This window comes from Chamaea fasciata, unplaced genomic scaffold, assembly GCF_029207755.1.
Source record: "Chamaea fasciata isolate MVZ Bird 193981 ecotype frontalis unplaced genomic scaffold, bChaFas1.0.hap1 SCAF_23, whole genome shotgun sequence".
In the NCBI taxonomy this organism is placed as follows: domain Eukaryota; kingdom Metazoa; phylum Chordata; class Aves; order Passeriformes; family Sylviidae; genus Chamaea; species Chamaea fasciata.
The window spans coordinates 2,515,970-2,650,525 of NW_027094108.1; the positions used below are offsets into that span (position 1 = coordinate 2,515,970).

At 46.2% G+C, this 134,556-nt stretch overlaps 5 protein-coding genes and 1 long non-coding RNA gene across 8 annotated transcripts; 3 read left to right on the forward strand and 3 right to left on the reverse strand.

The window, feature by feature from the left end:
• Positions 1–11,273: 11,273 nt before the first annotated feature.
• PLCH2 (phospholipase C eta 2) lies at positions 11,274–76,473 on the forward strand. The gene is made up of 22 exons (XM_066203065.1): positions 11,274–11,385; positions 47,120–47,266; positions 47,618–47,861; positions 48,362–48,491; positions 49,499–49,669; positions 51,493–51,586; positions 54,909–55,112; positions 56,171–56,291; positions 57,515–57,686; positions 57,946–58,053; positions 59,231–59,389; positions 60,109–60,201; positions 60,670–60,770; positions 61,085–61,182; positions 61,501–61,683; positions 62,034–62,141; positions 62,302–62,426; positions 62,826–62,910; positions 63,411–63,557; positions 64,468–64,547; positions 68,875–69,214; positions 73,480–76,473. The coding sequence occupies exons 1-22, from the start codon at positions 11,274–11,276 to the stop codon at positions 75,210–75,212; spliced, it is 4,755 nt and encodes a 1,584-aa protein (XP_066059162.1). The 3' UTR covers positions 75,213–76,473.
• A 1,964-nt stretch (positions 76,474–78,437) lies between these two features.
• On the forward strand, positions 78,438–88,275 carry LOC136300522 (probable glutamate receptor). Of its 3 annotated transcripts, none has more exons than XM_066202989.1 (11): positions 78,438–78,487; positions 79,672–79,783; positions 81,366–81,397; positions 82,427–82,486; positions 83,628–83,807; positions 84,617–84,843; positions 85,111–85,208; positions 85,694–85,911; positions 86,365–86,590; positions 87,003–87,250; positions 88,136–88,275. In XM_066202989.1, exons 2-11 carry the CDS (start codon positions 79,711–79,713, stop codon positions 88,235–88,237), a joined length of 1,464 nt encoding a protein of 487 aa, XP_066059086.1. In that variant the 5' UTR covers positions 78,438–78,487; positions 79,672–79,710; the 3' UTR covers positions 88,238–88,275. The 3 variants fall into 3 exon arrangements, with proteins under 3 accessions (XP_066059086.1, XP_066059084.1, XP_066059085.1); XM_066202987.1 differs by having other exon boundaries at positions 78,462–78,487; positions 79,675–79,783; XM_066202988.1 differs by lacking the exons at positions 78,438–78,487; positions 79,672–79,783; positions 81,366–81,397; positions 82,427–82,486 and adding an exon at positions 83,103–83,225.
• Positions 88,276–89,779: 1,504 nt separating this feature from the next.
• Positions 89,780–108,635, reverse strand: PANK4 (pantothenate kinase 4 (inactive)). Its single transcript, XM_066202986.1, has 19 exons — positions 108,461–108,635; positions 105,740–105,822; positions 105,066–105,274; positions 103,465–103,648; positions 102,846–102,938; positions 101,522–101,675; positions 100,612–100,793; positions 99,136–99,217; positions 97,925–98,025; positions 97,118–97,273; positions 96,179–96,291; positions 95,594–95,681; positions 94,380–94,531; positions 93,893–93,948; positions 93,352–93,401; positions 92,082–92,189; positions 91,824–91,924; positions 91,311–91,379; positions 89,780–90,247 (listed from the first exon to the last, which is right to left on the reverse strand). The coding sequence occupies exons 1-19, from the start codon at positions 108,576–108,578 to the stop codon at positions 90,034–90,036; spliced, it is 2,313 nt and encodes a 770-aa protein (XP_066059083.1). The 5' UTR covers positions 108,579–108,635; the 3' UTR covers positions 89,780–90,033.
• A 910-nt stretch (positions 108,636–109,545) lies between these two features.
• LOC136300575 (uncharacterized) lies at positions 109,546–111,070 on the reverse strand. The gene is made up of 3 exons (XR_010723703.1): positions 111,004–111,070; positions 110,752–110,890; positions 109,546–110,642 (listed from the first exon to the last, which is right to left on the reverse strand). It is a non-coding gene; the product is annotated as an uncharacterized lncRNA (long non-coding RNA).
• A 5,732-nt stretch (positions 111,071–116,802) lies between these two features.
• Positions 116,803–118,627, reverse strand: HES5 (hes family bHLH transcription factor 5). Its single transcript, XM_066203017.1, has 3 exons — positions 118,526–118,627; positions 118,051–118,234; positions 116,803–117,864 (listed from the first exon to the last, which is right to left on the reverse strand). Exons 1-3 carry the CDS (start codon positions 118,589–118,591, stop codon positions 117,599–117,601), a joined length of 516 nt encoding a protein of 171 aa, XP_066059114.1. The 5' UTR covers positions 118,592–118,627; the 3' UTR covers positions 116,803–117,598.
• A 10,097-nt stretch (positions 118,628–128,724) lies between these two features.
• LOC136300540 (transcription factor HES-5-like) lies at positions 128,725–130,322 on the forward strand. The gene is made up of 3 exons (XM_066203012.1): positions 128,725–128,818; positions 128,965–129,145; positions 129,273–130,322. The coding sequence occupies exons 1-3, from the start codon at positions 128,756–128,758 to the stop codon at positions 129,512–129,514; spliced, it is 486 nt and encodes a 161-aa protein (XP_066059109.1). The 5' UTR covers positions 128,725–128,755; the 3' UTR covers positions 129,515–130,322.
• The last annotated feature ends 4,234 nt before the right edge of the window (positions 130,323–134,556 follow it).

A 134,556-nucleotide genomic window follows, 5' to 3' on the forward strand; every position in this document is an offset into this window, starting at 1 on the left:
TCTTGTACAAATGCTCCAGCCCTTCCACGGCCCGGGGGTAATTCAGAAGGGACGTGTATTCAGCGTCCCTCCATTGCTTTTTTAACAGCTGCGAAAGCCGCCTTGCGTCCCTTCAAAGACGAGCTGTTTATATGGGGAAACTGAACAAGCTGCCCTTTGTTTTCTGGCGAGCTCTACGTGAGGCAAACAACAAACACCACTTCCACACACAAACACATCGACATGTCCAGTGCTTTCATCTCCAAAATCCTGGTACCAGGGGGATGAAGGCTGGAGGCTGCCAGGGTGTGACAGAATTGGTGAGTTTTTCAGTGCCAGAGTCCCCAGATCAGTCCCTCAGTGGCTGAGCCGCTGGGAACACGGGCAATTTGGAGTGTTAACAGAATTCCTGATACAAATTCCTAATTTATTTAAGGAGTTGACTGGACTCCTGCCTGGTGACTCTTGTCATAAAGCTCACTGGCCTCCATTTTCTTTTCAGTCGCGTTGGTACAAATTCAGTTCCGCAGCACGCTAAATTGAAGGGGCAGTTAAACAGTTCCACATTTAATTAATTTATTTGACAAAACTACTTTCACTGGAATTAAAGTCGGCGTTTTCCTGAAGAATTTGCAGACTGATACGGCAGGAACTCACTGGAAATTTCTGGGCCAGCAGGAGCTTGGTGGCTTTTTTTCCTTTCTGTTAACTGAGGAGCAAAGAAAGGCTCCCTGTGGCCAAACATAACAGAACCACAAATAAACCGGATATTTGTAATCCTTTCAGTAGCCTATTAGTGCCCAGATCGTGGCATCAAAGTTCTAATTAAACGGCACCAGAAGTTGTACGTGATAAGTAAAGTTGTGATGAACTTACAGATAAGCAAAACATTCTTAATCCCTCCCTCCCTGCTCCAGGCGCTGCTCAAGTTTTATTTATTAGCGTGTATCGCAACAGTGGAATCGCGGATTGTTCCCTCTGTAGCTGTAAAATTAATGGAATTAGGAGGGGGGGAAAAATTGGAATATTTTCCGTCTTCCAACAGTAGGGGGCAGACGTGCATAAGGAAATGTCCCACGGGAAATGGGGTCTGGAATGGGACATTTTCACACCTACTAATTTAACAGCAGATCCCCAAGATTTAACTCGAAGCTGCCACCTTAAATTATAGAATTTTAAAAAGATATGCAGAATTAAAACGAATTGATCAGTCCCTGGGTCATTTTGTTCAGAATTCCAATCCAATCTCTTATGTTTTGATTTTTTTTAAAAGGCAAAGCTGTGTATATCTCACACGTCCAGCTCCACTGTTAAGAAAAAATGCCAAACATATTTGTTGCCCTTTTACTGAAATGGGTAATTATGATTTTCTTATTTTATGGGTCAAGAAACCAAAGAAGAGGTCGAGAGGGGTTTTTTTGCAAAAGCTGAAATCCTGACTAATGACCACTTAATGATTAGATTGGAAACCATTTATAAAGCTGAAGGTCGGACTCTGCCAACAAATGTTGAAACATTTGAAGTGTGTAAGTTCTGTGTGTATGCCCACTTTGACTTATTGTATTGATTTTATTATATTGTAAAAGTTGTTTTGTGATGTTTTGAAGGGTAGGGGTCCTGTCAGTGTGTTTTGAACTGAGGAGGTGCAGCATGCCAAGTAACCTTCCCATTTTGTGATATGCTTTCACATATATATTCATACATAGATATAAATACACGCATGCATACAGCATTAGTTGTTACACTATGATCTGCCAGGAAAATCTGATTCTTCTCCTTTGTATTCTGATTGATACTCGTGACTTCAGAACACCCCATTATCTCTTAAGCCGTAGCTGCTGTGTTTTTGATGAAGTTTTTGGAATCCAAGTTTCTTGATTTCCAACCATTCTTCTCTGCTTTTCCTTCTAACAGACCTGACAGGGCAACGAGCTGCTTCACTGACGTTACCACAAGGAAGTCCAAAATGTAAAAAACCTCGGTGCTCAGCAATGATTAACTTTTCCTCCCACAGGCTACTTGTCTGTGCATCATAAATTCTGATTTTGCCTTCGCAGACCTGTTAGGAGACAAGAGGTTCGGAGCGCAGCTTTCAAACGGGGCACCGGGCAGATGTTTCACTTTCTAACCTGAAGAACAGGTTCCGCGGATGCAAAAGGAACGAAACGTCTGCTCGGCGTTGTTACCACCCTCCGATTCCTTTTGCCTCCTCCCACTTTGAACTTGTTACCCTGGAGCCGAACTGTTTGAACAGGGGCTGGAAAGCTGCTTTGTGATCAGGGAGCTGAGAGCCTTCAGCATGTAAAAGCGGGGCGGGATTTCGTTCGGGACTCGGCGGGTCCCTCCCTCCCTCTGTCCCGGTTCTGTCCCGGGTTATGAAGGTTGGACGCTCCGCGCACAGGAGCCGGGACAGCCCTTCAGCACTGCCCGGCCGGGACAGACAAAGGTGTGTGCGGCGTTTGCTTTCGCCTTGCTTTGCTACTTTTCTCTTGCAGCGATCGTTGTGGTGTAATTTTAACACTTTTGCTCACTCTCGGGCGTTGAAACAAAGTTTATGACACGCTACCCCAGGAGCATGCACAGCCTTATCGCTGTAACTTCCTACTGCTTTTGCTCTTGTCTTTTTGAAGGAAGAGGGAAAATGGGAAGAGCATCATGTCTAATGCTTGTTTTATTTTATCATGTCTAATGCTTGTTTTACTTCATCATGCTTTCTCCTGCTCATGAAAATGTTCAGGAACCCTGAAATTCTGTCAGTCCTAAATTTTTACGTTCTCTGGGCTCCTAGGGGTGAAACAAACCGCATTTGTGGTTCAAGTTTAGGCTTTTCTGAGTGGACAACTCCTTTTCTATGAAGGACTACTGCATTCATTCTGAACTGATAACCTGAGCCTTGAGCTTCCCCAGGTGTGCAGAGCCAAAATGAAAACCGACTTGGATAGGAGAGGTTGGATGTAAAATAAACTTCAGGTATTTAAATAAAATACCAGTTTAGCAATAGAACGTGGCTGATTCTGTGACTGAACAGCCTAGTCTAAACTTGGGAGGAAAGACATGCAGGACACTTTGAAAAGGTATACTTGTTTTTATTTTTGAATTTTTAATTTTATTTTTTTTTAATTTGCTCATTCTTTTGGGCTATGGAGAAATAATTTTCAATTCTTTCCTGGCATAAAAATGTGGGAAATTATTGCAGAGATGTGGCAAATGATAAAGATGGCCAGATTGCTGGGGCTGTGTATGCTCCATATGCCTCAGGCTTCAGAGTTCAGATGTAGGTCTTAAATATACCCTGAATCCTCAGGGTGATAATTTCTAGAATTATGTTCTGTTTCACGGTAGAGGTAGGTTGCCTGTTATAAAATAAAACAGAAGTAGAGTATGAGTCACTGCTGACTGTGGTTGGTTTGAGGTAGGAAATTGATGCCGTGTTCAGAATGGAGCTCAAAGTTAACTTATTGTCCAGAAGAATGTGGTGAAAGTTTTGTCTACTGGGACAGCTTTTCCTGTCCTTACTGAGGCGGCAAAAACCGTGCTGGGGAGAATTCCTTTCTGCCCAGTGAGATTAGCTGTGAGAAACTGTTCAGTGAGAGTGAGGGGAGATGGGTGGGTGCCGAGGACATCGAGTTATCTAAATGTGGGCAAGGCTGAGTGGTGTCAGAGTCACTGTGTCCTGCTGGCCTCAGGACTGGCTGTGGGGACAGGGAGAAATGTTACCTTGGCTCTGAGCTCTTCAGCAGGAGCACTGAGGGTTTATTACAGAGAGTAGAGGCCATTACCAGATACAGAAATATTTGTCATGGCAGAGCTGTTAACAGTGGGCTTTTTTTATTCAATAAGCAATATTTTACCGGAACTGCTTCTGTGATACCCAGTTTTATAATATAAACCTGTATAACTGAGTCTTGAAACACTCAGGGCTCACTGACTCTTCTATTTAATGACTCTGTTGGCAAGATGAACTCCTATAATGCTGCGTATTTTGATTATTCTCAGCCAAAGAACAAGTTTATTCTGGCTTTGCAAAAAAGGATGATAACATTCCAGTTTATAGCCAAGTTCCTTCTACATTGTCTGAAAAGGCTTTTGTTTTCATTCATCATTTCTGCAATTTTTCTGAATTAAAAGCTACTCCATACTTCACTCAAAGTGGCTGAGAGTATTTTAGTGAATGGTCCTGAGGAACAACAGAGCAATAAAGTACATGGTGTGCAAGGCTCTTGTAAAGTCCTGTACTCATGGTTTCAAAACAACACAATCTCACTTTGGTTTTGAAATAAATGGTACAGAGCCCTCAGTTCCAAAATATAGCTCAAAGGGGACAACGTACTTGTGAATATCACTGGAATTTGTTCTTGCTAATTTGTCCAGAGCTGAGAAAATTACTGTATAAATGAATCTGAGTGGGTTAGAGGATGAGGCTGAAGAGATCTTTCGGCAAAGATAGTCTTGAAGTTACTAAAGATCCTCTGAATTTACTGCAATACAATTTTCATGCACCCAGATATCTCAATTCTGCCTTAGTTATCTTTGAAATGACCCACTTCTTCCCATGATAAGCTGAAATTGATCTGATCTTAATACTGAAATAGATTTTCTAGTGTTATGCCTGAATCTTCTTCTTTGACTTCCACTGTCTTGACCTCCTTTGTGAGTTTACCTCTGCTTCCATTGTTACCTCTGGCCTCGCTGGATGATGGCAAACCTTGTGTCCATGACTTGTGACAGTTCCTGCTGGCAGCTGTGACACTAGCAGTAGGTACTGACCATTTATCCAGGCCCAGCTGGCAGAGAAGGAAAACCCTGCACGTCATGAGCCAAGGCCTGTTCTGGGGGGACAGCTATCCATGGCCACTGTGTGCAACTCCTCAGCCCAGATTTTGCTGCAAGTCACTGAAATTCTGCTCTCCACAGACTCTACAGACTCTAAATCTGTAGGAAATTTCCAAACTTCTTGTTCATTGTTTAATCTGCCTTCACTTTGTGGGGGTGGAACGCTTCCCCTCAGCTCACGTAGCTGCCCAGCAGAGTCATTGGATAGGAACCCGCACAGTGCAGGCTGTGACAAACCTTTGCACATGCTGAGACAGAGTTCTCAGCTTCCTTCCTGCTCTTTGCTATCTTTTGCTTTTGCAGGAGACTGTGCAGTCCTGAGAGAAATTTTGGGTGCAGACATCAAGATAAGCATGACCTGAGTTAGGATTTCAGAGCCATTTGCATCACAAACGCAGCATGAGAGACTTGAGAGGCTGATTTTGGTGTACCTGGTTCTGATCTTGGCCCACGTTTTTTATTGCTCATCGCAGCCTCACTTGTTTCCATTTAATTAGGGAATGACTCCTGTAGAATCGTCTGACATCTTAATAGTTGTCAGGGAGCTCTGGATTGCCTCAGACATGACGAGGGAGACCAGGTGGGAAAGTGAGGGCTGGATCTTCCCGTGTTAACATTCCTGGGAGAGACTGAAAGTGCTGCACAAGCTCTGTAGTTCCCATTCCCTGAGGGGTTTGCCAGGGGCCGTTATGCAGAAACTTGCAGTAGCACTTTTTGTGTTCAGTCTGGTGTTCAGAGGATGTCTCCTCTCAGGTCTCCTTGCAGGATTAGTTACTGTAAGACAACTTTAAAAAAGCTCCTCCCTGCCTCTTCTCCCATTCAACATATCCCCCCGCCCTTCACTACACCTTGTTAATCCAGATTTCCTACTGCCCTTAGATGCTGGAACGGATTCTCTGGAAGTTTCCTCTGCCCTTAGCTGAAAACATGTAATTTGGGTTTTATTTAATTAAAAAAATTAAAAAAGAAGAAGAAAAAAAAAAAGGTAGGGAATGGAGCCTGAGGAAACAATGGCAGCTGCAATTGAGGTGCCTGGAAGAAGTTCTATAGCCTGCAGAAGAGAACCTCAAAAACACAACTTTGGGATGAGTTGCAATGGTATTATTTAGTGGGATTGCTGCAAGGACTACGTGAAATATTTTCTGTTTAAACAGCTTAACAGGTTTTTGTCTCCTACAGTATAAAGTGACCTATCCCACTTCTTCCCCTCCTGTGGGTTTAGACTGAGTGAAATGAGGTTATTGAAGTAATGTTATTTATTGACTAACCAAGTACTAAAGTCCATGATAAGGTGGAGAGGGAAGCAGAGCTGTACTTTGATATTTATTGGATCAGGCCCTAAAGACTTGCTGCCTTGTAATTCCCATGTGTGCACGTCACTGCCCTCAGTTTGACAAAAATGAGGGTGGATTGGGTGTTCCCAATTCCCAGACCCATTCCTTCTAACAGAGAAGGAGATTCATCATTTAAGAAATAGGTTTTGGGAAAAAAAAAACCCAACAAAAAAACTTCAGCGTCCTCTTGAAGTTGCCAAGCACAAGCGTGTTTTTCTTGTTTGCAACATTCTCTTAGTGTCTGTCTGTCTGTGCTTGGGCTCTTGTGTTTGGCCCTACCAGGCACCCTCAGGAGCAAGCTGATGTTTGCCACTGACTTGTGAAAGGGGAACACAAGTTGCCACTTTTTCTGTAACTCCCCCAGCATAAATTATTCCTTAATATCCAAGAGATTCATCAGTGCAGCAAAAAGCTGCTGTGCAGAATTAAAGCAGTGTGATTAAGGATGTTTTTCTTAAAAGAAATTCCTGCTCATTTACATGAAATTGAAGAAAAAAATTTAAAAATATCAGACTTCTGGAGAGTGACCAAGACTGCCAGCACAACTGGCAGCATGAACATGATTAGAATGATAGATCTGATTACGAGTGGCATTGGAGCCCGTGGTCTCTCCTCAGTATGACTCACAAATTCCCGAGTGCAGCAGAAAAGGAGTGCCTTTTCCAGCACTCCTCACTTCCCGTCTGTCTCCTAACAAGGAGATCTTCCTCCCCTCATTTCTTCTCTGAGGCTCTTTGTTTTTTGTGGTCTAGAGTATGAAACTTTTATTTTCAAAGTTCTTTTGAGCCAAGCTATTGGATGAGATTTAGAGCTTTGCTTAATTAGTTCCTTTTGCCTCCTAATAGAAATTGCCAGTTCTCCCTTGCTAATGCAAAATGCAAATGTTCTTCAGAAGCAAGAGGCTGCTGTGTTTCCATTGTCACTTCAGACAGGTCTGGGAACTGCCTGGTGACAAGGAATGATGGTGAAACCGAGAGGGGTCCTGGCAATTCAGGTTAAATAAGGCAGGGCATTACAAACAAGTCTATCTCCATAGACAGATATTGTTACAAATTTCACATTTTGTTTCATAAAGTGAACGCTGAAGTCGTATGACGTGGCCCGTACAAACCTGAAATAAATAATTTGGATTTAATAATAAGTCTGCTTACTTGCATAAGGAATATTCAGTTACATCACCCGACAAAAATGCAGGCCTCCTGCATGTGCAGCTCCAGCTCAGGCTGTGAGGGGCGGGTGAGGAAAAGCTGACAAATGTGAAGTATTCCTTTTAAGTGGGATGACTCTGTTCTGGGTGAAGGTGAACACACCAGCCTGCCACAAAGGTATTCTGACGTCCTCTTGACTGCCTTTTCTTCACTTTCTCCTTTCCAACCGAGTTGTTTGCACGGGACTCTACGGCACGCCGGTGCTGTGAGTGCTCCCCGTCTTTTGGGAAGAAGAATGCGGGATCACACCCAAGGTGTGGGCTCAGCCCTTGTTCCACAGGGCTGGAGCAGCCTCCTCTCCGCGGGAGCAGCGCCGGCTGTGCGCTGACGTGCCTGGGCGTGCAGGTTATCTCCCTGCCATTCCCCGCTGAATGGAGCTGCATTCCTCCAAATGAGCAGCGTGGCAGAGGCAACCACACTGCAGCTTAAAAGCAAATCCCAGCTCTCACTTTTAAATGCTTTAAAAGATTATTTTTTCTTCTTCCCATTTGATGGCACTTTGATCTTTTATCCATTGATCTGATCTTCCTGATCAAACTATTCAGGTTTAAGTGATGCCTTGGTTTTGGTGTGCTTCATCCGTGGTATCAGTGTATCTGTCCTGGGAGGATATCAGAGCTTGTCTGAGTTCTGTGGATGCCACACAAAACCTCCCTGAACAAAAGCAGGTCTTGTGGGGTTAAGCTCTAAATACTACAGTGATATAAAAATGGCTAGAGAATTGTTAATGCTGTACACAGCTTTTATTGTCTGTAAGTGATACAGATCCTGCCTCTAGGGTTTTAAGTCCTTTTTTTCCAAGGGAATACAGAGCCTCACACAATAATCTTAGGTAGGGCTCTTAGCCTGAGCTGACAGTTTAAATCTTGTTCATGTGGTCTGAACAGATACAGTTGCTCTCTTTTGGCTGTTTGATGTCTTCTGTCAATGAGCAGTGCTGTTCTCAGAGCCACCCTGGTTCCTACTGTAACAGAGGTGAGGTGTTTCCAGACAGTGAAACCGATATTTTCCATCATACAACCTTCCCAACGAATTTTCCAGGAAAGCCAACTGAGCTTCTTTCATTTACTTTAATAGGAAATCTGGCCCCTGGATGTTGTTCTGAGATACCAATCTGTATTTTTAGGGATTCGCTGTGTACTTTTCCATCGGCTGTGTAGGATTTATGGGGAAGAGGGCCTCGGCTTTTATTTTTTACCAACACAGGTATGCTGAGGAGAGGGAGGGCAGGAACGGAACTCTGAGGACCTGTAGGAAGCTGTAAAAGGTGGGACTGAGTGCAGGAAGAACATCTTTAGCATGGAAAGTGAAGACATTCAGAGATCAGCTGCCTCAAAGTAGCTTCACTTTCAGATCATAACGAAGCATAAAGAACACGAATTTGACATAACTCGAGACAATAAAATATTTAACGAGCCACATCAATGTAAAGCTCATCTGCTTTCACTAGGATGATGCTGCTCTGGCACCAGCAGGTACACCCGTGCCCGTTCAGTCTTTCTCACCCTCATGGATATGTTCTTTGGTGTCTAATGAGTCACAGTGATTGAACTTCCTACAAAGGAAATGGCCTTTCAAAAAAGCCCCGAAGCAAAGAGGTGAGAGAGTCTACAAAGTAACTACCCACCAGTTGAGCTTTCTGCAAAGGAAATGGGCTGATCTTGTCTTGATGTTAAAACAGTTTCTTCTGTCCTCTGAGCTGTGGCTTCCTGGATTCATCCCAGGGTCAAACATTCAGTGCACAGGTACCAGAAATTGCACTTTGTGGCTAGTGGCTATAAAATTGTGGTCAGGAGTTGCCCAGATGACCAAAGGAGATGATAATTGAGGCGGTGCCTGTCATCTGCAGAAGTACCTGCCCAGAAGACGCGATTGAGCAGCTCCAGAAATGCTGTTGGGTGCACTTTTGGCTTTTTCACAGGACAAGTTGATTTAAATCCTGACATGTCTTCCAACATCTCCTTTGGGTTCCATTTTAAATAAAACAAGTCAGCTCTGTGTATGTAAGTGTGTTTTTGGTATCAATTGAAGGATTAACTTAAAGGAAAAAACCATTTATTTTGGGATGCACAAAATGAAGACATGAAATGTATTAAATGAATACCTGGAAATGTAAGAGTTGACTTCTCTCAGTCTAAAGCAGAATGTTTGCTCTGTATTCTTTTACCTAATTCTGTATGTCAGGGAACGATGAAGGGATACAATTACAGGGACAGCTGACAGCATGTACAAGAATGGGTATTTGGGGGCCACAGGATGTATCTTTGATAATCTATTACCTTCCTCTCCTCTCAATCCAGTCAGCTTTTGAAATCTGCCCTAAGTTTATAATTTGGGTTTTGATATAATAAAGATTTCTTTGCCAAATGAATGTCGCTATCTGAGATGCCCATAACTATAGCAGAGCCACAGGATCCCCTGTGAGTTATTTCTCATTTAAGTGTGGAAACAAATTATTGTAATGATACTGACTTTTTACAGGATAAATATGGCCAAGCACTGCTGTCCCTTAGATTAAGTTGCTGTGCATTTGGCTCCACGTAAGGGTGTTACTTCACTGACTGATGCTCCCTCTGAACAGAGGAGGTTTTAGCAGCACGAGAATGGAGAAGGTGGGGCTTGGTGAAAAGATAATGGCAGGGAGGAAGTGACTTCCCAAAGGAGCTGAATGAGGGACCAAAGACAAGGAGTGAGGTACAGCTTCAAACAGGCAGATGCTCTAGCAGGGCATTCTCTTACTCCTTTTTTTTTTTTTTTTTTTTTTTTTTTTGCTACAAATGCCTCAAACCCCCTCCTCTATTTCTAATCACTGTAATTAATAGTGAGCTCCACTGCCCTCTCGCTTTATAATAATGTCAAACTGGATCTGTGCTTTCACAACAAAACATGTTAGGGCAATGTTTCAGAGCTCAACTTGTAATTACAAACTGAAGGAGACTCCCAGAGATTCAAACAGTTACCAGCACTAAGATCCCAGGTTTCTGTCTGCTGTGATTGCTGTTTTGGACGGAGCTTCTTTGACCTTCTTTCTCTGAGGAAGGTATCCTCTGAAAGTTTTGGAAAGGTGAGTCTTCTGTATCCAGTGGGTAAGAAAAGGGAAAGGGAATGCCAGACAATGACAGAGATACAGAATGGAGACAGCTGACAACAGGTCAGAGGAGCAAAGAGCTTTAAGGGTTAGAGATGGAAGATAATGGAGGAGCCATCATCAGGCAGAGTCCTTTGGGAGTGTACCCAGCACATGCACTTGTTGTGCAGAATGACTGAGGTAAGTGTTATGTGTACATATTGTATCTGTGTGTGTTTGTGTGTATAAAACAATTAACCCCAGCATGAGTACTTTGGCTTCTGGAGAAGTTGCTGCTGGCAAAAAAATGGAGCTTTCCACAGTCTGTCTGTGGAAAATCCTGGGGCGAGGGAAGGAAGAGTTTTGGTGCCTTCTGTCTGCTGAGGTCAGTTCATCGTAGGCCACCTAAGTGTGTTCCTGTAGTAAATATCTCACAGTTAAAGTAACTTCCACTATTTAAAAAAATGTCTTCTCCAGGGTGGCCACATGCAAGAAACACTGGGAAGATAAATGGAAGGTTTGTAAGTCCTGTGCTCCTGGGAAGGGCCCTCACATCCGTCCTGTCAAGACTGAGCTCCGTGGTTCTTTCTGCACACTGATACTGCAAACTCTCTTGTTCAATGAGTGGAATATGTGTCAAAAGAATTAAACCAGGACAGTCTCCTGAATGTGGAATTCCAGAGAAGGCACTCACTGGCCCTTCCAAAGCAAGCAAAGCGGCAACATCCTGAAATTGTTGCTTTTTCTCAGATACTTCCATTGCTTGACTGAAACTTTCTGCAGATATCTGCACTGAAGTGCTTTGTTTGACTTGGAGCAAGCGCTGCTGCTGGGCTGCTCTGAAAGCTTGAGATGGCTCTGACCTCTCCAAAAACTGTAGCAGGGGATTTGACACAAAGAGAAGAATCCATTCTCCATGAAGGAAACTGCTGCCATTTCCTCTCTGCAAACATCCTCACAGTGGGTGAGTGGAAGGTGCCATCATTTCATGTCATAGTTCGGTATTGAAAATGCACTCTTTTCTTCTCCAAATTTACTTTTATTGTATTCATATTTCTTATGGGATCACTGGTTTTCCTTAAATTTGAAGGAACTATGCTTGTATATTCCTCAGTCCTTTTTTTCCTGTGTAGTTGATCTTGTGACCAGAGTTTGGGCAAAGTGTATTAAAAAATCCCCAAAACAACCATTTCCCTGTACACTGAGGATAACTTTGAATCAATCTTTCTTCTGGCCTTGCTTGTACAGTCTGTGAGGTTTCAGTCCTGTGAAGAGAGACCTTCATGTGCTGAATTTGTAAAACTTGTAAAAAATTTCAATTAGTATCCTGGGATAAGACTGTCAAGAGATTGCAACGTTTTTCCTTGATTCTTTCCAGTGCTTCTGGAAAATCTTTCTTGAAGTTGATGAAGCTGGGATTTATAGTGCCTCAGGTTGTGGCTCTGTGCCATGGAGTTGTCTGAACTGAGCTGGGAGATGCAGAGCTCAAAGAATAACTATTGTTGGCTGTTGTTCTTTTTTCAGTGTTGACAGCTCGCGCAGGGGAAAATGAGCTCTTCTCTTAGGAAGCTCTGGAGATTACAGATGTGATTGTGCACATCAAGTGTAGACTGGAGATTGGGTAGGAGGGAGGGAATTGTGTAACTGATGTCTGTGGCAGATGAATTTGTGCTATGGAAGACATCTGAGGGAGGAGGGGCTGGGGTTTTTGCATTTAAAATAAATTTTAAAAAGATTATTTAGCTTAATATTTAAATCAAAACTTCATTTATTCAACACAGGACTCATTTGCTTGAAATGTATTTAATTTAGTCTGTACAATCATGAAGTAGACAGCACTAAAAGTTTTGGCTGGGTTTTCACAGGACCTAATTTTGTAATTTTGGTTAAATATCCAGCAATTGGGAGATCAGTTTTGCTTTCTGTTGGCTTACAATTTGTGCTGATCAGTATATTTTTTACTAGCTGAATATATTTGTATTGTAGGTGTATTAAAAATAGCCTGTCGATGAAATAATTAATCCATGATTGATTGTCATTATCCTAGTTCTTATCTTTCTTACACATTTACTGATGTTACTTTTCCTAGAAGAGCCATCAAGGCATTAACATTATCTAAGTGTGCTTCTTTCCTTATATTGATTTGCAAGGACTTTGAAAAAGTAAAGTGCAGAAATTTAGATGTGAAATGGGTGTATTGCATCACTTGTGTGTTCTGGCACCACAGGAGTGAGATGATCTATTCCAGTTGCTGCTAGATCACACGAACTGACTGTTAAGGAACTCATTTTTTATTTGTAGGGTGATGACTCCTGGATGTGCATTACATCTTCCTGTAAGTGAAGCTCTGTCAGTGTGCAAACATAGGACAAAGTGCAAAGGAAAGGCAGAAATAGCTGGAGGGAGAGAAAGTCTGCTTTGTGCCTGGGCTGCACTTCCAGCATTCCAGTGCAAGTGGGTCTGGACCTAAACAAAAGCTGGTCTGGGCTGAGGAATCCCTTTGCAGGCTCGGAACACCCACTTGAGCCTGGCCTTGACACCCTCATTAACTCCTTCCATGGCTCCGTTGAAATGCGGCTCTGATCTGGTTTTACCTCTGCACTGTGGTAGAGCCTGAGCCACCTGCACAGATGTGACAGTGACAGCGCTGAGCTGCTGCCTGGAGCAGCCTGTGCCTTCAGAAAGAACATTTCAGCTCTGTCAGGCCCAGGCTGCCGAATGCAACCCTTCTCTTTTCTTATTTGGGCGAGTTTATGTGCCAGAAAACTTAGGAAAGGATAGAGCTGGAGAGTTAAACCACTGGTTCCAATAACTCCATGAAGTTAATTAAGTGCCCCTCAACTTGATCATTTGGCCCCACAGTATCACAGTTACCTGCAATCTCCTTTTGTGCTTACTCATCTTTAGTGGCTTGGAACTCTTGGCACTCTCGTGCAGCTTTCTGATGTTTCATCAGCTAAGACACGTTTCAAAACCTGTTGCTTTTTTGCAGGAAAATCTCCACTTTTCTGTGTAGGCTGTACATGGATCAGGAAGCAGATTGCTGTGTAAAAAGGAAATCTGAGTGGAATGCAATTAACTTTTACGTAATTTGGTTATATATAATGTCATTAGTCCTCATTACAGCAGCACTGGGAGAGTCCAGAATCAAGGAGGGATATGGCAAATTCAGTAATCCTCTATTTTTCAAATATGCTCTGGCATGTCTAGACTCACTTTTCCCTTGTAATCTGATGAAAGAGTGCTGTGCACAGACATGCAAAATCCTGTTTGCTGAGATATGTGGTACATCAGATTAGCCTGGAGAAGCACTTGAGCTGGCCTTCAGCTGGGGCTCCACCATCTGCCCGGCTGTGAGCAGCTGCTGTCATGGCAGGGCTTGGGCTGGGCCATCTCCAGAGGTCCCTCCCAAACCACTCCGTGGCACAAGCTGAGCTGAAGAACAGACAGGCAGGTGATATTTTGTGAATTGGCACCAGCTGTCTGACAGGAGCTTCAATTAAAGTTAGATTTCTCTGAAACTGCCCATCAGCTAAAAATAAAACCTGACCTGATGCTGCAGTTCTGCTTTTTCTGCATGTACAGGGGACTGAGGGAAGAATGGGATCTGGTTTGGGTTTTGTTGGTGCAGTTTGAGTCCAATCTGAACAGACACACTGTTATCCCTTTAATGACTGAACTCAAACATGTCACTCTCCTCAGTTTGGTGTGACATAGATATTTGTGCTACAGAATTGTGACACCAAATCCTGAAGGTTTTGCACAGTCTCAGCTGAGAGTTATGTTTTCAACACCTTTTCTCCTTCCTGAATGGAGGACAAGGCTGCAGTGTAATGAGCACTGAGAGCTGCTGTTTGTCCTCCCTTTTGCTGCAGAGGCAGAAATGCACAAGTGAGGTTTGCAGAATGCACAATTGTTTCCTTTGTTGGCAAGGTCAGCTTATACTAATTTATGTTAATGATTCCACAGACTGCTGTAATGAAGATATGAATCTAAGGACACAATACTGGGCTGCTCAGCAGGTCCAGATTCTAGTTCTGATTCTGTTCCTGCCTCCTTCTTTGGCTCTTTTTGTAACTTCATTTCATCCTTATGTTGTCTCTTATTCTGATTATTAATGGGAACTGGTGTTCTTGCACAACAGACACTTCTCAGTCGTGTTTAGGTCTTTTTCACGTGTTCTGAAATACAAATAATAATAATGTCCAACCTCAGCAATTCAGAACTGAAATAACTCTGGTAAGATCTAGAGAGTGACAAGAGTGGGTGCTGATATCAGCTGCTGCTTGGGAACTGTTCTGCAACATGCAATCTGTAAACCACAAAGGAGTCTGAACCTTGGAGGTTTTTAATTTTGGCTGGTGGTGGCCTGGAGTAGATCTGAGGACTGATAGACCAGTGAAACCAAATCAATTTTCAGTTTGTGAAAAAGGCTGGTTCCAGACATCCAGGCTCATGTAGAATTCTTTGATACTGTTCAAATCCTAGAATGAAAATTGTTTGAAAGGGTTCAGTCTTTGAGCATTTTTATATCACATTAAGAGATGACAAAATTATAAGAAATTGTCCCTTTCTGTGAAGCAGAGTGCCTTGTAAAGGACGAGGAAGTGTCTTGAGATCACTGCGAGCAGAGATAACCTTGGCTGGGGCTTGGCACCCAAGGGCGGCTCTCAGCTCTGTCCATTCATTCACACTCCATAAATACATCTCCTGCTCCTGATGGAGGACAGGGACTTGGGAATCGTGTATGGCACAAGGTACCTGGAGGATGTCTGGCTCCTGGCTGCCAGCAAAGGGCTGAGCTCAGGCTTAGGGGTCCAGAATGAACCGCTGGAGCCCAGGACCTTGAACTTCATTATGACTCTGCTTAAGTGTCTTGTCTTTCAGCTGATGTGACTCAGATTCCTTTTTCCTGTCTCTGAGAAATGTATATTGGAATGTATATTTGTTTCTTCAATGATTTTAGTTTAAATCAAGTGAACTTTTCAAGCCTTGCCACTTAGCCCAAATGGATTCAACAGGTAATGAAAATCTCGAATACTTTCTAGATTAACTTCTTTCTCAGTTTTTTTTTTTTTGGTTGGGATTTTTGTTTGCCTGTTGTTTTGGTAAAGTGCATTGTAATGTAATTTTTGGAGGCTCTGTGCCAAGATGCCTAAAGGTGTTTAGTCTCCTAACTCCTATTCAGGCTCAGACATTCCTGCTGCAATCTTTTGGAAGGCAGGAGCCTAAATACCAGCGAATTGACACCTGCTCTAGAGCAGGCAGGCATCTGCTTTGTCTCCAGCTCACACAGCCTCTGCCCTTGGTGGTGATTTTCTTTTAGAATCGGGAAATACTAATAACCAGCTGTCTTTGTCTCAGTGGAGGTCTGTTAGGATAAATGTTCAGAAGGTTGTAAATCTGACACAAAAAGCAATGAGCACCACAAAGATGCTTCTGACGGAGCTCTGCTTTGTTGGTCCTTCTCTGTGGTCTGAAGGAATATTGCAGTTTGGCCTCACCTTTCTTTGCTCTGTGCTAGTGAATCATGAGGCTGTAACAAAAAGGGGAGCATTACCTGGATACTCAATTTATGTGGCAGCTCTGCTTCTCCTGTAAAAGTTAACTGGGGAAAACGAGATAAAAGGCACTGACTGGACTCTGTTGCAGAATCAGTGTTTTTTTCTGGATTAGAAACTGAATCACCTGAATATTACCATCTGTTTCTTCTTTCTTCTCCTCTGCCCCCTCAAGTGTTCCTGCCCTATCTCATGCATCTGCTGCTGCCTGTACAGATTTTGGGCGTGTTTGGTGGGAAATGGGACAAATCCAGCAGAATAAACAGCACCGAGTGCGCTCCACTTCCGCTTCAGGACATCGCTCATGCACTGGGCTGTATCGTGGTTGCCATCTACTGGGTGAACGTGTGCTCGTGGTCACACACTCTCCACCCTGCCAGAACCCAGGGCCGGGAAGTTTCGGCTGCCTCAGAACTAGCTGAGAGCCGCTGTTCCCGGAGCTTTTGTACCTGGCGTCCCTTGGGGGTTATTAACCAGGGTAACTACTGCTTGAAACCACTGCTCCTTGCAAGGCAGAATAAAAGCTTCTGATGGATGTACCTGGTAGCAAAGAAGTTACCCTGGTTTGTACCTAATAACAGCGAAATAGGTAAAAATCATGCTCAGTCAGATGGTTAGAGTAAGTACAGTCTATTTAGAGGTAGTAAACCAGCTTCTGGATTGACTGAACCAGGGCTGGTGCAATTAAAAATAAGGTCTTTATAATGCTGCGAGAGGAAAAATATGTTCCTTTCATTCATTCATATGAGTTCTCAGCCTGTGTGTTGTCAGAGATGGGAGGGGAGGAAATCCAATATTTTTTAACGGTGTGCAACGATATTGGCATTATCTGTGGGAAGTTCTGGAGATGCTGCCATTAGCTGTGAATAAGCCTGTCAGTCAAAGCCACTCAGGGGGATGCTGCTCTGGGAGGCTCTGTAAACAAGAGCTGAGTCTCTCCCTCTTACACTTTCTCACAAGCAAATTATTTGTATCTGCTGAGAGTTCTGGCAAACTTAATTCCCCTGAAAGCCAGAGAATGCAGGTACAGCCGAGTGACTACTAGCCCCTGTGTCTTACAGCATGACTGGCTTTGGTTTGCATTTGGAGTTTGGTAAAACGTTTTTTAAAATCCAGGCAGCCTCTGACTGTGACACTGTGAACCTCCCTGGCTTTTGGTATTCCTCACCTCCCCAAACATTTCAATGCCCTTCATCTCCAAGCAGTTTTCAATTTATCTTCGCATCAGAATCTTATCTGTCAGTTTGATCTGAGGTTAAATGCTTCATCAGAGAGAGGAATGCTTTGTTTCTCGAGAGAACAAATAACTCCAGTTGTCTTCTGAAGCAAACCATCGTGGTTTTCTACAGTTATCAAACTATGAGGAAGCAGTCGATGCGTGGCTGCTGCCATCTCCCAGGCAAATCCAGGATCCTTCAGCTTTGTTGCTGGATCTGTAGAGAAGAAACGAGAATATTCCTGAGCTCATGATCTCAGAAGTACAAACCATGAGTTAAGCCTGTGTAGCCACTGTGAAAAGAAGCTGTTCTATTATGGCCCTTTTATGCCAAAAATGCTCTGCACAAAATAGAAGAGCTGTGAATAGTTTAGAGAAGAGTGAGTGAGATTATTTTTGACAATATCAGAACCACTGATATTTCCCTGAAGTAATAATCTTTTTCCCTGGTGGAATGCTGAAGTTCCAGGTAATTGGCTCAGTGAAAAAGACAAAAGATTTTGAACCTGTTTAGAGACGGCTCTAATCCCCTTAACTGGTGTCTTTCTCACTGAACTGAAAGTGGGGGATGTTGATTCCCACTAGGCCAGCGGGATTTGTGATTGGACCTAGGGAAGAAAAAGCTTGAGGTTTGTGTCACAGTGAATGAACTGTGTGTTGATGTGTGCAGGTACTTAGAATGTGTGGGACCGTCAGTGAAACTCAGAGGAAAGTCATTCCATGGAAGTGTGCTCCGGCACCAGGCAAGTCTTTGGAATAGTGGCAGATGCAGGAGCTGGGCTGCTGTCAAGATAATGCTCAAACATCAAGAAATGAAGCTTAATGAAAGTTCAAAATGCTCATTTGCTAGAATTAAATATGAAAATAGAAATATGTTAAAAGCACTAGCATTCAGATCCACGATTGCAGAACAGGTTTTGTCCTCATTTACCAGCAGAAAAAAGGAATAGATGGACTACAAAGTGCTGTTTGAAGTAGAGGAAAAAAAGGGTTTGTGCTTAATCCTGCCTGCTGTTCTCTGGAGGAAAATGGTTAGTGAGGAAAATCTAGTTAATTTGACTCGTTTTTCTCATAGAGCTCTTGAGTAAAAATTTGCATCAGAGAGGTTTTACTGTGGGCAGGGATTAAAAAGTTAAAACTCTCTCAAGAGATGCAAATATCTACAGAGTTCTGTATGTACATACATACATGTATACATATGTTCATATATTTTTATATATATAATAGTTCTCCCAGGAAAACACTAAACTTGGGGAAACCTTTGCAGACCTGGCTGAGTGTGGAACTGGCTGTGGGGTGATGTTACTAAGCTGTGTTTCTTTTTTAGAACAGGTGGTTGAGAAAGTGAAGCAAGATCATTTGTTCTTGCCCAACTGAAAATTCACTGCAGAGGAATGAACAGGATTCTGTTCTGTTACCTTGAAAATTGAAGTGTTTGGGGATGAAGGCGGTGTACACAGGTGCATCCACACTTCATTCTTCTAGCAGCAGTGAATTTGGTTTCCTTGCAAATAATTCTGTTCAGTTTTGGATGTTCAGGGTTAGAGGTGTTAAATGCTCTACCTGAAGAAGCAGCAAGCATTAGTTGGAGGAGAATAAATCCCTATTAGAGACCTCTGTAAGTTTTCGAAGCTGTAGGGACTGGGGAACAAAGTAAACTTAAAAAGTTTCATAGGATTTGTGACCCTTAGCCCCTCTGGCATAATTGAACAGGGGCAGCTCGTGTGGTTGTAGGAAATCATGGCTGTGGTGGTGTCTGACTGTAGTTCCCAGTTAAGCAGTGGAAGAGAAAAGCAGAGGAAACCTTAAAAGAAGGAACATGAGCATTAAACAGCTGTCAGAGAGAATCCCCTGTTGCCTTGGAGGAGCAAACATTTCAGTGTCGACTGACACGAGACACAGCAGGAAGGAGCTGTCAGTCAGCGAAGAGTTAATTGCTCCAGCAAAAAGTAGTTTAGATAAAATCCTACCTCTCCTCTCTCCCCCGCTTCCTCGGTGTTGTGTAGAGGAAAGGAGCCTGTGCATCACAAACCCGACAGTGATTCCTCAGTGCCTGAGCTAATAAACGGGATGAAATTCAAACTGCCTTCTCACACGGACACAGAGAGAGACTTGCAGAAGAGGGAGCAAGACGGAGGGAAAATGCAGAGAATTTTTACTTCCTAACGTAGGCAATTGAGAAAAACACTCTTATCTCTACAAGACGATGGATTTAGGAAGCCCATCGCAGAAACACAGTAGGTGGATTTATTCTTTTTACTGCATCCACTAGAATTTTTTGCTAGAAGATAAATTGTACTCGTGCTTATGGGCTCAGTTGTTGTTCAGTGGTACTTTCATAACATCACATTACTCTTCCTTTTCCTCACTTGCTCAGAGATATTCAGCCGTTTGACCCTGTTTGTTAGAGGACAGTATTTTTTAGATATTACCAGCTCACTGTCATTTCAAAAGATCTTTCATCTTTAAGAAGGCATGTTTTATTAATTATGGCCATAGTATCTAGATAAATACAAAGACAGCTTAGTAAATGAAAATCCATTCCACTTACAGCAAACGAAACATATATTGCTTCGGAGAAACCATAATGCTAAGGACAGAGCAATTCCCAATTCTCTGAATGAACTGTTTACTCCAGAGCAGTTTCAGTAGCTGTAGACATTGCATTTGAGTGTGCCTTGCAAAGTTTACTGATGGAGGAATGGAAGGTTGGCTTTTAAACAACAAACTCCACCACAATGCACTGTGCTAAACCCTGCCCATCATTTCTTAATGTCATTACTCACCACTGTGTGTATAGAATGATTTCTGCTGCCACACAATGCTGATGTTCCTGCCTTCGCTCAGTGATTATACAGGAGTTCTGCTGGTGAGGATTATGCTGATCAGGTTTGATTGTGCAGTCGTCTTATCTTTCCCTGTGGTACATCGTTCATTAAAGCCATTCCCACGTGCAGTTCTCAGATGGTTCTGCAGTGTTGTGTGCTCCTGGGGCTCTGTACACGCATTTGTCAGGTGCATGTCTCATGGCAAAGTGTGTTTGTGCAGAGGGGGCTGTTCCTCGGTCTGTGTCTGCTTCAGGATCACGCTACTGCATCTCTAATGACGGTTGTAACACTTCAGGTACCCTGGGTGATGAGCCATTTGGAGGAGATAATTAATCAAGTAAATGACTGACAAGTAAATTACAGTCAGCATTCGGAATGCATCTCACTGTTAGAAGCACCTGCAGGCATTCAGGTGCTGTGTAAGCCAGGTCCTCAGTTCTATTCTGCGTTTTTCTTCTCTCTGTGGGCTTTATATAACCTTCCCCACTCATCTCACATGCATTTGCACAGTCCTACTGAGATGATTAATCCTCAGCTGGAAGAGGTTTTTTAATAGCACAAGTACCAGATATTAGATTCAAGCTTCTTACAGACATTGTAGGGATAAAGTCTGGATTCTCTGCACAGCGAATCGTGGTTGTGACGTCCTGTAAATGTGGCTGTGATATCGGAGAGACTTTGCCAATAACTATCACCAGAGAGTCTCTGAGCTCTTTACTGTCTGGTTCAGAGCCTGATTTGCTTTCTTGCCCTGAGTTCAGGTGGCTGGACAGGCTGCGCTCTGAGCAGTTTGCTGTTTGCTCCTCAGCAAAGTTGTGAACTGACTGCAAGTACCATGCAAGATGCGCAGACTTCCTACCTTGGTCAGAAAAAAGTTTAAAGCAATAATGAAAGTTAGAATTGTGAGGGGGTTGTGAAGATTCCGTGCTTCCTTTTTGTTGTGAAAGGTGCAGCATAAGCAGGTAATTTAGGGACAAGAGACAATGCAGTGACAGACTGTGCCATTCATCTTTATTGCAGAGAAATAGCTGTTCTATCCATCTCCAGCACCTGAACAGGTGATGCTTATCTCGATGGATGAGATGCACTTACTTGTGAGAAGTGAGGAGGCTCGGCCAAGTCCCTGGAAGACACTGCCTGGATTGGCACAGCTTTTTGTGTCTAAGACTCGCAGTTCACGCTGTGCGCTGAATTCTTGCGCCCTTCTAGGCGGTGGGGTATTTGCAGGTCTGTTTGCAGTTTCTGTGAGGGTCGAACAGCCGCTGCTCGTGCTGCTCTGGGTTTCCCCTCCTGCCCTGGGCACTGGCTGCGCCGCTCGGGGCCGGTCCCAGCGCTGCCGCATCCCGGAGCTCTCGGTGCCGCGGAGCGCGCTCCGTGCGCCCGCAGCGCATCCCGGCGGCAGCGAGGGATAACCGCGGCCGTGGGGGAGGCGACTGTCCCCTCCCGAGCGCCGCTTCTGAGGCCACACCGAGCGCTGTTTCCAGCTGGGGCACCTCAGCACACGGTGATGTTTCCAGCTTGAGAGCCAGCAGCGCTTGGCCACAAGTTACGGTTCTGGAGCGTGTGATGCACAAGCTTATTATAAACTTAGAAACTTCTTCAGCAGCCCTTCTTCACCTTTTTTCTCATTTTGTATTTTCAAATGGCATCAGTTCCCCTGACTGAGAACTCTGTTAGTGAGAATTAACAACATATTTCTGGTGAGAATTATCAATTTACTCGTGACCTTCAGTCCCAGTTCAGACTGACACAAGATAGCAAAGACCTTTGATACCCATGTGCTCCTGGCAAGCTTTTCATTTGGTGTTTCGTTCTTTCCCCGTGTTTCTGGGCCAGCTTTCATGCCATCCCCCTGCTGTTCAGCCATTCATGTTCATAAGAGGCTAGTTCTAACCCTCTTAAAAAATAAAACCCAGCTGAGGTCAAGCCTGGCAGTACAGCTTTGATGCTTGCTGCTGTAGCGGAGAATTCAAAGTTTAGTCCCCCACAGTTCTCTCCCCTCAGAGCAGTCTCTTCATTTATTCATACATTATTAACTGGTGATTTGAGTAACAGATGCGTATGGGGGGGCATCCATAATTTATGACAAGGATGAACAAACCGTGGCCTGTGGACAGTGAGGACAGGCTGAATTCCCTGTGCTGGAGGGGGCAGGGGTTTCCCTTAAAGAGAGACAGGAGTGTTTCAGGCACTGGGGCCTTTGGGCACCTGGGAGTAAAATTAACTTTGAGTGAAAATTCTGACCCTGAGAATATCCAAGGGCCGTGCCTGAGAGGGCAGAGCAAACATAAAGTGGGCACAGGGTATCCGTGCTAAGATATCTTCACTAAGAACAATGAAGCTGCTGCTTGCAGGTTAATTTTTTTGCTGCTCAGACTGGCTAATCAGATAAACTGAGTTCTGTGCTTTCATTTAATCAGTGGCAAATAGCTCAAAGGGGTGACTGTAATTGTAATTTAGCAGTGACAGGCAGAGATATGTGCAGAGAATTGACTTGCAGCAATCTCCCGTGCTAAGGCAGGGACTGCAGCATCTCTGTGCTGTTTGTAGGACAGCCCTGGGATGTGACAAGGCCTCAACTTGTGTCTCTTGAACCCTCTTATTTGGTCTGCTGGATTTTGGGTCAGGTTTATGGGATTTTTCTGTCTCCAGTCAGGAAGTACTTGAAAAGCCCATCTTTTAACAGCAAGACTCAGGTCCAGAAATCTTTTATACTAAACAACTAGAGGTGACTTGGGCAACTTGAATGAAATCACTTACTTTGGATCTGTGGAGCTTCACCAAATGGGAAATGCTTTGTAGAATAGAATTTTTTTAGATTTGTTTTTCATGTCAGATTAAAAAGGAAAAAGTATTTCACAGAAGGTTCAAACAAACCTATTTTTTACAGATTTAGAACAAAACATGCAGATTTTTTCATTGTTTTAAATCATCTCATCTCATCTCAATTTATATATATTTAATCTATACTACATACTACCAGGTACATCTAATCTATAATACATATATATAGGTAACATGTACCATATACTATCTCATGTGCTTTTTAAGCCAGTAACTATTTTGATGAACCAAAACATGTTGATTCAAAATACATGAATTATTTTGGGAACTTTCCTTTGTAGAAATCCTGAAAGAAGAACTTCCCATTTCTTTTTACAATTCTCTGCTGCAACTCTGCCCCACTGATACTTCCAACACCTGAAAGAAATCTATGCAAATATAGTTGTCATAAGACATGAACTGTGGCTTGTAATAGGAGTAGAATAAATATAATTGCTAAAAGAAGAAAAGAGACTTTTGGAACAGACCCTTCCAGTCCCATATGTTTTAATTCCGCCTGTGCCAGCCTCCATTTGTGTCATGGCTGAGTCTTTGGTTCCTTCACGAGGTGATCCAAAGGAAGACTTTGGCACCCTTAGTGGTTCTTGGAAAGAAACTTGAGTTTTATTCTTGAGTCTCTTCCATTTCTAACTTAAAGCCCATCTGTGAAAGCCCAGTATTCTGGGTTAGGACTTTTCAGCACAGGTCTGTTGTAACTGATATTTTTGTGCAGAACAAATGGCAATGGTGGCACTGAAGGAACTGAGGCACAGTCAGTTCTTTCACTGTTGGGTTTTATTAATAAACAGCAAAGATCAAAATGTCACTTTCCATGGTGTTCTCACGGCAGTGTTTGTGTTAAAACCACCACGTCTGTACAACTGAGCTCAGGAACTGGAGCAATCCTGGCTCTATCTGCACTCAAAGGTGGCACAGCAGCTCCCTGCAGCGAGGAATATTTACATCCCAGAGAAGGACACAACACACTCCCTGAGCAGGGCATTACCTGGTACCTGAGCACCAAAAAAACCACAGCTGAGGGGAGAAAATCAGTGAGCAGGGGCTTGCAGCCCCCCCAGAGGCTGTGTGAGAGCCCAGCAGGAGCGACCTGGAACAGGGAACGAGTCTGGGACTCCAGGGAGAGCCTTGGGCAGAAGATGTCGTGGAGCTGCCTGGGGATGACAGGGCACATGAATGCAACTCCTTTTTACCATAAAATGGACTAGGTATTTTGTAATAGTCTCTGACTGACAGCTGGGAGAAGGGGGATGAAAGGGAAGGTAGGTGAACTAGCTTGCAGGTATGAAACAGTGCTCGGGATTTTAGCTGTGTAACGCGGTTTAAATTCCACATCTCTCTGCATCTTGCAGAGAAACCTAATTTTTTTAAATCTCCACAGGCTTCTCGGAGACAGAAGATGCTAATTTTAGAAACGTGGCAGCTCGTCTTCTTCCCCACCCCCTTCCATTTGCTGCCAGAATGCTTAACAATCCAGTAAACAAGCCATAGGAAAAAGGGGAATAACCTCAAGACCTGAGGTTGGTGTTGGCCTCTTGTCCATGGCATTTTTGGGGAAGGATTTGCCCCCTGCCCGTGGGTCTTGAGTTTGAAACCGATTTAAAAATAGAAGAGTAACAGTTGAACTGACGGTGAAAAGAAGTATTTAAAGGTGCAGTAATCGTGGCTGGCAGCCCCTTTGCTGACCTGATTAATTCTGCACCAGTACTCAGGGTAGTCTAAATGAAAGCATTGCATAAGGAGAGTGCTGGGAAGTAAAAGATCAAGCCTGAAAATTTCACGTAGAACTTGGATATCTCATTTTTGATTTCTCTACACACCGAAAACCTGACACAGAAATCTTGTTATCTGCTACGGGAGTTTGTTCTAATTACAAAATACAAAGTACACTACGAAAAGGTCTGGTTTGAGAAACCTTTTTACTGTGCAAAAAGGTGAGTTAGTTCCTCTTAAGGAGTACCCAGAGTCCTAATTAGTGCAAATAGTGAACAATAATTTTCACAGTCTATACTGATCTTCTTGTATTGCTGCATCTTCATCCTCTGTTTCAATCTTGCATGGGCAAACAAAGTTTGGACAATGTTTATCCAAACTCAAATGTATTAGAGTTGCAACCATCTAATTATCAGGCCTTAGAGTGCAAATCGTTTTGTCCTCATTTTGGCAACAGGTGGAGTGATCTGAGTGTGTTGGGTACAATTTTCACGATTAAACTTTTTTATTTAAGAACTTCTGATGTAAAGTACTTCAAATTCCTTTGGCTTAAAAAGACCCAGCACTTCTCCACTATTGTTATGGAAGTCTTTTATTGTACCTGCTCTTGTGGGCACTTTACACAATTACATACTAATTTTAAACATTTCCCACTAAACATAGGGACTTGTTTAAAATTAGACATTAATTGCTGCTTCAGAGCATCTGTTAGACTGAAAGTTTTGTGTTAGACCTACACAAGACACACGTGTGTGTTCAGTCTAGAAAATCTGCTATTTTTAAAGTAGGAAATGTGAGGCAGTGAAGTGTTCATTACATTCGGAACACGTGGATAATAAATCTGCTTAAATTTAACATGCATCATAATTTCAAACACCCTCGAGTGTCTGGAAAGTTTAACAAAGCATGAATGCCTCATCTACTTTGTGCCTGCACAGAGCAATGCATTTATCTTTTCCAATTTATGTGGGACAATGGAGCAGAGTGCAGCACAGCTGTTTTCTATGGATGTAAGCATATGTGTCTTCTATTACTAATTAGTAATCGATTCCACCCCACTGTGCGTTTTTCATGGCTCAACTGTCTGAGAACTGTGTCTGTGCTCAGAAATCCATGTCACAGTTGTGACTGAATGAATTGCAAGTTTTGATTTTGGGAGAGAATTAGCTCAGGAGATTTTGTCATATGTGTCAGAGTGCTGTCTGCTGAAAAATGAAATGATTAATTTCTTTCTTGGCTCCATTCCTGCCTTGGATATCTCATATCTTGTCCCCAGCACACACCAAAGATGTGAATCACCCTGAAGCAGGTTGTTATCTGTTCGTAGGGACAAGCCATGTACTCCAGGCAGCCATGATTCTCTTCTGCTTGTGGTTGTTTTGTGCCTTTGCCACAGCTCTCCCACAGTGCTGACACCGGATTCTCAGAGGCAGCAGAGCTTTGCAGACAATGGGCTGCAGGGTGGAAATATGTCAAAAGCAGTAACAGGACCAGGAGCAGGGAGCTGTGAGCAGGCTCCCTCCACTACTAACAGCAGAAACACGGAATAAAGCAACTGCGCTGGGCTGCACTCAAGCAAGAATATTAAGGCATTTCTATTTTTACGGGGAGAAAAAAAGATCGCGTGGAGAAACAGAAAGGGATCTGAGGTAATTTAACATTAATCTTTGTGAGCTGTGTCTCTGTTGCTTGGATGCATCTGAGATAACCAGACCCGCTGGAGTAACTGAGGTTTAGCACCTCACTGGAGGAGTCGCCAAAACTAACTAGAAAAGACAGGGAAAGTATTGTGAGGGACGAACTACAGCCACAGGGAAGGGAAATGATCTCCAGGATCGTACTTCAAACACAGCTCCTTCCTAGGACACCTGGCAGATCTGCCTGCCCTAAGGTGTCCAGTTCCCAAGGGCAGGTGGGTGTTTGCCTCACAGAATTCCTACACAGAATGTGCAGAAAGGCTGCACAGAATTCCTACACTTGGGAAACACCTCTGGCTGCAGGTGAGGCACTGCCAGAGCCATGCACTCACTCTACTAAGGCAGCGTTCACTGCTGCCTGCGGGCTCTTGTAGTTTGTAATGATACAATGAGAGCAATTGTACAGCAACATATAACACAGAGTTTGACTTCTCAGTTATAAAACTTGGAGGGACAAAAGGGAGCAGCGAGCCAAGGGATTTTTACATTTTTCTTTTAGTGATCTGAAAAGAAGTAGCAGGAATTCCAGCAGCAAACACATCTGTGTGTCTGCAGCTGTCACTGCAGCACCTCCAGATTTTGTCACCTGCACACAGTGTAAACTACTTACTGAAGTGTTTTTGTTTAAACAAAGTGGTCCAGCCAATGGTCTTTTCCTCATTTTCAGATTGTTCGTCAGAAGTTTGAACACTTGTTTATAAAACACTGCAGGAAATAGAAGTGCCGCAGAGGCTCCTAGTGTGTGGAGCTGGGGTTGTGGTGCTGTGGACTGTTCTTCTCACTGAAGTGGTTGAGAACTCAGGACTAGTTCAGTCTGGTTGGTAGCTCAGCTTTACTTCTAAAGGCTTTCTATGACCCCAAGATCTATTTGAAACTGTCTTCACCTTCTTTCATTACTGCCTTTCCCCCTTCTCTGCTAAACACAAGCATCTTCCCATCTTACATAACACAGATTTTCTTGGAAGAATGTGTGTACCCTGAAAACCTCAAACAGCCAAGATGATTTAGGGGTCTATAAGAAAATAGGCCACCAAAACACTTCAGTTCTTCCAATCTCCAAATTAGAAAAAGATCTAAGACTGAAATAATAAGGATTGTAAATGTTGTTTATTCCAAACCTGTGTGGTGAAAAAAATCAGGTTAAACCAGCTTGGTTCAAACAACTTTCTCAGTGTTCCTTTTCCTCTGGTGTTCAATAGAAGCTTGGGAGAAGGGGGATGAAAGGGAGAACCAAAGGAATGGTTGATATCTCTGAGAGCCAAAGGAGTGGTTGTTATCTCTGTGTTATAAACAGGCTGGTGAGCCCCAGGGAGGTGAGCTAGTCAGTGGCAGAGGGTTTCAGGAGCAGGTACAATTTAGCTGATAAGTTTTGATTCCTGCCCTGCTGTCAGACACGTGACAGGATGTGAGCCTGTAGCACTGGGCACGTGAAGGACATTACCTTTGTTCCTCTGCCTGAGGAGAAGCAGAAGGCAATGGACAGCACACAGAACCACAGTGTCTGATTTTATTATAGAAAGAGTCACAAAACTTATTTATGCAAAGCAGCTCCTTGGTATTTACAGCGCATTCAATGCCAGTCATTTTGCCCTCTATTTGAGTTGACAATGGAGAAGTTATTACTTGCAAGCTGTGAGAGTTTTGATAGCTGCCTTCAAGTCAATTTTTGTTTCAGTTGAACAGACTGTCGGTGGTTGTTTTGTACTGTTTCTATCCCACAAAGCTAATTTTATTTGGAGAAATCTATCTTGTATACAGTGTGCTGGGCCTCTTCACCTTTTCCCTGTAGAAAGTACACGGGAAGGTATAAAGGGGACCTAAGGAGAATTTCAAATTACAAAGACATAACTATTGGTGCACCAGATTGTGCAATCCCATGGCATCATCTGATGGAGGGCTGGAAATTGATCATCCTACCGGATGTTGAATTTATTGTTGACTCAGGATGAAATGTATGGAAGGATATTAGAGTTTTCTAATCTGATAGTGTTTGTCTTGGTTACTGTCTGTAAACATTTTGCAGTAAAACCTTAATTTGAAACTTCCCAACTCTTCATATGTTGAAAGAATGGTGATTTTGTTCTGTGTCTTGCCACCTGCTGTTCTCTTCTGTGGTAAAGTACATTGGTAACTATGGGAACAAAAACTTAAGAACAGACACCCACATGTGTTGAAGTTGATTTATAGAAGGTCTTGAAGTGATGCCACGGATTGTGAGACATGGAACTCTCTGGTTGGAGTTTGATGGCTTTCAACGAGGGCTCAGTGTTCGACTCTCAGAAGTTATTTAGAACGTCCCTGGCGTTGTGGATGTTCCGTTCTCCACTTAACTATGGTGTAACGTGGTGGTGCTGCATTTCCCAGCTGGCTCATTCTGTCCCCAGCAGTGCTAACGCTCCTCCTCTGTGCTGGGCAACAAGATCTCTGTTATTTCTGTCAGGAAATCGGTCTTAGGATGGGATAAAATGTGGCAGCTGGAGCCTTGGGACGAAGGATATATGTGTAGGTGCATGTGTAGTCAATTTATAATGTAGCCTTACAGTGTGTGCCACTGTGGCCTGACAAAGCTGTGTTATCAGTTGAAGCTTGGGTGCTTTGTGTTGTTTCTCCGGAAGTGCCCCATCCCTTTCCCAGGCAGCCAGGATGGTGCTGTGGCTGTGGCAGAGGTCTGGGATAGCTCAGGATCCTGTATGGGCAGTGCAGCCACACAGCAAGGGCAGATCTTTGTCAGGTCATGGCTCAGCTCTTCAAACCAGAGTCAGTAGCATCACTCTGGGCTTCTTCTGCTTATCTTGGAAAGTGGGAATTGCGAGGATTCCTGGCCCCTTTTAGTCCCTTCTTAGGACTTAAATCTTTGTGATGTGACAGCACCACACCACAAGGCACTCTTCTGCTCTGCTTGGTAGAGCTGGAGAGCTGGGGATGGAGGATGAAGGAATTAGGGCATGCTATGCTTTGTGGAATATGGAACTGACAACGGCGTAGGTTTGCTCCATGCCAGCACTGTGCTCTCCCAACTGGAGTGCTGGTGACCTTTCCCAGTCACATATGAACTTCTGGTGTGAATCAGAGTCCACAAAAGCCAGATAAAAGTTCACCATTGATTTCAAGAGTCAGCAGATTGTCTTTGCTCAGAGAAGTTTCCTGGTTTAGACTAGACATTACTTGGCATAAGAGAATCTTTTCATGTAAAATGCTTTGGTCTCGATGATAGCACAGTCTGTGTTCTCTTTATTTCAAAAAATTTGCATGTGTCGTGAAGGCATTCAAATGTTTCTCTGACGTTTGTTCTGTGACCCTGTTCTAACTGCACAGCAAAAAACTCCCAGAGAAACAAAACATTTCATTTTATGAAATTGATCTCTTACAGTAATTAGGTACTGAGTCTGAATCTCTAACGGTCTCAGATGGGACTATATTTTTCTTTCTAAAGAAAGCATAACCTGCTGAAGCAACAAGCTTTGCTCAGTTTGAGGGGGTAATTAGTGAATTAATTGATCATCCTTAGCTATTATCTTTAAATTTACTGTCTCTTGATCAGGTTGTGAGGAAAAGGTGGTGTTGAACGGGAGATTTGTCTCAAGCAGTGAATTGAGTCTACCCGGCAATGTGAAGATTTCCTGCCCTGGGATTCCCCAGAGGAGTTGTCTAACAGGCATTTTCTGGGCTTCAGCATTTGCCCATCTTCTCCCCTCTGATATGAGGCAGAGATTTGTTGATAACCTGCACTTGCCAACAGGAAATAAGAACAGAAATGAGAGTTACTTTTAGGCTAAACCTGGCACATTCTCGGCAGTGTTCGCCCTGATAAGCCTGTGTTAAAGCACAGTGGCTGCAAGAGGAGTTACCCAAATGCAATGTGGTGTAAATACATGAGGCCCCAGAGGCTCCTGCAGTGAGTGCTCCTGCACGGGTTGCTCAGGAGATGAGACCTCAGGGGACACAGCTAGTGCTGAAAGCCACTAAGCAAATAGGATAATGTTTTACTGAAAGTAAACTTGAGCCAAATCCTGGAGTCATTCCTTAGATGGCAAGGATCACGGGATTCATGCCTAAATGAAAACTGTAGAGGGTTGTGTCACGTCTTACAAAGATCTTGATCTTTCTGCAATAGTGACTGATATCTAAAATGCAAGGATGATGTAGGATGGAGACAGCAGGACAATCCAGCAGCAGCAGCTGGGAGCTACGAACAGAAATCAACATTCCCAGCGTGGAGAGCCTGAGTGGGGTGGGAGAAAGGTGACTCTGGGAGCATTACACAGCACCTCCTGTGCTGAAGTAGGTCACCATGAGGAGGTACAAGGCAAGAGGGCAACGTCAAACAGCACAAAGAGATTGGCTTCAGTTCCTGCAGTCAGGTGGGGAGAGGATCCAGAGCAGCACTGCCTGATGGAGCTGTGTGGGGTCACTGCCTGCAGGGCTCCATGGCAGATCTGCCCTGGCTGTTGGGCAGGATACTGTGTCCCTCCTTACCCAGCATCAGTTTTCTTTCCTAGAGGGGAGACAAACTTTTTCCCAATCCTTTATCATTCCTGTTTAATTAGATTTCAAGTCCTCAGGGGAACAAAGTGTTTTATCCTGTGTATTTCAGTGGTATGTAGGAGGGGCAGGAACTATTCCTGGCTGGAATTTTTAGGCAGCACCCTCATACAAAGATGCTGAAATTCTTCCCCAGGATTTAGACAGGACTCAAAGGTCTGTGTCTGTGTTCTCCTGCGCTGTGCTTTGGGACACAGACTACAATAATGTGCATTGTTTCCTTGCCATATCCCATTAATTCTGCATTAATATTTCCTTGCAAGTTATAGAGGTGGGAAATATATCATCTTTGCCAAGAAAAGAACGAGAAAGAAATCCAAAGAGAACAGCTTGCCTATTTTTATCTGTAGCTGTAGACTTGCTTTCTAAACTTAAGCAAGTCTGGGAGGATCCCAAAACAATGTGTAGGATGCTGAATGGACACAGGGGAGGCATTAACATAAAAAAGAGGTTGGGTTTGTTTTTTTTTCCCTTCTTAAATGAAGTAGCACCTCACTGACGTTTGCTGCCTACTGCAATACATCCCAGAGGAATTAAAAGTTAATTATCCTCTGCGCTTCTTTGCTGACATCCACAAGTTTTCCCTTCAGCTCTTTTCCGGAGGAGTAAAGCAAAAGACATCCCCACGTCCTGCCTGAGAGCAGGGAGGCAAAGAGTTAACAAACAGTTATCCCAGGTGGCTGAACACTTGAGTTGCAGGGAAAGGCTGGGAACGTTCATTGAGCTCCTGCGCTGGTTTCTACCTGCCAGCAGCTCCTGATGCACTCCTGCACAGGGAATAGAGGATGAGCCTGCTCAGAGCACAGGCGGCAGGCATCCCTGGGAGCCCTCGGATGCTGCAGTGAGACCAACGGGCAATGCTCTTCTCCTCATTTCTTTAAAAGAGTCTTTTGAAAGATCAGGGATGTGCATATGGTCTTTGCTGCTTCCCCTGGTGTTTTCACTTGAATCTCTCACTGGAATATGGATGATGCAAGCACAATTAAATGCCTCAGCCCAGAAAAAGGTAAGGGGAAAACGTTTATTTTAACCACCTTTCTGAGGGAAATTAGTTTTGCTGTAGAGGGAAGTGTAGTTTACAAAGCTTCCTTGGACACTTCTTTTCTGTCATTCAAACTTAAATGCTTTACACAAATACAGCAGGTTCTTAAGGGAGCTTTTGCTGTACCTTTGCCTCCTACTATCACTAAAGCTTAAATAATAAATGTATCTCTAATGGCTGCTTCTTCCTGCATAAAGTGTGCAACGAAAGAGTGCACCAGGTACGTTCATGTTCCTTTTCTGCTCGCTTAACTAGCTGCTGTCACCGTAAGAAAGGCTTTCTATTTTTAACCAGAGACCTTCTGCTACCCACATTAGAAGAGAGAAAAGAGACTACAGTTCTGTTGTGAGTCAGCTGTATTGTTTTAATTTTTTAAAACAGGTGAATTGCTGCTCATTAGATGTAGTTTCCTTACACGCATCCAACAGGGCGAGTGCACAGAATCAGTTGGGGTTGAAGTTGTCCCTGGTGGGATTAAACCGGGGTGAAGTCAGGGAAGTGCCTCGAGCTGGGAAAACTGTGCTGCAGTGTCCTGCATGCTGAACTTGGAGCTCATCCCTCCTGTACTGATGGCTGCTGAAGGAATCTATGAACTCAAGACCAATCCTCAAAAGCCCAGTTTTTATCTTTAAAAGCTTTAGTTCCTTGTTGATTTACTCAGTAAAAGCCCAGAGAGAGAAACCCTTCCCTGTGATGTATTTTAATTGACTCCAGTGCCTGGTTGCTTGTCTGTATGCATTCTGTATTTTATGCCTGTTAGGCTTGTGGTTTTACAGGAGTTATGCAACAAGTAAAGAAGGATGTCTTGGGTTCTGTGTCCTCAGAAAAGCTGCTCTGGACACTGGTCTCACACCTTGGTGTCCTTGGGGAGGCAGAGCAGCATCGCTCACTCCCTGTGTTTTCAGCTAGTCAATGCTTAGTGCCACGTTCCTCAATCCCTTTTGAAGGAAGCATTCCTTAAAGTTCTCTCTTCTTTTCTAAAAATCATTTCTAGATGAAAACTTTACCACAGTGGAAAAACGCTTGGCTCACACTTGGTGTTTGGGTGTCAGAACCAAACCTCGTACCTATGAGCTCTGGTTTGGCTTTGCCATGTCTTTGTTATTAAAATACCAAAAATAAGCCCCAGCAATGCCATTCACTGAGGAGAGGACAACAGGTAACTCAGAGAGGTGTGGCTGTACCTGTGCAGTCATTTATCACTGCAGCAAATACTGTTCCAGTAACTGAAGGAGGATGTGGATGTGAAAATTACAGCAAATTGGCTTTAAAAGGTCCCATTCTAGAGCAGAACTGTAATTAAAAAAAGAAGAGGGTGACCATAGAACATCACATAGGAAAAGCTTTAATTGTACATAGAAATGGCCATTGTTTTTTTCCATAGTTTCATGACCATTTTTGAAATTGTTTTATTTATTGATGAAATTAATATCAAATCTAAGAATACTTCTAGGCTGCGATAGATTTAAGGAATCTCAGAAGTATGCAAACAATTCAGGTAAATAATGAGAGAGTCTCCATGTGCATCACAACAACAGAAAAATGTTAACCAGTATTTCCTTGGAGATTTGTTAAGAACAAGGCAGAGATGATGAGATGCATTTGGGCATTGTCAATATTTATTTAAAAAGCAAAAAAACAGATTTTAAAACTTGGCATGAGAATTTATTTGCCTGTACCATATTGCTGGCATAGAGGCTGGAGATTTGGGTGCATGGAAGCTTTAATTGAACAGTGTGCTAAATAGGGAGAAACTATTTCCTATATGCCAGAACTCTTTTTGTTCCAGGGGGAGAAGGTGTTTTCTTAAATCTTCATAACCTTTAAATCCTCAAGTTTTGGATTGAGTTGGCTGAAGGGTACATTTATCATAGAATTGTGGAATGGTTTGGGTTAGAGGAGATGTAAAATATTGTCTTGTTTCATCCCCCTGCCATGGCAGGGACACCTTCCACTATCCCAGGTTGCTCCAAGCCCCATCCAACCTGGTCTTGGACACTTCCAGGGATGGGGCAGCCACAGCTTCTCTGGGCACCCTGTGCCAGGGCCTCCTCACCCTCACAGGGAACAATTCCTTCCCAATATCTCATCTCACCCTGCCCTCTGGCAGTGGAGAGCCTGAGCATGCTGTTAATGATTGCATATTCTAGCAGAAGTGTTTCAGGACTGAAAACCAGAATAGTTTGGTTCTGAAAATTTCATGATGGGACAGCATGAGTATTCCTGATCCAGGTATTGTTCTCTGAGACCTGATGCACCAGTGTGCATTTGCACTTTGAACAAACAAGGTCCTCAGCGAGGGTGTGACGGAGCAGGAATTGTGTCACCCAAAGTCCTTTTGGCTTTGTCTTACTGGGTTCAGCTTCTAACTTCTGAAAACAGGAATGAGAGAGAGGGGCTCTCACCTGAGGATCTCCCTGGAGATCATCCAGGTAGGAAACTGCTGAGGCTGAGATTGAATCAGTGTGATTAAACCAGCTCGGTGTTCCTGCCAGGTGGTGTCGTTCTAAGGCAGCGAGTGGAAACACCTGGAAAACCAATGAGGCAACTGAAATGGGCAGAGGTTCCATGGGCAGGGGTTCCATGGGCTGAAGCCACGGGCAGGGGGTTGCATGAAGGTTCTTTTTAAAGGGTTCCACCTTCTTGCTGTCATCTGTAGCATTAACAGGAAATGAGATTCTCCTCCCACTCAGGTGCAAAACCAGTCATGATGCAGCTGAAGTTCCCGAGTGTGTGGAAGCCTCCAAAAGCCTTCAAATGATGATCTATGCAAACATTCATAGTGAGAGGCACCAACATCCAGACTCTCAAGGCTTTGGTGTTCCAGTGCCTTGCCACTCTCCTTTTTTAAGCGGTTCTGGCTGACTAGAGGCTGAAGAGTCATTGACGATGATCCAAAATATTCCTTGCTCTCAGTAATTCTGAAACGTTAGCTATCACTAAAGAAACAACTGATATTGCCAGTGCTATTGGGAGAGGAATGGGCCGTGTCCTGAGAGAAGCATCTTGTCTGGGAAGATGTGGGAAATTAAAAAACGCGGCAGTTGGCAAACATCTTCCAGTGGAACAGTTCATGAGATGTGGCTGCAGAATTTCAGCCTCCAAAATGCTACAGGCTCCCAGGAGCAGCATATGCACAATGTCTCTCACTGGGGAAGATGAGAAGAGAACTCAGGCGTTCTCTGGGTCTCCAGCATCATCAGTCCTGATTTTGCCTCTTACTGAGGATATTGTTTCTCCTGGTCTAACCCTCAATTAGAGATGGTTTCCAGATGCCTCATCTTCAACTTGGTTAAAAAAAAAAAAAAAAAAAAAGAAATAGGGAAACATTGCAAAGAAAATGTCATGTTAATGCTAAGTGGACAACTTCAAATTAACTGGTACCATACGTGCAGCTTGCTGTGATTCATATCCCTTCTGTCCCCGACAATCATTTGTGTGGGGAATGTGAATTGAGTCCAGCCAAATGGGAAAGCTCTCCCACTTCAGGGAATTACAGAGGGATAATCAATATTGGCCTCTGCAGGGCTAAAGACATTATGTGGCAGAGAGCAACTAAATTTTCTGGCATGATGAGATCTGACATGGAGTGAGTGTGGACCTGCCAGTACTGAACGAAGTCCAGAACCGCTGTTAAATGTGGATCTCTGTAAAATATTTTCCTGAAAACCCATTTTTCCAGTTCAGCCAGCGAGCTGACACTTTCATCAGCCTTCAAATGCCTGCTTATCTTCTGGCTCTAAGCCCTGGGGAGAAATGAATCTGTCAGGATGCTTTGTTTCAAACTGAGGTGGGTATTGGAGGCCATAGCAAAAGATAGAAACACATTTCCTGTAAGAGCCCAGGAGCAATTACTTTACTTCCTGTACGTTTACCTGAGCCCTGCTAAATCCAGGACCAAATAAAATTGGCAATCAGCTGTGAGACTGCAGCCCCTGACCTTGCTGTGGGCTCCAGCTCAGCACCCTGTGCTCTCCGTGCTGCTTCCTGCTGGTGATCCTCCCCTCAGGGATTACAGCAGGTGGTTCCTGCTCGAAGGAAACCACAATTACGGTCATCTTTCAAGCTTCCAGAAAGACCTGCCGTTGGTTTCTGAGATTTACAGATGCTGGGTTCTGTTGAGTGATCAGTTTTTGAAAGGAAACTTTAAAGAACATCCTCATAAGGCTGTCTCTCGGATGTCACAGAAGCTGAGAAAAGCACTGAATGAAGACAGAGACTGAGTTATTCCTAGAGCCATTGCAGCTCCTTTTTTTCCCCTCATCTTTCATGAAACTGGTCTATATTTGAAGAAATAGGGAGTCTGTCACGTATTTCAAAATGTACATGGCACAAAAGGAAGGTCTGGAAGAGTTCTGAATTTATACAGATAGAATACATTAAAATTCATCCCAAATACAGAATTAAAATTTGTGAGTTAAAATCACTTTGTGGTGATGCATTTCAATATCAAGTGACTTTTCTGAGCGTCTCTCAACCTGTCTTGCGTTCCTGTGCCCATTTTGCTTTGGATTTTTGAATTCTTAGAGGGGTTTTCCTAGAAGGCGTAATCATATTGATGGACTGCTTTCCTCCCAACCTGCCTTAATCCCCCTCTCTGTGTTTATGGCCCATGGCCCTGAACAGATGGTCAAGCACTGAAAGACCTTTAAATGTAAAGGGTTTATGATCTTACTTCAATTAAGTGTGTAGGGACATTTTCTTATAAGAGTTGGTGGTCAGAGACAAGGTGACCTTACAGCACCATTTATAGTCTTAAAATCTTCATTTTATGCTGACATTTTTCTATGACTGACAAAATTTGTTTATAACAGCTTTGCAAGGAAAAGACTTCAACAGCTCAGATCACAAAGCCTGTTCTCACTTAATTAAAATAATTGCACCATTTTTTTTCCAGATGAGCCTGAGAGAACTAAACATCATGGCAGGAGGCAGAGTAAATTGTGATTAAATTAGTGCCGTTGTTGCTAATGGGTCCACGTTCCACAAACACTCCTTCAAGTGAATAAAGTAATTTAAGGGATTTCACAACTGGCTCATTTTAATAATGGGACTTTCTAAACAATTTTGGGGAGCCTTGGGAACGTTCGTGGTTGTGGTTGCCTAAAGCAGCTGTCCCAGGGCACGGAGCAGCAGGAAAATGTGATGTTACAGCCTCTCCCAGTGGAATCAGTGCCTCAGTGGATGGATCCTGAAGACAGGCGTATTTCAGACAAGCTGAATGACTTGCTGACTGTGCTCTGAGCCAGTGCACAAATGTTTCACTTGGAGGCCTGGTGGGTGAGACACAGAGGCCACGGAATAACCTGAATTCCACTCGATCTGGGCAAGATGTGCAGTGTTAATCTCCAGGGGGGATTATTGTGCTTAGAGGTGCTGTCCAGATGGTCAGGCAGGCTCTGCCTGTGCCCATGGCAGAGGTCGGCAGGGTGGAGCTGGGCTAGAATTGGGGAAAAGGCAGCTTATGCACAGTTGGGACAAGGTTGTGGTCCAGCAGGTGTTCTGGCCTTTCTGAGCCAAAACCATCTGAAAGTGATTGATTTAGTCAATTCTTACTACGACTAATACAGAAGTTTTTAGTTGAAAGACAGAAATAGAAAATGTAACAGTGAACGTCTTTTCTCCATCAGCATCTGCTCCCCAAATCCCTCTTCTTGGGAAGAGCCCACACTAAAAACATGGGCAGCTGTTGCATACAGACACAGCTGTGAAAAAGCACAGAGTGCACTGGAAACGTGAAGGCAAATGACTCCAGCAGAGAGGAGAGAAACTGCAGCTGAGCTGGCTGGTCTGGCTGCCCAGTTCATGCTGCTTTAGACCTCTTGGAAGCTTTCCTGGGGGAAAGGGAACAAACATAAATCACATGTTTAGAAATAGTGAAGGAATGAGCATCATTCACCTTTGGTTCATCAAGTCCAGTCATCTCCTGCTGCTGGTGTTTGTGCCCATGTATGTGGGGTTTTGAACCTTCACTGTTACTGGGTATTCCTGACTTGTATTTAGTGATGTGCACTTCAATGAGATGTATTTGCTTTTCATATTTCAGAAACATCTTTGCATGTAGTGCTTCAGAAGGCAGTGACAGGCTGACTAACTCCTATGAAGATCTTGGACTGGGGTAGCTAAGATGTAGCTGTAAATGGAGTTTCTGCAGCTTTTACAGGGTTTTTTTGACTGGTGCTTAGAGCTGAAAGTACAATGGAGAGGGTAAATTAAGTGAGAGGTGTGCCAGAAGGCACTGATATCTTCTGTTTCCCCCTTGTATTTTATGACTGTTGTTGGTTGGCAATCTTTTTCTTTTGATTCTACAGCCATTAGAAGTAAGACTTCCCTGGGTGGGAAGTGGGAAATGGGAGTACCTGTATCAAAGTTGTTCTGTGTATCACTAACAGCGGCCCATGAGTGGCTCAGTGTTTTAGAACCAGCCTCTTGTGCTGAGGTCAGTTTGTTAATCTGGTAAACTGGGTCTGTAGAGTGGCCATGCAAAGGTAAAGGGAGTGCATGGCTGGGAAGTCACAGGTCTAATCCTGGTGGATTTGCAGGTCAAACACACTGCCAGCTCTGTAACATTTAATGTCTCTGGCAGTCAGGATATTGAAATTTCTACTTCTGGTTTTTCTACTTTGAGGGCTGCAGCTGTTTCCCTATGTGTTACATAACTGTTCACACTTTTTCCATCCCTCAGCAGTCAAGTGAATCCCTCCATCCTGAAAGACTGCATTAATGATAAACCCATTTGTCTCAGGAGGATCTCCATCCTGTTCCCTTTTCTCCATCTTCCAAACCATATGTGTGTTGTGCTCCTGTGTCTTCTTCAAGATGTTCTTACTGTGGGATGGAGTCTGGCTCCTCTGGCACTCTCCAAGTGAATTTCTTCCCCTGCAAGACTTTGACATTCCAGCATTGTTCAAGTGTTCCGAGTTCCGTTTTTAGCTAAGCCACAGGCCAGCCTGGAGACTCAGACATCGTTGGTTTTAAAATCCGTCTCGTGGCATGAAAAGCCTTTGTTACACTCAGACAATAATAAGTTCCTGAAGTGCTGTGGAAAGAAGTCTTTAATCTCCATGTTATGTCAGGTGAGCAAGATTTCTCTGAGGATGTCAAGTGAGGCAAGAATAGAAAGCCATTTCAGTAGGCTTAGATCCTAAGTCCTCAGCTCAGTGTGCTTAAGAGTTGGGAGAGGGATTGTGTCCAATTTAACCCTTCCTTATTCCCTGTTGCTTTTCCATGCTGTTATCCAGTATCCAGAATAATAAATGGAGGCACCTTCTGAAAGATTTTATTTTTCTCTGTTTGCATGATGATGATTTTCTTAGGAGGCCTGAAGGGGAATATGGATAGTGTCAACTGAAATAATTTAAATTAACCTTCTCTGTGTGCTCTTAGGATTAAAAATCTAACTTTAACTTGAATATTGTAATAGTTATTTTCCAGTGCTATAAATCATTGGCATTTCTCTCTACTCAAATTAAACCAAATCCACATTCCAAGCCCTGCTTGTGCAGAATTCCAGTTCTGAACCATGAAACTCGCATCTTGAGCAATGCTGCAATGGGAGTTCCATTTCACTCTTCCCTTCCCTTTGTCCCCAGGTGGATAACACATAAATGGGGAACGCAGACTCTAGGATGTCCTGGCAGAATTGAGATTTGAATTTTGAAGGGAGTACCTTTAGCGTTCTGTGCCAGCCACTGATTTTGTTGCATGTACAGGCTGGAAAACTGCAAAGAAAACTGATTGGTACTGCAAGAGGGGGAAAAAAGAGCTAAACAGCTGCAAAACTTTCGGTTTATTCAAAAGTTTGCCTTAACTCTGTCTCCTCGTAATTAAGAGCCTCAAAGTTTGGTTCTCTCTCCTTCCCCGTGAGGTACAGCAGTGACATTCTCGCCATTTGAGGTGTTGTTTCTGAAGCATGGACATTACACAAAGATGCTTATGGGTTTATTTGAGGAATTCAGAGAAGCAGGTGGTAGAGAAGACAAGGAAACTCCCAGATCTCAGCTCTCATCCCGGCCCAGGCTTCACGTGAAGAAAGAATTAGGATCTTTAGAACAAAGTTTCCTTTGTTCTTCCCTTCAGGGCAGAGTTTTCTGTGGGATGCATATATCCTTCTGAGCGTTTTACAGGAGAAGTTGCTCTTTCCCTGATGACAGTTTGCAGTCATCTCACTAAATTGCTCTTGAAAGATGCCTTAGGAGGGTGGAAGGCTGTGGTTGAAATGTTTGAATAAATAGTGGCAAGAGTGTACAAAGCATCACTGCCACCCGTGGTGCAGACCCAGTTTGGTTCTAGTTTGGAATTAATCTGTGGTTAAACTCTGAGTCAAGCCCAGTATAAGAACTCTGGGCATAGGTGGTGAAATAAACAACTTGTAATTGAGAGTGAATCATCTCCAGAATTAACTACTCCAAAGCTTTTTTCAAACTGTGAAAGGAAGAGTAGGAAGCACTTAATGAATGTGTTTTTAAACGGGCAATTTGTGTTTAGCTCATCAGGGTAGAAGCATATGAGGCTCCTTGTACAGATCACAGATGGCAAGAGAGATTGTCTATTGTACTTAAAACTTAATGTAGCTTAAGTGGTTGTGATAACCCGAGTGACAGATTTCTGTATTTGGAGTTCAATGAGTGCATTTCAAATGGAATGAGGTAGTGACTTAGTGCTTTTTAAAAATTAATCCTCACCTGCTTTAATCTGTCAGTCTTGGAGCCCCCTCAGTGCTCCTGGTTCTGTTACAGCAGTTCTGGGCACTGCAGCTTCCTGGCTGTGCCCTAAGCAAGATCTTCTCTGGCTTTGTCAGCTTGCAGAGACTAAATAGATTGTGAGATGGAAAGATACTGGGGAAGAAGAAGAAGAAGAAAGAGGAGGTGGAGGAGAAGAAGATGAAGAAGAAGAAGAGGGAGAAGAAGAATGAACTTTTTTGAAACCTTTTTTTTTTTTTTTTTCAGCTGCAATGTGTCACCTAAATCCCTTGACTGGATAGGGCAGGAGCACGGCTTTAGGATTAGTGCGTATGATGGATTTAGGATTTGAAGCAAACATGTGTTGCTGTGTTTCCATCGTATCTAGTTTTTGCTGCCTAGAGAGAAATGTTCTTTCTTTTATCAGGAATGTCCATTAAAATAGTGAGGAGAACCTTTGGAAAAGAGAAGAGTGGCACAATGATATTTTGAAGAGCTGTACAAGAAGAAAATGTGATTATCCTTTTTTTTTTCCAGCCCTGGAAAGAGACTGAAGAGCTTATGCACCTAGGCAGATCCACAGCGAAAGGCAAGGGTGGCTCAGGAGGGCAGAGAGGGGAATGGATTGTGCTGTTAGCTGTGCATTATTTACTGCAGGGGATGTTGTTGTTTGGTTTTGAAGAGCAGGTAGAGCCCCAGAAAGCGTGGGACCTGCAAATCTGTTTGTAACCAAAGAAAGGAAAGGGTTTTCTCTTTGTGGGAATCACTGTCAGGAGGAGGAAACAGTGGAGGAGCCAACAACTATAAATTGCTGTAATGTCTTGATGATGCTGAGCAGCTGGGAAAGCACCAAAGGAAAAAGAATATCAGCAGGAGGAAATGAATTTCATCAGGAGGCCTTGCTGTCCAGAAATTGTTTCATCTACATGCCAAATTGCCTCATGGTCCATTGTGTGTCTTCTTTAAAATCTTGAACTGAAGCCCGCTCAATCCTCCAAAGTTGTCACAGGTACATCGCAATGAAAAGGATTTTATTGGGATTTTAATGTTCTAAATCTGGACTGTGAGAGAGGCCTCGATTTGCTGAGGAACTGTTCTGAAACAACCTGAAAAATACCACTGGATTTTGGAAATCAACAGCTATTTTCTATTTTTCTGATAATATTTTTATTCTATTACATGGAAAATGTGTACTACAGAATCTTGATACCTCCTAAGACCATCAGTGCTTGTTTTCAGTCCAGCTCAGATATGGATATCTCAAAATCTCCCTTGCTTCAAAACAAGTTCTCAGTGGCCCGTCTGGCCGAAGATTTCTTCTGGGTTGGTGGCAGCATCGTCGCTTCTCCCAGATGGAAAATTGGCCACTTTGGTAAGAAACTGAACCCCTGCATTGAATGAAATGGTGACACCTCTAAATCTTCCATGTTGAAATCTTAGTTAGTGGCACCTGTGTAGCAGCAGCGTGGGGAGCAGAAAAGCAGGAAAGATTTGAGGCAGCCCTGCTCTGGTGACGTGTGGCTTGGTTGGTAGTGCAGTTCTTTTTGTCTTCACTTACAATTTCATGACTGATCTGTGTTCTTCAGGACAAGCTAGAGCAAAGCTGTACATTTTAACACTTGCTGACCTTTTAAAATATTCTGTTTCATAGACTGTCTCCTTCCCCTTACCCACAGCAAGAGAGGTTTGCTGTCTGCCAGTATCGTGCGCCTCTTAACTCTTTAATTTTATTTGTAGTTTAGAGTGTTAAAAATGAGCATTTGGAAGTATCTCTGCTGTCTTCATCCACACTAGGCCACAGGACTCTTTAGAGGTTGTTTTCTGAATACTGATACACAAAACTCTCAAGCTTCACTGGCTCTGTGAGAAGAATCCCCTTTGGGTGCTCACAGCAGCCTTTTGTTTAAATAGCTAATAAACCCAGCAAATCTAATTAGAGATGGCCAGAGAAAACAGATGTTCTAGTAAAAGCACTTTAGTAACAATCTTCTTGAGCCGCTTCTGCGTGTCCAGTGAGGAAACCTGCAGCCTTGACCAGAACCACCCTTGGAGCACTTTTTTGTTCTGTTTCTCTGTCAGCTTCATCCATCAAAGATGTTTTTTAGCAAGAAAGTTGGACATACAGATAGCTTAGAAAGTACTGGGAATTTTTGCAGAGGTCGAGAAACACCATCCAACTCTGCTTCTGCATTTCCCTGGATGAAGGTGGCTGATGGAGGGATGGAGAGCTGACAGCCAGGCCTCGAATCAAGGCCCTAATTTCCGTAGGATCAAGAGCATCTCTTCTCCCATTAACACCTCATTTTTTAGCGGTTGTGTACTTCAAGGATGGATTCAGTCTTCCATCATCTCTTGTACACAGTAAACACTGTCCCAACCATTGCTGGCAGAATTACAGAGAAATGTTCTTTTTCAAAGACACTTCCAGATTTTTTTGGCCAATGAGCAGAACAGTAGAGAGTCCCAGACTTCAGTGGAGCTTGAGCCACTGAAAGCCAACAAGGGGGAGAAAGCCGTGCTAGGAATAAGTTGGTTGGTTTAAAAGGTGAGAGGGACCTGTTCATTAGGCTGGAGGGATGCAAAACGAAACAAATGAAGATTAATGAGTTTGGATGTGATCTGGTTTTTAACTGGATCCAGTGATGTGAGTGAGCCTCACACACAGTTCAGAAGCAGGATTGGCAAAATAGCTTCTGGACAGAATTCCCAACACGCTCTGCTGGATATATTATTTATTTGGATGTATTACATATTTTATATCATTACATTGATATATTGATTTTTAAAAAAGATTTGATGCCTCCTGTCTGGAAGGAAAGTGATATTCCTGGCAGGAATAGTTGGAGCCAGTCAGCTCTTTGGTTTATGTATTGATGAGCCACTTATAGCTGTGAAACCATTTCCAGTGAGACTTCAAAAAATGGGGCAGTCATTATGTCTTCAATGGATTGGCAGTGCTGGATGTGTGACAAGTGTGGGAGTCCTCTGTTTGTGTGTGGGAAAGCTGTTTTGGTTTGGTGATATTTTAAGGGAACAACTTGCCCTTCTGGTGCACGTGTACTGGGGGGGTTTCTCTGGGCTCACAAACATCTTCTGGAGGCCCTGGAGAGAAATAAGCCGCTGAAATCTGTTTTCCTCTCCTGATGTTGTTTGGGAGGGTGGTTGTTGGGAGGCACTGAGTTGGGATTCATTCCTCCAGGATCTGTTCATGCGGCAGAACTCAGCAGAGGGGTTTGGTGCTCCCTGCTCACTGTCCCTGAGCCTGGCTGGGGCAAAGGTGTGTGACACCACCTGGGGCTGCCTCAAACCCAGGGACGTGAATCTTTTGACAAAGCTGGTCCATGTACAAAAATATTCAATGACTCAATCTCCTGACTTATCTTCATCCCCACATGCTAAAATACTCCCACTCCTTCACACATTTATATCAAACTCAGAGACTCCTAAAAGACAATAATGCCACTGAACCATAAATAATTAATTTGCAGACACTAGAACATCTTTCTAACAATAGGCATGAAATTGGTCTCCTTTTTTCCCCTTCGTTTCAGGACAAATTGTAGGGTTTATGGTTTGTGTAGTTTTGCTATTTATTGGTACTTTCACACTTCATATAGTAAATATAAATGTTATTAAGAAGCATGAAAAGTCCCTGTGAGTCTTTTTGCTGCATCAGTCCAGTGTGGAACTGGGTGTTCCATGTTTCTATTCCCTGCTTTGCTCTGGCACAGCTCTGTGCTGCAGTACAGAGATCCATCTTCTCTCCACGATTTTTTTGTCCAGATGCAAATTGAGGCAACTCGTTAGATCAGAAGAGAGCTGAACATAAGCTGAATTCTGGAAAAAAAAGGAACTAATGAAGTGCAAAACAGAAAAGCTGTAATTCAGCCTTAATTGAAGATAGTTAAGAGCCATTTCTTCGAAAACCTGATTGATTGCAAGACTGGGGGATTTTCACTTGAAGTATAGAAATGAATCCTTAAAGAAGGAATCTGAACAATGGCAAGGAGAAGCAGTTCTACCTCTCAGCAGTGTGCCCATTTCACTTACATGCTGTGAAAGACTTCAGAAAAAACCATATAATTTTCTGTTTGATACAAGTACCACTAGGATTTCTTTTTTTTTTTTCCTTCCAGTCTCTGTAGTGCCCTAAGCTTGCAGTCCCAGGGAATGTGTGTGAGTGCCACACACAGGGACAGGTGTGGAGGTTTCCCTGCTCCATCTCCTGGCCCTTGCCTGGAGCCCCCAGCAAACACCTCTGCATTCCCTTTGGGGTTTTCCTTCCCACTGCACTGCCAGGATCCAGAAAAGCAGCTGCTCTGACACAGGAAGGAAGAGATTTCTTGTGCCCTCCTTTCCCTGTGTCACCAGCCCCAAAAAGATGGCAACACTGAAATACTGGGGCTGGTCACAGACCACCCAAGCTCGGTCCAGATGAGCTGGAATTTCAGCAGGCAGCTGTGAGGTGCTCAGGGTGGCTTTGGGTGAGAAATCCTTCAACAAAATAAACAGCAGCATTGAAAAAACAATCCAAGGGTGCTCATTAAAATGTTAGCAGCAGGGAACATATTCCTACTTCGTGCAAAAAGCAAAGTAAATGTGTGTTGCAAAAAGACTAGTTTTATTTTGGTGCTTCTTCATTATGTTCTGCTTTGTAACAGGTGTGATCTTTGATACTGTTCCCATTCCTACTCTTCTCATTTCTTCCAATAAGATTATTTACTGTTATAATTCCCAAAGAGGAGGTGGGAAATTTAATGTGATTTGAAGTGTGCGTGATTAATGTTCAGAGAAATTCTTTTATTAGCAATTTTGACTGAATTTTTTTTTCCCAAAAACCCTATAAACCTTGTGAAATTAAAATAAGTTCAAGCTTCCCATAATTCTTATCTCAGTAAATCTGAGAAATATTTATCTTCTTCTGAATTGGAATGAAAGCAGATATTGAAATTTGAGTGTCTGTGAGAGGGTTGGGCTGAGTTTGGATCTGATGTTGCAGTGGATTCCAGTGATGTTTCTGGCACAGCACTTGCCTTTATGCCTGATTCCTGCTGAATATAGATTTTCTCTAAAGGCATCTGTGACTGAAGCCAGGGGTCCAGCTTTAAGGAGTAAAATGTTACACGAGAGATTATCTTGCTCTCAGTTCCACATCTTCTCTCCATGAATATTTAATTAACATGGACAATGAACTCCACAGAACTGGGCCTTTAAATTAAAATTTCCTTTTACTATATCGGTCTGCTTTCAAATGAATCTATTTTGCTGAACCTTTTCCAGAGTAAATTAATAGACTTTTTCTGAACATGAGCTCTAAGGCACAGGGACATCAAAGTTTTTTCCCATTTCTTTTTACTTACCTTGCTTTTGCTTTTGCCTGAGAGATGGACTTGATTCACCTCAAAGAGCTGTGTTGGTGTTGGTGCATTTTGGAACACATGGAGTCAGTGTTTTCATTTGGACACTGTTTCATCTTTAATCTTGATGGCAGAAGATTGATAAAACACACCTGACCTCAGAATCTGCTTGCATTTATTTCTAAAATAGAATGTGTATTGCACGTGTTAATTTTCATTCTTCAATCCAGAATCTCAAAAGCAATTTTCACTCCTCATCTCTAGGTCTGGGAAAAAAAATGCTGAACATGGTAATAGTTTTAATTTTACTTTAACAGATCAGGCAGAAAGTCGGAGGAAAATCAGGTCACAGGCTCTGCTCTGTCATCAGGGGAAATAAATGGGAGACTTGGCAGAAAATGTGAGTCTGCATTTATTCCTGGGACAGAGCCAGCCGCTCACAGTTGGATTGAAGTTGTTGAGCTTAGTCCTTGCAGCAGCTGGATTTCAGAACAAGGCCCCAACCTGGCTCCCAGGGGCTCCCAGTGCCAGAGCCCTGGTTTGGCAGCAGCTCCCCAGGAAAGGGCAGGATCCCTGCAGAGGCAGAGCAGACCCTCGGAGGGAGCTTCTCCCAACCCTCGTGGCTTCTAAGGCCACTGCCTGCAGTGTTTGGGATGCTGCCAAACCCACAGGAATGGAACAGGTCCTGAGACCCAGAGGCAAAGTGCAACACAGGTGAGACGCCTCCTGCTAGGAAACGGGGGTTTGGGGGATTTGGAAGATGAAATATCTGTGAGGGTCTTGCTAAGCAGATCTATAGGATCAGTGACTTGATCCATAGAAGCAGTGGGACCTTGCTGGCCCAGGATTCCATTTTCCAGGTGAAATTTCATCCTGTGTCCAGCACAAGGTTCACATGTTGTAGGAGCTCAGATTTGAGGTGGTCTTGAGCAAGGTACATACCTTGCGCTGGTGCCAACATATGCACATTTCATAAAAATTTATATGGGAATGAAAACTTCCACATTTAGAGGTAAGTCCACAGTCACCAAGAATCTTTCTACCTTTTTGATCATAATACCTGACCTCTTATCAGGGGTATCAGGTATATCAGACAGGAAACCTTGTCCTTTGACTTGAACCGTTCACTTGGTAGCATCTGGATGTGTTTTCTTCCCGTAAGGACGATTCCAAAGGGAGCAAGGTGTGACTCTCTGCTCTCTCTTCATTGCTCTCCTCAGTGGAAAGATGTATGAGCTCCATGCAAGCTGGCACCCAGATGATCAAACTCCGTGGTGGCTCCAAGGGGCTGGTCCGTTTCTACTACTTGGATGACCACAGGTCGTGCATTCGCTGGAGACCCTCTCGGAAGAATGAGAAAGCCAAAAGTGAGTGTCAGCCACAGAGCTTCCCCTCTGACCCCTCCTGGGGCATTGTCCTCTTGTAAAGAAACGAGAATGGAGGGTCTGGCTCAATGGGAGGGGTTGTGCTTGACTTTAAAGGGCAGGAAACGATTTTATGATGGGTAATTCATGAAGTTGAGGTTGCTGCTGTTGGCTGTGCAGGTTGCAGGGGTGGAGTGTGCTGTAAATGAGTCAGAGGCAACCCCTGTGTGAACTGGGGCCTTGCAGTGTGAGGTTTGGGCTCTCCCTCTCTGGGATTTCTCTGTGGGATGAATGCACCTGCCCAGCCCAGGGCATGCTCACGGCCATTAATGAGCTGCACTCCTGTCACTGCAGTTTCCATCGACTCCATCCAGGAGGTGTGTGAGGGGAAGCAGTCGGAGATCTTCCAGCGCTATGCCGATGGCAGCTTCGATCCCAACTGCTGCTTCAGCATCTACTACGGGGACCACATGGAGTCCCTGGACCTGGTGTCCTCCAGTGCCGAGGAGGCACGGACCTGGATCACAGGGCTGAAGTACCTGATGGCAGGGATCAGTGACGAGGACAGCCTCTCCAAACGCCAAAGGACCAGAGACCAATATCCTTCCTGTGCTGCCTGGGAGCTCTCCCAGCACTGGAGAGCTGTGGATAAGCTCAGGATTCCTTACAGTATTTGCTTTGCTACAAGTAAGCTCAGAGCTTCAAAGCAGTTCCCATTGTATTCCCTGTTTCCAGAGACAGAGTTCCTGAAGAGGATTGTTCTGGGCAAGATTTCACGATGAGTGACTGCAGTGGACTGAAAAACACAGAGGTGTATTCCTCAATCTCACTCCCACTGTAAAACCAGGATGTAACACTGAGATCCACTCAGAAGTTTTTCTTCTGTGTTGTCAAATAGGCACAGGGCACATGTGGCATGTTGAGCGCAGCAAGTCTAGAAGCTGTTACTGCACTAACATGAGGAGAGTTAGATATTAGCTTGACCTTTCATTCCCAGTCTCATTTGTAGTGTCTCCTAATGTGAAAAAAAAATCATATATCCGTGATGTTCAGTAACATCCTTCAATACTCCCTGCTGTTCCTTAACTCCTGTTCAATGTGGTTGAAGCAGACATTTGATGAGGCAGATAAAAATGGGGATGGCAGTCTGAGTATTAGTGAAGTGCTCCAGCTCATGCACAAACTGAATGTCAACCTACCCCGACAGAAAGTCAAGCAAATGTTTAAGGTAAGATTGTTTTTTTCCTGAAAAAGCAAGGATTTAACACAAAACCCAGTAAGAGAGATTGCAAATACTCCAGCAGCTGGTTTGTTTCCACTCTGCTGAGATATACTACACAGTCCATTTGGTAAACTGGAAAGAGCTCTAGAAACACATCACAGATGAATTGTTAAGCACAGAAAAAGGCAACACACCAGCTACCTTCTGGTGTTACATAACGTGAAAACACACAGCACCAGGACTGCTCTTTTGCTCTACGTTTTTGATCAGAAACTCAGTCATGTTTCCTCCTCCTATCACGTTCTCTCTAACAAATATTATAAAGTATGCAATATCCTATGATAGCTGGTAATAGTAAAATATCCAGCATGCAAACTTCTGTATCTGTATCAGATTTTTGCACTGCTAAGAGCTGTTTGTTTGACATTGCATTCTGCTGACCTTGGCCCAATTTAGTGAGCAACAATGGAGATGGTAGCTTTTGTTATCACAAAGTCCCTGCAGGGACCAGCAAGCCTTTATGTGAAATCCCCAATGATTTTTTTCTTTACTCGCAAAATTAGTATTCTTCCAGATCTTATTAATTTATGGCCGTAGATTTAACAGATATCCTCTCAAATCCTGGATATAAAATTAATTTCAAGATGACTTGGGTTCCAATGATCTTCTGAGGATGTGAGTGGGTAATTCTGCCAGACATGGGCATGTGGTTGGAGGGTACCTTGTCTTTACTTGACTGCCACAGACAGAAGAAATCCTTCAGCAGGGCTCCCTGTGGAACAGTTAAAACCTTTAAAGTTGTTTTTTGGCTCCTGCACTGATGTATCCATGGGACAGGTTCAAAGCTGTGCAGAGGATTCCTGTGACAAGGCTGATCAGTCGGTTCCAGCAGCCACGTCAGGCAGCTTCAACCTGCATTTAATTCCGGTGCTTCCTGCTCATGCAGGGGTTTGTTTATTTAAAATTGGTGCAGGCAGTTGGGTTCCTGACTGTCTCGTTGCTGTGTGCTGCAGGAGGCTGACACAGATGACAACCAGGGCACGCTGGACTTCGAGGAGTTCTGTGCCTTCTACAAGATGATGTCGACGCGGCGCGATCTGTACCTGCTGATGCTCACCTACAGCAACCACAAGGACTACCTGGACACAGACGACCTGAAACGCTTCTTGGAGACTGAACAGAAGGTAGGCCCAAGCCAGGAGCAGAATTCCAGCTGCATGCCTTCCTGCTTGCCATTGGGAATGAATTCCCTTTTAAAAGGGGTGGGGACTTCAGTGCTGTGCACGTGAAAAACAGACAGATGTCTCTTGATTTTCATCTGTAGGCTGGCAGGACTATTTCTTGAATCTTCTTGCTCTCACTACCTTTTTTTTTTTTCCCCTGTAGGCTCTTTTGGTGTGCCCCTAAATATAATCTCTAGAATTGCTTTCTTTTTCCATGTGTTCCCCTTGAGCAATCCCATCAGCATCTGTCTGTTCCCAGCGTTCAGTACCTTGGAGCAAAGCTGATGTTCCTGGCTCTGCTTGTGACCTAGTGCACAGCCCATGATGAAACTCTGAATTACTGTGTCACACTATCTCAGTGTGTAAACCGGAAGATTATCTTTCAAAGAGCAGTTGAGAGGATGATTAATGTATGGGAGAGTTTTTGAAACACATTGTAGTACATGAGAAATTTTCTCTGAGGGATTTAACTCCAGTGCTGCAGGAACAAATGCTTTGACGTATCTTTGCCCTTTTCCTCTCATGGTCTCCTCTGAAACTTCATGCCATGAGTCACAAATGTCCATGAGTTTCAGCCATTGTCCATGAAAGGAATGAATAAAAAATCCACCTCTCTGGCAGTTATCTTCTTAGATAAGTGGCGAGTGTTTCCATTTCATTGGTCAATTGATCTTCCAGATGGTGAGGGGAAGATGAACACTCACCACAGGACACAAATCAACTCAGCTAATTACTGCCATGGCCAAATCCTGCCTGGGGGGCTTCTCTCCCTTGCCAGCCTTTCTCATACAACATGGACAGGGAAAACATCTTTACTCCATTCCAGGAAAACCTGGTGTTCCTGGGCTTTATCTTTTGAACCCAGTATCATCGACGTTCAAATCCAGAGTCAGAGGGTTTTGTCTTACTTTTATTTATTAGGGTTTAAATTACCCCCAGAAAAGGCATTGATCTTGTAGCGGATGTGCTGGTGGTTCCATTTTCCCCCAGGCAAAGATTCTGTCAAATTGGTGGTCACTTTATTGCACTCTGATGACAAGGGCTGTGTTTTCATGGCATGTACAGCACCCAATAGAAAGGATTTGCTGGACCACTCAGGACGGGAATGTTAAATAATATCAGGATAATAGAGAATGCATCAACAGTTAATAGTAGGAGTATTAATTGTGTTAAAATTAAGTTACTAAAACATTGCGTTATGTAAAAAAAGTTACAGCTCAACAGTACTGGCCCTGGTTTCACAAATGACAACATTTACAGACAAATATTTCCCTTTGTACTCTTTTCTTTTTCAGTTGAGAATGCAAAGCAACCTTGAAGTTATCAGATTTCCTGAGAACATTATGTCCCGTTTCTCTGTTTCCCTGCTACTAACAGATTTTTCTGTCTGCTGCATAAAGATGAGCCATTTTCTTGTTTTATTTTAAAGTTAAAAAAAACCTTTGATAATACAAACTAATCCCCTAATCCTACAAGAGAAGAAATCCCATTGGTTTGTGACAAAGCTCGTTCTGTTTGGATGCTCTGTGGTGCCTAACAACAGATCTGACCTACAAAGCAGAACTCTGCCATCAGGCAGCTGCCAATAGCACAGAAACTTTTCACAGAGCGCTCCCCTTCTGATCTGACCTGACACTGATTGACAGGAGTGAGAATCCCACTGGGGAACTGGAAATCCCGAGCCCCACTATGGATAATCTGCCCAGTTGTTGGACTGGAGACAGAGGAGAGAGCTCGGAGAAGCTGTGATTAATAGTTAACACTGCATTTTTCTGCTTTTACAGATGACAAATGTGACTAAAGAACATTGCCTGGAAATCATCAGCAAGTTTGAGCCATGCCCGGAGAACAAGAAGGAGGGAGCCCTGGGAATTGATGGTAAGCTGGCTGGTGCAGCTTTTGTGGGGAAAAGGGAACTGTCTCAATGCTCAGGAGAATATTGCTGCTGCTTGCAGAATATATAGCTGTAGAAATTTGTCATGTTGTATAGAGTACGTTTCCAGTCTTTTTGCCTTTTTTTTTTTTTTTTAATATCTACCATTTACTGAGGAATCTAAAGGGAAATCAGCTTTCTTTGGAAGAGTTTTGAAAGGTACATATCACGATGAAGCAGCAGTTATTGCAAGTCAGCTGGAACTGGAGGTGTCTCTATTTGTGCTTTTGGAAAATACAGTTGAATTTAGTTGCATCATTCCTGCAGGTATTTTTGGAAATCATTTAAGTCTTAATATAAGAAGAGTGATGTGATCCAGAGTAAATGTCTGAGTGGGATGATAGATGAAATTGGTCCTGCCTTCCTGACCTTTGCTGCTGAAACCTTCTCTCTAAATAAATCAGTGCTGTACCACCAGGCTGCTAGCTGTTATTTTGGGGGCTGCCTGTGAGTCCTTTCCCCTAAACAGTAAATTTTCAGGCAGATTTTACTGACTCCGAGATGGGAGTACATTCCTCAGGAATTTGGTTCTGTGCAAAAGTTCTTGGACCTTTAGAAAATCAGTCTTGTCCATTTCTGTGGGTGTGTTGTCATCCTGAAAAGTGGCAGAACAGAAGTTGTTTGGTTTCCTGCAGGAAGAAGTGGGTAGTTTCTGGTACAGTGTGTAAGGTGGTTGCTTAGGATGGGTCAAGGTCTGTTCTACTTCCAGACTAAATTTTCAATTTATTTTAAAGCTTATGCTAATGCCAGTGAGGGAGCAGATGACATTCTTTTCATTTTCTGGTCTTTACAGGCATTTGCAGTCACATAAATAATGAATAAGCTAGGTCATTATCTTGCCTTCCTCATACCTGCAAAAGTAAGAGCAGGCTTTTCAAACTATTGTAAGTTTCCATAGAGAAAAACAATTTTTAAAAATTCTATACAATTGCTTTGCCTCAGAATGGATGATAAAACATTAGAGACTTCATGGGTTAGGATAAGAAAGAGTCCAGCATGGTGACATTCTGCTGGTGTCTGCTACAGAGCTCCTGATCAGGGGGAAGCAGAAGCTGAGGTCCTTTGGAGACAATTGGAAAAAGCTTTGTGAGCTTAACCCCTCCAGTAACTTGCTGGAAGTGCAGCAGAACAGAACAGACCTAATCCAGAGCTTAATTAATGCAGGAGATTTCTGGTAACATCCAAACAGAGGTGACAGAGGAGCTGACAGGGACACACTGCGGGGCATAAATCTGCGTCTGCATGTGCATCATGTGTGAACGCGTGTGTGCACACACAGAGGAGTTATTCCTCTCGTCTTCCTGTGGAGTTGAGACTTCAGATGTCTCCTGTCTCCCAGAGAACAAGTCCAGTTTTGCCCGGGGGACTGAAATGCAACAGCCATGGAAGCTGAAGGTGCCTGTTTATTCCCCAAATTGGTACAGCCCAGTCAGGAGCATCCTGCCCACACTTGGCTGCACTTCAAGGGTAGTGAAATAACAGAACAGTGTTCTTTGTCCTTTCGTATTCATTCATGTGCCTGTGCTGCCTTTGTCCTCAGCTGTGGTGGCTTTTGTCACAGAGCACCTTGGGCTGGCCTGTGACAATGGGCTCATTCACAGCCTTGCAAAGAAACCTTTACCTTTGTCTGCTGATCAGTGACACCGCGCCAGCGCACCTTCCCTGAGTGTGAGCGCTGCAGTCCTGTGGGACACACCGCTGGCAGGACCTTCCTTCATTCCTGATTTTATTCCTTGTAGGACTGATGAATCCAGTTAGTGTGAACTCGTTACAACCATCGTGACATCATATTTTAACAAGAGCTTAAAGCAAACAATGGTGGTGTCGCAGCAGCTGCCCTCCCAGTGCTGGGTGGAATTAATCTGGCAGCAGCTGATTGGTTTGCAGGAAGAACTGATTACCTGCCACGAGTGGTTGGCTGTGTGTTTGCTGACACACTCTGTGCTCTATCCATTTTCCACGGCGGCTGCTCTGCCTTGGTTCATCTTTTGTTTTCACCCTGGCTCCATCACTGATTTGCTCATTGATCATGGTGTGTGCTCCAAGAGACTTCAATATTCAGCCGGGCTGAGTTGAATTTCCCGGCACTGTGTCCCAGTGTATTGTTCAAAAAGTTTTTTGGCTGCTATTTGTGTTTATCTGCCCTTTTCCTTTAATAAAAAAACTTTCATCAACACAAAATGTAGAGCCGAGAAGAGCCATCATAAAGGTGACATTTTATCTTGTCACAGCGTTAAGACCTTTGGAAGTTTGGCAGGATTTTTACACAGGCACATTAATTTACGGATTGAGTGAAATGTCAGGAGAATTAGAAGCCCTGAAGCAGAAACCCACTGACCAAAGGCATCAATGCTGTCAGCAACACCATGGTGTGAATGGGAATCTGAATCTTTCCTTGGTGGTGAAAGAAAAACCTTTGAGGGAGATTTGAAGTGGAAGTTACAGTGTTCCATGTCAGTCCGAATTGTGAAAGTGTCTGTGATATGTGCACAAATGTGTGCTGGAGGTCTGAAAGCAGCAATTTCACACAAAGATAAAATCATAACTTGCTAAAACTTTGCTTCTGAACAAGAGTAGTGATTGCAATACACAGAGAGCCCAGGTGATGATGTCTGCAGGATTCACAAGCATCCCACTACTCCAGAAAATAAATTCTTCTGGTGGCATCACTGAAAGCCCCACAGATAATTGATATTCGTGTCAAGTCTGGAGTGAACTTTAATCTCTGAAGTGACATTAGTGCAGTACTGCAGAGCTCCCCACTCCTCAGGCAGGTTTGTGGTGTCATACCCAAATTAGAGAGTGTAGCATGTACAAGCCAATGTGTACTGTCATTATTCTGGGACTTTTGGGAAAACACTGAAAGAGGAGAGGAGAGTATCTCCTCTTGAGCCATCAAAAACTGTAGATCTTACAAGATTTCACTGAGGAGCAACTCCAGGATACGACTGCAGATCTCTGGAGGCTTTTATATGCTGTGTGACTCAATGTCTGAGCAGAATCTTTTGACACGAGTTACAAGCCTAAGAGGTTTGGATTAAATAAATATTTTTTTTCCCTCAGGAAAGGCAGAGCAGGAAAATGTACAAAGCAATGAGGAAAGCAATAATTGCACTTGGTCATAGTGGCAATTTGGGTGGAGTGGTGCTATTTCTCTAATTTGAAATGTGCTGGTGAACATAGGGATGAATTTTAGGGTTGCTTTTAGGAAAGTCATGGCAACCAAAAGGATGAGACTGCACTATTTACGGTGTTGTTTGTTGACAGGTTTCACCAATTACATGCGGAGTCCATCGGGGGACATTTTCAACCCAGAACATTACCACGTGAACCAGGACATGAGCTACCCTCTGAGTCACTACTTCATTACCTCTTCACACAACACCTACCTCATGGGAGATCAGCTGATGTCCCAGTCCAGGGTGGACATGTATGCATGGGTGCTACAGTCTGGCTGTCGCTGCGTGGAAGGTAAAGAGTAAACAGGAGCTGTCAGTGGGCTCTGTAATCTTGTTTCTCCTCTCTGAAGAAAGATTTGTGACTTCTGCAGAAGACACGATAACTGGGGAGAGGAGAAAGCCTGGGGAAATGGTGTCTTCCTTTAGTAAAAAACAAAAACAACAAAGTAATGTTGTGATAGAATGGACAAATTTTCTTGAGTGTGGAAATAAGACATTTGAGGAGTGGTGGTGTTGGTAGGGAGGAAAAGAATTGCACAACTCCTGTTGTGGAGAGGATGCTGATGTGGGGCAGGAGACGGTGGTGCTTGTCCTGCCTAGCCAAGTGTGTGACAACCAGACTGGCAAATACGGCAGAGTTCCTGCCACACCTAAGAGGAAAGTGGATATTTCTGCACAGGGAAGAATTCTGTGAAATGGTGACAGCCTCTGCAGTGACCAGGAAGCCTTTTTGTGCAATCCCCTGTGATGCTTGTGCTGCCTTTCTGAGACATTGCCTGCTTCTTAATCATCCTTAATGTTCTGACCATCAAAATCTTTTCACAGTTTTTCAGAAGGCAAATATGGTTTGCTCAGGTTGGATTGTGGATGTGCCATTGGGTGCTTCAGAGGAGTAAAACATTTCATGGAAATATGATAATAGACGAGTATAAAGTCAGGCAAAATCCAGGGTGGGCTAGGGATGACCAGGTCTTGGTTTGGCCTGTGCTGTGAGCAGCTTGGCTGAGAACTTCTCAGGCTCAGCAGGAGCACAATGAAAGCAATGCTGTCGTCTCTCTCCCTGTCATAAACTCCTCAGCACTTGTTAAAAGAATTTCTTTGCTTGGGGCTTTCTCAAACAGTGGGAACAGTCACCTGGTTCCCAGCACGAGGTCAAGGCCAGGAAGCTCCTTCCCAGGAAGGGTGTTCAGCACATTGAGGAGGGAGATGCAGGGTGGGAATGAACCTGTGCCCTGCTTTGGGGACACGGCTGGCTGAGCTGCTGAAGGGAATTTCAGGGTTTTATGGTCTCCCACAGATGGTGGCCCAGGTGTTCCTGCTCTGATGGGTGTCCTTGTTTCTGTCCTGCAGTTGACTGCTGGGACGGGCCGGACGGGGAACCAATTGTCCACCATGGATACACCTTGACTTCCAAAATCCTCTTCAAAGATGTGATTGAAACTATCAACAAATATGCCTTTATCAAGAATGAGTATGTATCCAGCCTGCCAACCTTTGAGTCTCAGGGCTACGAATGGGAATGTTCCCTGGCATCCTTGTCCAGGGAGTAAAGATCCGACCTGCTGCTGAATTCCAGACAGAATTTGGGGTTGCTTTCTGGAGGGAAATCCTTCAGAAAGAAACGCCCCAAGGCAAAGCTGAGTAGGAACATTCTGCACAGAGGTGTGGAGCTGGCTTTATTGAGCTTGAACAGCACCTGAGGAACAACAGGTTTTTAGTGAAGGGCTGACAGTTGAACCACTTTGTCTCTCTGGATGTGCACTCTGGTGCTGCCAAGGCTACACCTGGGTGCTCCAGGGATAGGAAACAAGCCAGGGAATAAAGAATCCAAAGAGACAGGAGCCCAGTTGTGGACAAAGCAGAGTGTTCATCAGAAAGAGGTTATTTTCCCTGCAGGTACATTGTTCAGAAAATCAGTATTATTCATGGGAAGTTTCATATGGCAGTTACTGCTCTCCTCCTCCACACACAGTCAAAATGTGTGTGCCAACCTTTGTTTCTTTTTAAATAGAAATTACTTTATCGCTGTAAAAATTTTCCAGTAGCTCCCCCAAAGCAGTCCATCTGCCTTTACAAATAGAGCTAAACTTGCACTGAATTTTCAGACCAGGTAAACTTCTTGGGAGCCCGAGATTTTTTGCAGTTTGCCTGAAGTCATGGTAAACAAATCAACAGCAAGGCTTCTGAAATTGTTCAGTTTTTTAAACCTTTGGAAAAAAGGGTAACTGGGACCACATCATCAGCTGGGCAAGTTTGGTCCCGGTTTGGCTGAAAGATTTATTTTCCTGATGAGGGGCTAATGAAGGCCAGATGTCACGATAGAAATAATTGATTTTTAATTAATGAATCCCTGATAGTTCAGTCCTGCAAAACTCTTATAGGTTGGCTGTTGTGCTGATCTTAAAAAAAGCATCATCTCTAAAGAGAAATCCATCTTCAGTGTGGTTTTACATTGCACTGACCACACTGGAATAGATGTTCCACAGATCTTATCTTCAACCAACAAGGCATTGTTGTTCCTTGTTCATCAACAATAAATGAGAGCAGCAAGACTAAAACTAGAAACAACGTTGCTGTCTTTGTAGAAAAGGCTTTGTCTGCAGGTTTATCTGTATGGCACTGCTCTGTTGTGAGTGGGAAAATCTTCATGCAGTAAAAGACAAATCTGCAGCTGATACTTGCTGGTCTCTGCAGGTACCCTGTGATCCTGTCAATTGAGAACCACTGCAGCATCGTGCAGCAGAAGAAGATGGCTCAGTATCTTACAGAAATCCTGGGAGACAAACTGGATCTGTCTTCTGTGCACAACGATGACTCCACAAAGCTCCCTTCACCAGCAAGTCTTAAAGGGAAGATCCTGGTTAAGGTAAGACACCTGCTTCATGTGTCCTTTCCCTCCTCTCGTTTGTGATGGTGATGGTTTCTGCCTGGTTATCACTGTACCCCAACTTAAATCATTTCACAAAGAGCAGATTTTAGGAAACTGCTACTTAAGGTTCAGAACAAATGTCTTCTCGGTCAGTAAGAACGTGGAAAGGACATGCTTTGAATAATTTTGGGTTTTTTTAGGATGTCATATCAAGAGCTGCACGTACCCCTGCCTCTGTAATAAATTTATCTTCTAGGGCAAGAAACTTCCAGCCAACATCAGCGATGATGCAGAGGAAGGAGAAGTTTCTGACGAGGACAGTGCTGATGAGATCGATGATGACTGTAAACTAATGAATGGAGATGTAAGTGCCCGTTTGATTGTAAATTTCTGTCAAGGCTTCCCATCCCAGCGAGAGGAAACCTTGCAGGAGTTCCCTGGATTGTGGGTGTGGTCCGATCTTTGGGATTCATCACGAGTGGTTCAGGTTCTAAACCTTCCTGGGGGCAGATTGACAAAAGTGCAGAGGAAGCAGCACCCGTTCTAGGGGTTATGTTTCAAGTTTAGAATTTTAAAGAGTAATATCTCATGATTCTCCGTGCATCACAGTGTGCTTCCCCTAAAATGCAAGAAAAAGAAAAGAAAATATTCTACTTAGGTCAAATTGTGGTCATTTTGCAGAGCATGACTTTGTTTTGCGGAATGCTGGGCTTGGTTGATTTTTACTGTAAGGAAAATCGCTGCTGGCTTCAATCTGAAAATCCCTTATTTCTTCATCCTTTTTAAAAGTTCTATTTTTTGTCACATTAATCTTCTGGCAGGTTCCACTGCGCCTTGCAGAAACAATACAAAACACAGCAAAACCATTTAACGACATAAACCAAATTGCCTTGGAGAGAGTTTCATTCTCAGTCCTCTCCCCCTCAGGCTATTTCCTCGTTTTGTGTTATGGACCTGATCCTTTTCATCTAAAAGAGAAACTTCTTTTTCAATAAGACTACCAAAAGAGAAAAATAATTTCTTTGCTTTTTGGAAGTTATTACATGTTAGCATATCACTTTTCAATATTTTACGGCCCTGTCTTTGTTGTTAACAGTTCACTTTGCTGAGGTTTACTGATGCTTTAAATCTGGGATTTGCTACACCTGGTTTGCTTTCCAAAATGAATTTTTAGAGGAGTTCAGAAAATCAGAGCTTGTTTCATGACAAATGTAACTGGGAATTCTTGAGGCCCACAGAGAGAACACAATCTGTCACCCCTTAAAAGACCTGAGTGAGAAAGAAAACTCTTGATTTTTAATTTTAATTTTATTTCCCCACTTCCCTACACGGGCCATGGTGAACACAGAGCAGAGAACAGGAGCTCTCTTGCGTTTTGCCTTTGATCTGCTGAAAAGAGGATTCTAAAGCATCTCCCACCCATTCCACCCAATAGATCTTGCACCTATTGTAGCTGCAGGGTTGGCCTGGACATGGCATGGGACTCACATGATGCTGTTTTCATCACTGCCTTGTTTAACGATTTAATGATTTGTTTGCAGGCATCTGCTAACAGGAAAAGAGTGGAGAATATAGCAAAGAAAAAACTTGACTCACTGATAAAAGAATCCAAAATCCGTGACTGTGAAGATCCAAACAATTTTACGGTTTCCACTCTACCGTCCACAGGAAAGGCTGGGCTGAAGTCTGATAGTAAGAAGGTGAATTTATGTTTAATTGTACTTGCGTTCCATTAGTTTACTAAATATATCATTTATTATTAACTTCAGCTTCATAGCTGAGTTCGTGCAGTTAATGATGATGCCAGGTGAACATCACTGTCAGATACACAAACTACTTATCTTGCTCATACAGCAATTGGAGCATGAAATGTACTCTGAAATGACTTTTCAACAGAAAGAATTTGATTTTCCATTATAAAAACTGCTTATGAAAGTTGGGCTCTCTCTGCTCCTCAGTTCTCTATGTTCTATGCATTTTCAATATATTTTAATTGTATAATAATTCTGATTTATAAAAAGGTACTCAGCCCACAGACTACACTCCATGAAGTCGAGGCATTTTCATTTTAGACTTTGTAATAAGCCACAAAAAGTTTGGGAAGATCATTTCACACAAATGAAAGACAGTGGAGATCTGCCAATAATAAGCAGGTGTAATAACCAGGGATCAAAACTAAACTAGGGATGAGAACTAAAAATCAGCTTCCCAAAACACTCTTGGGGTGAGTTTTGGATGTACTTTAAACCCAGTTCTTTACACCACGTATCAGAGAATTCTTGTGAGAGGCACTACGAGGCCAAGGCTTGACAAACCCTTTAGCAGAGGTGTTACCCAGAATAGTCAGTGCTAAAAACCCCTGCTGATACCCAGAGACTGAGCACTCTGAGCTCCTGTGTTCTCTCTTTGGTTGCTTCAGAGTAAACTTGAGGATGATGCAGAATCCGGGGAAGAATTCAGTGCCAGCAAAAGGCACAGCCGGTCACTCATGGGCAGCTTTTCCAAACGCAAGGTGAGCCCCTGGAAAGGTGAGGTCTGCACCACATCTTGGATTCTTGGAGGGGTTTTTTTTATTTTTGCACGCAGTGGAGAGGAATTTCATAACTGCAACATCTGCAGCACCTGGCTCTGAGGCTGTTACTGAACAGACAGGCTGGGGAGCTGCTTATCATTGTGCATAACGACACAGATTCAATTTACATGAAGGTGTGAGGGCGTCCAAGATCTAACTGAGAACCACAGAAATTAATTTACACCTTTTATCTGAGGATTTGGGCTTTCTTTATAACAAGGCTCAGACCTTGGGCTGAGTTTTCCCCATGTGCAAATTTTGCTGCAGAGCTGAGTGTTACGAAAGCTGTCATTTTCCATTTTCTCTAAGTAACACACTCATTGGCATAACAAAGCAGAATTGTAGCCAGCTGCTCAAACTTTTGATCACACAGTTATGACATTATGGTTTTATTTCCTTCTGGCACAGAAAAAAGGAAGCAAATTGAAAAAGGCATCAAGTCTGGAAGAGGGTGAAGACGATTCGGATTCTCAGGGGAATTTAGCCAGGAGCTCTGTACACTACAGCAGGTTTGTTAACAAGCTTTCTTGCCAAAATATGCCTGCATAAATACAACCACTAAATAGGTTTGCCTCTGGTCCAGATGCCAGTTTGTTGGTGGCTGCAAGGAAGTAACAGGGTTGTGAGGAGATCCAATGTCTGCCACAAAATCACCAGAATGATCTCTTGGTGGTGTTTGGACTAATTAACAAAGCACAGTGGACCTTCTACGCATTTTGGGCTCTTATTGTCTCAAATATTTCTTTACCCTGATTTATTTTTAAATGTGAACAATACATTTACCCCTTAATTAGTGTGAAGTTAATTTGTTGTGTCTTTCCAGGGTAAACCGACAGAAGAAGACAATGAAGCTGTCCAGGGCCCTGTCTGACCTGGTGAAATACACCAAGTCTGTTGGCATCCATGATGTTGAAACTGAAAGTAAGTTGAACTAAAAGTTTGGCGAAAATAATTGCTACGCAAAGAAATGGAAAGGTTTATGTTCTTACATACCTTTTCATTAAAAGAAGACTTCTTAATGAAGATTCAGGTCATCATCATATTCAGCTTCAATTTCCCAAGCATAACCGCTCCAACAAGCACAGTATCTGCTGTAATTTAAGGAAAACAGTTCCCTCTGAGTGGCATGCACTGAAATGATGCTTGATAGTTAAAAGGGACTCGAGCTATGTACTTTTGAAAGCTTTATCTAGATAATAAATAAATGAATAAGGAGATTACCTCTAATCTCCTCTGCAGTCTCTTCCAGCTGGCAGGTTTCATCTTTCAGTGAAACCAAAGCCCACCAGATCCTGCAGCAAAAGCCAGCACAGTACCTACGTTTCAACCAGCACCAGTTGTCCCGCATCTACCCCTCCTCCTACCGAGTGGACTCCAGCAACTACAACCCCCAGCCTTTCTGGAATGCTGGCTGCCAACTTGGTGAGCAGAAAGGAAACTTATTTATTTTTCCTTCTGTTTTGGGAGGGATGTTTTAATAGGAGCGCTGGAATCACCCCTTAGGACACTGTGAGTTCTCAGCTTTGCTGACCATTGAGTCCTCCCTGTCACTGTCCCTGGACTGGTTACCTTGAACATGTGTCTTACATGCATGGAGTTGTCTGGTAAATGGAAATAAATGGACTTCTCAAATGCAAGAGGGCTTCAGAGTTCAGCTCTTCTGGAGAGCTTCTCTCCCTGAAGCTGTAAAATAACAGAAAAATTTTCCATAAGATACCTGATTTTTGCATCTAAGAAGTCAAATTTGAATCTGATTTCTTTTTTTTTAATAGTTGCACTAAACTACCAGTCAGAGGGGAGAATGCTGCAACTGAACCGGGCCAAATTTAGTGCCAATGGGAACTGTGGCTATGTCCTCAAACCAAACTGCATGTGTCAAGGTAAGGAAAAGCAGCAAAACCAGCGGGTCACTGGTTGCACGACAGGATTGAGTGTGGGGCCTTGTTACAGATTGTTTAAAGGTGCATTTCTGATGCCAGGAGATATTGGTAATTAAAATCATTTTGCACTTTCACGTTGTGGGACTCTTCATTCTTACAGGTGTCTTTAATCCAAATTCTGAAGACCCACTGCCTGGCCAATTGAAGAAACAACTGGTTCTAAGAATTATCAGTGGTCAACAACTTCCCAAACCCCGTGATTCCATGCTGGGAGACAGAGGAGAGGTATGGGACAGCTGGTGATTGCTATTTTGTGATGCACAAGGTTTATTTCCATACTGGCTGGGCTAAGGATGAGGATTTCACATCCTGCAGTTGCTTGTCAGGTGACACAGAGCATGAATAAATAGGTCATGAACATCCTACCTCTTCAGGTGGTTTTCTTCACTTTTAACCATCACAGCAGTGGTTTGATGGTTTTCCTCCAACTGCCGACACAGTATTTCCAGGAGAAGCAGAAAAAAGGGAGAGAGATCTTATCAATTTAATAATCCACTCCATATAGTTCAGGACCTATAATTACCCAGACATTCATGTACAGTGCCCATACTGTAAAAGCCATTTGCTTGGGCTTCATCTTTGTCACTCTTCCTTTTCAATATTCGTTGCTTTTTTGTTTTTCAGATCATAGATCCGTTTGTTGAAGTAGAAGTTATAGGCTTACCTGTGGATTGCTTCAAAGAACAAACCAGAGTAGTTGATGATAATGGTAAGATTATCTGGGATTTAGTTTTTTTATGGTTGAAACATCCTCTTTCAGGCAAGTTTTTTTCATAAGAATAGGAATAGATAAGATTTGATACCTATTATAACAAAGCACTGAAAATTGGATTTCAGCATTTTTAATGTTAATTAGACTTGGATTTTGACTTTTTTGGCTGAGTTGGTGTAAATATGCTGAAGGTCTTTGTGTGAAACAAGACATTTGTTTTCTCATTATGTGAGAGAGAAGGGTATTTTGAGCTTGCAGAGGTCAAAAGGCAAGTTGGCCAAACCCCTGCTGGAAGCAGGGCCAAATTTGGGTAAGACCCAACTCTGTTCCTTGCAAATCCTTGTGCTTCTCCTTGTGGGAGTACTGGATTTTCCAAGATCGACGATCAATCTGTCAGGAAAACTAGAACGATACTGCAGCTGAGGCATTCCTTGTGTAGGCAGACCTCTTGTTTCTTGTGAACGAGATACCTAAAGGCGGATTCCCCCCTTTGCAAGGTTTTAACCCCATGTGGGAGGAGACGTTGGTGTTCACCGTGCACATGCCAGAGATTGCCCTGATCCGGTTCCTCGTGTGGGACCACGACCCCATCGGGAGGGATTTCATCGGGCAGAGGACAATAGCCTTCAGCAGTATGATGCCAGGTGAGAGAAAGGGGACTTCTCAAATCCGTGGGCCGGGATTTTGCCTGTGAAAAATGGAAATTAATGTAGCTGCTGCAGAAATTTCTAGTTAGAACAAGAGGCTGGAGTTTGGGCCCTGAGTTCTCTGCCTTAGTCAGCTGCCGACTGATATGGTGATGAAGACTAAATCAATTAACTCTAGACTTTTGGGACTAGATTTTGAAAAAATAGGTAAGATTATTAAGCAGAGTGGGTAAATACTGAAGGTTTGGAAGGCTGCTCTACAATATCTTTACTCCTTTAGTGCTTTTTCCTCTCTTTCTTCACACCAGTTTTTGGAAAAACTCTAGAGTTTTGCTTGGTTTTATGACTATGAGTAGTAGTTTAACACAGAACAGAAAGTTACCTATTCTAATGATGGGATCCAGGTTAATAAATGCCATTTTCTGACAGTTTCCTCTTTCTGTTTTCAATTCAGCCTTCTTTCACATTAAAGCTTCTTGTCTGTGTATTTTTCTTTCCTTTCAAAGTAAAGAAAAAAGGTTGTGTTTAAGATTAAAAAAAAACAATCCAGTCTCAGTAAACTGACCTTGGATGAAAGGTTTACAGTCTTAACAATGGACTGAAAGTCTAAAGGAGAGAATATGGCCAAGTTTAAATCATGGATGACAGCAGCAATAACAGGCCCTGGATGAAACAGGACAGGCTGTTTTATGAAATCATGACAAAAAAATGGGGGTGAAGTTTGCCAGTGGCGTGGCTCAGGTACCTGAGTGTGTGGCAAGGTGATGCTCGAGCCTGGATCCTCACTGCGAGGAGGAGCTGGGAGAATCCTGCTTCATCTCTAGTGCTGCTCACAAAAGGAAAGTCTCCAGCTGCTCCTCCTGTGACCTGTCCCAACCCTGTGCCAGCTCTGCTCCCTCTGTTTCAGGCTACAGACACGTGTACCTGGAAGGCATAGAAGAGGCTTCCATCTTTGTGCATGTGGCTATAAATGACATCTGTGGTAAGGTGAGTGTGCAACACCCCCGCAGGAGCTGCCAGGATCTTGTATCACACCAGGGAAACTCAGTGGGTGAAGGTCCAGGCTGACGTTTTTGTTCACTTCGAGTAAAAATTTATCTCTGTGCTTGTCAGGGTAGACGAGATCTGCTTGTCAGATCTTTCTGAATATTCGTGGAGGTAAAGGCAAATCATAGGGAAAGTTATAAAAGAGATTCTTGCAGTGCCTTTTTGAGGAAGCCACGAGGGAAGGTTATTTCATTGCAGCACACACATTTATATAAATAATGGCATTGTGTCCAGTCCTGTGAGTGCACCTTGCTGAGCCAAAGGTGACGCACCTTAACCTTGAGCCCTTGCTCCCTGCAAAGCTGCTGCTATAAAGGCTCTGCCTGATGTTCTGGCATTTTAAATTTAATTAAATTCTTCAAGTTTATTAGCTTTGGATTTTTTGCCATAATAACTCTTGAAATGCAGAGGAAAGGTGATGCTACTAATAGTTGGACATATTCACACCCTTTGTCTGTTATTAAGGGTGTGTTTGCTTCACATGCAGGAAATAAACAACCCTCAGGGTGCCGCATCTCAGTTTCCAAGAAAGTAAAGCCCTAATTTCAGACTTTTCCTAGGCCAGATAAAAACGAGACGGCTCCTGTCCTCTCAGCGCAGTGTTCTGTGCTGTTGATGTCCATGAAATCCAGGTACAAAACCCCTTGCAGGGCCTTGGGGATCTCGGTTCGTCCCGCAGCAGCGAGGTGCAATTTCGGCATCGCGGCAGCAGGAGGAGGCATCCAACGGGCTGGGAACGGCCAGGTCCTCCTCGGAAGGGCAGTTCAAGCGCTTCCCGAACGGGAAAACAGCTTTTTTTAACTGCTACGCTTTAATCACTGCTTAATTACATAACTCCATCAGCTTCCAAGCCGCTGCCCTTGCCAGCAGTGTTTAATGGAAGGGACAATGTTCATCCTCTGGGAATGTATTTTGAAGTGTTTTCAGTTCAAACCTCCTTTGGCAAATTCTCTCTCTGTTCAGCCTTAATCTCCTAGCCTTTCATAATTATTTGCTCTTACTAACTTCTTCATGAGGGACTGGCTGGTGATAGTTTGCAGAAGGGCAACCTGTCCCTTTAAACTTTGGCAGGTTTTTTTGGGACATAGATTTTCTTGGCGCTCCCTGATTGTTTCGTATTGTCACTGTAGTCTCTCTGGGTTTGCTGGTGTTAAGAAATGATTCTGTGCACTGATAAAATATAAGGATTTGGAAGGAAAGCCTATATGTGTTGTGGTTTTGTTGTTTGGGTTTTTTTTTAATTTATAATTTTAATTAAAACTACTGAAAATGTGGAACAAATATTACATGTCCTTTTCTGGTTTGATCTGTCTTAATCACTTTTTACTTTGATTTTCAGTTAACAGAGTGCTATCCAAGTTAGAATTTTGAAAATTCTAATTTTTCTGCCCATAATTAAGAGAGGAGAAAAGGATTTTCTCCTCTCTTAATTATGGGCAGAAAAAATCACCCCAGTTATCAGCCTGATTTTACCCATTCTTTATTAATCCAGAGACTCTAATGCAAACATTTACATTTTGGGACGTTTTTATAAATGGAAATATTCCACCTGCTCAGTAGCTTGGTATTGCACTAAATGCACTAAAAAGAGCCTTAGATTTTTTTGGGTTTTTTTTTTTCACCTTAACTTGTGTGTGAAATCTCTTTCAGATTGCTCTGTTTCCTGGAAAGGCTTTTCTTTGTTTCTGTCTCTTCTGTGGTCTGCTCATGTACTGCAGAATTTCTTGTGGTTTTTCTAGATGTGCCTATCTCTGAGATCCTCCCTCACTGTTACTCTGCCTTTACTCTGTCTGTTTGTGATTTCAGTGGGCTTCTCTATGTCAAAAAAGTCTCCTTTTAGAAGCAGAGCGTTTTTAGACGCCTTGAAGGTACCCCTCCTGCCTCAGGGAGGTGCAGACACCACCACACACCTGCATGCCTTGAGCTGGTAGCTTCATTAGCATCAACGTCTCCTTGTTAGCATTTTCGAGCTCTCCAACTCATGGGACGTGAATTGTGACATTTGACTGGGTCACTCCTGTGGGGTCATTGACAGCCACAGAGCCCTGCCCCCGTGAAGCAGATCCAGGATAAAAGTCCTGCCGTTCTCCCCCTTCTCTGAGCCTCTCCCTCTCCTGCCTTTTCTCTGGAGGGCTATAATTCAAACCCCTTCTTTCACACGGAAAACAACATTGACAGCAAATCATTTGCTAAATTGTGGGAAAGCCTCTTGTGCTGTTTTTCGAGTCTGCTTTAGAGAGTGAAAAAGCCCTGTAAAAGCTGGGCTGGAAGCTGAAAGCACAATGTCCTGGATCTCCCTCAAAACTGCTCTTTTATTTTTTTTTTTCCTTCTTTTAAAACTTTTTTTTTTCTCCCCCCCAAGTTAACCAAATCTGCCTTTGGGTTCTTGAATCACTCCACTGATTCAAGCAACAGCGTCCAGCTTAACAAAGCTGCACCAAACAAGCCAGAATGACACCTGGGGCCCTGCACTGCGTCTCACCCATTCCATCAGTGCTTCCCTTTTCTTTTTGGTGGATATTATTTGTCTGTGTTGTTTGTATGACAATTTTTTTTTTCTGGGTTTTGCAAATATTTATATCGTCCGATTTTTATAGCAATAAATTCATGTACTTGCCAACTTGTCTCCCAGTAATCCAAGCAGACTGTTCAATAGTCTGGCTCTCACAGAAGATTTTCCAATATTTAATATTTGCCTTTCATGGGGAAAAATCAATCCCCACTCTCTTTATCTTATCCTAAAGGTAATTTTTGATAATGTCCTACTCACACTGCAAATTGGCACGTGTTAACTAAACTTCAGTCAATTATAATTGACTAAATATTATATAAAAAAAATAAAATTATGAACACTGTTATTGGTCCTTGTGTCAGCCAAATAAACCTTGGTCCCACATGGCAGCTTGGGCAGGACACTCAGGGTAAAAGCAGCTCTTAGCCCAGGCTCGGCGCACAGGGCAGCCAATATCTGTCCATTAAGTGCTGCACTGCAGAATTGGAAATGCACGAGCATGCGCTCAAATATTTATTTGGGGGTGAAAGACCATTGTAATTTAAATGAGACGCTTCTGTGCCGTTGTTTGGCACTGCAGAAATGTGACCTCGTGTGACATCACAGGGCAAAACTGGAACTGACAGCGAGTGCCAGCGAGTGTGGCTGCTGGTCAGGTTCTGTCACGGGCTTCTTAAAACTCTTCAGTCATGATGTACCCTGGGTTTATTCATTCTTGATGCTACAGCTGCTCACAAGACTGATCTAGCTGGGAAATAAGGAGAACAAAGGGGGAGAAGTAGATTGAAAGAGAAATACCTGTCTGTGTTTTAAGTGATCTCTGTGCACAGAGCAAACCAACACTGTCTCAGGCATCAGCCTTGCTGCTTGAAAAGTTGGCAAGTACACCTGGAATGTTTGCAGGAATGCTGGAACTCTGTTTCATTGAAATGTAAATCAGTTGTATGGTGGTGGGAGATTTATGATGGTGAATTTATGTGTTTAATGCTTAAATAACTACTGAAGACTATGGAGAACTGTATTTTGACACTGACTAACTTCCCTTGTTTATAGTGTGTTTCCTCAGTGCTGAAAACATACACGAGTGTCTTGGGATAAGTGTTGTATGGTAGGAAAAATTACCAAAGTGTAATCACCAGGTAGAAATTGAAATACTCAATGATCTTTTGTGTGTGTATAGTTAACTGCTATTCATGACAGTGCTCAATTCAGCTGAAGTGTAGATCTCCTTTATACTGAAAAAATTATTCTATTTCATGGTCAGGGTTTATTTTTCAGCAGTTCCTAGAAAATGCATTTACAGCAAGAACTTTAAATACGTCTGCTTTGGGTGAAACTGAGAAACTCTTCAGCTTTCAGAATGAAATCCTTGTAGACAGAAGTATTTCCTTTTTTTTTTCTTTGTCTTTTCAATAGCTCTAATGTTTATATAGATGTTGTAAGTAGTTACATACTAGAAAGAACATGATGACAAATACAGAGAAGCGTGGCTGAAAAACATAGCTGAGAAAAAGAAAAAAGGAGATGTGTTATTTTGCAAGTTAGTGATTTTTTTGCTGTTAGTGATTTTTTTCATTTTTAATGCCTGTCCTATTTCTGGGTTAGTTCTCATGCTGATGGTAGGGATATAGCAGGAGCCTCTGTATGTGAATGATCACTTGTTCATGAGTTCCTGTGCCCAGAGGAAGAGCCTTGCATTTTTTATAAGGGGCTTTTTATATTTTTTTCTTTATTCTTTTCTTATTTCTTTTGCAGGCCAAACAAGCTCTAGGTCTAAAAGGGCTGTTTCTCAGAAATCCAAAGCAGGCCTCTCTGGACAGTCATGCTGCTGGGCAGCTCCATCGCAAACATTCCTTTAGCAGCCACATCCTGCGACGGACGGCCAGTGCACCCACCAAGAGCCAGAAGAAGAACAAGAAGGGCTTCCCTGAGATTGCTTTTGACACAAAGGACAGCAGCTCTGCAGGGGCTGGAGAAGGGAGGGAAGTGGAAGCTGCCTCCCAGCCTCGCTTTGTGCAAGAGCCAGAAAGTGCTTCCCCGTCCCCAGCTCCCCGAGACGGCGCCGGTGGGGAGGCACCTGGCAAGGGCTTGAAAGGTAAGGCCCAGGGCCCTCCCAAAGGGCCAGGGCAGAGCTGTGCCCACCCCGGGGCTCCTTTCAGCGAGCCCTTGCCCAGGGCACACAGGGTGAGGCTGCAGGAGCCCCAGGGCGAGAAGCCGAGCGTCTTCGCCCGCTGTGCCATCAACAGCTCGGGCAGGATCGGAGTGGCCACCAACTGCATGAAATGCATGATTGGCTCCAAAGAGAGCCCTGACCCCGAGGGGCCCTGGAGTGACCACCCTGGCAGGCCCATTGCTAGAGACCCCCTGCACCCCGGGCAGGGCAGCAGTGCAGAGGAGAGGATAGAGCTCAGGACCTGGGTTGTCAGAGGGCAGCCCAGGCCACACTCAGATCTGCAGCCTTGCAGCAGCCCTGGAACTGCAGATGATGTGACAAGGAGCACTCAGTCTTTTGTGACCCCAGGGAAGACAAGTGGTGACTCTAAGTGTCACGGAATGAAGGCTCATTCCCGGCAGTGGTGGCAGTGCCAATCGGGTGGCAAGTATGGAAGCACTGTCAACTTGGTTGCAGCCAGCAATGGCTCTATATCCTCCAACTCCAGCAGTCTAGAAAGCCTTGGAAGCCCAGAATTCCCCAAGCACTGGTCTGAACCTTCTCGAAGGCAAGTGGGCACCCTACAGAGGGAAATGAATGCCTTGTTCGTTCAAAAATTGGAGGAAATTCGAAGTAAATCCCCTATATTCTTTACTGGTAAGACCAGATTTTCTTCACCCTTCTCCACTGTAGATCACACCATTGTCTCAGCTTCTGCATAGCGTCCTGACTTAGCAGCTCCTCTATGTTGTTTGGATGTCAAGAGGTCTTTTTTTTTTTTTTTTTAATTTTGGCAACGACAGAAAAAAAAATCTGCATAAATATTTTTATTTTTTTTTTGTAGACGTGTCTGGTTTAGATTAGTCCTTGCCATGCCTAGTCAACCATCTGCAGTAGTGACACTGTCAGTAGTCCATAAATGTTGGGGCTGTTTGTTCAGGGTTTTTTGTTTCCTTGGTTTTCTTAGTGAATGTGGTATGATACTAAGTAAATTTTAAGATCCAAACCAGAGCATTAAGTGAGATTGAATATGGAAAACCCACATCAAGAAACGACATTTCCGTTATCAGCCTTTGTGTTCCACTGAGGCATACCCACATCAGGAATGATGTCTAATATACTCTCTGATAACTATAAACCTGTTCCCTCCTCAATGATCTTGCAAAATCCCTGCTGTCAGTCCAGAAATTGCTGGATGGAATTCTCTGCTCTGGGCTGTTCAGGAGATCATATTTTATAAACACAGCAGCCCATTCTGGTCCTAAATGTGTGTGCAAACCTTTCTTCTGTGCTGTGATGTTCCACGCACGCCCTGGCTGTGGCCTGAGGGCAGAGCTGCACAGCACAGAGCAGCAGAGACATCAGCCAGGCTGGGCCACTCCTGGCATTCCCCACTGCAAACCAAAACGTGCCCACTTAGAGGGAAGTTCCTCAAGCTGCAGTGTTTTGTGGTTGTTTCATGCCAGAAACAGGAGTGTGGTCACTGGGACTGCGTGTACCATGAACTGGGGGTTTGTAAAGATGGGAAATCAAAGCAGAGGCAATCAAAGGAAATCTTTTAGTAAGAAAAATGGCATTTTTCCTCCTGATTTGGGAGAGAAGGAAAGAGATTTTGATAAGAATTTTCTGCTTCATAGAATAAGGAGAAAGTAGGATGTACAGCTTTTGGCTGTGACTGCAAGAGCTCCTCTTCAAATCCCTCACCCTCCTCGTTAATTGTCCAAGAAATTTGGTGATTACATTTTCAGGAACAGTGAAGGGACTTTGGTGCTTTTCCTAAGATGCAATCCCTTTTTTAGTAACAGATTCTGACTGCCCACCTATAGCGGGCTTCTTTGAAAGCTTCACACAGAAATTTGAGATATTTTATTTATTTGACCACTTTCATCTGGTTGGGTGTCTGAAATTTACCTTCCATCTCTTTATCCCCTTTATTTTTTTTAACATATTTTTCCAATATCTGCTTGGGCTTTTAAGAAAACACCAGGACAATGGGAGGGGAGAAGTTTGCTGGTTCCCGTGACTTGCAGCTAATCCAAAGCAGCAGAACTCTTTCTATGCCTAAATTATTGGCATTGGGCTTTTCACAAACTCTGAGTACTGTGACATATGAAACCATTTCCCATTATCAGTGCCAGCTCCCCTGCCAGCCCCCCAAGTCACTAAACAAATATTGTGATATGCTTGAAATTTGATTAAATCCATCTGACTTCCCAAGCATGGAATCAGCAAACCCTCAAAATGGAGAAACGGTGCCTTGGACTGGCTGCTGCTGGTCCAGTGAGAGCCCCTCTGTTTGCACAAACAGCTCCCTTTCCCATCCTCCTGCAAGGCCGTGCCTTGGGCCAGGAAACCAGGGAAACCAGCTCCATGGCTGCACTTGGGAATTGGCATTCTGCTGGGGGAAGTGCCCCTGGGATAAGGGAGGGAATTATAGCTGGCCCTTTATGGCAGCAGCCTTACATTTTCCAGGGGTTCCCCTTCCAAGTGTGCCCCAATCTGTGCTGGTGGATGGGGAGAAGGAGAGTTCATAAGTCTGGCCAGCTCTGGGCTCTTCCTGACACTCCTCCAGACACTGAGAGTCTGGAATGTTGGATTTGGATTATGGGCACACGTGCCTGATTCCCTTCCAACACTCCCAGCTAATGCAGGACAGGCCAGGGAAGAGCTTCCCCCCTTCCCTGAGTTCCTTCTCTGGGCTGGAAATCCTGGTGCCAAAGGAAAGATCTGGTATTCCTTGGGCAGGTTCTGGAGTGCAGGTGATGTTTTCCATTAGGAAAGGGCTTTGGAGGAGTCCAGCTTCCTCTGAGGAACACGGAAAGTGTCCTTGCCTATGTCAGGGTACTTGAAACTTGATGATTTTTAGGGTCCTTTCCATCACAAACCACTCCGTGATTTCGTGATTCTGTGATTCCATTCCCTCGTCCTGTGGAGTGTGTTTCTTCAACACTAACAAATATTTTCATTCCTCTACGATTTAAAAAATGAACTTAATATCTGTCCATGTATGGATTCCATTGAGTGCTCTGGTTGGTCAGAAATTCTTAGGATCCTACAACCGTGTGTGAATATCCCTGTATGTCTCCTTTCCCTCCCTCAGCACTAATTTATCCTGTTACCTGCACCTGCCTTCCCTACATTAACTGGATTTTTCCTCTGTTCTGTCCTATTATTCTACATGCACACTCTCTCTCTCTAGTTAAGAACTGAAAGGACAAGCAAGTCAAAGGTAATGTCTGCTGAGTGTCCCTGATTCCAGCACCTTGTTGCCTGTAGTCCTGGTTTTTGCTTGTTTGCTGCCCTATAATTACCTGCTCCTGTACCCCTAAGGTCGTGGTCTGGCTCGGTGGTGCTTTGTTAGTTCTGGGATGCATGTCTGCACTGTGCTTTGGAGATATGGGAAATAATCTTTTTGGCATGATTGCTTTGGCTCCCAGGGTGCAGGTGATAAACACTGCAGAGAATGGAGCATTTTCTCCAGGTAATTGGTGGCTGTAGTGATTCTCCAGGGTTGCACTCTCAGCCTGCTGTTCATGACCCATCTGTCTGCGGAGGTTTTTTGAAATAGAAATTACCAAGTTTTTTTAAGAAGAACAAAGCCTGTCTAAAGCTTTTGTTTTGTTTTTAAAAGTCCCATTGCCGACATTCCACTGCCTGCAGATCATTTGTAATCTGCTCCACAAGTCCTGTGCTGCTTCTCTTCTGAGTGGTTGGTCATTGGGATCACATCTGCTGGTCAAACCGGTGTTTTGATTATTGTACATGCTCTGGTTGTGCTCTGATACCCTGACCTGTTTGAGTGCTGGAAGGAAGGAAAACTGCAAATCAAGTGGTGCTGGATAGTGGAGGAAGCAAAGTTGGTTTACAAAAGGGGACACAAAGGGCAAATTGCTGGGTGCTGTTGTTGTTTGATAAGAAGACCAGAACAGTCACATGGTGCTGCTGTGCATGGACTGAGATTTCTTGATGTAACAGGGCTTTGTGCAGCTAAAACTGAATGTGCAAAATGTTTTGCTGCCTTTGGCCAGGCAATTTGAAATCACAAGTTATTTTTAAAATCATGATTAACATAGACAACTAGTACCTCGAGAACAAAATGGTAACACATAAGAAATGAGTCTTAGTCTAAGCTGTAATTTGTAAGAGATAACTAACCCTGCATCTCTGTTTTTCTTGTTTCTCTTTTTCTTTTCATGCCTCCCAAGCAGATGTCTGCCACTTCTCAATCCAGAGGTCAGCCCCTTCTTTATGCAGCCTAGAAACGATCACAGAAGAGCCTGTCCTTGCCAGTGAGAACCATCACTGCAGCCTTCTCTTCCCTCTGCCCGTTACCCCTTACAGTGACTCTGAGGAAGGATCTGGGTCCGACCATTCCACCGAAGCTCCATCAGAGGGAAGCAGCACACCCAAGCAGCCTCAAAAGCCCCTACCCTCCAGAGAACAAGGAACAAATGTGGCTGCAGAAGACCGAGCGCAGGATGTCCCAAGAGCAGCTGACGCAAGTTTAGTAGCCCCAGAGGATGAGAGGACGAGTGTGGCAGGATGTCCCACAGAAGGAAATGGCTGGACACAGTGCAGTGAGGCTGAAGAGCAGGGCGGATCAGCAGCACACCCCCAAAAAGCCAGGCTGGTAGAGGCAGCAGATCTCAGTGCTGGCCAACCTGTAGGAAACTGCCAGAAGCAAATCAACCAACTAGGTCAGGTATTAACGGACATAAAAACCACCTCTGAATCCAAAGGGCAAAACCTGGGAGCAGCAGCTGTTCCACCCCAGCAAAGCAATGTCATTAACGGCACGCAGGCAGGTTCTCCCCACAAAGCCCGGGCTGCGCAGGCTCTCCCTGTCTCTGTCTCTCAGACAAGCTCTTACATGTTGGCAAGAAGGGCAAAGACTGAAGGACTGAAGACGTCAGACTCCTCAGCCTCAATAAAAACCCCGAGCAGCCAGTCTCCAGCAGCCGAAGTGTACTTTGATGCCACTGTCAATGACCGGATCTGGAGCAAGCTGGACTGCGGCAGCCACCGTGACAGCATGTCCTCCTCGTCCAGCATGTCCTCCAACGACACCGTCATCGACCTCTCCCTCCCCAGCCTGGCCCGCAAAAGCCTCCCGGACCTGGGCATCCGCCAGGACAGCCTGGAGCCCCTGGCCATCAGGAAGGGGATGCGCCCACGCTCCGCCACCGCCTGCAGCAACGAGATGCCAATGGTCAGCAAGAGCAAGTCCAACCCCAACCTGAGGTCTGGCCAGCTGCCGGCTGATGAGCTGTGCCCCCGACCCCTGGCCAGGAGCCCTCAGGACGTGTTCTCGTCCATTCCTAGACGGCACACCTGGAGCAGGCTCTACATGGAGAGCCTCAGGCAGTCCTCCAACAAATCCAAAGCGCTCGACACGGTTGGGAGTAACCAGACAAAGTCCAAAAGCCTCGGGGACCTTACCTCTGACGACATTGTGTGCACTTTTGAAAGCAAATACCGCAGCATCAGCAGGAGCTTCGTCACCCGCTCCATGCGGGAGCAGCGCCGCTCCTCGGGCCTGCGACCCCCGGCCAGATCCCGGGACGAACTGACCGAGCAGCTGAAGAAGCTGACCGCCTTCCAGCAGGAAAACGACATCACCTCCCCCATCAGCCTGGAGCCCAGCGAGTCGGAGGAGGAGGGCGAGAGCGTGGGGCTGCTGCGCCGCTCGTCGTCGCGCAGCCAGAGCCGCGTGCGCTACATCGCCAACAGGGCCCGGCAGGCCCAGGAGAGGCAGCGCCTGCAGGGCCGGGCGCAGCTCGGGGGGAGCCCCATCGAGGAGAGGGGCAACCCCGAGGGCGCCTGCAGCGTGGGCAGGGCCGGCTGCGCCGACCCCGCCGCCCACACCGCCCTGCCGTCCTCGCCCAAAGCCCAGCCCGACTGCGGGGCCGACACCGAGGTGTTCTTCATGCTCAAACTGTGACCCTGGCAGCGCTGGGCGCCGTTTACACTCCTGGCACAGCAAAACGCAGCGACCTGAGAGGCCCAAAATTATCCTGCCCACGGCTCGGTGCTTCCTGGCCTTCCCTTGAGCCCGAGGATGCTTAATATCACGACTCCAAAAGAATAATGAGGATTCCTTTTTATTTCTGCTTTGCCCAGCCTCCAGTTTGGCCTCCTTTGGGCGTGACCACTTCTTGCGTTTGCAGTTTGCTCTTGGTCTTTACTAATTTCAATAATTCTTCTGACAATAGGTAACCTTGATGTTTAATAGCAAAATGTGATGCTAACGACAGCTAAGGTAAATTTTGCTCTCACAAATCGTGGATCCATGTAAGGAGGCTGGACTTGGAATCACGTTTATTTTCTGGAAGAGTTTGAGGCCTCTGAGGGTGTGAATTAATAATGTAGTAGATACAGTCCATCTTCCATCGTGGACCTGCTTATTTCAGTGAAAATCCATCTTTTCTCTTTGAAGAAGAGCTCTCTGGTTCCAAAGCAATGCTTTTATAAGCCCAGCCTGTTTCTATATCTATATCTATCTATCTATATATACACCTGTGTGTATGCAAAGATATGTCTGCACATGTATGTACACATGCACACCCTGAAACTGAACTGTGACTGCTCCTTGTCTCAAGGCATTGTCCGAGGGAATTGAGACAGGACAGAGAAGGGAATGGCTAAAAATAGGAGATACCTTCTGACTTTACTTCGGAAATGGCTACGAAGCATGTTAGTCTTTTCTTGGAACAGCACTGTCCCTTCTTACGGTATTTCAACAATGCTGCTGTACATAGCACTTTTTGGATGAATTTTACTATTTCTGTATTGCACTGCCATGCAAAATTTTCAATGATATGTTTAAAAAAGAGAGATATTTAATTTTTTTAGATGGACATATTTAGAAATTAAGTAACAACCTAAAGAGAGTAATAATTTTTTTCTCCCCTCTTTTTTTTTTTTTACTTTTTATTTTTAGGGATGTTGTCATGTGTCCCCCCGGACCCCAGTTATGATGTCTCTTATTATAGATGTACATTTTATCAGTGATGGAGAAGAATGTTTACTGAGATGCATTTTAAAGAGAAACAGAGGTTTAATTTTATTTCAGGCTGCATAGAGTCCCTATTATTGAGAGGATATTTTGCCTTTGTAATGATTCTTTTGTGTATATTGCAAAATTTAAGAATTTGTTTGTAAAACCACCTTACACGACTAAAATAAACATATTTAACCTTCCAGCTGGTGACTCTTTAGCTGTAACACAACGCTGGGGGGTGTGATACATAAACATGGTTCGTTCTATCTGCTTTGTTTTTCAACTTCCTTTGTGGATAACGTTTCGTTTTACTCTTTTTCAGAGGGTTAGCCAGCAGCAGACCCAGCTCAGATTTTCTCAGGTCGTCCAGAACATGTGCAAGGATTGGCAGAGACTGATAATCTGTGGTGTGAGACACAGCACAGGGGCTGGGGCAGAGCCCTGGCTGCGAGGATGAAAATTCTGGGGGAACTGGTGGAATTAGTAGCCAAACAGACAGAAGGAGCTGATCCATCCTGGAGCAGCTGTACAAGTAACACAGATGGCCCTGTTTCATCACTGAGGGGGTTTTAAAGTCTGGCTGAAAGTGCTGCAGCACAATTTTGCTCTTCACCTGTCACTTGATTGAAAAATCGCTTCTATTCCTGTCCCAGCAAAGTGCACAGTGGAAGTGCATTTTACTTCCTTCACACTCCTCCTGAAGGGTTGTCACTTGTGGAGCTGGAAAGGGGCTCTTGGCTCTAATTTTAGTATTACTTCGCCACAAGAATTTAAACTCTGAGATACCAAAACAGCAACAAAATTTAAACTCTGAGATATCAAAGTGTAAGGCTGTCAGTGTCATCACCATAACACGGTGATGGGGGCTGGAGGGGTTCAATATTCTGATTCAATCTTTTCAAATGCTCTTCAGCGTTTTCGTCTGAAAATATTCAATGTTTTTGTCTGAAAATATTCCCTCAGCTTTCCTGCCTGCCTCAGATCCGCACAGTTTGTCTGCAGGACTCAGATCCCGCGGATCCCAGGAGAGCTTTGTGCAGGAGAGGTTTGGGATGTGCACTGAGGTGACCCCAGAGCGTCACTGCAGGCTCTGAAGGAAAGGAGGTGAAGCTGCAGCAGAACGTGTGATCTGCCAAGAGGAGCCTCCCATTGTGTCCCAGCACAAAGCAAATTTCATTAACATTCTCTGGACGAAAAATCATTCTTGTGATACTTTAATTTCGGGCTGAAAAGCTGCAGGGAGTCGCTGCTTTTGTAACTTTAATGCTTTTGTGGCTTTAATGTCGAGTACATGCAACTTGACAGCTTTGGAAAGTTAATGTTTAAAAGGCCTATTTGTGTCTTCTCAAAGACTTAGTCTCACAGATTATTTTCATCTTTAATTGATTAAGCAATACTAGTTAAATTAATGCACCTCACAGGAGGCAGCATCAAGGTAGCACTTCAAAATATTTATTTTTGTTCAGAATTTTAGCCAAGTGTCTGGATTTAACTCCTTAGGGTACATGTGAAATTCGCCCTCTTGCTTCCAAATTAGTAGCAACCACTTTTACAGCTTGTTTTGTGACACTACATAAGACCGACCATTCATCATGTGTTTATTTATTCCTATGAGTGGAATTTATTCCAGCATTTAAGAATTATTTGGAATTTAACTCAGCAGAAGGTCACAGTTCTGCTCTTCATTCTTCTGCTCTTCCTGTGCATCCTGAGACTCCTGGGTGTGGATTTCAGCTTATGAAACTGTAACATCCGAAATCCAAAGTCTCCAGATCACAAGCGGTGTGCTGGACGTGGCTGGACGTGGGATTTATGGTCTGTATTCCTCCAGCCTGGCCTTCAAGAACACTGATAATGAACATTGGATTGTGTCCTTCAAAGCTGATTTTGTCTGTGTGATCAACAGGCAGGAAAACGGGCACAGCTGCTGGGGACAGCTCCAAAGGGAGGGATTTTACAGGAACACCACAGGCCGGGAATAGAATTCTGTGAGTCCTGCTCGCAGCATCCAGCTGCTGGACTGAGCCGCTTCCAAAGCCTGAACTCTGGTGTGGTCTCCTCCTTCCCCACAGCCCCAGGTGTCCCCCCCGGTCCGGCTGGCACGTTTAGAGGCCACTCCTCCTCTTCCTCCTCTCCGGGGTATTTAACCCAGCGCGGGATGCCCGAGCTGCTCCTGCACGGACCCACGGACGGACAGACGGGCCGAGGGAGTGGCTGTAAGTGACAAATTGCCTTCGGTTCGTGCTCTGGTTCTGGCAAGGGGCAAAGCCCGGTGCCACGGGCCCCTTCCTGGCTTTTTAACCCAGCTTTGCACCCTATTTGTGCTCTTAGATAATCAGTAAGCAGAATGTTAACAACTTTCTTTCCAAGGTGATGCCAGCGGTATGTTACCAGCTCTGATTAGTTTGGGGTTTTTTAGAGGAGGCCACTAGAAACAAAGATGATTTTGTTGCGTGTACCAAATTGTAAGGGAAAAGGAACAGGAATTTAGAGGTTAAAACCACCGGGAAAAGTGCAGCTCCTGCCGCTTCTTTTCCTTTTTTTTTCCCCCCCGTGGCTGATGCAGCTGCTCAGTTTTTGTGCTGCTCTGGCAACAGCCAAGAGCAGCAACTACTTTGACTAAAATAAGTTGTAAAATAAAAGTCAGTGTTGGCCGATGTACAGCTCAGATCTCAGCCCTCACCTCTGGTCCTTTCACAAGGATCAACACGTTCCCATTTGGCAGCATTTTTTAACTGCAGCAACAATAAAACCAGCATCGAAATTCAACCTGGAAAGAATCTTCTGTGGAGGTTTTAGTTATTTCTCTCATCAGGTGAAAAATACGGGGAAAATGAGTGAGGGAAAGTACTGAGCTGTAATGCTAGGAGTTTTCATTGGATGTAGGATTGGGGAAATATCCTAAAAGCCGATGAAGCAAGATCACTAAATCCGGTGTTTTCTGAGCATCAGTCAGCAGCAAGTAATGCTGCATGTTAGTATATTTTTGCCTACACATTCTCATAAATGGTAAGTTTTCTTGGGCATTTTTAATTTATTTTTCCATCATTTCTGGTGTAATGGTGTCCTGTATCTTGCTGGACAAAAAATACCATTAAAAATATCGCTGCTGCTTCCTCTCCTGCCCTTTCCCTGGGAGGGAACCCACAAGGAGAGAACCACCAGCGGGTAGATCCCCTTTTTTAGGTTTGTCACATCCTTTCTGTTGCAGTGGGGACTTCAGCAGAGCCTTTCTTTAGGATTTGTTCTGGCTGAGCTCAGCAGTGACCGTTTTCAGCTGGAGACTTTGTTTGGAATTGTGGCTCTACAGGAAAAGGAGCAGAAAATCCAGGGCAAACTGATCTCACCCAGTGAAGAGGAGCTGTAGAACCAGGTTTAACTGCTTGCCTTTCACCTCCAGCAGGAAGGTTCCTTTAGAGCAGCAGGAATTTCTGCTCCAATGGATAAAGGTCTTCACTTCACAATCTGTGTGGTCACAACTGTGCTGCTCCTGAGGGAATCAAGCCAGGCAGGTGAGGCAAAGGATCCAGAACTGTTGGCTGTCCCCAAACCTGGTTTTCTTCAGAGCATTCATTCCTTCAGTTTTTACCTGCCAGTGCTGGCAGGATTTTGTCTCAACCTCAGAATTTTCTGTATCAAGAGATTCCCCAGGGCTCACCCTGCTGGCTGTGACTTTGTGAGTGCTGCCACCAAGTGTCTTTGATGTCCCCAAGTGTCTTTGATGTCCCCAAGTGTCTCTGCTGCTACGGTTGAAAACCAGATGACAGAGCTGGGGGGAGATGAAAAAATCCAAGGAAAAGGGTGGGTTTAGGTGTGGTTATCATGGTTAAAGCTGCACTTCTGTGAGTTTATGATCCCCTGAGCTGCAGCAAGATGCGCTGGAGATGGGGGAGAAAACTGAGCGGAGGTGGCCGGTCCTGAGCAGTGCCAGGAGCCTTTTCCCCAGGAGTCCAGCAGGAGCCTCCCTTTGGAAGGCTGGGCAAGCTCAGAGCAGCAGGAGCAAAGAAAAAGCTGATTTTTTTTTTTTTTTTTTTGCAGTCACAGTCGCTTCCTGCAGCCACCAACCCACGGGGAAGGGAGGGGTGAGCCCTTCCCTTTGTCCTGTGCTGCTGCAGCCTCCCAGGAGGATTCCCAGGGCTAAGCCTTGATGTTGGGAAGTGTCCCTGCCATGACCTGGGCTTGGTGCTGCAGCCCCATCGCCCCTGGGGTTTTCAGGAGGGCTCACAAAGGGGCTTTGAGCTGGGAGCTGGAGCCCTCAGGACGCTCTGCTGCCTTCCAAGGAACCCCACAGGCCCTCAGAAAGGGCCTCCAAAAGCTGCTGCTGGCTTTAAAGGGGTTCTAAAGGCAGACAAGAGAAGTCCTTTGTGAAGATTTCCAGCCCCCATGGGGAACTGTAGCGGAGAGGGGAAAAAACAGGTTTTGTTTTACAATAATGTGGAGTTCAGCGCCAGGCCAGAGAATGCAACACCAAAGAAGGAAAAATAAATACATAATGAATGAATATGCTGTTATATTTAGAGAAGAACTCACAGCTTTTCTTGAAAGAGTGAAAAAAAAAAAAACCTGCATTTTTTCGGTTTATCTTGAGGGATTTTTGGCTTTTGTGCTGTGAATTCTCTGAGTTCAAGGAACAATGCTAAGCAGATTCTAGAAGAATCATCCCAGGCAATTAATAAGCAATATATTGACAAAATTGTGGTTTTAATTCTGCATCTCAGATGCAGAACCTGCCGGCAGTAGGGGAAAGGAAGAGTGAGAAAAAGCCAGTGTCTGGGAAGTGGGTGGTGAGGAACTTTTGGCTTCTCCTCAGGGGAGAATGGGGCTTGGCAGGAATGGGGGCAAATCTGGGCTGTGTGAGGGAAGCAGAGCTGGTGCTGCCCCTCCTCAGGGGTGGACTGGCTGTGCAGGATCCATCCCTCGGGGCGTGAGGGACATGAGGTGACATCACTAGGTGACATTAGAACCTCCTGCAGCCCCTGTCTCTGCCTTCTTTTGTGCCCTGGGGGAGGAAACAAAGGGAGTTTGGGAGCTGAGGGTGACGAGGAGCTGTAAATACAAGCCCCGCACAAATCTGATTTCGCTGTATTTTTCCAGGAGCTGGGAGGAATGATGATGCTGTGAACAAGGTATGTTTGAGTTCGTTCGTGCAGAGCTACTAACGGAGGCGTAGCGCAGATGACCACACATATTTAATGCAGAAATAGTGGTCAGGGCGTACAAAGATTTTAATCTGTGAAGAGTTGTTATTATTTTAAGTACATCCTTCGTGGCTGGCTGTGTTTCTGTGCTGGTTTTATTCGTTTGGGGTTTTTTTTTGTGGGGGTTTTTTGACTGATTTTTTTTTGTCCAGAGCTCAAAATTGAGTCGTGCCTCAGGGAAGAACCTGCCAGCAGCCCTGTCTTCATGGCTGGTAGAGTTGGGGAACTTGTAATCACAAGTTCCAAGACAAAGCTCATCCCTCAAACCCTTCCATTGCACAGAGAGAATGAAAACGAGATCATTCGGCTCCTGAAAGGACCGAGGTTTCTTTTGCGCGTTTTTTACTGCACATATAGATATTTCTATATTCACACGCACACATACACATCCTCTGTCTCTGCCCAGAGAATTCACCCTGTAATTTCACAATAGGCAGATACGTTTGAGACCAACAAACCTCACAGAATTTGACACTTCCCTAGAAAAAGCTGAAGTGGCTTTGATGAGGAATCCTCTCGAGCTGGGTGACCGCAATATTGGAAGATGTGCCTTTAACTCACAGAAGTGATTCCACGTTTTCCTCTCCTCCTCCTCCTCTCAGGTTTCTAACTGTTCTTTGTCTCCAGGAATTGCTCTCTAATGAGACCTTAATTGGCTGCTAATTCTTTTGTCTGCAGCACGAATTGGTCTCTTGGGAAGGCCGTACTCACCGTCTGAAGATGTGCGGCAACACTCGCAGGGAGTTTTGTTTGCAGCAGGCAATGAAGTGAAGCGCTGTGATTTATTAATTAGTCAGGAAACAGCAGCAGTCGCCGCAGCTCACGGGGCGGGTTTGGGGCTGGTTTAACCCAGGGACATCCCCTACACCTCCCAGGTCACCCCAAGGTACAGCCCAGCCTGCCGGGGCCATGCCTGGGGCTTGGAAATCCAACCGCTCCTCAATTTCTGCTTTGCAGGGCGCAGACTCCCGGGGAGCAGGCGAGGGTCTTCCAACCCTGACTGTCACCACGATCCTGGTAAGGCCGTGCCGGTGGCAGGGAACAGCTGGAACTGCACTTCGCCTCTTTTATCCCACCCATTTGTGACCGGCTTTGACAGCGATGTCCCTGCTCCTCGCAGTGTTTTGGGGGTGCCCCAGGGCTGTAGAGGTGCCGGGTGTCTGTAGTGGGCACAGGGAGGATTTGGGGGCTGTCGCTGGGGGCACAGGGCTGTGTCCGTGCTCTGGGGAGGCACCAGCCCCTCTGCTGAGCTACACCTGAGGGGCTCAGTCCCCTGTGTGCCGTTTCTGCCCTGAGGTAGGAACAATGTAAAGGTCACACAGGGACAACACCAGGTGATAAAATCCCCCCAGATGCATCACCAGGTGCTCCAGACAAGCAGGATTTCCAGGAGAAGCTGCAGCAGTGAATTTGCTGGTCCTGATGTCAGGGACCTGACTGTCGAACCTGAGGCTTTGATGTGCCAAAATGAAAGCAGTTGGCTCTTAGGCTGAGAAGAGATTTTCAGTTATTCCTGTGGTCCCTGTGACCTGCAGGATGCAGCTGCCCTGGTGGTGGTTCATGTCTCCAGGGAATATCTTCCAGTCTGGAAATGTTGTCCATGTATTACCATGGGGAGGGTTTGCAGGGCAGGGTTGAATGCTTGAGCGTGTCCAGAGAAAGGCAACGAGGCTGGTGAGGGGCTTGGAGCACAAACCCTGTGAGGAACGACTGAGGGAGCTGGGGTTGTTCAGCCTGGAGAAGAGGAGACTCAGAGGTGACCTGATCACTCTCCACAACTCCCTGAAAGGTGGCTGTGCTCAGGTGGGGTTGGTCTCTTTCTCCAGGCAGCGCTGACAGAACGAGAGGACACAGCCTCAGGCCGCACCAGGGGAAATACAGGTTGGGTATTAGGAAAAAGTTTTTTACAGGAAGGGTAATAAAGTACTGGAATGGTCTGCCTGGGGAGGTGGTGGAGTCACCATCCCTGGGTGTGTTTAAGAAAAGACTGGATGTGGCACTTGGTGCCAGGGTTTAGTTGAGGTCAGGGTTGGGTTGAATTTGATGATCTTGGAGGTGTCTTCCAAGCTCATGAGTCTGTGATTGATTCTGTGAACTCCGCTGGGTGTGCCTGGCCTGCGGGAGGCTGCAGCTGCGTGTGTGTGTCCCTCCCTGCCAGGAGGATCCCTACGTGATGGTGCGGGGGGCAGAGCTGGAGGGATACTGCATGGAGCTGCTGGCGGCCCTGGCGGGGATGCTGCGCTTCCAGTACCGCGTCAAGGTGGTGGGGGACGGTCAGTACGGAGCCGTGGCCGCCGGCGGCAACTGGAGCGGCATGATCGGGGAGATCCTCAGAAGGGTGAGCCCGGTCTGCGTCCCTGAGCCACTCTGCAGGGACAGCACAGCAGGAGCAGCTTCCTTAGGGTCTGCTCAGGGGCTGAGGAGCTCCGAGTTCTCCTGCCTGGGATGTAGAGCTGATGAGCAGCAAGACTGGGAGTTGGGTTTGGTTTAAAGAGGTGGAAATAAGGCACGAGGAGAGAGTGGCCACAGCAGGAAACCCCTGTTAGAGCCAGCTTCTAGCCAGCTTTCAGCCAGGCACTCCCAGGGCTGCACTTGTCTGTCTCAGTGTTTCTCTGTAGCCTGTGCAGACACCTCGGCAAAGCTCAGCCTGAGCCTAGCCCCTGGGTGAGACTCATTTCATTCCGGATGGCAATGCCCGGATTCTTCAAGAGATGCTTGAACGCACATTTCAGCCCATCAGGTGCGGTCCCTGTGGCTGCTGTTCTGTCATCTGTGGGGAACACTTCAGTTCAAGCTCTTTTTGCCCCTCTGAGCTCAGGCTGTGCCCAGCTCTCAGCCAGAGTCAGACAGGAACAGCCTTTTGTTCCGGGTGAGCCAACCCAGCCCAGCCCCTGCTGCAGAAGGAAACCAGAAGCCCCAGATACCAACCAGCACCTCACTGGGTGGAATTCCATTCCAGTGATTTCCATGGGAAACCCAGCCTGTTCCTGGGGGCTCACATCCCAAGGCTGTTGACTTGGAGAAGTGATGCCATTTCAACCCCTGCCCGCTCAGCCAGGGAAGCAGCTGCTTGAGGGACAGAAATGTTTTAAGGCACAGAAAAGTTCCCTGGGCTGGGTGGTTGACTGGTTTTTGTCTCCTTGGCAGGAAGCTGACATTGCAGTGGCCCCACTGACCGTCACCTCAGCCAGGGAGGAGGTGGTGTCCTTCACCACGCCCTTCCTGCAGACTGGCATTGGGATCTTGCTCCGCAAGGACACGACCTCCCAGGACATGTCCTTCTTCCACTTCCTGTCTCCTTTCAGCAAGGAGACCTGGACAGCCCTTTTATTCGCTTACCTGCTCACCTGCTTCTGCCTCTTTCTTGTTGCCAGGTACAACTGCATTTGTTTCACAGATTGTGTCCAAGTCAGTGGATTTCTCACCTAAGAAGAGATTAGAGAGTCCCAGGGAGCCTTTTGCTTTGAGGAGCCTCCTGTACAGCTCCAGTACAATGGCTAAGAAAGCTTAAATCCTGTCAGACTAAACCAGCATTATTAGTGGAATCTCCTCATGAGGAACACCAGATCTCTTGATGAGGATTATTTTTATTTTTTCCCTCTGAATGTCTCTAATGGTTTTATCCTGTCATTTTCCCACAGACTGAGCCCCTGTGAATGGAATGAGCCCAAGAATGAAGAGAATCACTTCACCTTCCTGAACAGCCTCTGGTTTGGAGCAGGAGCTCTGGCCCTGCAAGGTGAGCTGGGAGGATGCAGCAGAGCAGCTCTGGGAGCAGCGGGGTTTTTAGGATGATGGTGCACCCAGCTCCTCCTGCGACACTGGGGTGAAAAGGTGTCTTAGTAGGGACATTGGGAGCACTAAGCCAGTTTGGGGAGGTGTGATTACAGACCTGCTGGGCTTGTACAGGTGATTGCCTCTGGCTGGGGAACCTTTTCTGCTCCGGGCAACGCGTGGCTGCTTTGTACAGAGGAGTTGTTTGTGTAGCTTTGGGCCACTGCTGCTGCTCCAGCCCTGCCCTGCGGCGTTGCTGCTGCTCAGAGCAGCACAGGGAGACCCTCCAGGCTCAGGCTCTGTGTAGCTGCAGGGCAGGGTCTGCACTTTGCCTTCATTTAAAGGAAGTCCCAGTAGCTCAGGCTGGTGGATCTGCGGTTCTGGGTGTGTCTCTGCCCCACGTCCCCTCCCGTGTGGTTTGTGGTGATTTATCGGCTGCCTGTGGTGCAGGTGCCACGCCCCGGCCCCAGGCGCTGTCGGTGAGGGTCATTGCTGTGGTCTGGTGGCTCTTCACGCTGGCCCTGCTGGCCGCCTACATCGCCAACTTCACGGCCCTGCTGAGCTCCGGCAGCGAGCAGCTCCCCATCCAGACCTTCGAGGACCTGGTCAAGCAGAGGAATCTGGAGTTCGGGACACTGGAGGGCTCCTCGACTTTCTACTACTTCAAGGTGCAGAGAATCTCGTTGTGCCCATACACAGGGGCTGGGTCACACAGCTCAGGCCTTATAACCCCTACAACACCCTCATCACTGTTGACTCGGTTTTCCTGTAATACTTCAAGTAATGCAATTATTGTTCTGTTCAGCCCTTCCTCCACCTCTCCTCACGGGAAAGCAGGCACAGAACTCTGATTTTTATTCTGTGTTCTCCTTTAAAAATGTCTCTACTCTTCAGGGGCTGCCCTTGTGTGCCTGGAGCAGCAGGTGCCACCTATGACACTTGTACCCCTTGTGTGGTGCTTGTCCCTGGTGTTGGGGACACTCTGTGCTTGCAGGGGTTCACACATGCTTTACGTGCTCTTCTCCAAATTGTTCCACAACACCTTGCACACACAGGCAGATCTTTATGTTTTCGGTGGCCGTCTCACTCTTGAGCTTGACTCTTGGATTTTTGGGCTGCAGAACTCCAAGAACCCCATCCACCAGATGATCTACGAGTACATGGAGAAGAGGCGGGAGCACGTTCTGGTCAAGACCTACCAGGAGGCCGTGCAGCGCGTGATGGACTCCAACTACGCCTTCATCGGCGAGTCCATCTCGCAGGACCTGGCGGCCGCCCGCCACTGCAACCTCATCAGGGCCCCCGAGGTCATCGGGGCCCGCGGCTTCGGCATCGCCACGGCCCAGGGTGAGTCTGTGCCCCTCTGCTGTGCCCCGTCCTGCCTGCGATGGCAGGGACAGCCACGGGCCGCAGCCGACGCTGCTGGTGGGGGTGACGTGGCAGGGTCACTGCTCTGTGGGGAATCAACGCTGGCTCTCACTTGGAACCCTAACCCACAAATATTCCATCTCCCAGGGAATATTCCTTGGCCCCAGGAATGCAGATCCCCTGGTGCAGTGAGGAGGGGACAGTCTGCTCATGTCCCTCCCAAAGCACCTTCGCTCTGCCCTTATCCCACAGGTGTCACCACCCCTCTGTGGCCAGGGCAGGATGGCTGTTAGCCAGGAAAAGCCCTTGGCTGAGGGTGTAGAGTGTTTAAGCCCATTAACAGTGTTTAAACCACGAGATCTCCCATCCTCCTCTCTCTCCCTCTGCCCAGCATCCCCCTGGACTAAGCCTCTGTCCATCGCCGTGCTCAAGCTGCGCGAGGCGGGCGACCTGGACTACCTGCGGAACAAGTGGTGGGAGAGCAGCTGCCTGCGCCAGAGCCGGGACCGCTGGGGGCCCCTGGAGCCGCCGGCACTGGGGGGGCTCTTCCTCACCCTGGGCATCGGCCTCGCCCTCGGCGTCCTCGCTGCCCTGGCCGAGCTCTCCAGCAGCAGCCGCCGCGCCGCCGCGCACGCCAAGGTGGGCCCTGGACCTTCTCCTGCCTCCCCGTGTCCCTCCTTTGGCCAAGGTGGGCCCTGGACCTTCCCCTGCCTCTCCGTGTCCCTCCTTTGGCCAAGGTGGGCCCTGGACCTTCCCCTGCCTCCCCGTGTCCCTCCTTTGGCCAAGGTGGGCCCTGGACCTTCCCCTGCCTCCCCGTGTCCCTCCTTTGGCCAAGGTGGGCCCTGGACCTTCCCCTGCCTCCCCGTGTCCCTCCTTTGGCCAAGGTGGGCCCTGGACCTTCCCCTGCCTCCCCGTGTCCCTCCTTTGGCCAAGGTGGGCCCTGGACCTTCTCCTGCCTCCCCGTGTCCCTCCTTTGGCCAAGGTGGGACCTGGCTCCTGCATTTAATCCTGTCCTGCCTCCCCGTGTCCCTCCTGCACCAGCCAGGCCCCAGCTTTTCCACCCTGACCTTGGTTTTCTAAGGAAAGTCGTGCAGTTGGACAGGGGTGAGGGGAGGCTGTGCAGTTAAAACTCCCAAAATTTCACAGCTTGGGCTGTGGGATTGGTTTGTAGCCTGAGCAGCATAAAGATAATAAAAATAAAAGAGCCCCCAGCAGCCCTTTCCCAACTCCACCCCCCCCCCCCCCAAAAAAAAAAGTAACATTCCCTGAAATCCTAAGGCAGCCAAACTGCTTTCCACTACCCTGGGTGTTAGAGAGGACAGTAAATGATCCATAGGAAGTTTATTCTCAGTGGTGGCTGTTCTTCAGTCATTAGACAAGGAAAACACACACACAGTGAAACTGCACCAGTGCCCGAGCGTGGGCCTGGCTGCTCCTGCTCTCCAGCCCTCCCAATGTGCACATGGAAAAGATGGATCCCCGGAACAACCCACCCACGGCCTTCTCTCCCCTCTTCTCTTTCAGAAATCTTGTTGCTCTGTTTTCACAGAAGAAATCTGCACTCGTCTACGCATAAAAGGAGCTGCCAGACAAAGCCAGGAGACGTCAGGGAAGGCAAATGCTTAAGGATTTTTTTGCTGCAGGAACGGGCCTGTGTTAGGGTTGTACCACGTCCTAGGAGCTGTATCAGTGTAGGAAGATGTTTTTCTGCTAGTCTAGAGTGTTAGTTTGCTAATTACACACACACAGAGCACTCGTGGAGTGCTGGTGGAGCTGCAGACGCAAGGGAATGAAGTGGCTTGGAAGAATTTAAATTGGTAAGGGGTAGAGTGGAACTGTGACAAAGTGATAAACTGGAGCTGAGCTGGCCAGGATGGTGGATCCATGTTTAGGTTTGAAGTTCACCCTGTAAGTCCATGCAGGCCTGTAGGAGGAAGTGACTGGGGGCAGGTTAACGTGAAGCCTCTGCTACTAATTCCTGTGTGAGGAAGTCGTGGAACATTAAAGCTCTTGTCTGTCTGCTGTAATCAGAGCAGCAGCTTAAGCATTGCAGCTATAAATAGCCTCACCCTGCCCTGCCTGAGCAGGTGCTGGTCCCTGGGAAGGCAATTCCTGAATCAGAACTGACAGTGCTGCTGTGTAACCCCAGACAGGCCCTCCCTGCACCCCAAACCCCAGGAGGGGAGCCCCTGCCCCAAGGAACCACTGGAGCTAAGAAATGCCAGGCAGGGCTTGTCCTTTGTCCCTTCCCATCACAGGCTAAGGGCCACTGTTGGGTGACAGAGAATCTTTTGTTCTCGTTTCCCAAGAACTGAGGATTGACAGTGGAAATCCATCAGTACCAGAGCAGGGAAGGAGGGTGGGGATGAGTCAAACACAGCACAGCCCCAGCTCCCCTGCAAGGGGAGATGTGAGGGTGTTTTGCATCACTCTCCTGCTCTCAAAGAATGCCGAAGTTCAGGGGAACAGTTTTCTCAGCTGCATGTTAAACACTTTCCTCATTAAGCTGTTTTCCCTTTCAGAGCTGGGAGGACTGAGGCATGTAAACGTTAGGGCAAATTGGTGGTGAAATCACTCCATTTATGAACTGCACAGCTGAAGGAAAGAAAAAGCAAATTGGGTTCCTTGGGAATGGCTGTAATTGCACTGCAGGAACAAAGACACCAATCCTTGTCAATCCCAGCAGGGAGAACTGAAGGCAACAGCAACCAAGGGGGCTCGGGCTGGGAAGTTTTGGGTGATCCTGAATCCAGCACTGCACATTCCCTGTGAGGGGAACTCTGTGAGACTCAGCTTCCAGCTGCTGTGAAGGAATTCAGTGCAGGACTCCCTCCCACATCCCTCCTGCTAATGGGAGCAAACAAGGGGTTAGGAATTCCAGGTGCTGGGAAAGCAGGGCTGGTCCTTAACTCAGACTGCAACAGCCCTGGCTGTCACAGCCTGAGCAACGTTTGTGGGGTGAGAAGGTGGAACAGCCCTTCCATCAACTGAGCTGCACAGAGCAGGAGAGATTTAGGTAAGTCTAAAAGCTGAAAATGCAATGTCAGGTTCACTTAGCAGTTAAAAACTATTTGGTAGATGTTGTGTCACTGCTGGCAGAGTAGGCAGAGATGTATAAAAAAGGTTTCATTGACATTTAAATATATTTCTATATGAATGTCTCACAGAACAAAAAAATAAAGTCTTTTCATCACAAATACTGCAGCATTAAAATAAACACTTACCAAAATAAACAATGAGTGATATACATATATATATTTGAGTGTGTAGACTATAGAGTGAATCATATTGTCGCTTTTTAAGTCACAAAAGCACAATATAAATACGGAATCTCCTGTGAACTCTTGTCCCTGTTGTAATAAAAATACATTCTTTACAGTTAAAGTAAAACTAGTGCAAGTCCATCAGCCGTGCCAGCTCCATCATTTACAGGGCACTTCGTACTTGAAGATGACGCTGAAGATTTTGCCGCCGAGGCGGTCGGCGAGCCACGAGTTCTTGATGACGGCCAGCTTGAGGCTCTCACACCTGAGCACGGCGTAGTAGTTGGTGTGGATGGCCCTGCCCATGCCCTCGATGACCACCAGGTCTGTCTGCCGCTCCCGCACCAGCACGGCCAGGCCCTGGTCCAGGCGGCTGCAACACAGCGCGGTCAGAGCGGCCACAGGGGCCACACCACGGCCACCACTGCAGCCACACCGTGGCCACAGCTCGGCCACCACTGCAGCCACACTGTGGTCACAGCTCGGCCACCACTGCAGCCACACTGTGGCCACAGCTCGGCCACCACTGCAGCCACACTGTGGTCACAGCTCGGCCACCACTGCAGCCACACTGTGGTCACACCATGGCCACAGCTCGGCCACCACTGCAGCCACACTGTGGTCACAGCTCAGTCACCACTGCAGCCACACTGTGGCCACAGCTCAGCCACCACTGCAGCCACACTGTGGTCACAGCTCGGCCACCACTGCAGCCACACTGTGGTCACAGCTCAGTCACCACTGCAGCCACAGCTCAGTCACACCATGGCCACAGCTCAGCCACACTGCGGCCACACTTCATTCACACCACAGCCACACTTCAGTCACACCATGGCCACACAGCAGCCACAGCCTGGCCACCACCCCAGCCACACTTCAGTCAAACTGTGGCCACACCACGACTATACCCGCAGTCACACCCACCATCACACCTCAGTCACACTTCAGCCACACCTTGGCCACAGCTGCAGCCCAGAGCTGCCCCGAGCTGCCAGCTGGGATTCTCCATTGAGCTACTGGTGCCCACAAAGAGCGGCCCCTGAAAGTCAAGGGGGTCGACTGAAATGTTGTTTAAATGCACTTAGCTTGGGATTTTGACACAGGTAAGTAAGTTGTGTCTCCAGTAGAGGGACTGGTCAGAAGGAAATGGGTCAAACAAGGTGAAATGATGCTGCTGTCCCAGGGGGTTTTGGCCACCTGCAGGATCTGACATCAGCCATAACCTGACCCGCTCCTGACCCAGCTGAGTCCTGAACACAGACACCTCACCACGGACAAAAGCTGCCACAGGTCTGTGAACCCACACTAGGCACCTCCTAATGGGTGTGCAGAAACAATTCCCAGCAGGAAAGGCAGGTGGGATGCTCCACAGCCAAACCTTTGACCATCCTGCAGCTGAGGGACACAAAGCACACAGTGACACTTTGCCCACGTACCTCAGATCCAGGCACGGAGAACTGGAGCCCGTCTGAACCAACAGCAGCTTCTCGTCCCTCAGGGCAGAGCTGTTTAAAAAGATAAAAATATTAAACAGCTGCTTCAGCAGGGCCTTGCACATCTGGGAATAAGCCAGAGAAGCAGGAATATTGAAGCCTCTTTTGCAAAGGCTTCCTTTGCTGCAGGGACTTCACCAGGAAACAGTTTCCTTGAGCACAAGGATGGCTCAGTCAGCCCTGCATCCTCTCCTGGGGACACTCTGTGTGTGACATACATGGATTTGCCTCTATTAACATAGAAAATTCCTGGTAGAGCAGCTGGAGTGCTTGTCAGGGAAGACACAACAAGAAATACAACAATGGGTATGCCTGAAAGACCCAATTTCTAAATTTTTCACTTTAATGAAAGCAAATGCTCTGCCTTGGGCTGGGGCTGCAGGTTACAGATGTTGCTGAAGAGTGAAACGCAACCCCAGGCTGTGGTTTCCCCAGGGAGGTGTGAGTGGTGCTTACTGGATCACGGGGTCCATGGCCGCGATGCGCTCGGTCACGATCAGGGACTCGCTGTAGGTGACGTCGTTGAGGGCAGGGCCAGAGTTACAGGCCAGAATCACCTGGGGGGAAGGTGCCAGGAGAGAAAACACAGTCAGGCTCTGGCATTCCAGTGCTTGGATTATTCCCCGTTTGGCAGAGAAGTGTCCTGCTGGTGGGCAGTGACACCTTCCAGCAGTTACTGAAACTCCGTAGGAATTCACAAGGAAAGGCACTCACCTCTGTCCCTCTAGAAAGGAGCTCTCGGACAAAAGGAAAGACTCCTAAAATTATGTCTATCCCACTGTTATCTGCGAAAATTAAGGCACATTTATGAGGGGGACCCTCCTGCAAGAGAAAACCAATGCATTCAGGATGGAGCACCACTCACCTCGGGGAAGTTTGTTATTCACAGCAACTCCTCCAAACCCCACATTTTATATCCTGAAACACTTGAGCCTTTGGGTCTGGATTGCACCAAACTCCCAGCACACAGCAGTGACAGACAGGAGGAATGGGGCTCCCTGATGGTGCCTTTGCACTGGGGTTTAAAACAGCCTCGAGTTCCTGCGCTGTGTTTGAGACAGAGCTCTCAAACTCCAGCAATAAAACCTCCACCTGCCAACTCAAGCCAGGCCTAACTCCAGAGTCAGGCTGTGACCCTGAACGCGCTGGGTGCCAGCTGGACCTACCTTGGAGGGCGTTTTAAGCCAGCCTGGTGCTGGCTGAACAGGATTCCCTTCTGCCAGGAAAGGGCAGGATGGACTGTGGGGGCAGTGACATCCTAAAATGAAAAGATAGTGCCTACTCTCCATTAACCTCTTCATTTGTTCTCAACCTGGTGTTATGAAACTTAGTTCACTCCAGTTCATACCAGCAGAAGAACTGAAAAATGCTTAATTCCTAATAAAAACTGACAGGACAGTGCCTGTAGTTCCCTAATTATCCCTGTTACACAAGATTAGCTGGTGCTTTGTATTAGGATGGAGCATGTAACGATTTGCCATAGTCTGCAAATCTTTAGGCTGCCATTTCCAACAGAGAGATTTACACAAAGACACAAAAGCTTTTTAATTAATCTTAATTAAATGGTAAAAGAGATCACATGGGGAAAAAAACAACAAAAAAACCCCCAGCTTTGCTAATTGGTAAGTTCATTACTTCCATTAAGCTCCTACATTAATTCCAGTTTTAGGTTGGCTACTCAGGAAGGAACAACTCAAACACTACATTTGGCCCCAGGTTTTTAAATTCAGGGGTCTGGGTGTATGGAAATAAGAGCCCTGATAAGGAGGGGAGGCTCTGGAGCAGCTGGGCTCCAGTGGGAATTCTGGGAAGCAGCTTGGGAAGTAACCACATTCTAGACTAACTTTTACTCTTTTCTTTATGGTGAATTACTGGGCTTGTTTTGGGCTGTCTGAACAGAGTTCTGTTCAAACCCCACGATTACCAAAGTGTTTTGATGATTAAGGTGTTTAATTAGTGGGTTTAGGGCCACCCAGGGTCATACCTTCAGTCGCTCCAGCCACTGGCTGTAGGAATCTTCCAACCAGGGACGTTCTGTGGCACAGACAGAGCGGTGTCAGCATTTCTTATCAGCAGCCACTAACTCTTATCAGCAGTCACTCTGCACATGGTACAAGCAGGAGGTTCATGCTGCACTCACTGAAGCATTAGAGCTCAGGTTTGGAATGTTCAACGTGTAGGTTCACAGAGTTCCTGAGCTCTCTGTTATGGGAATGGCTCCATGAGAGTGGGCCTGAAGTGGAATTTTCACACTGAAGCTCTGGAATGGTGTGAGTTGGGTGCTGGACCCCCCAGGACACTGTTCCCTGGCAGGGACACAACAGGGAGTGACCATCTCAGTGTTTAATGAGAGGCTGCAGGTTTAATTCCTTTGGAGCATTACCCAAACTCTGGGTCTGCATTTAGGTAACCCTAACGAGTCCTAAAGATTCCTTGTCTTCTGGGCAGCAGAACCTCCACAAACATTCATTCCCACTCCATTCCCTCATTAACTGCCAGATCTAGATCCAAGGATCCCTCCTTACCTTGGAGCTTTGACTTCGCTTCTTCAAACCCAAACTGTGGCTCAGACTCCAGAACACTGGAACAGGAGAGAAACAAACGGCACACAGTTCAACACCTCCATCTCACATCAATGGAATTCAAACATTTCTTTAGCTGGTGCCCAGCAATTTTACTGCACTGCTTATGCTGGGGGTCCCCAAGACTGGGAAATGTATTTTGTGATCATGTTAAAAACAAAAGGCTCTTCAGGACATTAAATCAGAGGTCTGACGCTAAAAGAAAACAGCCTCAGCAATGTACAGATGTTTGCAGGCAGTAGGCTACAGGCAAAAATAGACATTTTTGGGTCTGCAAACCACCATGAAATGTAATGACTTAAACCAGCTGCAGGGTGTAACTGCTGTGCAAAGGCTGTTGGGGAGACTGAGGAACTTTAATTTTTAGGAAAAAACCCACAACTGGACATTCTGTAGCTTAAAGGGTGCTGTTAAAGGAGGTAACACCTACTCTGAGACTGCCTTTGCTCCCCAGTCAAAGACATTCCCTGCCAGAAGTCCTTTCACCAGTGCAAACTGCCTCTCCTCCCAGCCCAGGGAATCCAGGGACTCGATCACACTCTGGAAACACTTTAAGGCTATTCCATTTTCTTTCTGCTTTACCTGTAAGACAGACAGGAAACACTGGATTTACAGACCAACATTTCTTACCCAGCCTTGGCTGTCTCAGTCCCAAGGCCACGTTCAAGCATCTCCTCTGTGTTCATGGCCTCTCAGGGACGAACCAATTACTGCTGTCAGTGTGCTTAGGACCAAGAAAGAACTTTCCTGGATTCTCACATAAAATGTCATGAGTGCCAGGATACGATCTGTAGCCCAAGAATTACTTTTCTTAGCAAGTTAGAGGTGCTCTCAGTTTTGTTTTTTATTTTCTCTTTTCTGTCTCCAGTGAGATCAGTGTTACAGGGTGAGTTCTCTTAGAAAATTTAAAATGATTCTGGGTACCAAAATCTTGTCTTGGCAGTAAACTTGTCTGAATTACAAGAAGCAAACATAAGCAAAAGCCACCTCACAAGTGTTTTAGCCCTTTCTCAGAGTGAAGCTACCACATGTCAGTGCTGCCAGGGAGAACTTTCTCTGTATTTTGCAGAAATATGTCAACAATCAGGAAAAAGTCGTGGATCAGCCACTAGCACTGTTGTTATTTATATGCCACACAAACAAGTGGTGAGGAACAGACACACAGAAAGTTGTTTTTGAGAAATACTGACTCAAATGTCCTCTCCCCAATCATTTCATGCCACAGAACAAAACACAGAGAGAAAACAGCTGCACAGTGGCAATGAATGTTTTCAAGAGCAGGAGGTTGTGCATTGTGTCCACTCCTACCCAGCGCTGAGCATCTCACAAGTGACAAAAGCAGCCACAGAGGAGCGAATTAGAGCAGAATTAGAAGTGACAGCCACCACACACTGCTCAGGAGCAGAGCTAGCACCAAAACTGGCTTCTCAGGGCTGTCAGGGAACTGAAGCTGGTGATATTTTTGGTTATCATTATCCTCACCAGGAGCCTGTTCAGGTGAAGGGGTTTATGTCCCATTCCCCAGTGCTGTTCTTCTCCCCCAGCTGCTCACAACCAGTGCAGGAACTGGTCCCTAATCCCTCCCCTTTGGGCCATCCATCACTTGTACACTTCCAGAGCATTGGAAAAGTGTCTTGAACTCACCTTGGAATAGGGATCTGGAAAATTGAACTCATTCAAACAGTGTTCCCTTGTATCCAAGAGACTTCTGACTGTTAAGGTACCATATGCACTTTAAAAAGGGAGAAGGGGGAAAAAAATCAATTACTTCAAACAGAAAAAGTTATTTTTCCCTCTGTTTCCTCTGTAAGTCACAGCCCCTCATATGAACACTGAAGCTGAAAGTCACAGGTGCTAAACCCTGGCTCTACACTAAGATCATTGAATCTACAATAAGATTATTCATGGTAGATTCAATAATCTTAAATTTACAATAAGATTATTTAAATACAGGGAGGGAGAATGTTCAGAACTAACTTGCTGCTGTTTTTAATAACCGCATACAAATTTTTAATCACAAATTTTCTGCCAACATAGAATTTCTCTGCTCAACTCCAACATCTGAAATCCAAAATCTCTGTGCAGAGGATATGATGGGTGGCACAGAAACTTGCCTGAGCCTTCAGCCTACTTGGCTTTGTTTGCTCTGCTTCACAACCTGGTTAGCTTTTGGTGGGCTTTCACTGCTCAACAGAAGCAGCAAGGGAAAGGGAAAACAGTAACACTTACAAGGGCTGCTGCCTGAGTGTCTGGAGCTTGTTCCAGTATTTCTGCCGGAATTTCTCAGCTCTCTCCTGTGCATCCACAGAGTCTGGCTGGCTGGCTGCAGCTCGCTTTGCCACCTGGCAGGGAAATGAGGCAACACTGGAGTTACCAAATTAACTTTTCCTCCTTGTAACTGATGTGAAGTTCAGTCTGAGCAATAACCCCTCCATCTGCCTCCCTGCTCTGTGCCTGCAGCCTGGCTGCTCCCTCCCACACAGCACCTCCCAGCCTCCCTTCATTCCAGACAGTAAACAACAATTTTAAATGTCTCTTTTCATCCCAAAGGATTCAAAATTTGTTTTCCAGACTGTACTGTCAGAAATAAAGCACAAGTTCTAACTACTTGGAGGAGGAGGAAAAAAAATAACAATGCACATACACTAAAGGAGAAACAGGCAGAAATGTAATGGTGCACATTGACCCCTTGTGTTCTCTTTTCGTTTACTCCAGTGAGCTGCCTCAATCAGTTCCAGTGCAGAAAACAATAACCTGTGTCTGGTTCAGTTGTGCTCTTCCCAAAGGAAAGTGTCTGTGAGGCAGCAGGACTGCTCCCAGAGGAAGAACAACCCAAGGATCTCTGGCCTTTGGTTGTGTAACTGTCCTGCTTGCAGCTCTGTACAGAGAGGTCCAAGTGCCATTAAAGAGAGAAAATGCTTTGAAAACACCTTTCAGAAGCTAAAAAAAACCACCACAGAAGAACATTTCTGCCTTTGAAGGGGCCAAGCCCTTCCTTAAGACACTGGGACAATGTCAGGTGCCTCTGTTACAGGGAAAGAGGGGCTGCACTTCCAGAGGGGTGACACAGCAGGAATATTTTACAGGACAAACATGCTGCTTCACAGAAGATTTGTTCCCTAAATACCTGTGTCACTCACACAGGACTCACAGTTTTGTGACACTTACCCCATCCAGTGCCTCCTCAAAGCAGGTGAGCCAGTATTTTCTGGCCATGGCATCATCTGTGAGGTCAACAGTGTCTGGGATATAGGTGGAGGGGTCTTTCAGCAGTGGCAGGTTAACAAGTGGTCTCTCCAGTCTGTCCATTTCCAGCATGTCAAACTAGGGGAGAAAGGAGAGAGATGGATTAGAACTCACTCAGAAAATAATTCACAAGGAATTAAATTAGCACAAGGCTTGCAGAAGTCCAGCCACAGTTAAGACTGACAGATTTGCAGACTATTGTAGGTCATCATAAATAATCCAGTTCCCTCTGTGTATTATTTTATCCATGCCCACCCTATAGACAGAAATTATCCAGTGTGAAAATAATCCACAGTGTGAAATCAGAATTGCTGTACTGTCAGTGACTTTAAGAGGTGACTGGGCTTGTGCTCTTCTGTCCAATCTTGTATTTGTCTTCTCACAGGAAGCGAATCAACGCTGCTGAAAGATGGTGGAACGTGAAATTACAAATTCTGAGGTATTTCAGCTGCAGCAAAATCCAGCTGCTCCAGAGAAAGGCTAAGAGACAAACAATCCCCCCACTTTGGTGAAGGAGAGTAAGACAAAGCAGCAGCCAGTCTGTTTTATGAAGCATTCCATCCAACACCATACAGGACACCAGCCAAGACCACAGCAGACACCAGACTGGTCCCTTCTCTGGGAACAGGAGCCCCAGGGGCAAGAAGCAACCAGCTGGAGAATCATCACCTGTGTCCAGGTCAGCACTGCTAAGAGAACACACACAGGTCTAGAAAAGACAGCACATACTGTACCACTCCGTGTTCTCTGCATGGGGTAAACATCAGGGGATGTGCTCATAAGCCCAGAACTCCCAGCATAATTCTCTCCCCAGCTGTACTGGTTTGGATCTAGAAGAGAGAAAGACACAGACACACATAATCTGAAAATAAAAGTGAGAATATTCCTGTGAGTGAGTCTAGAGCCAGCATCCCTGAGCAGTGCTGCACTACACCAGCCAGCTCCCCTTGTCTTTACAAGCAAACGGATTTTTTCCCTCTAATTCCCAAAAGAGAAGTTTCAACCACTCAGTGAATTACCTGTTCCAAAGAGCTTCAACCTGAACGAGACAAGAGACAATTTAAGTTCTAAAATAATTCTTTTTTAACCCCATTTCCTTGTCATTAATCAGCATGCCTCCAAAGCACTACCACTGAGCATCTCTTATTTCTAAATCTAGATGCATTATTAACAAAATAGTATTACAGATCTCTCAAAGCACAATGTCAGCTTCACAGAAACACTGAAGGTATTTCTAGATTTGCTTTATTTGAGAAAAGTTTTAATGAGCTCAGATGTACAGTACATGCTGCAGAAGCAATGTCTTTAATTCCTCAGTAGATGGTTCCTTGCCCGTCTCTATCAAATGAGCAGGAAAAGAATTCCACATCCATTTTTTGGAGGTGTGATTGATACTTACTGAGCTAAGTACCATTAGCAGCTGTGCCACTGTAACCAATGTACTGCCTGGCTGGCCAGCACATCAACAGGGGAAAAGGAAAACTAAAATAGGCACAATTCCACCAAAGCACCCTGGATCCAAGGGATCTGGACAGAAGGGTCTCCTCTGTGAGGCTTTTCACTCTCAAACAAACACAGTTTGGAGATGCTGGTCTTCCTCAGTACAGTAAAGGAATTCAAAAGTAGCCTCTTGAAGAGGGGGAAGTTCTCCAAACCCACATTTCCCCAGCTGGATTTAGAGCTGTGACTGCTCTTTGCAGAAGTGCAGAGAAGAGAAGAGCCCAGTCCTGCTGCCTTCTCAAAGGTGAGCAGAAAGTCCAGTGAGAAATTAAGATATCCTTGCCAGAATGTATAAAACCAAAGCCCAGCATCTGTGTTTATAAGTGCCAAAATGGATTTATTTAGGCAACAGCTTACATGCAGCCTCTTAAGAGAAACTTGGACAGTACACTGACATTTCAGAACACAGCATATACAGAACAGAGCAGTGCTGTACTTACTGTCTTGTTCAGCTCCTTTTAAAAATGCCCCAATGGCTCCCAGGTAGCCTTCATGTCTCAGGAACAATGCCTGAACCTCTCCCTGCCACAATATGAAACATTGCAATTGGATGGTCCCTGAGGGCTAACAGGCACTTCTTTGTCACTAGTTTCACACTTTAATTTAATAGAAACAACTAGAAGATGGTAATAGTCATTTGTGCTACATTCTCACACATTCAGCAACTTTAACGGTGCTTCTGGAACAGCTCGGGGAGGAACTGCTCACACACATCATTCCCCAGTTATCACACAGCTGGAAAACACCCATGCACCAGTGGTGTGTGCTCTATGGCCTTCCCTGGAAAACACCACTGCACCATTCCATGAATATTCAACTCCTCTTGCTTCAACAGGCTGGAAATGCAAGGTCATGTGATTGCCAAGGTGAGTGTGCGCCACTGCAGCCAACAGGGCTCATTTGTCTTTATTTCACTGCACTGCTCTTCAACACCACACAGACGTTGTGCATTACCCACAGGCAAGCATTCCCCCATCCAAATAATTAAATTATTAATGCAAAATGCAGGAATGCTGGGGAGGAGAACCCTCCATCCTCACAGCAGGGCCCATGAGCTTTCCCAGGCTGGGTGAGACATGGCCTTTTCCGAAGAATTCAGCAGTGACTGTGGGAACAGCTCACCCTGAGGGGAGCTACAGGGAAACAGCAGCTCCACCTCACAGGGAGATTTGGATTTGAATCCCTGACAAAGTGTCTCTTACAACAACCTAAAGCTGCAGTTTTGCAACAGCCTTCTTGGAACTCAGCAAGTCTTACAGAAAGGGACAACAATGGTGAAATAAAGAAGGGCAAAAGCAGCACACAGGAGTCTCTTGCATGAAGCACTGAGATGAGAGAAAAAACTGGTGTCATCTACTCTATAAAATTCCCAAAGTGCAGGACTAGTCTACCTGTAACAACCATTAACAAGCTTGTGGATTGGACCTTTGTCCTAGTCAAAAATCTTCAGTATTTTCCACAGCTTCAAAACCTGCAAAGAACTTCAGCTTGGTTGATCTGGGGTTTGATTTTCTCTTTAATAACAAAACCCCCCTGATGCCAACTGTCTCAGCAGAACAACCCCACACGGCATGGCCTGGGGGTGGAAAGATGCAAATCAGCAAGAGGAATTGAATAATGATGGTGACTATCTAAGAACACAGTGGAAACTCATTACTTGGAGCTACAAGACAGACTGTCAATCAAAAAATAATAATAAAAAGAGAGAAAGGGAGGTAGGGAGAGAGAAATAGGGCCAACTCCCAGGGATTTCACACTGATTTCACCCCTCCCACAACACAACCCTGCCTTACCTACCTAAGGTGCAGCCTTCTAAGCTTACTTCAGTGTGCAAATTTATTTATTAAGGTATCCCAACAGCCTAGAAAAACACCTCAAATGTGACTTTGCTGTAGGGAAGCCCGTGTTTTCCTTACCTTGGAGAAGAAGTTGATGCTGTAGGTTATTGTGCGCATGGTGACGGGGTGGCCCCGGATAAAGAACCCTCCAAAATAGATTTTATCCAGGTTGTGCAGTTTGGCATGGAGGCAGGCCAGCTGACCAATGTCATTGCTGATCATGTGCAGCAAACTTTTGGCCATGTCTTCTTTGGAAAACTCTGGAAGGGCAGGAAGAGTGAAATGAATGACATACACACTGAGGAAGCTCCTCAAGTGGATTGTGCTTTTCTAACTGAGTCTGGAGATAGGGAAAGAAAAATCCAGGGTTGGAGGAGTTTTCCTTATGTGTGGAGAAGTAAAGTGTTGCCCCCTAGAAAAACCTCACATAAAAAATGTACTTCTAACAAGGAGGAGTGTGATTTGATTGAAGGCATTAGGAAAAAAAGCAAACCCTCACAAAGCCTATGTGAAACATTCCTTGGAAAAAAAAAAAAAAAAACCCACAGAACTTCCTGGATGGCAGGAATCCATTTTTTCTCTCTAGGAACCACGGGTGAGGGTTCATCCAGCCCTCTTGGCCTGAGATGCACTGCAAGCACTTCATTAAGATACTGCAAATAAAACTGCAAATTGTAGCAAATCACTGCCAAAGGGCCTTTCTGAAGCCCAGAAACCACATCTATTTCCCACAGGAATGAATTAACCCCAGGCTAACCAGCCAGCTAGTTTTTAATTTTCCCTTGGCTTAGGCAATCCCAAACTGAAAATTTAAATGTCTGCTTATAAAGCAGTACTACATAATATTTTTAATCAATATTGTGCAGGCAAAACACAAGACCATGAAAGAAGCTGGTCATTTTTTTCAGCTCTGCTGGTTAGATCAGTATAAAGTTGATTACCAAGAGCCAGAGGAGATGTTTGGGTAGATCTTTTTTTATCCCAGTACCTTTGTCTGCTGTGGTGGATTTCCCAAAGCTGCTGGCAATGAGATTCCCACTGAGTCCCAGGGTCTGGTAGGCACCTCCATACACGTCCTTCACCAGCATGTCCACGTTGGTGTGCTGGCCCTTTGAGGCCAGCTGCAGCAATTCATCAAATTTCTGAGGGTGAGAAGCACAGAGGTGACCAGAGCCAGAGTTCTGCAGCATCTTTACTGACCAAAATCAGTGCTAGAATTAACCCTGCCAGCCAAAGACAGGCTATTTCTAATTACAAGGATGTATCCAGAGTCTGATCAAACAGACAGACCTTAAGTGGAGCTCCTTTAATGATGAACACCACAATCAACCTCTCTCTTATCTGCAGATACTATGTTGAATTTCCCCTGAAAACCAGGGTGGGTCAGCATAAACATAAAACAGTCAGAAGACTCATGGCATCCCTTATCTTGGAAGTCAAAAATGCAGGGACTGAGAAGAAACAGAATTTTGTCCTCCTGAAGCACAATAAAAGAGAACTTTGAGAAGAAAGTCTCAGTGTGCCTTTACTGTTGCAGGATGTGCCACTGTCCCTGAAATTAAACTTGCAGGCATGCTCCACTATCCCAATACTTAATTTATAACCCTGCTAACTTGAATTTCTTCTACAAAACCAAGAGAGAATTAGGAGCAGGGACTAAGTTCTATGACTTCTTCTTCGGGAGCATCAAACAAAAAGCACAGCTCAGGCTGTGCCCTCCCTTTGACATTTCCTCATCTGGTGCATATGTAACTGTAGCTTTTCCTACACTGCTGACATTTAGGACACTCCTTTAAGCCACGTGGCTCTTTGGGAAGCCCAGCATGATGACAGAGCTGGGCTGGGCTGAGCAGGACTAAGTCAGGCCCTGTTCATCAGCCCAGGATTTAAACTCACGTTGGCAACCAAGGAACCAACCACAAGGCAAAATTTCTCCTCTCCGCTCCCAGACACTTTGCAGCAATTGTGTGCTCCCTGCTTTCTTCTGCAGACAGTATTGCAGGAACTGGGCTGGCATTTGAAGTTGAAAAGAAAATAACACATTACCAGGCCACTTTGAGGAAGCTCTTGTCCATCACTTGTCCTTGAGCCCCAAGCAGGATTGCTTATGGTCATAACAACCATCTTCTAATTCTGGTCCCTATATTCCACCAGTATCTTTTTCCAGGTAAAACTTCCTTTTATGCATCAAAAGTGTCAAAAATATGAACACTAGTCCAGGACTCAGCCTTGTTACCTAACATTCCAACATTTCAGGCTTCCTCCCAGCATTTAATTTAATCCCACGCCCCTTAAAAGAGACACTTGGATACCTTTGTTTTGGTGAGCAGAGCTCCAAGACCCCAAAAGGTTCCACCTCCAATTGAGCTGCCCCCAATCCATTCAAATTTGTCTTCTGATTCTACCTGTGAATGAAACAAGGGAGATTTATTTAGAAAGTCCTGTTACAATGTTTAACACAGGTTTAAAGGTCAGAGTGTGCAGGGTTTTGGAACAGTGGAATCAGTGGAGATGGAATCCTTCCATTGTGGAAGAGGGAGGTGAAGAGGACATGTTGCACATACCCCACAAGCAGTTTTGGAAATCTGTGTATTTAATTCTTGGCAAATAATGCCAAATACAGACATTGAACTTGGTCTCTTCAATAGCATGACAAAACTAACATCAAAAATCACTTTGATCTGACACCCTTTCTCCTCATCAGGTAACATAACCACTTCTCTAAACAGGAAATTAAATATAATTTTAAAAAAATAGTGAATGGAAAAGCATTCATAACTCTGCAATTAACAGAAATAAACTTGAAAAAAAGCACAATTTTCTTTTTAAACCTCGCATTACCCAAGATAAAACAAGTCCAAACCAGAACCAGTGGGAGGTTTCAGATCACCTTTATCAAAACTCCAAGGAAGCATTTTGGCCACCACTCACCTTCACTATGGAGACCCCTGAGCCAATGTTCACCAGCAAATAAGGGAAAATGTTGGGGTGGTTTGTCTGGAAGCGGAATTCCGTGTCCGAATCCTTCTGGTAAGCAAACACCTCGTGGGGGATGTTCCTCAGCACAAAGTTGCACCCCTTAATTAGGCAGGTCATTACATCTTCCTTATCAACTCTGAGGGAGAGGAAAAAAGCCTTAAATAAACGTCCCAGCCCTCCTGATAAGGCAGTTTGCTTTTAGAGCAGCAGTTTGCAGAGGGGAATTTTCACACCACGTGGCACAAGCCCAACTCCCTGGAAACATGAAACCTCCATCTGCACGTGGTCTGGTGTTCCCCAGCCATGCCAGAACTCCAGGCTGGAGTTCTGTTACACAGAAATTTTAATCCTGTTGTCATTACAAATAATCCTGTTTGCTTGTTTACACTGCTCTTTTCCTGCCCGCTCCGTTCATGGTCTGTGCACCCCTGCCGCAAAGTAGGTCAGGAAGTTTAGCTGGAAATTAACCTCAGAAAACAATTTCCCAACATGGAATAATTGTCTGTTGCTCTTCCCCTGCCTCCTAATAGAGCAGAAAAAGGCCCCCTCGACATTTCAGCACTTGTTTACGACAGATTCAAGGGACTGGGAGGAGCCTACAACTGGGATTAGCAAACACAGAAAAAGAGACTTCTCGCAAGAGTAGCAGGATTCACAACAGGACATATCCCCCAGTGTGGAGTCTGCGAACGTGATACAAAACTTGGGAGAAGATGATTGATAAGTCAGCTAACACATGCTGACTTCTGTGTCTCTGTACTGGTATTGATTTATGGAAAATCTTACAGGAAATATCCTGAGGCCTGCTGGAAACACATAAACAAAGCACAAACTCATCTCAACTCCTACAGAATGATTTGTGTGTTCCACGAGGGAGAAGCTGCTCTGGTTTGGACCTGGGGAGCAACTGAATATGTGAGAACCAAATAAAAACCAAAACCAGGTGCACCACATGAGATAAGAAGGGAAAGTGCCTCCTTATCTCGATCAATTGATCGCTAGTAACAGCCAAGAAGGTGCTAAAGGGGGCTGGTGTGAAATAAACAGATAACGGAGTCCAGCTTATCAGGAGAAGTAAGTAATTTTCAGACAGTGTGAAAGATGAGCACGGGCCCTCGGGGGTTGAGAAATGTACTTCAGAGATCACAGCAGGAGAGGTGCCTTGAAGCTCTCCCCAGTGATGTGTAATGTTGGGGTAAATTAATGCTTTTCTACACTTACAGCATAGAAGGTGTGAATTTATCATCAGTGGCTTTGACGGCTTTTGTTTCTATATTGATAAGATGGCCTTTGATGAAATCTAGGCAGGTTTCAGTATAAGCTTTTTAGTATTTGGTGTTTGATAATGGTGTTTGAACAGTAAATTTATGAGGCTGTAAATTCACGGGGCTGCCCTTTGTTCTCCTGCAAGCCTTTGCATGAAGTTTAGGTAGGAGCTATATAATAAATGACTGTCACACGAATTAACTCTGAGCATGCCCAGGGAAATGATAAAAGCTTTTGGAGTAGGTGTAAGTTATTTCTTTACAGAAGAAAAAAGCAGTTCCACTTACTTCAACCCCAGTTTCTTCTCAATAAGGTCTTTGAATTTATAGGCACCACCACCCGTGGCTTTGATGACTTTTGTCTCTGTATTGACGAGATGGTCTTTGATGAAATCTAGGCAGGTCTCAATGTAAGTGTTTTCAAACTTAATGAAATGAAGTCGAGCTGTAATCTCCTCCTGAACAGATATTTCATACAAAGGTTCATTGTCTATGTCCTTTAAAAGAGAAAAGGATTTCTTAGAGAACATTCTTGCAGAAACAAGGTTAAATGTTGAACTCCTGAACATCAATACTTGTGCTTTTTTTGCCCTTGAAACTGTGTTAATGCCATTAAACATAACACCTCAAGCTATGTCAAAGAAGAATAGAGTTTCACAGGTCTTAATTCTCCTTAAGCTGAGATAATCAATTCTCCCATGCAGCTGACGTGCAGGAAATCCCTCTGCATGAGGAAAGTTATGTCTGCACAGCAGCAGGGGTTTTTTTTTTACAAAAGTGCCACACTTACTGTCTGGAAAAATAAATATTTCAAACAGTACCTGGCAATGCAAACACTTCCCAAAGAGTTTTATATAGAACAAGTTATGAGATGGGTTTGGATACAATTTCTGCTCTACCCAGTCCAGAAGCTCACTGCTGTGAGTCAGTCACATGCAGCTGATCCCTGGTGGAATTCTCACCTTCCCAGAATGATCAAAGGATCTCACTCTTGCCACTTTGTGCTGTACAGTTGAGTAATAAGCCAACTTGGTTAATGAACCACCTGTTCATAAAGAGATGACAAGTTATGATTAATGCCTCACCTTGGAGCAAACAATAGAACTTATGTTTATGTCAGCTCTTGGCTCTCCAGATCTCCTCAGATAAAGCCAGAGAGAATTAATGGAAATACAGAAAGAACCTTTGTTGAGGACCTGCTTGGCCTGGTTAACCCCCAGAGCATCACGGAAGGGAAAAGCTCCATAAATTCAGTCTGTGCCCAACTGAGGAGCAGTGGCAATTATTAATTAGCATGTACTATTAATTGTGAATTATTAATTAACATGTTACTGCTGTTATTTACCTTGTTTGGAAACTTTATGAAGCCCCTCAAATCTGTACCAGGATTTTCTCAAGCCGGTTTGCCACCACTGAGCAATGCCCCACACGTGCACAGAGTGTTTCAGCAGCAACACCTCAGTAATATTCTTACCCTGCTTTTAGGGACAAGTCTGCAAACTCGTGGCTGGTTAGAAAATGACCCTCTGTACTGAGTGGTTATTTTGCAAGATCGGTCTTGGCTTTGGGGTAAAGAATGCTCAGAGTGATGATGTTTCTCAAGCATCCAGCAGTTGGAGATGTTACCAATGTGCAAGTCTGAGCAGAGCAGCCTCATCACCCCCTTCAGGCCTCCAGTCTGCTCATGGCAATAGAACTTTCAACTCTTTCCTTGAAACAGAGCTCAACCCCCTGTCTTTGCATCTGACCCGCAAAAGTGGATTTCTGGGTTTACACCGAATCACTTCGGTGATTAAACGTGTTTTACACCGAATCACTTCGGTTAAACGTGTTTTCCACCACACTGCTCCAGGTCTGAGGGTAATTGTAATCCACTGCTGGGTTAACATCCAAGTCCTGAAAGTAAATAAAAACCTAGATCCTAAATGATGGCTAAATTCGGTGACACTGCACTCTGCTGCCTAATAATAACCAAGAAATGAAGCAGCAGAGGTGAAGGATAATCCCTAGAGTGTGTAGCTTTGCCTGCATAACAGCACTATCAGCTCTTCCACATTCAAATACTTCTGTTAGAAAAATATTTACAACCTGTAGGAGAAAAACAGGCAGTTTACTCCAGGAAAACTTAAGTGAGGCCAACGTAGAGTGACCATGGGCAGACACTTACAGTGACAAAAGCAATAAAGCTTCCCTGACCTTGGATCTGATTTCAGTGTCCCAGGCAGTGCTTTAAAGTTCCTGGGAAACAAAACCCATGGTCTGTTCTGCTAAAAGGTGAAGGTTTGGTGCTTCGAGGTGCGGGGCTGCACAGCTTTTTAGGGAAAAGCTTCCCTCCACCCCTCCAAACTGAGGATCACAAAGCCCGTGCTGGAATTTACCCTGACAATGACACAGGTGCTGCAGGAATTCCTCACCAGACCCTCGGCATGCAGAGCCGTGTGCTTTGTGCATTATCCCCTTCCTCTCCCGCTTTGTAAAGACTTAAATCCATTCAGAACACCAGCTGAGACATGTAACTAGGTTTTATAACTAATCCCACGATTCTAATTCCGTGCTGACCCGCACAAAGGGCCAGTTCCGGCTGTTACTTTCACAGGCACGGAACCAGCAGTTCCTCAGGGGCTGAAATACCACCACCGGGTTTTCTGTTAATGGTGCAGGTTTTCTTCCCTCTGTCCGAGTCTCCACCACACACAGCAGTGTTCACATGAGGAGTAATAGCTTGGTTTTCTCTTCCCTGGCTTTTCTCCTAAAAAGTTCCACCGATCTCGAGACCGTAAAACGGGAAGGAAAACGCGTGAAATGTCATTTTTGGCTTAGTGGGTGTCCAAAGAGCGACTGCTGATCCCTGCACGGGAGGCACTGGGAACAGGCTCAGCCTGTCCCTGCACAATTCCCGGCTGCGGGGTGCAGGTGTCACCCTGACGTGTGTCACCCTGTCCCTCGGCTCAGGATGTGGGACATCGGGGCTGCCGGGTGCTGGGCTGCACGCACAAGGCAGCGGCTGTTTTCGGGGGTGACCGAGGCGACAGTGACAGACCCCGACCCACGCCAAGCCCCGCAGCCGCCCTGCCCTGCGCGGGCAGTGCCACAGCCGCCCTCCCCGTCCCTTTTGGCTTCTTCCAGGCCGGTTTCGGGAGCCGGAGGAACGCCCGCAGCATCCCGCGGGCCGCGGCCTGGGGCGGGGGGCGGCCGAGGGGCTCCGCACTCGGGCCTGGCGCACTGGGGCAGGGCCCGGCGCGCTCTGAGGGGGTGCAGCCGATGCCCCCCAGCCCCGCCGGCCCCCGGCCGGTCCGGCAGAGCCCCCTGGGCTCTCCCCCGTCCCCCCTTGGACGCCAAGGGCAGCCCCGGGCGAGCCGCCCCGCCCGGCTCCCCGCGGCCCGTTACCCGCGCGCGGCCCGCCGGGACCTGTAGTGCCTCCCCCCGCCCGCACCGCGCCGGCACCCGGCGGCGGGACTACAACTCCCGTCGTGCCCCGCGCCGCCCCCAGACGGCGCAGCCCGCCGGGAGCTGTAGTGAGCTCGAGCCCACCCGCGCTGACACGCGGGTGGCGGGGAACCACACTTCCCAGCGTGCCCCGCGCGCGCCCGGTCCGGCCCCCCGCGGGTCCCCTCAGCGGGGCCGGAGCCGCCACCCGTTCCTCACCGCCGCCCCCTCCCCGCAGGCTCCCCCCGCCCGGTTACCGATGTCTATGGCGAAGCGCTTGGCGTTCTCCAGGTTGCGGAAGATCTCGTCGGGCGGGAGGGTGATGCTCTTGTCCAGGCTGCCGTGACCGCTGCCGCGCCCGCCCCGCTCCGCCATTTTGAACGCGACCCGCTCCCTCCCTCACCCCGGCCTCATCGGCATGCAAATGTATGCGCATAAATCTGCATGGCAACGAGGCGGAGGCGCGGGGAGCGCGCGTTGGCTCCGCCCACCGGTGGGGGCGTGGCCTGAGGGACTCCGCGGTGGGCGGGGCGAGAGACCGCGGGGGGTGCGGGGGGGACAGCACGGGACGGGGTCGGTGACACCCCGGGGATAGATCGGTGACACCTCGGGGACAGATCGGTGACACCCTGGGGAGGGGTCGGTGACACCCCGGGGAAGGGTTGGTGACAACCTGGAGAGGTGTCGGTGACACCCCGAGGTGGAGTCGGTGACACCCTGGAGAGGGGACTGGAGAGCGGGGAATGGGGAGAGAAACTCCCGGGGTGGGCAGAGAGACCCCGGGGAGAACGGACAGAGAGACCCACCCTAGTCCCCTGCAGCCAAACCCCTGAATTTTAATCCCCTGACTTTCCAAGAGTTTTCTGACCCGGCCACATCCCCAGGAATGTGAATTTTGCCGTGAGGTTCCTTGGAAAACTTTATCTCTTAATCAAAAGTACTTTCTGTGTGTGTGGTGTCCCTGCCTGTGACAAGGGGTTGGAATGAGAAGATATTTAAGATCACTCCCAACCAAACCATCCCATGATTTTTTTTTTCACCCTTGCAGTGACCTTTCTTGGCTCTGAATTCCCAGAGAATTGGCTGCTGGGGCGTGCTGTTATTTTTGTCTCACATTGAGAGAGCTGGGGTTTGATATTCCCGAGCTATGGAAAACAGCATTGCAGGGGGTCCCGATGGACACAGAACCGGTGGGGAAATTCAGTGTCAAGTCTGAATATCTCTGCTTTCACTGAAATCTGTCTCATGTCCGTTGACCACAGGGAAACCAGCTGTAAAAACTATTTTAAAAAAAAGGAATAACTTTGGATTGATTAAACAGATTTTTATTTATTTTTGACCGTTAAAAGTTTCTGCAACTTCTGATGTTCAAGATAATTCTGGCACAGGTCATACATTGGTGCAGCTTGCACAGAACACATCAAAACATCCTCCAAGGACAGTAACAAATTCCCATTTTCCCCTTGGCAAAAGGGTACCCAAAAGTAAATATAATTTATACACCCGCCTTTCATGAAAGACTTCGATAAATATTTCTTTTATAATCGACAGCACAGCCGTAACTTTCAGTCCTATAAGGACATAAAAACGAGCTCCTGCCTTCACAAAAGGCACACACGCATCCTGAACCTCACAAACAGCCCTGGCTCGTGAGCAAGACATCCCGAGGAATTTCCTCTACATAGTTTGGGATATGGTTTAACCATTCTCAGAGCGTGCTCAATACAGACTATAAATATTATAGAACCCCTCATGGCACCGTGGGAAGGCCAAATTCCCAAATGTGTCCGGTGGGACCCCGGGGCATCCCAGGTGTGGATGCCGTGGGACCCCGAGGAGTCAAAGGGACACTTTTGGGAATTCTGGCCGTCCCAGGGGTTACAGCTTTCCCAGCAGAGCTACATGGACAACCTCGCAGAGGTTAAGAACACGCATCGTTCGGCTCCGAACGGCCCCTCCAGCCCTCCCAGCAGGAGGATACAGCTCACATCCCCTCAGAACAACTTTCTCTCCACGCGGTGGGAATGGTTGCAGTCCTTCCGGGAGAAGGGGAGCTCACATCCAAGCAGAGCAATGACCTGCAAAGGGGAAACATTCTTCCCTACTCATGAGAGGAGTGGGGGCGACTTGTACAGCAAGTCATGGTCTCCTCTGGAACACGGGAAACGTCCAAAAATCACGGAATCGTGAACTGCCGGTGCCTCCGGAAGCTTTGGAATCGCTTCGGTGCTGCTGGTGTCGCAGGAGGCTGGTGGCTGCAGGTGGGTGCGGAGGAACAAGCAGAGTCCCCAGGTGCCACCCGTGACCTCCGGGAGTGGCAGCTCGGCTTCCCCCGCGCTCCTGCGCCCGTGGACCGGAGGGACGGGAATTGCAGAGCCGCCCTGGGGCGCTGCCCGACAGGATCATCCTGCTGCGGGCGCTCGGCAGGGGCTGCAAAAGCTGAAAGGGCAGGAGAGGAGAAAAGTGTTACACGGGGAGGCGCCGGCTGGAGTTTTTCCCAAAGGAAAAGGCAGTGAGAGGCACGGGGGATGTGATGGGGAGCACTCACCTCGCCCCTGTCCCGGGTCGCTCACAGCCATCCCCCCAGGATTTCGCCTTTTCCCAGCTCGGAGTTGAGCTGGTGCCTCGGAAATCCCTTTTCCAGGAGCAGTTCCAGCTGCTGTAAATCCCATGCGGAGTTTCCGGGGCTGTAACACAGAAGGGAAAGAAGGGAAGGTGAGCAGCGAGGCTTTCCCTCCCCATCTCTCAACACCCCAAAGGGTGCGACCCTTCCCCGGCTCTCCAGCAGATAGATACTCACCCTGCGCTTCTCTCCGGGCCATGGGATGTCCAGGGAGAGAGCACCGTTATCCCAAAGGCTGCTTTCAGCTCGGAGTGGAGAAGGGAGCTGGGATCTGCCCTATTTATACGCAGGGGCCGCATACAAAAGTCTGGGTCCGGAGCGACTCGGAGTTTCCCACAGTCGCCAGCCAATCCATGCGTGCCCGGGACAATGGGAAAGCATCCATTACAGCATGGCAAATTGACTGTGAATTGCCTGGGGATAATACCCCGCTCCCAAAGGAGCAGGTGGGCTGGGGAGTGTGGGACACAATAGGGTTTGGCATCGCGGCGCTGGGCAGGGAACGTGGGAAAGCGTTCGCCGTCATTATCATCCAGCTTCTGCCTGATGTTGGGAACGTCAACATCTCAATGTGCCGCCTTTTCCCAGGCTGTGTTGAAATTAAGCACAGAAGACTGATCCCAGGAAGAGATAATGCTCTGCGCCCCAAAGAGAGGTTGAAAAGGGAAAGATGCAGAATTAGAGGGGCTAAACCCTTTCATTGACATTAAACCGTGCTTAGATGAATACAGTACCAGATAATTTTCAGGCAACGAGAGGCTAAAATCGAGGGAAGAGCCCTTCAAACAGTTAGCTTGAAATATTTTCTTCTCTATTGTTTAAAGTCCCTCTGTAAGTTATACCCAGAGCTCTTCCTTGCTTTTGTTTGGGTAATCTGGGCTTTCCTATGGCAGCCCGTGACATGTAATGATTGTGATGTCTTTCCCAAACACGTCCTGTTTAATTTCATGCCACTTTGCAAATGCCTCACTGTTCCTGAGTCTCCACCTAAATATATTTCCCGTTTACAGACAACTGAGAGGGAGTGAAAAGTCAATTCTTGCGTATTATTTTGCTAGATTATTTCCTTTGCAGGATGTACCACAGGTGTGAGGCCCTCCTGTGACTTCACTCAGTCTTGGGATTTCTCACTTCTGTGCCACAGGTAATGAAGGGGAAGAGACCAGACAAGACCCTGGATTGGAGCTGCCTTGTAGCAATATTTTTTTCCCCCCCCCCAGGCTGTTTTAAGCTGCCAGCTCAGGTCTGCTGCCCCCTCCCAGCACAGCCCAGTACAAACTCAGTCATGTTTAGGATCTGTCAGTCAGGCATGGGAGGCCTCATGCAGTTGTTTCTTACAACTACAACATTGATGAAAACCTTGCTTATTTCTTGTGTCTCCCTTTCAAAATCAGACAGGAAACCTCTCATTTACCTGTCAGCTGCAGGCAGCCAGTTCCTCCTGCCCTCAGCATCCCTCTCAGGCCCAAACCTGTGTCTGTGGATACCTGAATAGCAAAGTGTCCCAGCACACAGAAGGCTGGTGAATAAAAGGATGTAATTCTGCAAAAGATGATCCTGTAACCCTTTATTAACCTAAAGATTTTAAAGCCTTTTCTACTGCCTGGATCCTCGTGGATTTCTATAAGCAAGGTGTATTCCCTTCCCAGCCCAAAGACAGTTTATGTTTAGATGGATCACTTAGGGTACAACAATTTTAATTCTTGAGGGTTGTCAAAAACTGTAACTGAGCACTGACCATGAGCCCCATTCAAAATCAGCTCTCTGAATTATTTTGTCAGCTTGTAATCTGCAGTATTCCTTGGAGCTGGGGCTATCCCTGGCCGCATGTGCCTGTGCTGTTACTGCAGAGGGAAGTGAAGCACGGGATTTTCTGGATCCCTCCCGGGATGACATGGGATGAAGGGACAGCAGGTCCTGCCACGCACCGTATGGGAAGGAGGATGCTGGCGGCGGCTGCAGCCACGGGGAGAGGGGAGGGAAGCTCTGACCCAATTTTCAGCCCTGGAAATATGAAATGAGCGGTTTTTAAATAATGCCACGCTGCCCGCAGCACAATGCCCCGGCCTCCAAAGGGCTAAACCAGCTCCCACTGATTAAAGGCTGATCCCTTCCTTGAAGGGCCGGGCAGATGGTGCCGCGGGCGTGGGCTCTCCCCGGGACCCTCCCAGGCACACTTCTTTTGTCGGCAGTTTAACACCGTGAACGGGAAATCCTGGGAGCTGCGGGCTCGCACCATCTGATGGGAATGGTGAACCAGGCACCCTGCCCCGCTGCCAACAGCCCTCTGCTCCCAAACTCCCTTCCCTTGGAAAGGGATCGCAAATCTTCCATTCCCCCGTGCCTGCCTCGTCCGCCCTCTGTGTGCTGCTGCGGGCTGAGAGAAGCAAATATTCCCTCTGGTTGGTTTGGTTATTAAGACCTGAAAGCTTAATGGCAACAGCATTTCCCAGCTGATGGTTGTGAATAATAAATTGTCTAGACTTGGCTGTCCCTACAGTATATTCCTTATGGAGTGCAGAATGCAGTTCCTGCAAGGATTTCAGTATGGAAGAATCATCCTCTACTGTAGGAAGTCCATTTAGTCTTTGTTAAAAGTCTGTAATTAGTTTGCTCAGTTTGGTCTTTTTTAAAAATCCCGCTGTTAGTGCAGCAGTTTGTCCCCCTGAAACGTGTTTGTGCTCCAAATCCTCGTCCCTGCGCTCCATGTCCTTGGGAGGAGTTTGTGCCCTGGACTGGACTGTTGCTGCAGAGCCAGGAAGTTGGGCTGTCTGAGGCTCAGAGATACGATTTTCCCTGGTTTGGGAACGAAGGATTAAAAGAGACAAATCCCCAAAATTGCCAAACATGGAGTTGACTGAACAACGGGACTCAATAATTCCCTTTGCTTGGAGGAGGGTGTGGGATCTGGAGATGCTGTGGGCAGAGGCTGCTCCTCTGTAAACCCCATCAAATCCTGAGTTGCATCATGAAGATGCTCTTTCTAAAATCACACCGTGCCAGGGGCTGTCCCTGTCTGTCCTTACAGCTCTGCAATGCCAGGCAGGAGCCCTGGCTTCTCCCTGGTTCATCATCTCCAACTGGAGCTGCTCCCCGGTGACCCTGAGCTGTGGTGGGAACCTGTGGGACTGCTGTGAGTTGAGGAACAACCACAGGGGATCCAGGAAGGGATCCAGCCACCCCAAGACTGTCAATATAGGTTGGTGTCCATGACAATCCATAAATCAGAACAGCTGGATGTCCTCCACCCTGAGGAATTGCTACTGGGCCTTTCTGCCCCTGGTTTACGGGTGGTGGTTTCAGCCCAGGTGTAGATTTACTCCACAAACAGTTTGCACAAAAGCCGCTGCTGCTTGTAATTCCAGTTGGCAGCTTTCTCAGCCCACCCGATCCATAATTTTCCATGGAGGGGAGCTCAGTGCGCTGCAATGAAGCAACAGGTCTGGAGGAGGGTGGACTATCAGCACAGAGCGCGGAAACCCAGAATTTCCTTGTCTGTGTCACACAGATTTAAGAAGCAGTGCCCTGTACCTCTGTGGCTGTGCTTCCAGCACACAACTCCACGGCTTGCACCAATTTTAGAGCACTTTTATTTTAGACCATTTCCTACATTCATGCCAGCCTGTCTCCCAGATGCCATTGATGGCATTTTTAAAGAAATAATTACGATTTTTAATGTTTTTTTTTCCTTCCCTGTGCCTTCCTTAAATGGTTTAAAATCTTTCTGACAACCCCTCTTGAGACACCTATTTAGTGTCAAAGAGCATAACGTTCCCAAGTTTTAAAAGGGCCTTCGCATAATACTGATCGATCAATGTGCTCCTTGGGAAAATAGCTCTCCAGATGGTCCATCGGGACAGGAATTGCTGGTCGTCACAATGCGGAGCCAAAAAGCGTCACTAATGTGGGCTGTTGTGAGGCACGCTTCCTTTGTGGGCCTCTGAATGCCCTAAATAGGGAAGAAAGTGTGGGAAACTCCGAGAAACTCAGGCCCACACTCTGAGGTTAATAGGGGCTTTGTCAGGAGAGTATTCCTGAGCTGTGGGATCAGCATAATAAACAACATCTTCCCTAAGGGTGGGAATGTGTTGGGAGCAGGGGAGACTCACCCCAGGGGCCGCAGGAGCCATAAGCAGCTTTCCGTTCAATTATGAGAAGTGATAATAATTAATAAATTGTAAACATAACCTTTGCTGTGCGGGGGCCGGGCAGGCCGGAGGTCTGGCTTTTAGCTCCGGGGTAATTGGTAAATTAAAGCCCGGAGGGGTGCTTGATGAAAAGCAGAAGCAGAAGGGGAGCACTTGCACCAGGGTGTGCTTGGACCACAAAAAGCAGCTTTTCCGGTGGGGTTTGGTCCCTTCCCACTGCCCAGGGAGGCGTTCACTGTTTCTCCCCCTCACACTCTTTCTTACACGCCCTGCAGAGGTGCTGCCAGCTGTGACCCTCAAAGGTGGTTTCCTTGAGTGGAATCCCACCCCACTGAGAACAGAAGAGCAGCAGCCTGTCCTGTGCCACGTGTGGCTCTGCTCCCAGCGGTGCACGTCAAGCTGGGGTGGGCTTTGGGGCACATGGCACTCCAGCTGAGCCTGAACTCCCCCAAACCGCCCTAATTAGGTTTGATTTAAAACCCCACAGGCATGGACAACAGCTGGAGTTTTGCTGGGATTCAGAAGCCTGTGTTAATTGACAAGGACAAGTTGAGCACAGCGAGGTTGAAGTGACTTCTTCAAGCTCTCTAAGCAACCATAAAACCTAAAAATATCTCTTGTGAATTATTTAGCAGTTCATTAGGAGGAATAAATCTGGAGCACTGGTAGAGACCTGTACCAAACCCCCCTTGTGCTGCACTGGCAGAGAGATGAAGAGCACTCAACCAACCTGTGCACAAGTAAGAGCCAGAATGATCCATGGCCCAAAATGAGGCAGAGCAGCACATCCCTGACACGGCTGTTTGGCTTTTGGGGCCTTTCTGTGTGGCTAACAGAGTATTTCACCACAAACCAAACGAGGACTGGGCAGGTTCAGTGTGGGATGCAGTTTGATCTGTCAGCTGAGCAGATCTCAGGTTGCTCCGTGCTTTTGTCAGGAACAGGTATTCAGTGTTTCCTTTTGTTTGAGAGCAAACCCTGTGTGCTTAAAACGCAGCTTTTCAAGGGCACCTCTCCCAGGGAATCTAAGGAAAATTGTTGACCAAATGTGTTTCGTGCTGTTCCTGTATCTCCGGAAGAAAGAGAACACTCCCTGTCATAAACCCAAATCAGTGAATTACTGTGGTTAGAGAGTAGTTTTGTGAACTGATTATTTGTGCAGATTTATTTTGAAGAGTAGGTAAAATAAAAGGAAATAATTTAGGAGAGGAAATGCTTCCTTAATCTCTTCTATCTATTTAGAATTTAGGAGAGGAAATGCTTCCTCAATCTCTTCTATCTTTTAGCCATATGTGGGCTAATTTCACTTCAGTAAAGGGAGCCTAACAGAATTAGCGTCATGAAATTAAGACAGCAAAAATTAGTTCACCTCATTGCAGGTAGTTTCACAGATCCCCAAGCTGGTGGCAAACTCTTTGGAAGTTATTGGGAAATTTGCACAATACTCCCTCCCAAACAGGCAGAAATCACAAGGCTGATCTCAGCTTGGTGGAAAAATCAGTGGAGGAAATGAAGTGGCTGTGGAATGAGTGGTTTGTTGGAGGCTGAATAGATTGCTGTTAAATCTGAAAGGTTGACACTTCTCAGCACCTCACTTCAATTTCACTTCCATTTTGATTTTTGATGATTTTTCCAGAGGTTGCTTCCGTACAGGATCTGAGATCCTGTTCTGCCAAAGGGATTTCACAGATATGTTTCATGTATTGGAGTGAAGGGCTCAGAACTGATACCTCCTGATGGTTTCCCCACCGCAGGAGAGTCTGCATGCACCCAGTCCAGCAGTGTCAGCTCTTTTAATCATTGCAAAGCAAAGCATTAATGTCTAAAACCATTTTTATTGTATTGTACAGTGAAGTTGAACATCACACAGGATGAATACATCACAACTTTATAAAAGCTTTTTAAGCTCCTTAGCATGCTCAGTGGATGATTATAAAGTACTTATTGCCTCCCTTCCTCCCCCTTTTCCTTAAGGTATAGCAGAGGTATTTCCTTTACAAAAGGCACCAATTATCCCTCAAATGAGAGCAGCACAAAGTGACATGAAGAGAATTGTCCCTAGAGCTCTCTGTGATCATCACAACTTTCTGTAAGAAGGATACTAAAAATAGCAGAGGAGCTTCAGAAGAATCAGCATTTCTTAATAACATCTTTCACTCAAAAGGGAAAGGCTCAATCCTCTCTTTATGATACAAAATACATTCTCTGAAGGGCTCCTTCTTGAGGAAGGTCAATACATTATCTAGAGACAATGGAGCACTTGAACCTGTGACCCAGGCAGTCAGCAGAAAGATTTCCACTGACAGCCACAGGCTCAGCAGCCTGTGATGGAAACCAAAGGGCATTTGCTCTCTAAATCACCACAGAACTTGATCTTGTCTTTGGCCAGGAGCCAGCAATAAAAGCAACAAATTTGCTGCAAGATATACCCACAGTCCTTCACTATGAAGGGAAACCACCCAGCGACCCTTATTTCTGGTGACAGAAAAACAATAACCACCCCCTCCTCCCACTTTTGGAAAGCAATGTTTCCTACTTCAAAGAGGAACTAATAAACCACAGGTCCCTCTAGTTTTTTTGGGTTTTTTTTTTGTAGCAAAACGTGGGAATAAAGCTCAGCAGGTCTACCAGGGTCTCCAGATGGTCGGAGCAGCAGCCACACTTTTCTGGGCAGGCTGTTTTCTGGGAAACACGCAGGGAGACAGGGGGGAGCCACGCAGAGCTGGAGAGTACGAGGTGTCTGCACCCAGCTGAGCCTTGCAGAAGTGCTTGATGAGCTGGACCTGGGTCTCCTTCTTGGGCTCGTAGTAGGACAGAAAGTGCATCGCTTCCTTGAGGCACCGCAGGTACCCGCTGTTAAAGTCCTGCTCTGGATTCTTGTGGATGAATGCTGAAAGAGAAAGAGAAGCAAATGCAGAGGGTTAAAATCATGACCAAAACATGGGGCAGTGATGATTTGTGCAGTGACTTTCATGTGACTGGGGCTGGGATGCTTCAGCCTCTGCTTGTCTCGGGTGTCTGGGAGGGCACAGCCCTGGGAGCAAGTCCAGCTGTGCAATACCTGCCCTGCACTCACTTTTTTGGTCCTGCAGCTGGCTCTGCTGCTTCAGGTAGCTGACAGCCACTTCCAGGATGTCGGCTTTCTCCAGCTTGGAGTTGGGCTGGTGCCTCTGGAACTCCTTCTCCAGGAGCAGTTTCAGCTGCTCGATGCTGCTGTTAATCCGGTCCCGGCGCATTTTCTCCACCACCGGCTTCCTCAGCTGTGAGAGAGGGAGCAGATCGTTAGGGATTTTGTGAGACCTGACCCAAATTCCCCTCTGATGCCCTGATATACCCACGTTCAAAGCTGCTCTTTTTTTGGCAGGAGAGCTGTGTGATGCTGTCTACCCATTCCCCACTCATTTTAACTTCAAAAAAAATCTATATAATCCCCCTTCTCTCTCTTTAACATATTTGCTTTACCCCAGACCACTTCCCCCTCTCCTCCCATGTTATATTTATTTGCTAGGGGCAGGCCAGCCTTTCCAATCCCCTCCCGGGGCTCTCCTTACTTTATTCTTTTCCTTTGGCAGCAGCTTCTCCTCCATGTGGACCATGAGAGCATTGCTGGGAGCCATTCCAAGCGCTCAGCCCTGGGCACAGACCCCAGCCAGCTGCTGTGCCGAGCGTGAGGCGATGCTTTGGCAGCTCCCAACTGCCTCTATTTATACCCGGGGAGCCGGGGCAGATACGTGAGTGTCGGGATCGCCGGTGTTTCCCACAGCCCCGCAGCCAATCCAGGCCCGCAGCGGGACAATAGAGGAAGCATCCATTAGTGCATGGTACATTGATTGCCAATGCCCCGGGGAGAATAACCTTCTGCCCACGCTGCTGGTGGAGTGTGCGGCGTGGGGAGCTGGGAAAGCACCGACCCTCCAGCTGGTTGGGCTGGGATCAATGGCATTCCTGAGGCCACGCATGTGCCAGGCACAGTCGTGGCGTGGAGGAGGCACGCTTTTGGGGGAAGGTGGGAAAGGGAGGGCAGCCCTGCTAGGGCTCAAATCAACAGCCCCAGGGATATCTCTGCCCTTTCCCAGAGCCTGGGGGAGCTCCCTCTGTGTGTGTGTGTCCATCCAATCATTGCAGTTTAGTGGGTGACCCGAAGTGTGACCACGGGTTTCTTGGCTGGACATTTCTAAATGGTTGTTGGATCAACAGTGAGAATAACTAGAGAATTGTAACCCCACTTTATCTCTTCCCCATAACACACCAGGGTCTGTGAGCCCATTGCACCACTGTTCCCGATATCCCCAGTAAGGGCAGCCCACACCTCCCAGCAGAGCTGGGCCATGCAGAGTCACCCCTGTAGCTCTTGCGTTTCCTTTTTCTCATCTATCTCTTCCATTTCCAGGAATGATGGTTAAGATGGGCCAAAGGATAGCATGAGGCTCAACCCAGAATCCTGGGAAATCTTGGGGAACGAGAGGTGGGCCATGAATGGGATTTAGCAGCCGAGGCCCATCTTTGGCCCTCAGCAAGGAGGTTGGTTTTGCTTCTTGCTGAGGTTTCAGGTGTGCTTGGTTCTTTCTGAGCTGGCCTCGCTGCAGCCTGGCCCCGGCGAGTGTCCTGAATGTCAGATCTCAGACACCGTGTACCTGCCTCGCTGTGTAACCCTCAGCATGTCATCCCCACTCCATGTTTTTATCTGGAAAATGTGCTGGTTGCTTGTATCTGCATGGAAACACTGGGATGCATTAAGCAACCATTCATCTTATGATAAAGGCAAGAAAAAGAACGAAGATGTGAGGGCACTGGAGGTCAGTTCTGATTTTGTGTTGTGAGTAAAATATCTGCTTGGGTACAGCCCTTGAGGCAGCACCAAAAATAACCCAGAAGCAACCTGGGGAAAGCCGTGCTGCATCCCGCCATGTGTGGGTCCAGGCTGGGGTGCCCCAGGCAGAGGTGTGCTCCTCCTCCCAGCATCTGGGCATGGCAAGGGAGCAGGGAAGTGTGCAGTGAGGTAAGAAAGCCGAAGAATTTCTTGCTTGGAAATGCTGCGAAGAAGCCCGAGGGTAATGGGCAGTTGACAGGAAGGAGGGAGGTGTCACTGCAATAGGCAGCGACGTGGGACTCATTGTAGCGGCCTGAATGGACTCAGCTCTTTGTGAAGGGCAGATGTTGTCCTTGGAGCCCTTTATTCCCTTCGTTGTGGGAAAGCCAGGAGACAAGACATCTCATGAACACTTTGAAGCAGTCAAAGGATTATGATACAAAATAAGGCACAGCTCAGACACCATGTCCCAGCTTCTGCCAGCTTTAATGAGGTGTCGCCTCTTTTCCTGTGTTCTCTGGCTGGCCTTCCTCCAGGAGCTGGTATCCCGGGTTATCCTTTTCCTAGCAGGGGAGCCATGCTGGCAGACCTTGCAGCCAGGAGCTGACAGGTAGGCATGGACCAAGCTGGTTGAAGACTCTTCAGTGTCAAAACCCATCTTTTTCCCAACTCCTGAGAAGCCCTGACCTTTATTGCTGTATTAGAACTGATAGCCAGATGGTCTTTTGGGAGTTGGATTCTTTCCCTTTAAATCATTCAGGCTCAAGCACCGTCACTAATGTCGGGAGTAGTTGCAAGGCACACTTCTATTGTCCCAGCAAGAAATGTTATCAATGGGGGAAGAGTATGGGAAAGGCAGAGAAATCCAAACCCACACAGCCTGGCGCTAATAACCCCTTTGTGGAGCTGTGCTTCTGTTGGGGCACCGTGAACTCTGTGGCTTTTTCACCCAGGAAGGCTGAAATGGGCACATTTCACCATCCAGGGGCTTCTCTGGGATGCGGGATGCGTGTGCATGGGGAGAAAGGGGTGACAAGGGGCAGGGACACTGGTTCGTGCAGGGGTGGCTGCAGGGATGCTGAACTAGCTGCATCTCAGGCTATCCTGGGGCTCTGGTTTGTTCTACTGTGCCTCAGTTTGCTCTTCTGGGAAATGGGAGAGTGGTGCTGAGCTCTTCCACAGAGCCCTCTTGGAACTGGGGGCTGACCTGTGCCTGTGGTGAGAGGCAGGGAGGGGGCTCATGTGGCCCTTGTGCTTTTCTGGCATCACCTGGGGACACCTCAGGGAGCAGAGTGGAGGAGCAGCAGTGCTGGGGGTGCTGAGAGATCCTCTTCTCCCTGTCTTGCAGAGGGATTTCTTTTCTCCCTGTCTCTTGGGAGCAGTGCTGGGAAAGGTTTTTTTTTACCCAGGGAAATGGAGGGAGGTCAGGATCAAACCAGCTCTGATCTCAGTTTAACGGGGAATGTGCTGGTGGCAGCACCACAGTGGGACGCAGCAGCGATAACACTGCCAAGGGTTCCAGGCAGACACACCTGAGTGGGAAATATTATCTTTGAATATGATTCAAAAGGATGAACCCTGGTAAACTACTGGGTCTGTACTTCACTGCTGGGTGGACCTGATCTAATGCTTAAGATTCACAGATCTCAGCACTGCAAATCCCTGCAGTGTCAGCACATCCCTTCATCACCCTCATGTTCTCACAACTTCTTCCCCGGAGGTTCTTGGCCAAGGTGTGAAAAGACAAGGATCTACCTGTTTGAGGTGACCCCTAATGTTCCTCTGACATTTCTTAATTGAAGAGCCACTGTATTCTTTGGTGTCTCAGATGAAGAACCCTGCCCCTAACCCCAACCCTAACCCTAGTCCTGTTTATCATGCTCTGCTCAGGGTCTTTCAGTGACATGACATTCTACAGAGAAAACAGTATAAAAATTGTTTGGCTGGAAGGCAATATATAAAGAAATAACCATGTAGAACTTGTTATTCAGGACTGGCTTCTGTTCCCACAGGGGAATCATAACTCTGCATGTGAACCAATGGAGTGGGAGTCAAGGGAAATCTGCCTCTTCCAGGGGAAAAGGTTATGTTGTTATTAGAACTGTTGTATGAAATATTCCATTAAATGTCATTAACATGGCCTTATCTTGCCTCCTTGAGACATCAGAACCCACTCAAAAAGGGGTCTTAATACTGTAAAGTACATTCTTCACAGATTTAACCTTTTTTAATTAGTTTTTCTTCAGATCCAGAATGTTTAATATACTGCCATTCCCAGGTGCATGAATGAAGGAAAGTGGCCTTTGATCATTAAGAAACATCTGAAACAACTTGATCTGCATTTTTAGGGTTGTTAGAGGCAAAAGCAATTTCTATAGCTGCTTGTGTGGTGGCCCCCAAGTAGTCATGCCCCAATGACATAGTCCTTCTACAGTGAGTTTCACAAATAATTAAAAATTAAGGAGAATTTATTATTTTTCTGCCCGGCTGAAATTCCCACAAGTCACCTCTCGGCATATTCAAGAGTGCACAAGAGGGATTTATTATTTCCTGGTATATTGACTCTGAAAGGTCTGGGGATTACAGCTGCTTTGCACATGAATAGCTGGAGTGTGTTGTACAAAAGGCATGGTCTGTGGGATAATGGGGTTGGATGTGGGAAAGCGCTGACCCTGGGGGAGAGCAGGCTGGTGCCTGATGGCAGGAATCAATTATGTCTCAAAGGAACACATTGCCCTGGGAGCAGGCTTGGCGGGAGCCACCATGTTCCGTGTTTACCACCCTCCTCCTTCCAAACCCGGATAAAACAACCCCGCAAAACAACCACGCGATGTATCCTGTCCTTCTGCTCCTTCCCGGGGCTCAGGGCGCACAGTGCTGAGTTACCAGGGATTTTGGAAACGCTGCTGTTCCCCATCTCTGCCATGGGGCTGAGGGATCTCCCACGTGCTGCCAGCTGGGTTTGAGGTCTCTCCCAAGCACCCCAGACAGTGCTAAATTCGGTGGGAGCTCCCTGGAAGTCCTCTGGAACTCCCCATCGATCCCCTCCCATGCCCTGGCTAAGGAAGGGAATAGCCTGTCACTGACAATGCAGTGGGGGCAGCAAACAGAAGGTGCTGGGTTCAGGCACTTCTGTCACTGTTTGGTTTTGGGTGGGTTTTTTGGGAGATGGTGGCATTCAGCTCTGACAATGGGCTCTGCACCTCTGCAGGTCTGGCAGTGCTGCCAGCCTTTCAAATGTCGAAATTTGGGCTTTGAGGAACCAAGAAACAGGCTGAACATCACAGAGGTCTAACAAAAACAATCTGATGTTTCCAACAAAAATAAAAGCATTTGGGTGGATTTTTTTTTTCTTTTACTGAGCATTTGGACCTTGGATTGATAGAATTAATTTTCTCTATACCTAGAATTATGAGGCTTGGAAGTGAATTCCTGCTGAAGGTCCTAAGTATTATGAGTCTCCTGATAAAAGTCACAAGACTCAGCAAACAGTGCTGCCAAGCTTTTGGCAGGGAGCAGGTATCCTGCAGAGAGGTTATTTCTGCAGAGCAGGTTGGGAATAGGGAATGTGGCTTCTGAAGTCTGGCCCCAGCAACCACTTACTGTCATTAATGAGAGCAGAATGGTGTGTCCGTGCCAGACAGGAGAGCAGGCACCTCTCCCCTGACAGGAGTAGCAATTAATCCCATCTGCATGGGGCAGATATTTAATCACTCAGAGGCCAGCGAGGGCCGTGGTGGGAGATAAGAGCCACAGGCTTCCTGGGTGTCCCCTGAGCCTTGTTTGATTGTCCCTGCCTTGGGAACAAGTCTATAACCTGAAGCTGACTCTCCCTTATGCCCCAATGGATTGCTCCCCTTCCCTCGAGCTCAGGTTTTGAGGTGAGTTTTGGGGTGTAAGGTCCCACTGGAACCCATTTTCTTGTGCCTGGCAGCTGTCAGTCACTACCAGCACAGTGGATGTGTACCTGGGGAAAGTGTCCCAAGGCTCCTGTGACGTCCTGCCCTGCCAGGCATGTGGGTTTTGGAAACATCTTTGCCATGCTCAGCTGGCAGCAGAATGAAGAGATGGTGTCTGATGAAAGCAAGAAGGCTTTTTCAGAAGGTGGATAACCTGGTCCTGAGCCAGGCAAAGGACTGGGATAGGGGAACACACAAGAGCTGCCAGGCCATGGGCAGGGTTGGGTGCCCTCGACTCCATCCACAGGGCACGGCACGTTGTCAGATTCCTCATATTCCCTTAGGAGTCCATGTAATTCAGGGCACACTACATCCCCTCCCTGAGGAGCCCCAGTCCCAGGATAACCATCCCTGCTGGGAAGCAGCTGAGCAGAATTCCATGGTGCTGACAGACAGACTTGCCCAGGGACTAAGCACAGCTGCATGTCTACAGAAGTAAGAATAAGCAAATGAAAACTCAGTTTACTTTCTGGAGAGATGGAGTTCTTTTCTGTTGAACACAACAATAAGTATTTTCCTAATTGGGGATTTGAGTTTACCTTCCTTTCCATCTGTTTCATGGGCTTAGAAAAATTATACTAAATAACATGTTCAAACCCCACTGCTGAACTTTAGGGGAAAAGGAGAACACTGGTATCTGCTTATCTGGGTGGTGCACGGCTGTGAGTGTGGTCCAGCCTAGAAATCCAAGTCCTCTCACAAGCACGGGAGCTGGCCCCATTCAGAGATGCCAAAGCTAATTAAAACAAAAGTGGGTGCTGAGCATTTTTGCAAACCAGATGTCTCAAACAACCTCTTGGCCACAGAAGCCTGCGACCTGTAGGCTGTTTGAAATCTTGAAATCTTGGTTTTCTCCTCTCAGCCTCATTTTCCCGCCTTTGTAAAACATTGCTAATAATACACCCTCACCCACGGAGGAGGTCGCTGAGAATTCATTAGCTGGTATTTGTAAAGCACTTTGAAAATGCAAAGCCAGTGCATTATTCCTACTCTTCTGGATGCTTTCCATGTTATTAAAATCAGGATTTCAGAAAGGCTTATCTGGGATCAAAACAGCATCCCAAACTTGAAAGGAAGCAAGACTGTTAAACCATCAACTGTCGCCTCCCCCTCCAGCCAGATGTTAAGCCCTAAAGAACTGAAGTGGCACAAGGAATTACTTTCCCAAGTTCCCCCAGCTGGGCTGACAGGCCTTGATCAATGGTTTTCTCCACGGTGAGGGCTATGCAGATGGTCTGCCCAGAGCAAGGTTTCTGAGGAGTACAAAGGGAAGTCAAACACCATTTCTAATTCAGCTTGTAGCATGGCACACTTCCTTTATCCTGCGCCTGAATGCCCTGAATGGGAGAGCGGTGTGGGAAACTGGAGGGAACTCCACACTCACCATGGCTGCGGGGCTCTGAGACACCCCTGTCCTCAAACCACATCTGCCTGTGACAGGCAGGGGGGAAAGGAGTGACAGATCGAAAAATCTGATTATTAAACCTGCATGGAGGGAAAGCAAACCACGAGGAAAAAGGGGAAAAAAAAGGGAAGGAAGCTGTGCAGGGAGACAGAAATTGCACCAGGCAAGCAGCAGGACAGGGAAGGACAGAGAGGAAATCCAGGGAAGGCTTAGGAGGAAAAGCAGGGAAGGGCTGGGAGGAAATGACAGGGAAAGGAGCTGCAGAGCAGAATCTTGCTCATCCAGCAGTCAAGTCAAAGCCAATTGTCCCACTGGAGGTGGCAGAGGTGGGTTAGATTGCACTGAGAATTCTGAGCCACATCCTGTTTGCCTCTTTAACTCCCCAATCTGTTCAATATGTCCCAGGAAATGCAGCAAATCCTGTGGACCATGAGGCTATAGTGAAAACTTTGTATGACCCATGTGGAGCTATGGGAGCTGAGCCTGGCTTTTAAGAAAACTCAGTCAGGTTTTATACCAGCAATACCAGGCGGAGGAAAGAAATGGGAAACAACAGACCCAATTCTCATCTTGGTGTTTGGCAGGAGAAGATTCAAATTTTGATTAGGTTTTGATGAATTCTGAGGTAGGCGTGGAGGTGGTTTGTATTTACAAGTTTGCAGAGATCAGGAAATAGCTCCTGAGGTGTGAAATCTGCAGAGCAAATCTTGGAGTCCAAATTCTCCACTGGCCTCAGTGGGGATCCCAGTAAGGGCCTTGGGACTGGACCCATTTTATTTTCCACCTCAGGATGCTCTGCAGGACTTGACAGTAACTAAATATAATAAATATCCCACATTTTGCTGTCTTTCCTGTTCCCAGTTCATGTCTGCCCCTGCTCCCCTTTCTGAATGACTCACTAACATACGGCTGTGGAAGTTTGTGTGCTCCAGAGTTTCCCACACCATTCCTTAACTACATTCCCTCCTGTCACAAAGGAAGTGTGCCCGACTACAAACCACATTAGCAACGGTGCTTGGCTCTGCTTTGTGTTCAGTGGGAAACCCTGCTCCCCAAAGGCCATCTGGGCAGCATGGACTGCGAGGGGAGCAGGGAGCATCTCTCCAGGCTTGGGAAAGCAGCACCATCCTTAAGGCTTTCTAAAGGGCTAACATCTGGCAGGGATTCTGGGGCAAGGCTGTTGTTGATGCCCTGTTTCAAACATCCAGATCCAGTATTTTGGGATCCTAATGAACTTTCTGTCCAGTAGTTGGTGTGTGTTTGGAGTAGGAGATGTGTAGTTCCAAACTGATCCTTCTCAGTGTAAAGTCCAAAGGCTCTGCAAACTTTATAATAGGGATGATTTTTTTGTTACTACTTTCTTTAGGACTTCCAGTCAAAGAGCATCTGTTTTGGGTAATTGATCATCTAATTTGAGTAAGTCTTCCAAGTCGGTCAGTAATTGGTTATTTTCCCCCCTCAGAGCTTGTGCAACCAAAGAGAAAATAAAAAGCTGTTATAATACGTTTTTATTTCCAATTCTTTAGAATTTGTGTGTGACACAGAGTGAGGATGTAGGAACCTCGATGGATTTCCCACCCAGGAGACATTTTGCTATGTTCACCTCCCAATAATATACTGAATATTGTAATTCTTATTATCACACCCAGTGTAAGTATGTCGGTCTTCCAGCCTCTCCAACCAAAGTGGAATGCCACAGAAGATTATTTTGCATTCAGCCTCCTCAGGTGCAGGCTCTGGGTAAGTTTGGATGCTGGTGGAGAGGAAATTCTGAGCACTGACCCCTTGACTGTGCCAGTGCACAACCAGTCCCAAGAGCAAGGAGGGTGAGGTTGGCATGACTGTTCCCATGGAATTAATGTAGTTTTTATCTGAGTGTTGAGTGGAGAATCAGAGGAAAGCAGCAAGAAGGAAACAGCAATTGTCTCTAGCAAAACTGCCCTGCCCATCACAGGACCGGCACTTTTCTTCTTCATGTGCTCAATTAATGAGCTGGAGAAACGAGTCCCAGCTCCGGAGTTTCTGTTTCAGGGAATCTCCCCGAGAGAGATGCGCAGAGGGCAAGATTGGTTTCAGAGGTGGCATTACATGGGCTCAGAGATAATCCACAGGCTTTGAGGAGAACATGTGAAACAGTGTCACAAAAGCTTTCCCACAACTTGACATAAAAGACCCGGAGCTCAACAGCTGCTGCTCTGTGCCGAGAGAAGGGAGCCCATTCAGGGCAGCACAATAGGGATGGAAAAGCAGAGCCTGGAAGAGGTCATTGAAGCCTTACCTGGTGCACCAATAATGAGCTGCAGAGTGAGAGAGAAATGTGTCCTTTTGCTCTGGGGGTGTGTGTGTTCGCATTAAAGGCCGAGTGTGACCACACACACTCTTCAATGTAAAGGTGAACACACCTACACATATATTAATGTGAATACAACCAGTATTTATTCACTACAGTAAAAGCTCCACAAACATAAGCCCTGACATTACTTGATGGATAAATTGCTGGCAGATCTGGTTCAAGTTTTCCAGCAGGAATCCCGGGCTGTGTTTCTATCAGAGACTGTCAGCTCTCCCAGCTGCAGGCACCTTCTGAGCACAGGCTGCGCATCAAACACAGCAACTGGCCCAGGGGAGAATAATGATGAACCAGGAATTTGATTTCTAAAAAGTTTATGAGGATATAAATCTCTTCTGCACTCAGGTTTCGTTTGCTTATAGACCAAATGAAAATATTAGTGTAAAATGTGTTTTGGAAAGGAAATAAGAGGCAGCATATGATACTGAACTGATTCCAAAACAATCCTAAGACCCTTCTCCACAAGTATTTGTCTTGCAGGTATTTGGAAACAGAAACTTATGCCTTGGCCTGAGAGTTTTCTAAAGGGCTGCATAAGGTACTGCAGGAAGGGAACAAAGATCAAACCAGAAAATGTTTTCAATAATTGTGTGTACTTAAAATTAACTGTTTTTATTTGCAGTGACCCAAAGAGGGAAAGCCATTTTCTGCTTCCTATGGGCAAAGCTGGTGGCAGTCACCTGTGGCAGAACCACAGGTGGCTCACCGTGGAAGGCAGGTTAATGGATGTGAGGAATTTCTGGTCGCCAGGAGCTGCTGGCGTGTGCCTTGTGCCTGCTGCAGCGTGTGCCTGGGCGCGCTCCCGGGAGCAGCATTCCCGCCATCGGCAGCTGACCTCCTCCTCCTCCTCCTCCTCCTTCCTCCTTCCTCCTCCCGCATGTGAACCCCGGGCTGCCCCTGGAATGCTATTGATCCGCGGCATTAGTCAGCAGCCTTTCCCGTTGAAGGGCAGCTCTTTCCCAGCTCCTGACACGTAACTCTGATCCCAGCCTTTCAGGGAGCGCACACTCCCCACCTGCTCATCTGGGAGAAGGTCATTATCCGCGGGCTATTCACTGCCACTGGAGCATGCAAGAATAGCTGCTTCTCCCATTGTGCTGCCCATGGTCCGGATTGGCTGGCGAGTGTGGGAAACGCCACCGAGCCGCAGACCCACACACTCGCCCGGAGCTCGGACTGTATAAATATCGGGCACAGGCAGCTTCCAGCTACACGTTTCTCCTGGATTCCACTCCAAGACCTCTCTGCTCAGGACAGATGGCTCCCAGCGCCGTTTTCTTGGAGCCCGACAACCTGCTCACACCAAAGGAGAAAAACAAAGTAAGTGCAGGCGTAGCTGAGCAGTTTACATCAGCTGAGACCTTGCCTCACTCTGTTTAGGAGCGGTGATGGGCAACAAACAGCCCTGCGGAGTGTCAGGGAGAGGATCCTTTAATAACAGGTCTCTTTCCCTTTGCTTTTTACAGCTGAGGAAGCCAGTGGTGGAGAAAATGCGCCGGGACCGGATTAACAGCAGCATCGAGCAGCTGAAACTGCTCCTGGAGAAGGAGTTCCAGAGGCACCAGCCCAACTCCAAGCTGGAGAAAGCCGACATCCTGGAGATGACTGTCAGCTACCTGAAGCAGCAGAGCCAGCTGCAGATGAAGAGTAAGTATTGAGTTTTCTTTCAGTCTCCATTTTACCTCAAATCTGTGACTGTTGTATGACTATCAAGCCATGAACAGCTGTTCTAAACTATTCTTTCTTCCTCTCCCTCTTTTCTTCCCTTCTCTAGCTGCAGTGTCCTTCCATAAAAGCTCCCAGTTTGACTTCAGAGAGGGCTATTCCAGGTGTTTGCAAGAAGCTTTCTATTTCCTCTCTCTCCACAAAGTCCGAACTGAAACACAGACCAAACTTTTAAGCCACTTCCAGAAGAGCCAGTCAGCTGCTCCGGAGGTCTCCTTCTCCCCTGGGAACGCCGGTGCCCTGAAACAAGTGTCTCCAAAGGACAGCATCCCTCTCTGGAGGCCCTGGTAGTTGGGGGAGTCCTCACTGCACAGACCTGTGACAGTCCAGAGGAAGGATCTGACTGCATCTGATAGTCCAGCTCTGATCCTCTCTCCTGTAGGGAATTTTATTTCCCCCCGTGTTTTATTTATGTATGAGAGAATGCCATGCTTTTGACTTTTTTTGGGATCCTCTGGCAAAAGTCGAGGTGTTCTGTTTAGTGTTGAAGCTGTGTAGGCACTGGTGCAGTGCTGCCCAGGCAGGGGCAACGTCTTCAGAATGAAGGAGGGTGTTTGTAAATGTTACAGTTGTGATGGACAGGAATTGCTGTAGGAGAATTTCTCTAATATTCCCAGTAAGAGCCATCAGCTCTGCTCTGGCTTGACTGACAACTCTGGTTGGCTCAGTCACTCTGGAGGATAAATTTATTCCCTTTGGTTCGTGCGCACATGGTTAAAGTATTTCCCTCTGTTTGCTTATCGGTTGTGCAGCATCAAAAACGGGTTTGGTTTTGGTTCGGATTTCTCCCCCATGGCCCTTTCATAGTCCTGTATATACAGTGTGAGGGATGACCAGGAGTTAGGAAACTATGTGGAATATTTCTACTATTTGATGCTTTTTTCAATTTAGAAAAGGAGTATGTTATTGCTTTATGTTAAAGAAAAGTAGTAGGTAACAGGCTTGATTTGTCAATGTTATACATTTTGGGTGTAAGCTATGCTTTTTTAGCATTTTCATTATAATAATGATTTTTATCTGTATTGTGTGGTTGAATTCCTGGGTGGATGATGTTTCTCCCGATGCTGGGACTGCCCTATGGCTCACCTGCATACTGTGTATGCGTCTCTGTGTGTGTAGAGAGCAATAAAATGCATTTGTGTGCAACTCCTGTGTGGGTCTCTCTATCCGAAGGATGTGCAGCTGCTTGCACCCCTGAGAAAGGCTGATGTCATTCCGAAGAAATGGGTTTTTCGTAAAGCTCAAGGAGCTCCCATTCATGTTTACTGTGCATATTCTCATGGATCCTACCGTGTGAGTCACCCTGAACCTCAAGGAATGCTCCTGTCACACGGATTCCTACAGAATCCTACTGAGCATTTCCTCAGTCACTGCCCCTCCTGTCCCCAAACCCCTCACCTGAGCAGCAACTGCTCGGAACCTGAGTCCTCCTTCCACGCTATTTCTTCACAAATGTAGCCCCCTAAGCCGAGTTTTGAGGGGTTGGTTTATGCCAGGTTTAGAGGGGCTTCTACCAGGATTTGAGGGGTTGTTTTTTTGACAGGATTTGGGGGCTTGGTTTGCCAGGTTTTGAGGGGTGGGTTTGTGACAGGTTTTGAAGGGTTGGCTTGCCAGGATTCAAGGGGTCTGTCAGGCTTTGAGGGGTTTGACATAATTTGAGGGGTTTGTCAGGCTTTGAAGAGTTTGTCAGGTTTTGAGGGGTTTAACATAATTTGAGGGGTTTGTCAGGTTTTGAGGGGTTTGACACGATTTGAGGATTTTGTCAGGGTTTGAAGGGTTTGTCAGGTTTTGAGGGGTTTGACAGGATTTGAGGGGTTGGTTTGCTGGGATCTCAGGGGTATCTCAGCCTTCGAGGGGCTGCTTTGGCACAGTTGGAGGTATTTGATGGACTTTGGGCATAGTTCTCTCCCTGCCAAATCCTTCCCCGCTGTGCCCGGCCGGGAGGGCTGGAAGCGCTGAGGGAATCCGAGCTGCACAGCCCGGCGGCTTCCAATTCCCCTTCCCTTCCCGTCCTTTTCCTCCATGCCTTCTCTCGCTTTCGCTTTGGCGTCCTGCGGGGACCCCTGCCGGGGCACCATGAGGATGGCGAGTCTGGAGACCAGGGACCGTGAGGGAACGGCCTGAGTGGCCGTGAGGGAACCATCTTGGTGGCCGTGAGGGAACCTTCTTGGTGGCCGTGAGGGAACCATCTTGGTGGCCGTGAGGGAACCGTCCCGGTGGCCGTGAGGGAACCGTCCTGGTGGCCGTGAGGGAACCATCTCGGTGGCCGTGAGGGAACCATCTCGGTGGCCGTGAGGGAACTGTCCCGGTGGCCGTGAGGGAACCATCTTGGTGGCCGTGAGGGAACCTTCTTGGTGGCCGTGAGGGAACTGTCCTGGTGGCCGTGAGGGAACCATCTCGGTGGCCGTGAGGGAACCATCTCGGTGGCCGTGAGGGAACCGTCTCGGTGGCCGTGAGGGAACCGTCTCGGTGGCCGTGAGGGAACCATCTTGGTGGCCGTGAGGGAACCGTCCCGGTGGCCGTGAGGGAACCATCTCGGTGGCCATGAGGGAATCATCTTGGTGGCCATGAGGGAATCATCTCGGTGGCCGTGAGGGAACCGTCCCGGTGGCCGTGAGGGAACCATCTCGGTGGCTGTGAGGGAACCATCTTGGTGGCCGTGAGGGAACCGTCTCGGTGGCCGTGAGGGAACTGTCCCGGTGGCCGTGAGGGAACCGTCTCGGTGGCCGTGAGGGAACCATCTCGGTGGCCGTGAGGGAACCATCTCGGTGGCCGTGAGGGAACTGTCTCGGTGGCTGTAAGGGAACCATCTCGGTGGCCGTGAGGGAACCGTCCCGGTGACCGTGAGGGAACCATCTTGGTGGCCGTGAGGGAACCATCTCGGTGGCCATGAGGGCTCTACCTTGGTGGCCATGCGGACCGTGCCTCGGTGGCCACAAGGGAACCATATTGGTGGCCACGAGGGAACCCTCTTGGTGTCTGTGAAGGACCCATCTCACGGACCACGAGGGGAAACAACCTTGGCTGCCGTGAGGGGAAACCACCTCAGGGTCCGTGAGGAACTGGCCTCGGGGAGCCATTTCTTGTGGTGCAGCCCGGTCCTTGTGTTGCCCCAAGGTCCTCGCTGTGGTGTCGGTCATGCTGTTGGAGTGCTGTGCCCTGTGGGTACCGAGTGTGATGTGGCCAAGAACACTTTCTGCTTTTTCCCTGCATGGAATGCAGAAGTGCATGAGCTGCTGCCTGTGGTGAAGGGTCTCTGCAGGAATCACTGTGTCACAAAGACTGTGCTGAACTCCCTATAGCCAGAGGTGCAGAGAGAAATCCTGAGGGCTTCTCCCTTCTAGGCACAAAACCCAAGGACAACGTGTGTGAAGTTTGTCCTCTTGGCACCTGGACCACAGCCTGCATGTGTGAGACCTGCACCCCACTGCCCAGGGAAGCAGCTTGGATTCCTTTTGGGCGAGTGAGGCTGTTGTGTCTGCATTTTGGTCTCTTCCAAACAGCAGCATCCTCCTTCCAGTAAGGCTCTGAGTGTGGAATCCTGTTCCTACTCTTGGGAACAGCTGAACTCCTCTCTTTATAAGCTCACTGACATCACAGATTTAGCCTTCAGCCTCTCGTCCAAACCTGTCACTCCGTGGGAGGCTCTCAGAGTGGCTCCAGCAGGGCCACGGAGAGCAGCACACTCCTGGTACCTGGGTTTCAGGTGACACATCTCTTATCTAGAGTAGAACAGCTGACAATTTGTTTCTCAGGAGGATAATTTTGCACTTTCAAGCATTACAGCAGAGGTAAGAGCCAGCTCCCACTTGGATTACCCACCAAGTCAGGAAGACCTTTGGGAGGTGTGATGTGGAAAACAGGGCGGCAGTTCCACTGGCAGATTCTAACACCAGAGTTACTTATTTTCTCATATCACACCTGAGGAGCAAAACACTTCCCCAGCTCTACCTGACAGCAATCATGCCAATTCTTGTCTCTGTTGTTCTGCTGGCTGCTGCAGCTGCCCTCACAGATATCTGGCAAAGGAGGAAAAGTTATGTGCCCCGTAAGTATGAAGAACATGACTTTAAAGGGGTAGTTTTGTAATAATACCCTGAAGAATGGTCTTAGTTCTTCAGCTGAAAATTCCCCTCACTGCTTGTTGGTGGGACTGTTTCCTTTCGTTTGCAGCAGTGCAGGAGTCAGAGGTATCTCTCTTTTTGGGTAATACATTAAAATCTAATTTGAGAGTGACCCAGCGGTGGTTCTTGCTCTTAAGAGAGAAGCCTGGCTGTTAGACTGGAAAGAGTAGGATTTGCTACTAAAAGCCGATAAAAGCTGACTGTGTTTTCCTTTGACATGCCATAAAGCATGAAAAGGACAGGCAGGTTTTGATGTTAACGAGGAGAAAGGAGATCAAACAACTGCTCCTGTGCAGGAAGTTGGTGCCGACCCTGAAGAAACCAGGCCTGAATTGGACATCGTTTGAACTGTGACAGACAATGGGGATGGTTAAAAAACCCAAGCACAGCACCCCCTTTTTTTTTTTTTTCCCCCTAAACCATCATGAAGAGAAAGGCAGCTTGAAAATGAAAAGGAGGGTTTGCAAAGGAGTTAATGAAATAGCCCAGTGGCATCTTGTGAAGCATCAAAGTCTGCAATAGCTGAGTGATCAAGACACTGATGACATCAAGTGTCATCAGGGCCTGGAAAGCTCTTCCCTTTTACATCCCCTTCAGGAGCAGTGGGCTGTGTGGAATGCCTGGACTTTTCTTCTTCCCCTATGGACAGTTGACACTTGGAATGCATTAATTATTCCACTGTTGCTTGTTGGGAAAAAGCTGGCTTTTTTTTTTTTCCTTCCTTTTCTTTTCTTTCCCCATTTTAAACATTCTGCATAATACACAATGCAGTTTCCAAAAGCATTTTTGTACAGATTTTTCAGTTTTTAGGAGAAAAGACGATATTGCTGGGAAAAGGAATTCTCCACAGCAAGAACCATGTGGCTTTTATTAAAGAAAGTTAATATCCTCTGTGTCCACTGTGTCTAAAAAGAAAGTTTATACTAAAGAAAACACATACTCTGTGTGAAAGAACTTTCCTGGTACCTGCAGAAGGGAAAACTCAGAGTTTTGTGGCTGCTGGCTTTACCTTAAGGAAAAGGATTATTCTGGAAGAGCATCCCTGTGGATGTTTTTTAAAGAAGGATTTGGTGAGGATAGAAATGCTTTAATTATCAGAATAGTCTATAAAATGAGAAGTGGAAGAATCTAGAAAGGCACAGAGAAGGCCCTGGATGGGTGTGGTGGGACATCTGGGACGTGACATCCACATGACCATGAGGAAAAAAT

Bases quoted from the DNA above. Each gene is read 5' to 3' on its own strand.
- LOC136300540 (XM_066203012.1), top strand. From the start codon at position 128,756: ATGGCTCCCAGCGCCGTTTTCTTGGAGCCCGACAACCTGCTCACACCA. The intron at 128,819-128,964 runs GTAAGTGCAGGC...TGCTTTTTACAG, and splicing joins CACCAAAGGAGAAAAACAAA to CTGAGGAAGCCAGTGGTGGA. The intron at 129,146-129,272 runs GTAAGTATTGAG...TCCCTTCTCTAG, and splicing joins GAGCCAGCTGCAGATGAAGA to CTGCAGTGTCCTTCCATAAA.
- PLCH2 (XM_066203065.1), top strand. From the start codon at position 11,274: ATGGCTCTGACCTCTCCAAAAACTGTAGCAGGGGATTTGACACAAAGA. The intron at 11,386-47,119 runs GTGAGTGGAAGG...TGCTCTCCTCAG, and splicing joins TGCAAACATCCTCACAGTGG to TGGAAAGATGTATGAGCTCC. The intron at 60,202-60,669 runs GTGAGCCCCTGG...CTTCTGGCACAG, and splicing joins GCAGCTTTTCCAAACGCAAG to AAAAAAGGAAGCAAATTGAA.
- HES5 (XM_066203017.1), bottom strand. From the start codon at position 118,591: ATGGCTCCCAGCAATGCTCTCATGGTCCACATGGAGGAGAAGCTGCTG. The intron at 118,235-118,525 runs GTAAGGAGAGCC...CCTCTCTCACAG, and splicing joins TGCCAAAGGAAAAGAATAAA to CTGAGGAAGCCGGTGGTGGA. The intron at 117,865-118,050 runs GTGAGTGCAGGG...TTTCTCTTTCAG, and splicing joins CCAGCTGCAGGACCAAAAAA to CATTCATCCACAAGAATCCA.
- LOC136300522 (XM_066202989.1), top strand. From the start codon at position 79,711: ATGGATAAAGGTCTTCACTTCACAATCTGTGTGGTCACAACTGTGCTG. The intron at 82,487-83,627 runs GTAAGGCCGTGC...CCTCCCTGCCAG, and splicing joins TGACTGTCACCACGATCCTG to GAGGATCCCTACGTGATGGT. The intron at 85,912-86,364 runs GTGCAGAGAATC...TTTGGGCTGCAG, and splicing joins CGACTTTCTACTACTTCAAG to AACTCCAAGAACCCCATCCA.
- PANK4 (XM_066202986.1), bottom strand. From the start codon at position 108,578: ATGGCGGAGCGGGGCGGGCGCGGCAGCGGTCACGGCAGCCTGGACAAG. The intron at 99,218-100,611 runs GTAAGGAAAACA...ATATTGTGGCAG, and splicing joins GCATCAACTTCTTCTCCAAG to GGAGAGGTTCAGGCATTGTT. The intron at 95,682-96,178 runs GTAAGTGTTACT...CCCTTTTTAAAG, and splicing joins ACACTCAGGCAGCAGCCCTT to TGCATATGGTACCTTAACAG.